Source organism: Tenrec ecaudatus, chromosome 1 (genome assembly GCF_050624435.1).
Source record: "Tenrec ecaudatus isolate mTenEca1 chromosome 1, mTenEca1.hap1, whole genome shotgun sequence".
Classification (NCBI taxonomy): Eukaryota; Metazoa; Chordata; class Mammalia; order Afrosoricida; family Tenrecidae; genus Tenrec; species Tenrec ecaudatus.
In genome coordinates this window covers 33812863-33934758 of record NC_134530.1, presented here as the reverse complement: position 1 = coordinate 33934758, position 121896 = coordinate 33812863, and the positions used below count along the sequence as shown (strand labels likewise).

Sequence of the window (121896 nt, the reverse complement as noted above, 5' to 3'; positions counted from 1 at the left end):
TCCTAGTAGCTCTGTCTATACTGTCAGACTTTCCATAGACATCATCGTTATTCCCCTCTCACCTTAAAAATGAACTTACTACTAATGCACACAACACCCCGAGTTTCACGGATCACGGAGGTCCATCTCTGAACTCTGGGCTCCACAGATCCTAGGTTAGGACCCCTGGACAGGCCTCAGATTCAAGGGAGAGCCAAGCGCTTCAAAGGTAGCTCTGTTCCTGGCTCAGTGACTCGGGGAAGGCCACGCCTCTAAGTGGTTTGCAACCATGTCCGTTTCAGATTTTTCAAGGGTCCTGGGTGAACTGGCCTCAGCGGGGATTCCGCTCCATCTGGCCTCCCCAGTTCTTAAGCCCAGACGGATGTGTGGGAGAGGCCATTAATTTTACAGGATCACTATGCTCCTGGAGCAGCTACAGACAAGCCAGTTGCTTTACCGCAGCGCCAACTCCATCCTGAATGTGCTTCGCCCCGGCCTCGCTCCTCCCCTTTGCTTTCCAGCTCGGACAAGGCCTGCACCCGTGGTTCAGTTCCACCCGCCCACCGTGTGGCCCCGCCCACCTGTCAAGGCCACGCCCACATTCGAAAGCGCCCAATACAAGGCCCTGGGCTCTCCGAAGGACGCTCCCCGCAGCCTGGAGTCCCACCCCTGGGCCCGAATTAACCAATGATCGTTCCCGTACGCCTCGAAGGACCCGCCCAGTAGCAGGAGGCCCCGCCCCTGGTCTGATTTAACGACTTGCGCTCCGCCCACACGCCGAGGCTCCGCCCCAGCGCCCCGGCTCCCTATGGCCCCCTCCCCCCTGGCGGAGCCGTCGCCGCGCCTCCGCCGCCCGTGAGGAGCCTATGCCATCCCCTCCGCCGGTCCCTCCCCCGGCGCCCTGGCGCCTCCCTCCCTCACCGCCGCGGTGACTCACGGAGCGGGAGGCGGAGGCTGAGGTGGCTGCTCCCGCTGCTCTGCCGCTGCCGCCGCCGCCGCCGCCGCTCGGGCCGTGCGCCCCCTGGAACAGGCCATCGCGCCCCGGACCCACAGCCCCGCCGCCTGCCGGCTGGGCGGCCCAGGTAAGCGCGAGGCCGGCCCACCCTGCAGCGCCCGGGCCAAGCCGTGTCGGTGCCCGGGGAGCCGCCGGCCCTTTGTCTCCCGGGGAGGGGCTGCGGGGGGTGCCCTCGACCTGCTCAGCCCCACCGCCCGGCCCCGCGGGGCCGCGACCTGCCTGGGCCCGGCCTCTGCCCCGCAGGGCCCGCCGCCGCCTGTGCCCCAACCCCGCCGTGGACCCTCCTGCTTTTCTCACCTGCGCCACGGGGCGCCTCCACAGGTGTCCGTGCCACCCACCCTGTGGCTCACCCCACCGCGACCGACCGCATGGGTTGTCATCGCCTATCAGCCCCCTGCCTCGTCTCTCATCTGCGCCCCACATTCAGCATCCTGACCCTCACTTACCCTCTGTGTCGCGCTCCCTCCATGCTTCCCCAAACTAAATGATTCCTGGGTCCTGCGCCTGGGCCACCCTTCCTCCAGCCCTGCTTAGGCTGGCCTGGTGTTTGACGGTTTCCCCATTCCCTCTTCTTCCCCTGGGGAGTTCCTGGAAGGTACACCTGCAGGCAAGGTCTCACCTGAATGGCTTGTAAATGTGAGCCTGCAAAATTAACCACCTACATCCCAAAACTGCACCTCGCCCGTCGGTTTCCCACTCCAGTCCTTAACCACTTGCTTTTTCTTGAAGTTGGTAACTCTGACACTTAGGTGGGGACACCCAGGCCCTGTTAGGCCCCAAGCCCATCCCTCTCTATGCAGAACTTGTCTGAGCAGTACCTGCTGGCTGGATGACTCTTGAGATGGTGAGGGGGCCTGTGTTGGCAGCAAATACAAGAGTTTTAGGCATAATGAGCTTGTGGCTTGCAGCACCTCCTATCTGAGGATCTAAGTATGCTAGAGCTGTTAATGATTTTGTGTGCTGTCACTCAGAGGGCTGTGGGATGCGTGCCTGACTGACTGCTGGGTAAATTGAGGTACAGGGTGTGTTGGTAAGGGACCTGGAGGCTCAGTTTGAGCTTATAAGCACTGAGTATTAGTTCTTGGTTGAAGCTGCAAGTCATACTGATCTTTTGTGACATTCATGCTCAGAGATACCAACAGCCTTCTCTCATTTAAAGCAGGACTTTGAATAGCAAGTAAGAGGTCTGACTGTTAAAAGCCAGTGTGTCATTCATGTTTTGGGGGTGGAGCTAGTGATTATTGTGTCAATATCCTTTGGGAAATGGACATTCATTCACTCATGCCTGCAAAACATAGCAAATAGTATCTGCCTGGTACCATTCCACTGAGGACATAGCAGGGAAGAAGCCAGCTTGAGGCTTACATTCTAATATATTAAAACAAACGCTGCCATTGAGTCAATTTTGATCCATAGTGACCCTGCAGTACAGATTGGAACTGCCCTGTAGGTCTCCAAGGCTGTGAATCTTTACTTCAGCTGGAAGCCTCATCTTTCTTCCACAGAGCGGCTGGTGGGTTTGAACCGCCGACCTTGTAACTAGCAGCCCAGCTCGTCACCCACTACACCATCCATGCTCCTTTTTGACTTCCTAAAGGGGCGGCAAAGCAGACCCCAAGCAAGGCAACAAGTGAACAGGATTATTTCAGTCTTGACAAGTACTATGAACACAGGAAGGGAACAGGACATGTAAGAATTTTTCAGTCCTAAAATTTTTCTTTGGAGTTTATTGCAAGAGAAGTTGGAAACCATTGGGGGATCTTGAGGGAGATGATACCATCTAATTTAAGGTTAAAGAGATCACTGTGGCTTCTGTGTGGAGACAGAAAAGTAGAAGCAGGAAGCCCCTTGGGGGATAGATAGTGGTAGTCACTGGGCAAAAGCTGATGGTGGCTCGGGGGACCAGGGTGGTGGTGGTAGTGGTGGAGTGGAGAGAGAAGCTGGAAGCAGGCTACTCCCTCTGGGAGAGGCTGAGAGCTGTAGAGCAGAGCTGTGGGGAGCTCAGGCAGGCAGCCAGTTGCCGCTGGGTCCATTTCAACTCATGGCCGCTCAGTGTATGTCTGAGTTAAACTGCTCTGTAGGGTTTGCTCTTTTGGGGAGGGGGAGGCCAGAAATAAAAATAACCGCTTTATTTCTTCTTTCTATACTAAGTGGGGAAAACAACTTTAATTCAACTGAATTTGAAGTAGTAACCTCCCTGCTAATCAAGTAGATTCCAACTCACAGGGATCGGACAGGGCTGATTAGACCTGCCCCTTTGGACCTTCTTTGACTGCTCATCAGTGTTTCCTGAAGCGAGCAGTACTGGAGGATGTTGGAACCCCCAAGGTTGGAGGCGGGGTTGCAAAAGCAGACACCTGCACTTTATCCTGTACTGTGGGCTTGAGTATAAAAGTGTTTCATTGCCAGGGGGAGTGCTGAGTAAATTTTTTTTAATTCTGAAAAAGGGGAACCTATGGGCTCCCCTCTCTTAAGCAAAACAAACAAAGCACTTCCCTGGCAATGACAAACTTTGGTCCTTTAGCACATAATCCAGGATAAAGTGTGGGTATCTGCTCTTGTATCTCCCCTGGAAGGGTCCAGCGAGTGACCTCCAGCAGGTGGTAGCACCCATTTTGTGAAACAATGCTGTTGTAATTCTTTACAGAAGCAGAAAGCCTAGTCTTTCTCCCTCAGAGTGATTGGTGGGTTCAAACTACTGATCTTTGTGGTTAGCAGCACAATAGGGCCCAATAATTTATTTGTTCCTCTTCATGTGACTGTTTACCTTGTATGACTCAAGCCCTTTCACAGCTCTACCACCCTTCTGGATTCCTCTCACGATGGCATCTTTTGGGAGGAGGCCGGTTATCTTTTGTAGGTGACCAGTTCTGTTATGTTTTCATTGGTGGACTTTTTTGGAAATAGATCACTGGCTTTTCTTCTAAGGCACCCCTGGGTGGATTCAAACCTCTAGGTTAGTAGCTATGTTAATTTTGTACCACTTAATGATTTGGGAGACCACAGGCTGACACATATTGAGTAGAGAATATCTAGACCAGCGGTTCTCAACCTGTGGGTTGCAACCCCTTTGGGGGTCAAACGACCCTTTCACAGGGGTCGCCCGATTCACAACAGTAGCAAAATTACAGTTACGAAGTAGCAATGAAAATAATTTTTTGGTTGGGGGTGTCACCACAACATGAGGAACTGCATTAAAGGGTTGCAGCATTAGGGAGGTTGAGAACCACTGTTCTAGACCATTCCAAGCTCAGACCAATTAAGCCAATCTCGTTCAGCATCTGCTATATACCAGGTACTGTGTTAGATGCTAGGGATCAGCTATGAATCAAGTAAGGTGATGCCCTTGAGCTTAACCTTCTGAAGAGCTTTAAGATTTTACTTATAGAAGATGCACATTTTAAACAACATCCTCACAGGACAGGCTCCCCTCTCCTTCCTGGTAAAGGATTTGTGCTTTTAAAAACCAATGGGCCTGGGACTAGAAATTCCATAAAATCCAGCAATCTCTCTGCTGGGGGTGGGGTGGTGTGTGTGTGTGTGTATTACTTCCTCCCCTCAAGAAGAAGGAGTCACGACATGAACATAACACAAGCATAGCACTGCTCACATTAGCAAGAAGTTGGAAACAATAGCAAGAAATGCCCATCAGACTGGATAAAGAAGCTTTGGCACATACACACAATAGAATACTATGTAGCGTTCAAAAACAGGGACACCACAAAGCACCTCATGACACAGCTGGACCTGGAAGGGCGAATATTGTCTGAGACTACTTCCATAAGGATGAAAACGAAGACAGACTTGCACACCCACAGGCACACACTTGGGAGGTTCCCAAGGGAGAGAGGGCCATGGTGGGAAGATAAGCAACAGACTAGACAGTTGTCAGATATTGACTTGGCTGAAAGGGGGCGGGGCTAGAGGCCCAGAAGAGGAAGAAGAGGATCAGGAGAGGGGCATGGGATAGAATATGGGGGAGTGGGGATGGTGATGCGTGGTTTTAACTATTAAATGCAGAGTTAAAGGTCTGCAATGTAACCGTCTCACACCTAATTCATACACACACAAAATGATTGCATTTTTAAAAGGAAGAAGTTAAATTAAGGAGGGAAATCACACCAATTAAACTAAGGAGGGCAGAATGTGTGGGGCTTGCTTCCTGTTTCTGGCTGCCTCATTTCAGTGGGCACCTCTGTTGTCAGATGTTGCCCAGAGTAATGGAGACTGTGCTCACGGTGGTTGGGAGAACAACTCTGTGGCCATGGACATGATGCACTAACCAGGATTAAACGTGACCTCCCTCTCCCTCCAAGTCTGGGCTATCATAATAGGTCAGGGTGGGAAAACCTTGGGGCTTGCATGGTCAGCCCTCCTCCTTTTACGGTGGAGCCTGTGGCTCCTCGTTTCTACATTTTGGTGCCTGTCACGTTTAGTGCCTATCATGTTCCACTTCCTGTTTCAGTTCCAGGGAACTCATGATCCTAAGCTTCCGGGGGCCAGGATCTCCACTGGGCCCATCTCTGCACCCCTCATTGCATCTATAGCACTGCCCTGCACAAAGTGGGAGCCCCTCGGATGTAGATTGACTTGCCTGAGTATCTTGTAGCCCCGAAAACCAGAACCAATGACTTCTGACCCTACTCCTGTCTTTTCATCAGACCTTGCTTTAAAAAAAAAAAAGTTTGATTGTAGTAAAAATATGTCTAACCAAGCATCATATAAAAACAATTCACTGGTTTTTACATATGCAATTCAGTGACATTACTTATGTTCATTATGTTGTACAACTATCACGATTTTCTGTTTCTAAATTCTACCACCATTGATGGAAACTCATGACCCTGTAAGCCAGGCGTCCTCAAACTACGGCCCGCTGGGTGTTTTTGCCCCGTTTGTGTTTTTACTTCAAAATAAGATATGTGCAGTGTGCATAGGAATTTGTTCATAGTTTTTTTTTTTAAACTACAGTCCGGCCTCCAACAGGTCTGAGGGACAGTGAACTGGCCCCTATTTAAAAAATGTGAGGACCCCTGACTAAGCAGACTCCTCTCCTTCCTTCCTACTAAACTAATAAAATTTCATCTCTACTATTTGCCTGTTTCATTTAAGGGGGATTATACAGTATTTGCCCTTACTTCATTGAACATGATGTCGTCAGGGTTCATCGGTGGCGCAGCATCTATCAGGGACTTCATTTGTCTTCGTGGCTGAGTAATTTGCCATTGTATGGACATGCCACAGTTTGTGTATCCATTCATCAGCTGAATATGCGCTTGGGTTGTTCCTACCTTTGGGGTATGGAGAATGGTGCTGCAGTGAGCATTGTGCTACACACTTCTGTGTGTGATCCTGCTTTTAATTCTTTGGGGGCACATGCCTATATTGGAATCCTGAGTCCTGTGGGAGATCTATGTCTAACTTTCTGAGGACCTCCAAATGATTTTCCATGATGGCCACACCCTTTTGTGATCCTACCAGCAAATGGGTGCAGGTGCATTCTTTTGGTGGATTTCTCACCAGGGCACTTCAGCTCACCCTGCCCATAGCACTGGCCAGCCCTTCCTGAGTGGATCTGCTCACTCTCCAGCCCTGCCCACAGGGAGCAGGTGCTGTGGGGGCTGACAGGAATTATATGACACTCAGCAATTATAGAGTCTAGCTCTTAATCAGAGGGTGGGCTCTGCATGAACACTATCTGGGTTGGGATCTTGGTTCTGTCATTCTGAGCTGGGTGACCTTCAGCAGGTAACTGCTTTGTGCCTCAGTGTCCCATCTGTAAATTACCATATATGCTGTAGTTTAAGCCGACCCAAATATCAGCAGTGGCACCTACTTTTTTCCCACAAAACTGCATTAAAATGTGCTGAAAAGCTCGGCTTATACATGAGTATATACGGTAATAACAAGTGTGGAGCTGTTGGTAGAATTAAGTAATACCAATTAGATGCTCAGAGTTCTGGTTACATAATGAAGTTTGTGTATGAATGTGTGTGTGTGCTTGCGTGCGTGCATCTGTGTATCCTAACGTATATACTCATGTATAAGCCAAATCTTTCAGCACATTTTAATGCAATTTTTGTGGTAAAATTAGATGTCTCAGATGCTATTCAGGTCAGCCTACACTCGAGTGTATACAGTACATTTTGCTTTCTTGTGCTCCTTGAATGTGTAAGTCGGAAGCCTTTCTTGAGTTGAATGAGTGTCACTAGTTGTTGGAATCTTGTCTTACACTGTGGGACACTCATGTTCCCTGCCCACCTCTGCATGAGTTCAAGTCTCATTGTTTGGCCATGACTCTTTAGTAACTTTGAAGGGTTGCTGCTGTCCTCCACATGCACATACACAAGGGCACCCCACACACTCACCCATAGGACTGGCACTTTCGTGGGACAAGGAGTCCTGGCGGTGCTGTTGGGCAAGCACTGGACTGCTAGCTCTAAGACCAGCAGCACAAGTCCACCTCTGTGCAGATTCTCCTCTGCTCCCATCCACATTTACTGCCTTGCCATGGCTCTGCCCTTGTCAATGAGTGTTCCTGAAAGCTTTGCCCTATTACCAACACTCATTGTTTGTGTAACTTAAGGGTGCTATCTGTGTAAGTCAGAAATTCGTGTATTATAGTCTGAAGCCAGCCTATACTTGTCTAATTTCCTTTTCTCAACAATGTTTTAAATTCTACACCATAAGCTAAATTAATGACACAATCCATAGAATTACTTTATGCCCCAGGGGGATGCTTTGTAATGTTCTCTATCATAAAATAATAATGTCTCTAAAGTGAATCAGAGACATATATAAAACATAGATAATGTTTTGAGAATGATGAAGACAACATGTATACAAATGTGCTTGACACAATGGATGGGTGTATAGATTGATAAGAGTTATACGAGCCCTCAATAAAATGATTTAAAAAACCCACATAGATATATGAATGGATTTGGGGCTCACACTTAATTCTAGTCCCAGTCTAAAACCAATCAATTCTTATGACATGGCTCTAATTGATGTTTGTTGTCATGAAGAAATCATTGAAGATAGGGTGCTATACACAGTGTGGTGAAGAAACTAGATGGTACCCAGCCATCAGAAAGAATAATATCTGGGGTCTTAGAGGCTTGTCTTAAACCAAACAGCCATTTAAGTGAGGCATCAACTAAGTCCACATGGAAGAAGCACACTATCCTGTGTGATTTAAGGATTGTAAATAATAAAACCCAAATCTGAAGGAGGGAGTAGGATCAGAGCTTAAATTGTGAGCACCCGGTTTGCAGAAAGCTGTGGATGACAGTGGAAACCCCAAATCCATTTGCAGGGTCCCCACAAGGATCAAGTCTCTGGTGAGTCCCCTCTGACCACAGTCGAAGGTTATGAATAGTCCTGCTATCAGGTAGCAGTGTAAAGTCAATTATGGAAAATGTCGTTTAGTTAAAATGTAATAACCTATCATTTGATCCTCCTTGTGATCCCTTTAAAGTTTTTAGTATTTTCTGCTCTCTCTTTGTTTGAGTTTTTTTTTTTAATGATTTGTGTAGTCCTTGTTAGGTTGTTGTTTTGTTTGTTTGCTTTGTGTGGTTCTGTGTGTGTTTTGTTTTGTATGATTTTCTGTATATGAAATCCCGGAGGGCTTACCAGCAGAGCCTTGGATGGCATTGGATATCTGGGGCTACTTTAGACGGGGTGTCGTTGAGAACTTTTCAGGTCCACACTCAGGGCCATCTGCTTCCCCCTCTGCTTACCTGAGAATACACCATGGGTGAGTGGACACCATCTACATAGGGCTGTAGTGGTATTGTCACCGGTAGCCTTGTAAAAACTAAACCCGGAGTGGGTGCCGCATTTTTCTCATGCAGCTGGCCTTATGAGAGTGACACGTCCTCATTTAGAAAACGAGGAATTAATGTCAGGGGTGTTTGCCCCACTCCCTCGCATGTCATCCTCACGTCATTTCCGGAGTTAGTCCTCTTATGACCATTTGACAAGGTGAGAACGGAGGTCTGGGAAGGTCCAGTGTCTTGTCTGAGGCAAAGCAAGGCCGGGGCAGAGGCAGGATTCGCACTCAGGCAAACGGCTCCTGTGAGTTCCGGGCACCGTGTTTTCTGTTGCGTCTCAGCAGAAACTAGAGAGGAGGGGAAAAATCCCTCCCTGCAGTGCCCCGTGTGGGTAGGATCCTCAGGGTGCCAGCGTGAGCTTACTGCTGCTGCCACAAAGGGTTGGGAGCCTAGACCCGTTCCTGGTCTCATCTGACCTAGGGCAAGCTAATTAACCTCCCTTTGCCTTACTCTCCCTAACCGTACATGGAGATAATGATGCTGGGCCTTCATAGCTCCCAAGGCCATTATGATGTTTGAGCCAACGTGCTTTTGAACTTGTTTTATGAAAGGGAACTGAGTACCAAGTGTTGCTGTACACAGTTATTAACGACCTATTATGCCCAATTCTCCACCAAGTCTTATTAAAGACCACAGCCCTCAGAGGGAGGGTGTCCCTCTGCAGTGGGCTTGTTGATGTTCCGTGCCATCCGGTCCATTCCGCCTCTTAGGGACCCTCCGTACCTGCAGAAGGAAACTCCACGCGCTGCGCGCCGTCCGCACCTGGTTGTTAAGCTTGAGCCCATTGCTGCAGCTCCTGTGTTAATCCACCTCAGTAAGAGTCTTCCTGCTTATCGCTGACTCTCCATTTTACCAAATGTGGGGTCCTTTTCCAGGGACTGAGCTCTCCTGAAAACATATTCAAAGCTCATGAAACAAAGTCACGCCATCGGTGTTGTCGTGGGTGAGCATTTGCGGGCAGGTGGGGGTTTGTGCAGTATAACAGTAGTGAGGCGCTGGTGGCAGGACCGACACACTGGCAGAAGGGCTTGGCTGCTGATCCTTGCTGTGATGTCGTTAGCCCATCAGACCAGGATGCACAGAGATGCCAAGCCGAGATGGGTGGCTTCTCTTCTCCTTCCCTCCCTTCTCTTTATTCACGGATTCATTTAACAAATGTTTGTAGTTGCTACTGAGTCAGCTCCAACTCAAGGCAAGCCCATGGACTACAGAACAAGCGCTGCCCAGTCCAGCACCATCTTCACGGTCATTGCGCATTGGAGTTGACTGTTGTGGCCACTGTGTATTTTGACGGCCTCCTAACCCAAGGAGCTTAGCCTCCAGCTCTATATTGGATAGTGCTCTGCTCTGAGGAGCCCAGGTGATGTAGTGGGTTATGAGTTGGGCTGCTAACCGCAAGGTCAGCCGTTCAAAACCACTAGCTGCTTTGCAGAAGAAAGATGAGGCTCTCTGCTCTCAAAAAGATTTATAGCCTTGGAAAACCAAACGGGGTGGAGGGAGAGTTTTACTCTGTCCTATAGGCTCATGAGTCAGAATAGACTCAAGAGCAGTGAGCTCCGTGAGGCTGTGAACACTCCTAAGAGTTTTCATTGGCTCAACTTCAGGAGTAGATTGCCAAACCTTTCTTCCTGGGCTATCTTAGTTTGGGAGCTCTGCTGAAACATGCCCACCCTGCTGGCATTTGCAGCCCGGCAATAGCATAGCTTCCAGCGTCGTAGTAATGTGCAAGCTGCCGCAGAACGACAAACTGACAGATGGTGTGGAGTAAATATTCATTGAGCTTTCACTGTGATCTAAGCATCACCATAAAAACAAAAAACAACCTTTTAGATTGTGAGCTCCTAGAGACAGGGCAGCCTCACCACTCCCTTTCCAGGTCTAGCGCAGTGCCTTGCATCAAGTAGTTCAAGAAATATCTGTTCTGGGTGGCGGGGGAAAGCCCCACATTTACTGGCAACAAGTTGATTCCAATTCACAGCAACCCTATAGGACAGAGTAGAAAGTCCCGTGGGTTACTAAAGCTGTAAAGCTTTATGGGAGCATAAAACGTCCTCTTTCTCCCTCAGAGTCACTAGTGGGTTTGAACTGGTCACACTGGGGTTAGCAGCCCAACTCCAAGCTCACTACGCTTCTAGGGCTCCTAAGCACCAGCATAGGCAGTGGGAAAACTGTGGTCCACAGAATGAAATTAGTTCCTCCCTGTGCCAAGTTCATAGTCTAGGTCCAAGGAGACTTTTATCTAGTTGGGATTGCATGAACTTGGTTCTCTGTGAGAGACTATTACTGAGAGTATTTTGAACTCCCGAGCGGAGAGGCAGGGTATCAGTTCCAGGGGGACCTGCCTGCTCCTGGGTGGACTATAAGGTGAGAGGTGTGTTGGCTACCTAGGAGAACAAGGCAAGGGTTAAGGAATTAAAGCCCTCTGTGTCACACCTGACCAAAGCTGCACTCAGTGTGGGCATCTTTAGAAACACTTGGCACCTTGGCAACCCTGGCCAGTGAGAAAGACTCCCCTCCAGACTAACCCTTTCACTGCCACTTGAGTTCAAGCCAGGGAGGACCGGGCCTGGCTGTGAGCTCTTCCCGGAGCTTTCGCTTGGGAAAGCTGGAGTTTGAAGTTTGCCACCAACCTGGCTTCTCTAATGGTCCGTGTTCTTTTCCTGCCTGCAGGCCTCCCTCTGCCAACTGTGGAAAGCAGGCATCTGGTGGCAAGCAGCAGTCTTGGGGAGGGGGAGGTGTTGGGGGTGTGTGTGGCTGGCCACATGGCAGTCCCAGGTGTGGCCTCTCTGGGCTTGGGAAGGAACTGCACAGCAGAGTGAAGCAGGGTCCTTTCTCTTCCCGGGCTTGCAGGTCTCAGACTGAGCTAGGTTGGCCCAGCGTTACCTGGGAAAGCACAGCTTGTTCTGTGTGCTGCCTTTCTCCATGGTCTGAGCTGGGGCAGGCAGCATCCCACACACCATTGAGAGGGGGTGCAGGACAGTGTGCTGTGCTCTGGGTGATATTATTTTTACCCAGCTCTGACGTGTCCCTCTGCACAGTGCCTTTCTGCTAACCAGCTGCTTGTGTCGGCACCCTGAGGGGACCAGGTCACTTGCAGCACCTGGAGCCCAGCAGTGGGAGCGGGTGACCCACTTCCACATCCTCTCCCACAGGGAGGTCTGGGTGGGAGGCTTTAGGAGCTGGCTCCAATTAAGGTTCTTGTAGCCTGAGTCCTGCCCAGGCGGCCAACCCACATGTTTCCTGCTGCCCGCTGCTGGAATTCGAGCTCCGTGCCCCTGCGCTGAATAACCAGTCGAGCTGATGAAGTTACCATCTTGTCATTCTGCAAGCCAGCTTCCTGTAGAGATCCGTGTCCCTGCGGATTCTAGTGCCCCCACAGTGTGGACCCCGCCCTTCCCTTCCTGCTCAATCACCAGGCAAAGCCTGGATTTGGTTTCCATGGAGAGGGGCCAGCCTTGACCTTCTGGCCCTTCTGGCCCCTGCCCTCCCAGAATCTCCTGGTGCAGGAGTAGGAGGGAGAGCCTGCCTGCCTCGGACCCCTGAGGTTTCTGCTGCTCGCTCCAGGTTGAGGTGATTTTTATCATTTTCCATTTGTGAGATTATGCTTTCCTTTTAGGTGTGTTTTTGGGTCAGGGTGGAGGAGCATTTAAATACATAAAGCTGTGAGCCATTCACTGTACCAACCTGAACTCATTTCTGAGCCCCTGGATGATCCGATCTCATTTACTAAGGAGGGAGAAAGGCAGGGATGCTGCCACGGTCAGTGCCAGCTGGGCTGGTGACCACAGACCTATGTGTCCTGACTGTTTGATACCCCACACTGTCTTGGCTTCTGAACTGAGCCAGGGTACACACACACACACACACACACACACACTCAGGTGTACACACGTGTGCACATACACATACTTGCACGTGCATCTGTGTGTGCCTGCACACGTAGCCAATATATACACCTGTATACACAGATACATAGGCACACACACACACACCCTATTGTCTGCCCACGCTGTTAGCAGCCTCAGGGAACCTGGCCTGTTTCTGAGGGACCAAAAGAAGATTAGAGTCCTGGTGACTTTTAGAGCATGGTGGGGCTCAGCAGCAAGCAACTTGGCTATGGGGTGCCTCTCCAGCACCCAGAGTGCCTCCTGCCTACAGGAGCAGCAGCCTTCTGGAACTGATGCTGGGACCCTCTGGAGTGCAGTCAGGTGGAACATGTGCAGTGCCCACTCCCTTTCACATTTATGTGTTTCAGTGTTTTGCCGTCTGGCCAGGAAGGGAAGAAGTCTCTTAGGCTGCTAATGAAATTCTCAACATTAGACCTTGCACCGAGCTGGTGGGACTACCTAGATGAATGGTTGTTCTTTAACTCTGACTTCATTCCACTTCTTTGCAAAAGAAATCCTTTATTTGGTTGAGCAGGTGATAGACAAAGGGTCCAAAAGGCTAGAGAGTGAAACTAGGTCATCTTTCTGGGTGTGCAGCCACCTGTCTCCCCTCCCATACCCGAGTGTTAACCTGCGCCTCGTGCATCTCCCAGAGGTGCTGTGCACATAGGCAAGTATGTCGCGTGCATGGGCAACACTCACACATGCACACAGACACCTCCTCCACTGTGGTACTTTCAACACTGTAATGCACAGTGCGCTACTTTTCTTTGTCCACTTAACAGTAAACACTGGAACGCATGCTGTACTACTGTCCTTGGCATTACTGTCATCACTATCATCATTTCAGGAGACCTGATGGTGTAATTGGTTATGTGTTGAGCTGCGAACCACAAGGTCAGCAGTTCAAACCCACCACTTGTTCCACAGGAAACTCTAGGGAGAATGCAGAATAGACCGGCTGACCGCGGGTTAGGTTGGCATTTAGCTGGTGCTCATTGAGCACTCCTTGCGTGCTGGGCATTATTAGGAATGCTTTATTCATAGGGATTCATTCCTTACATCAACTGGGTAAACCCCAAAACCAAACTCACTGCCATTGAGTTGATGTCGATTCATAGCAACCCTAGAGGACAAGGTAGAACTGCCCTTTTGGGTCTCCTAGACTCTTTACACTAGTAGAAAGCCCCGTCTTCTCCTCACATCAACTCTATAAAGTAACAGCTCCACCTTATGGAGAGTAAACTGAGGCTCAAGAGAGGTTAAGTAATTCTGGAAGGGCCTTTGGAGTCTCTCGTGCTTCTTACTGGCCCCGTGCATCTACTGGTTGGTTAGACTTCAATTTATTTGAGCAGTCCCTATTGGAGAACATTTAAGGAGGCCTGGTGGCCAAGTGGACCAAGCACTAGACTGCTAACAGCCAGGTAGAGAGCCCTTGCTACGCCTCGAAGAATGAACAGATACATTCTCGTGATGGAGAAAAATCCCTTGGCTCAACTTTTTTGCCCTTTTCCTCATCAGTGCACTGTTCAGTTTTCTTAAAACTTCTTCCTAAGAAGCCCCTGTGATTGTCCTCGGTCCTTTAAGAAAATCTATCAAGATGACACCTGCAGAGTCCCAAACCAGTCACCAGACCCTTCTGCACTGACTGCTCTGCCTTGACTTGAACTGGCCCAGCAGATTCCTTTAGAAGCCACTGTTTTGATTTGATTTTTTGAAGATACCCTGATGAGACTAAGACACATGTATTTACCTAAAGAACTTGCCTGCAGCCACCCACTGATCTCAGAGACATGTTTAAACATGCTTTGCTTGGAATAAATCTCTGCGTGTATGAACTGACATGTTAGCAGCAATACTTTTTGGCTCACTGCCATATATGTTTAAAATTTTAGTGTTGCCAAATTGTCCTCCATGAGGATATAACCTTTTATGTGCTGTGGCAGTTACATTATCTCCTGTCAACTTGAGTGCAGGGGCAGAGTTTAGCCTGTCAATCAGGTCGCAGCTTGATGATCTCATTTGGAGTGTGTGGGAGATAAATAGCTCACTGGAAGCCAGACCCACACTCTCTGCCTTCCCTTTCCTGCTGTTGAGACACTCAGAGAGCTGGAGCAGACACGTGGAGACCTGTGCCAGCGTTGAGATGCTTCCACTGCCATTGGATCCACAAGACCTTCTACCCACTGGCCTGTGATTTTCCTGCATTTGGTATCAGTGTGTGTTAGTCTGTGTACATTAGAGAAACAAATCTACAGAAACCCATATGTATAAGAGAGAGTTTTATATAAAGGCTAAGTGTACATCAAGAAAACATCCTAACCCAGTGCTACCCAAGCCCACAATCCAACATTAGCCCATATGTCCGACACCAATCCACAAAGTCCTCCTCCGTCTCACAAAATACACCCAATGATGTCTTTTGCAGAAGGAAAGCTGAGTCAGTGAATTTGTAAGCATCTCAGCGCTGGCAGGGGTCTCCACGCGGCCGCTCCAGCACCCAGGGCTACACCAGGGTAGGTCCATGTGGCTTCTCAGGGATATCTTGCAGGAAATGAGTCTTGCCAACTGAAGCAGGGAACTGGCTAAGACAGCTGCACCCTGGTCCAACCATGAGAAAGCAAGAGACCCGAGAACTGGAAAGGCGAGACTCACGGAGCCATTTACCTCTCTGCCCTTCAATTAACCCCACATGTGTTTATCGGCCAGGTTGGCACAATAATCTTTAACTATCTCACAGTAATATGTGCTTATGAGTCTAAAGAGGAACTTAAGGTCTAGTATTGGACATGGGCTAATATCGGACTTATGGACTTGATCTGTACTGGGCTGGGGATGTTGTCTCAATATTCAATTGCTCTTTTATATAAAGTTCTTTCCTATACACATTTGAGTGTCTATGAATTTGTTTCTCCAGTCTACCTGGACTAACACATGTACCTACTAAGATTATATGAATAAGCCTATTTCATCCATCTCTTGGTCAACCAAAAGTCCAGTTTTTTGGTTGTTGCTAATCTGATAGGTGAGAAGTAGTATGCTGTTGTACACCCACTCCTCCCTTCCTTACATGGTAACGTTTCAAAGACCAAGTCTGTGTGCAGAAATCAGTATTACCCCAAAAGGAGGATGACTACATCATTACATAACTGCTGGATCACTGAGAATCATGGCCCAGCTTTAACTTTAACATCACAGCCAGTGTTATTCTGGCCTTGGATCTTGGTATTTGTTCTTATCAGTCATATGCTATTAATGTGCAAATTAGCTGGATAATAGATTTTTTTACTATGGTCATATTTGTGAAATGTTAGATAACGAAATAAACTATAAGTGAGAAGTGCGTGTGGCTTCATTTTGTATTTTCCTTATTAGAAAATACAAGGGAGCTTCAAGAAGTTCTGGACAAATGCAAAGATAAAGGAATTTTCCCACAAACTTTGAAGCCCTCTTGTAGGTCTTATTTTCCTATTTTTGCAAGAGGAAGATGTGGCAGTCTGCTTCCGTCAAGATTCCTAGCCTTGGAAATCCCGTCAGGCCGTTCTACCTAGTCCATTTGGGTCACCATGAGTCAGAATCGACTTGATGGCAGGGGGTTTGGTTTGCTGGTGGGTTTCCTATTTTTGGAAGCCATGTATAAACAGTCTTATATCCTTTGTCTATTTCTCTTTTGAGTTATTGGTCTTTTTCGTATTGATCTGCATGTGTTCTTTGTATATTAAGGAAGCTTGCCCTCTGGCTGTGATGTTATAAATATTTCCCTTTTTGTCTTTATCTTTTGACTATAGTTCTTTCCATTGCAGAGTTTTGATCTTTTTTTTTTAGATAGGCACTTTTTGTGAAATATATATATGATATATATATATCATATATATATAAAACACAGAATATTGGCTATCTCAATACTTGTCTACATGTACAACCCAGGGACATTAATTAAGTTACTCATATTGTACATCCATCACCACTCTCTACTTCTCAAGTTTCCCCCACCCTTCACTGCAGCTCAGTACCTCCTAAGCAATGCCTCCTTCCCTTTCTTTCCCTCACACCCCTGGTAACCACTCATCAACTCTGGACTGTATACATTAAGGAACCCTGGTGGCTCTGTCAGGTAAGCATTGGACTGATAACTGCAAGGTTGCCAGTTCAAGCCCACCATTTGTACTGTGGGAGAAAAAGGAGGTTGTCTGCACCCGTAAAGATATACAGGAACCTCAGCCACTCTATATAACAGTGGTTCTCAACCTTCCTAATGCCTCAACCCTTTAATACGCTTCCTCATGTTGTGGTGACCTCCAACCATAAAATTATTTTCTTTGCTATTTCATAACTGTAATTTTGTTACTATTATGAATTGTAATGTAAATGTCTGATATGCAGGATGAGTTTTCATTGTTACAAATGGAACATAATTAAAGCATAGTGATTAACCACAAAACAATATTAATTAAATATTGTGAAATATTTATGTGTCTTCCGATGTTCTTAGGTGACGGTCATTCGACCTCTCAAAGGGGTTGCGATCCCCAGGTTGAGAACCGCTGCTCTATAGGAATCATTATGAGTCAGGGTCAATTCAACAGCAGTGGGTCTATAAACATTTTGCAGATTCTAGATATTTTAAGAATCTGGAGCATTGTCCTACATGAGGGTATAACATTATATATGTTCCTTATATGAATAGACTTATTTCACCCATATCTTGACCAAAAATTGTCTTTTTTTTGGCGGGGGGTTCTGCTAATCTGATAGGTTATATACCCACTCCTCACTTACTCACTCCAGTGGTGAGACTTGGTTTGGCCAAGTGCTTATCAGGAGAGAACAGTCCCTGGAAAAGGGCTGTGTTTCGTTCTGTTGTGCCAGGGTTGCCATCGTGGGAGCCGACTTGAAGGCACCTCACAACAACCACCCATGTTTCAGATGAATGGATCGTGCAGTAGCTGCCGTTTCATGGCTGACGCATTTCACTCAGCAGCTTGTTTACAGGGCTCGTTTATACGGAGAGCTGTGGCTTTTACGTGATATGATCGTTGGTCGTCGTCACGGCTCGTGGCAGCCCGCACCATCTTGGATGCGGTTGGTATGTTGGAGTCCGTGGTTTCAGCTTTGGGCTGCTCCAAATCAGCAAGGTGTGCCTGACCTCACTGGTCCTCAGCGCTGCCTCAGGGTGGCTGTGAGGCAGAATTGACTCAATGGCAGGGAGTGTGGTTTTGTTTTGTTTGCTGCTTTCTCAAACATGATGTCCTTTTCTAGTGGTATGTGTCCAAAGACAGTGAGCTGACTGAAGTGTCACCACCCCTGCTCCTAAGGAACATTCTGTTTGTCCTTCATCCAAGACAGATTTGTTTGTTCTTCTGGCAGTCCGTGCGATATTCAGTATTCTTCACCAACACCGCAATCCAAGCATGTCAATTCTGTCCTTTTTTTTTTTAATTTTAACAATTTATTAGGGGCTCATACAATTCTTATCACAGTTCATACATATACATACATCAATTGTATAAAGCACATCTGTACAGTCTTTGCCCTAATCATTTTTTTCTCCTCTTTTCTTTTTTTACATTTTATTAGGGACTCATACAACTCTTATCACCATCCATACATATACATACATCAATTGTATAAAGCACATCCATACATTCCCTGCCCCAATCATTCTCAAGGCATTTGCTCTCCACTTAAGCCCCTTGCATCAGGTCCTCTTTTTCTTTTCCCCTCCCTCCCCTTTCCCCCCTCCCTCATGTGCCCTTGGTAATTTATACATCGTTATTTTGTCATATCTTGCTCTATCTGGAGTCTCCCTTCCCCCCTTTCTGCTGTCCCTCTCCCAGGGAAGAGGTCACATGTGGATCCTTGTAATCAGTTCCCCCTTTCCAACCCACTCACCCTCCACTCTCCCAGCATCGTCCCTCACACCCTTGGTCCTGAAGGTATCATCCACCCTGGATTCCCTGTACCTCCAGCCCTCATATGCACCAGTGTACAGCCTCTGTCCTATCCAGGCCTGCAAGGTAGACTTCGGATTTATGAGAAGATTAAAAAAAAATCTTTTCTTTGAGGACTTCTGGGTTTTCTTTCATACTGTTTTCTTTTCCTGCTGTGTTGGTGTGTCTCACTCCTTCCTAGTTTTCCTCACTTTGTACCAAGACATTGTTTTCCTCTCTCATATTTCCTCTCTGTTTTGTGCATTTAAAAGGCGCCCTGGTGGCAGACTGGTATGTGTCAGGCTGCTCTCCTTGAGGTTAACGGTTTGCAATGACCAGCATTGCTTTGGGAGAGCGATGCAGCTTCCCACCCCCATAAGGAGTTACAGTCTCCGAACCCCACAGGCGCAGTCTACCCTCTCCTACATAGGGTCAGTCTGAGGCCGAATAGACTCGAGGCAGGGTTTTGAATTTGAGTTAGGCACTTCAAGCCTGGCAACCCCATAAATGGAGCACAGCTAACCTCTTCTGGGTCTCAGTGGGACCCGTGTAACACCAGCTATGGTCGTTTCCTGGCAAAAACATTTAGCTGCCTATAATTCCGAGGAAGCAACTGGAGAAAAAAGATTTGGGGGACCCGCTAGCAACAATGGCCCTGGATTTTAAGAATGCTTCTGTTGTATCAACAACCACACCTGGGGAGCCTTTCCAGACTGAGCCCGTGGCCCTGCAGACAACCCTGCTCACAATGAGCCTACGTGGGTCCGAACAGAGCTGTGCTCTGTGGGGCAATCCACGACTTTCCGAAACAGATCACCAGGCCTTTCTTCTGAAGCACCTCTGGGCGGACTCGGTCTTCCAAGGTGTTAGTTAGCAGCTGAGGATGTTACCCATTTGCCCCGCTTTAGTGGGCTAGAGGGTTACAAACTGGGCTGCTGACTGCAGCAGTTTGACTCCATCTTTCCAGAGGCATCTGATACTTTCTGCTCCCCAAAGAGTTACAGTCTCGGACCTCTGAGTTGGAGTCGACTCAAGGGCAGTTAGTTTGGGAGGGCTTTTGGTGTTGCTTTGAGGGACTCGTTCTAGACTAAAGGAAGGGACTGAGTAGGCAAGCCGACGCGATTGAGAGACTGGATTGAAAACCGGTAATGGGCAAATTTGGGGGATGGGGAGAATAGGGGCAGTTGGTATGGGCTGTATCTCATAGAACACCACTAGATGAATATGGAATTCTTTGAGGGCGATAATAGTATTGTGGTTGTGCTGGAGGATGCCCTTCTAGGATATATGGTAAGGTGTCCAGCCAAGGGAAGCACACATATCCACACACACGCCCACAGACAGGCACAACACAGGTGTGACAAAAGATAGCCATTGACAAGATAGTTCCATGGTCATGGTACCAGTCTTTCAACTTTTCTGTGGCCTTGAAATGTTTCATGATAGTAAAAATCAAAAGTACAACAACCCAACACCCCCCGCCTCCCTACACACACACCAAAACACCTACGTCTCATTAGTTCATCTGGAATTTATTGGGGGCACTTTGTTCCCCCATTTGCCTCGATCTCCTGGGATGTGGCCCGGAGTTTCTAGGGCTTTCTCACTTTTATAGCAGGTGTAGCCTTCAGCTTCCCTTCCTCTTAGCAACTTCTTTTTGAGTGAATTGTTAATTTGGAGGCTTGGAAATTTGATGGACAAAATATTTTTCTGGCAGATACATATGGTGTTTATAGAAGCAGGTGAAAACTGGTGAATCTTCTGTGCATTTTGGCCTCAATTATTATTGATATTGCTTTCTGTGGTCTAAGTACATTTGCAAAGAAGTTTCATTCTAGCGGTTCTCAACCTATGGGTTGCAACCCCTTTGGCGGTTGATGACCCTTTCACAGGGGTCACCTGATTCATAACAGTAGCAAAATTACAGTGATAAAGTAGCAACAAAAATAATTTTATGGCTGGGGGGGTCACCACAACATGAACTATATTAAAGGGTTGTGGCATTAGGAAGGGTTGGGAACCATTGTTCTATAGGCTTTAAAAGCAGCCTTCAGCCTCAGGGCTACTGCATCATGAAACTAACCTCTTGGCGTACCTCTCAGCTGAGAGTTTTTGCAAGAGGACAGCTCACAGGTCACTTGGACACCTTGTCACGAGCCTGATAAAAGACCTCCTGGGTTTCATTTTATGCAAGACAGTCTTGGGTAAGTCATCGATCTGTAAAACCCACAGTCTGCTTACCAGGACAGCTCCAAGCAGCCAATTTGGCGAGCAGTGTTTTCTCCTTCTCAGTGGTCTGGTGACTCATGGTTTTGTGGCTTTACGGATGGGAAATGTAATTATAAACAAGCGGGCAATGAGGCTTCTGAATTCATCTATCTGGTGTGCCTAATTCTGGGAGTTATGCCAGAATTATGCCTGCACCCATTGGGGATGGGGACAGTTTCTTGGACCCCTTTAGCCTACAAACCCATTCCCAGCAGCTTTTCTGAGCATTTCCACTTTGGCCCTGCCTTCAGGAAAACCTTTGGGAGACTATGTGTGGTGAGGGGTGGAAGTGGAGGTAGAGTGGGGGGATCCAGGGGATTTCTGCTGCATGCATCACACCACTTGCCCCTGAGTGGATCCCAACTCACGGTGACCCCATGTGTGTTGGAGTAGGACTGCACTAGATAGGGTTTTCCATGGCTGATTTTTTTGTCGGCAGTAGATCACCAGGTCTTTCCTCGGAGGCACCTCTGGGTGGCCTCAAACCACTAACTTTTGTTTAGCAGCCAACCAGGCTCACCTCTGGACTCCCCTAGGGGTTCTCCTGCTCTCTCAGGTGCTATGTGTCTCCATTTCCTCAGATCTCAGGCATTCTGCTCACCCCCTGCCTCCAGAGGCCGTGCTTCCAGACTGGACAGTGGGCAAGGCCTGCAAACCGTTGTCAGGAGTTGTCATCCTGAGGCTGCTTCCTCCACCGAGTTAATTGAATCCACACGTGTGAGTCTGCACTTGTCTTGAAGAGCTTTTGATTATTAGCTTGTTGAGCATTTAAGGAGGAAGGAAACTGAGTCCTAAACAGCCTCACAGAGGGAGGCTTCCTCCTTCCGTGGGTTATTTTTTGTTGGGGGCAGGCCAAAGATCAGCTCCTGGGGTGTAGAGCACAGCAGTGATCTAAGCAGCCAAACAGTTTGGCTTCTTCCACGGGTGCCTTGGAGCAAACCCTGGCATTTTGTAGCAGGGGTGGGATGTTTGCAAGGTGACCAGACACACCTGTCCTTTTATTAGCATGTGCCTGTGTGCTGAGGGTCTGGAAGAAAAAGGAGGCAGTGGCCCTGAAACTTCCTTTCTGAAGGACTTAATGTCGGAAGGGGAGTTCCTGGGTGGTGCAAATGGCGACGTGCTGGTTGCTAACAGAAAGGTTGACGGTGAGAGTTGACCCAGAGGCACCTAGGAAGAAAGACCTGGTAACTGAATCCAAACATATCAGCCATTGAACGCCCCCTGGAGCATTGTTCTCTGACACACGTGGAGTTACCACCAGTCCTGGTGGTATACGAAGGCCTTGTTCAGTTGGGAGCCTCACAGTGGGGTCCCGAGGATGGCCATGACCAGAGCAGGGGGGTGAAGAGAGGCAAGAAGCTGGCTACCTGCCACCTCTCAGGGCAAGGCTGGGGACAGAGTCCTGGCCCTGCTGGTGACCCAGTTGCTTCGATGACCTCAGCCTCACCACAGGAAGCTGGAGGCTTTCCCAGCCCTGGGATTCGGAGAGGATGCAGGGAACCTGGTTCAGGAAGCCTATTTATTTGAATCAATTCTAGGAAACCTCAGTGGGGGGAGAGCAGAGGGAGAGGTGGGGAGCCTGGGAGGGGCCGTGATTAGCTGGGCAGCTTCAGAGCACTGGCCCCCATGACAATGAGGGTGGCATAGGATTCTGAATCCAGGCCCTGAGCTCATGAGGGAAATGTGAATGGTCTCCTCCTAATAAACAACACAATCTAGCTTTATTTTTTCTTCTTTATAAAAGTTTGATGACACAGCCTAATCAACCTTTTCAATTGTGACTGCAAGATCAAGGGGTGATGGGAGCTGCAGGAGGCAGGGTTGGTGGTGATGGCGTGTCCACTGGTTGAAGTTCCCATTCTGGACTCATTCTCTGGGGCTAACCCAGGCTTGGAAACCTGGCCAGGCCCTTCCCTGAGATGATTCGTTTTGGAATTGGTCCTGTCAGTCTTCAGCCCAGCCTCTAAAAAGAGTTGACCAGAAGTGCCAATGGTTTTCCCTTTGGGGCCTCCAGAACCATGCCAGGGGCATCCCTGGTGGTAGCCACGTCCTGGAGAAAAAAGGAGACTACCTAATGTGTGTGGTTCAGACCCGCCATAGTTCAGACTGTGCCTCTGAAGAAAAGCCTGCTTCCAGCAGTATCAGGGCTGGGAAAGCACTGCGGCGAGGTTCTACTCTGGAATGCGTGGGCCCCTGGGAGTCGGGATCAACTCGGTAGTAGTTGGTTTGGTGTTATTTCGATTTGCCACCAGCATACACATTGGTCTCTCTCTCTCTGTGTAGTTGTGGTGAGAATAGACACAAGATGTTCCCCAATCCAGCCATCGCAGCATGGGAAATTCAGTGACATTGATGTCGTTTCTCGTGCTGTGCACCCCTCAATCATCCCATCACACTGGTGGCCTCGGGACAGCCTCACTCTTGAAGTCTCCAGCCAGGGTGCAGGTCCACCCTGCTGGGGAGACCTGGGGTGGAGGAGGGTCCCCAGCCTCCCATCCACTTGGAAACAGATGAGGGCTCTGTATTCCACATTCTCCATCCCGTTGGAACGTGCCAGAGGCTGAAGGTCAAGAGTCGGACTGAATTAGTGGAAAACCCACAGCCAGATTTTGTAGGGGCGCTGATTCCTGACTTCAGGTTTCAGCCCCGACTTGGCCAGCTTTCAGGGCTCAGGAAGGGGAAGAAGAGTCTCTTTTTGAATCAGGTAGAAAGCCACCCTTCTTCCCTTTGGTCCTTGCTCCCCAGGTGGAGAGAACACCTCTGCCCTGTTCTTAGTCCAGCTGTGGGCCTGCTGGTTCAGCCAGGACCTTTGTCAGCCTCAGCGTTGCCATTCTGTTGGCAGGATTGTCCGTTGACCTGCAAGAGACTCTCAGGGTAAGCTGCCCGGCCCCCTCTCTGTCTTAGCCAGCAAAAGGTGCGTTTCGTCCAAGTCAGGGCTTGGAAAGGCAGCCCCTTCTGGGTAACTTTTTCTACCCATCAGGCCAGAATCACAAGGATAAATACTGTTTTAAACCAGAAACTCGAAGCGGATGCCCACGCCAACCCTGCTATGTCGGCGTTACACTTTGTATGAGAGCGTACACCCTGAGCATGAGGCTGTAGTGAGGCCTCCCTAAGTCCAGTTTGAGTCTCCACATGGACTCAGCCTTCTCGCAGTTCTCGCTGACCCTGACTCACCTCGGAAAAAGCTTTGCCCTGAGGCTGCGTGTGTTTGAAAGTAGATTATCGCCTAATCTTGTCTTCATGAACTTGCCTGGGTGGACATTAGGGTTCAGTGGGGGTTAGATGGTGGAAACTGGGTTACCTGTTGGGCCACTTACCTCAAGGTCAGCAGGAAGAAAGATGAGGCTGGGAAAGCCCTGCCCAGCCCTAAGGGGTCACTCTAAGTGTGAATTGCCTCCACAGCAGTGGGTTTTTTGCGTTTGCCCAGGAATGGCCTTCTGGCTTCCTCCCCCTCCCATCTTGGATCCCACCTGGAGCCAGCCCCTGTATTCCACTCTTATGGTGTCTTATCTTGTCTTCATTACCAGTTGGTCTTTGGTTGACAGTAATGTGGGGGCCCTGGGTTTGTTTCTTGTTTCTTGTGCAGGAGATTTTCATGACTGGTTCGATTGTAGTGGGTCCTGCTGCCATGAGTGTCTGAGTCCACGGGGCTCGTGGGATGGAGGGTAAGCGTGCATGGAGTACAGCCCAGGCTCTGTCACTTGTTTACCACTAGGCAATACCACCTGTCTCCACAGTGCACCCAAAGGAGCTTGGAGTCAGGTCTGAGTCTGGATTGACAACCTCTCGGCAAGTTTCTCTCCGCAGCTCATCCCCCTTGGAATGGGGCCGAGGCCTGCAAACTCCCAGCCTGGCCACAGCCCTTATTAGGTGACCTGTTTGGCTCGAGTCGGCCGAGCAGGGTTTGGGAATACTGAGTCTGGCCTCTGGATGGAGGAGGTGGAAGTATGGCATTTATTAATTAAGGCAAGTTGCTCATGAGGCCCAAGAGCATGGGAGGTTCCCGCTTTAATTACTGTGAGTGGCGCATGTGGCAGTTCTCCCTGGTGCCCCAGGTTTGATATGCTGGCGGGCCGGGAGCCACGTGGTGCACACCCCAGCAGGAGCTGGGTTTCAGGCTGCAGGGCCAGCCCCGAGCCAGGTGTTCACTCCTGTGCTTCCACTGAAGAGCAATACAGTGGAGTGATCACCAGCCCAGAGACCTGGGTGTGAGTTCTCCTCTAGTAGGAATTAGCTGATTGGTCACTGGCGAGTTATGAGGTCTCTTAGTGCCTCTACATCCTCCTGTTGAAGACTCACAGGGTTGTTGGCTACCAAGATGGAAATGATTTGGTATCTGTAAAAGGTTGAGAACAATGTCTGGCAAGTATGGCAGACATATTTGTGCATTGCTGCTTTCAAGGAGTCCCAAGTGGTGCACATGGTTTGTGGTCTTGGCTGTTAATCCAAAGGGTGGAGGTTCAAGTCCACCAAGAGGCACTTCATAAGAAAGGCCTGGCAATCTGCTTCTGAAAATCCAACCATTGAAAACTCCATGGAGCACAGCTCTGCTCGGACCCCCATGGGGTCCTTATGAATCAGAGGCATCTTGATGGCAACTCATTTGTTTCTTTAAAGCAGTGCTCGCTCAGCCGGAGCAAACTTGACCACCGCTTCACCCCCACCTTCCACCGGGGACCTTTGGCAACCATTTCTGGAGACCTGGATCATCACAGGTGTAGGTCTGGTGCCAAATTCCTACCATGCACAGCACGGTCCCCAAAATTGCCTGACTTCAAGTGTCCCTCCCTGGTACCCAGCTTGAGGACCCCTGCTTTGAGCATCCTGAGTGACAGGGGTGGCCTGATCAACATAGTGATGGGGTCCTGTGCCACCTCAGCATCTCTTTGTCTTTGAGTCAGTTGGAGGCTGATGGATAAACTAGGAGGGAGAAAGGGAGGAAAGGAAGCTGCTGATATTTTGAACATTTGAATTCTTGTTGTTATTGTTGTTTTTACATCCCAGTGAGTCTGTTCCGACCCATAGCGACTTCATGTGCAACAGAACAAAACACTGCCAGGTCCCGTGTCATCCTCACAATTGTTCCCATGCCTGAATCCATTGTTGCAGCCATGGTGTCAATCCACCTCCTTGTGGGCTGCCCCTCTACTTTACCAAGCACGATGATTTTCTCCAGGGACTGGTCTCCTCTAGCAACATGTCCAAAGTATGGAAGACAAAGTCTCACCATCCTTGCCTCCAAGGAGCACTCTGGCCATACTTCTTCAAAGACAGATGGGTTTGTCCTTTTAGTAGTCCTTGGTACTTCCAATATTCATCTCCAGCACCACAGTTCAAATGCATCGATTCTTCAGTCTTTATTCAGTGTTCAACTTTAACTTGCATATGAGGTCATTGTAAACACTGTGACTTGAATCAGGTGGAACTTAGCCCTCAAAGTAACATCCTTGTTTTCTTTTTTTTAAAATCGTTTTATTCTTATCACAATCCATACATACATCAATTGTGTAAAGCACATTTGTACATTCATTGCCCTCATCATTCTCAAAACATTTACTCTCCACCTAAGCCCCTGGCATCAGCTCCTCATTTTTCCCCTCCCTCCCCACTCCCTTGATAATTTATAAATTATTATTTTGTCATATCTTACACTGTCCAACACCTCCCTTCATCCACTTTTCTGTTGTCCGTCCCCCACGGAGGAGGTTACATGTAGATCCTTGTAATCGGTTCCCCCTTGCCAACCCACCCTCCCTCCACTCTCCCAATATCGCCACTCACACCACCCTGTATTCCCTGTGTTTCCAGTTTCTATCTGTACCACTGTACATCCTCTGGTCTAGAAAGGTTTGTGAGGTAGAACTGGGATCATGATAGTGGATGGGAAGGAAGCATTTAGGAACTAGAGGAAAGTTGTATGTTTCATCGCTGCTACATCACACCCTGACTGACTCATCTCCTCCCCGAGGTTCTTCTATAAGGGATGTCCAGTGACATATAAATGGGTTTTGGGTTTCCACTCCGCATTTCCCCCCTCATTCACAATGATATGATTTTTTGTTCTGATGATGCCTGATACCTGATCCCTTCGACACCTCATGATCACACAGGCTGGTGTGCTTTTTCCATGTGGGCTTTGTTGCTTCTGAGCTAGATGGCCGCTTGTTTACCTTCAAGCCTTTAAGACCCCAGATACTATATCTTTTGATAGCTGGGTACCATCAACTTTCTTCGCCACATTTGCTTATGCACCCATTTGTCTTCAGCGTTCGCATCAGGGAATTCAGCGTTCGCACAATGATATGATTTTTTGTTCTTTAATGCCTGATAACTGATCTCTTCGAAAACCTCGTGATCGCACAGGCTGGTGTGCTTCTTCCATGTGGGCTTTGTTGATTCTCAGCTAGATGGCTGCTTGTTTACCTTGTAACATCTTTGTTTTGTAAAGAGGCCTTATGCAGCAGATTTACTAATGCCACTCGTGTTTGATCTTGACTGCTGCTTCCGTGAGCATTGCTGTGGTTCCACACAAGACAAAATCCTCAACAACTTCAATGTTTCTCCACTGAATTTTTATTGTCTGTCTAATGTAACCACCACCACCCCCATCCTGTAACAAAAAATGTCAGCTGCTCACAATGTGTCATTTTAAGTCATATCATAGTTGTTGTTCATCGGTGCTGTTGAGTCAGTCCTGATCTTCTAGGATGAAGCCTTCATGGGAGCAGATGGACAGGGCTCTCTCCTGCATAGCCACGGACTGGATTCCACTTCCAGCCTTGCAGCCAGCAGCTGAACGCCTAATCCTTTGTGCCTAGGACTCTTTTTTTTTGTATCATTAGTCATAGTAACTAATATTGATCAAGTGCTTGCTATAAACTAACCCTTGTGCAAGTGCTTTATAGTAGTTCCCAGGTTACCAATGTCTGACTTGGTTCAACCCTTAGTTACAAGGAACCCACCACCCCCGCCATGACCTTCATGCCTCCACCCCCACCCCCACATTGTCCTCGAGTCCTTCTGACTCCTCACCATCAATTAGGACAGAAATGAGCTCCTTAAGGTTTCCGAGAGTAGCCCTGTGGGTCACTGCAGGTCAGCAATTTGAAATCATCTACTCCTCAGGAGAAAAATGAAACCCACAGGAACAGTCTGCTCCATCCTATACGGTCGCTGTGAGTTGGAATCGATTGATGGCAGTGCTTGATGGACATTTTTATGGGAGCAGTCAGGCTCCCATTTACCCGACGAGTGGCTGGTGGGTTTGAACTGTTGACCTTATGCTTAGTAGCCAGCACTTACACTGTGCCACCAGGGCTCCATAACCCCATACATAGAAAACAAATAAACCAACAGACCCAGACTCACTGCCATTGGGTCAATTCTGATTCATAGTGACCCGATGGGCAGGGTAGAACTGCCCCTGTAAGTTTCTGAGATTATTAACTTTTTAAAAAATTAATTTTATGGAGGGAGGGTGGGTTGGAAAGGGGGAACCAATTGCAAGGATCTACGTATAACCTCCTCCCTGGGGGATGGACAACAGAAAAATGGGTGAAGGGAGATGTCTGACAGGACAAGATATGACAAAATAATAATTTATAAATTATTTTGGATTCATGAAGGAGTGGGGAGCAGGGAGGTAGGGGAAAAATGAGGAGCTGATGCCAGGGGCTTAGGTGGAGAGCAACTGTTTTAAGAATGATGAGGACAATGAATGTACAAATGTGCTTTACACAATTGATGTATGTATGGATTGTGATAAGAGTTGTATGAGCTCCTAATAAAACAAAATAAAAATTAATTTAAATAAATCATTTTATTGGGGGTTCTTATAGCTCTTATAACAATCTATACATCCATTGTATCAAGAACATTTGTACATATGTTGCCATCATCATTTCCAAAACATTTTCTTTCTACTTGAGCTCTTGGTATCAGCTCCTCTTTTTTCCCTCCCTCCCAAGGGTTCACCTACTCTCGTGAACCCTTGATAATTTATAAATGATTTTATTTTAAATAATTTTATTGGGGGCTCATGCAGCTCTTATCACGATCCATACATATATCCATTGTGTCAAGCACATCTGTACATTCATTGTCCTCATCATTCTCAAAACATTTGCTCTCCACTTAAGCCCCTAGCATCAGCTCCTCATTTTTCCTCTTCCCTCCCTGTTACCCCCTCCCTCATGAACCCTTGATAATTTATAAATGATTATGTTATCATATCTTTCACTGTCCGATGTCTCCCTTCACCTGCTTTTCTGTTGTCCGTCCCCCATGGAGGAGGTTATATGTAGATCCTTGCAATCAGTTCCCCCTTTCCAACCCACCCTCCCTCCACTCTCTTGGTATCGCCATTCTCACCACTGGTCTTGAAGGGATCATCCGTCCTGGATACCCTGTGTTTCCAGTTCCTGTCTGGCCCAGTGTACATCCTCTGGTCTAGCCAGATTTGTAAGGTAGAACTGGCTAGGGAGGAAGCATTTAGGAACTAGAGTAAGGTAACCAGATATCCCGCTTTTGGCAGGACAGTCCCAATTTTTAACAATTTGCCCCACGCCATTTTTAAAAAGTCCCAATTTTTGGAAAAATGCACAACAAGCTAGGGTACACAGTTTTTGGCTGCCATGTGGCTATTTCGCCAGGATATGAGTTTTATCAATGGTGTCCTGCTTTACCAATGTTCAAATCTGGTCACCTTAAACTAGAGGTAAGTTGTATGTTTCATCTTTGCTACATCGCACCCTGACTAGCTTGTCTCTTTCCCGAGACCCTTCTGTAAGGAGATATCCAGGGGTCTACAAATGTGCTTTGGGTCTCCACTCTGCACTCCCCCTCATTCACAGTGATATGGTTTTTTTTTGTTCTGATGATGCCTGACATCTCGTGATCACACAGGCTGGTGTACCTCTTCCATGTGGGCTTTGTTGCTTCTCAGCTAGATGGCTGCTTGTTCATCTTCAAGCCTTTAAGACCCCAGACGCTATCACTTTTGATAGCCAGGCACCATCAGCTTTCTTCACCACATTTGCTTATGCACCCACTTTGTCTTCAGCGATCACATCGGGAAGAAGAGCATCATAGAATGCCAATTTAATAGAACATAGTATTCTTGCATTGAGGGAGTACTTGAGTGAAGGCCCAATGTCCATCTGCTACCTTAATACTAAATCTATAAATATATGCACATAGATCTATATCCCCATCCTCATATATAAATATATTTACATATGTACATGTCTTTATTTAGACCTCTATAAATGCCCTTTGCCTCCTAGCTCTTTCCTCTATTTCCCTTGACTTGCCTCTTGTCCCACTATCATGCTCAGTCTTCATTTGGGTTTCAGTAATTCCTCTTGGTTACATTACCCTTGATCACGCCCTACCAGGCCTCCTACACCCTCCTCACCACCGATTTGGATCACTTGTTGTTCCCTTGTCCCTAGGTTTGTTAACACCACTACCGTTGCCCCCACCTCCCCTTCTCCTATGTCCCCCTGATTTCCTTGTTTTCTCTTCCAGATTGTTCATCCAGCCCTTCTTATTTAGACATACCTTTGGAAATAATAACACGCGCAAAAGCAAGACAGGGCACAACCAAGCAACAAAATAAAACAAAACAACAACATCAAACCAATAACAAAAAACAAAACACAAGAAGAAAGAAAAGCTTGTAGTTAGTTCAAGGACTGTTTGTTGGCCTTTAGGAGTGTTTTCCGGTCCAGTTTGTTGGGGTACCATGCCCTCCCCAAAGTCTATTTTTGGTAATCCCTGGGGACTTCATTGCTCTGTTCCCTTGCTGTTCTGTTGAACACCCTTAGTATTTTGCCTCTATGTGGTGGGATCAGATCAGGCTGAATTCCCACACTGTGTCTCCAGTGTTGTCTCCTGTGGGACTATGGATCAGTGAGGGATGTCATGTCTCATAGTGGGGCTGGCCATGTGGTCTTCTCTGTGGATCGAGTGGCTTGGTGGGCCAGGATGTGCTCCACTCTCTCTTCCTCCCCCTTCATTTGCTCCCATGTGCTTTGATCAGACATGTCCTTCTCCCAGAGGTGCAGCTTCAGTGCTGTCCTCTAAATAAATTCTTCTTGGGGGAGTGGCAGCCCAGACTATATCTTTGGATAGCTGGGCACCATCAGCTTTCTTTATTTTTATTTTCATATTTTACACCATCTGTTGTCTCCCTTCACCCACGTTTCTGTTGCTTATCCCCCTGGGAAGGATGGCTGTACATTTATCATTGCGATCGTTTCCCTCTTTCTTCCCCTTCTCCCCTCCCCTTCTCCCCTCCCCTTCCCCTACCCTCCTGGTATCACTATTCTCAGTATTGGTCCTGAGGGGTTTAGCTGTCCTGGATTCCCAATGTGTCCAGCTCTTATCTGTACCTATTTACATTCTCTGCTGGAGAGGGGAGCATTAAAGAACTAGAGGAATGTTATGTTTTGTTGGTGCTATACTGCACCCTGACTGGCTCGTCTCTTCCTTGTGACCCTTCTGTGAGGGACATCAAATTATCTACAGATGGACTTTGGGTCTCCCTTTCAACCCCCCTCCATTCCAACCAGTTCACACTGAAATGGTTGGTTGTTTTGGGTCTTCTGATGCCTGATACCTGATCCCATCGACACCTTGCGATCACACGGGTTGGTGTGCTAGATTATTAACTTTTTGCAGGTGTGGAAAGCTCCATCTTGTTCCCAAGGAGTGGCCAGTGATTTCAAACTGCTGACCTCATGGTAGTTAGCAGCACACTGTGTAACCAATCCTCCACCAGGGCTCCTCCATGGAGCCTAAGATGGCAAAACCTCAAGATTCATGTAAAGGTTTGTCAAAATAAACAGGTGATACTTTGCCGTGTGCCTAAAACGATATTTTTGTTGCTACTGTTGCAAAGCCTGCAGACGTGTGAGAAGGCCGCTCCTTTTCATATCTTTCTGGAAGGAAGGTGGGAAGTTCCCCGGGGGGGCTTGGTATTTCAGTGCTTTGATATCTAGAGGAAGGAGAGCCATGACTGCTACCCATGGTCTATTCCTGGGGGCGGGAGAGGGGTGGCAGTGGTGGGTGAGGGCGTCTCGTCCCAGGGCCTCTGCTGGCGGAGGGATATGCAGAAGAGAGACAGGTGTGGAGCGGTGTCTACCTTTCGGGCAGGCTTTTGCCACCCATTTCTCCTGAAAGCTGCTCCCCACAGCAGCCCGGGAGAGCAGCAGCCTTCACTACAGAAGCTGTGAGGACACTGGCAAAGGGTGGCGGCATTTTGCCCAGCACCACCCTCAGAGAACATTCCTCAAAATGGGGCGCACAGACCTCCATCCCCGGTGGGAGCCCCGTGAAGCCGAGTGCTTCAGTGCAGACGTCCAGGCTGCCTCTGAAGCCCATCTCTGGACTCTGTGTTGAGTCCTGAGGTCTGCGTGCCCTGCCACAAGGAGGAGGTGGCTCTGGCCTGCAACACTCCTCACTTCCTCCCCCTCCAACCTCCCTGTGCTTCCAGCTTGTCAGGAGAGGGCTTCAGAGGAAACAGAGGATAGCTGCAGCCCTCCCCCGTCCCTTTTGAATTATTCTGCGAACATGACCCAGGGCTGGTTTTATCTGTGGGAGGCAGCAGCAGAGGCCGAGCACTCTGATTTCTGGAATAGGTGTTTGCACAAGTAGGCACGTGGCCAGGCGGTTTGTAAATCAGTGTCGAGTGTGTTTTCTGTGTCCCTAGGTGGTGCAAGCTGGTGGCATGGTGGTTACGTGCTGGGCTGCAGTCCATGAGGTCCACAGTTTGAAACCACCTCCTGCTCCTTGAGACTAACACACACTGAGCTTTCTACTCCCGTAAACAGTTACTGTCTTAGAAACTCACAGGAGCAGTTCTGCTCTGTCCTATTGGGTCACTGTGAGTCAGCATCAACTCAATAGCTGTGAGTCTGCTTTGAGCGTGGTGCATATGACATACGTCTGTTTGTTGGTGTTCCCTATGAGTCTGCATCTACTCACTAAGCAGACTATTTACGTGGAATAGCTGAGCGCAGAGGAGGTGGGCCTCCGAGTACCAAGGCTCCATCTGGTGGGCGGAACGTCATCTCACCCAGGTGTGGGACCTGCCTGTCCCCAGTCCCTGAGTGATTCATGCTGGTCCTCAGTGTCTCCGTGCTTAGCCCGTCAATTAGCCGGGTGACTAACCGGGGAGGAGGTGTGTGGAGTTGAGCAGGCTGACCTGCTTTGGCCGGAAATAGCAGGCAAGCTTAGCTGCAGTCAGCACCTTCTCCCAGAGCTGTTGGTACAGGTTCCCTGGGCTGGCCTGACACACAGGTATTTCTGGACCCCAGCCCAGCCTGTTGCCATGAGCTTCCTGCCAGCACTTCTGGTCCATCAGCGTGGGGCGTGGGCCCCGACTTGACACTGGGAGCCGTCGGGACCCTCCTAGCTCCTCACATGACGAGTCCCCTGTTTCCACAGGGCGGCACCTTCCCATTTCTCCCTGGCCGCAGCCCTTCCCATCACAGTTGAGCACCTGCTTGCCTGACGTTCGTTTCCAGAAGCAGGTAAGGAGCGAGGGGATGGGCTCTGCCATGGGCCTTAGATGGGTGACAGACCAGGGGCCGGGCACAGTGCCGACCAGACCATGAACTACGTTAGTGCCTCTTCTTTCTCTTCTATATCCTTTTCATAATCTTCATTGCTCAGGTGAGCCGGTTCTTAGGGTGAATGAGGTGGGGGTAGGGGGTGGGGGGCAGGTACCAATTTGGTTTAGCTGTTAAAACCGATGCGGGCTTGGGATTCATACTGAGAAGCGCTTTCCAAAGCACAAGCCTGTATTGCATTGGGTTGGTGTTTGCACTGTGAACTGCAGACTTGGGTTTGGTTGTGCTCACCATGTCCTGTTCTAGCAAAACCTAAGTGTGCACACTTAAGCCATACCTTGGTTTGTTTTTAAAATGGGCAGAACGAAAGATAGGTGTCAGGACCCCTGGGGCAGAGATGCCGTCTCCAAGGTCTCCCCTTGCTGTGTGGGCCCAGCCTGAGGTGACTTGATAATTTGCTCCGGCAGGCGCAAGTCCTCTCTGGTTTTAAGTGTATTACCTGATGTATCGAACTGGGAGGGTTCAGCCTATCCTTGTGTTTGCATTCAGGCCCACTGGTGTTGCAGAGGGGCCAGCTCCCAAAGCTGCTTACCAGCATGTCCAGACAGAAGGGTCCCAGGCAGCTGGTGACCTAGGTCTCTGGTCTCTTCATGATGGCAAAAATCAGTGTCTCCAGACCCTTCCTGCCTGGACCTCCTGGCTCTTCTGAAGCGACAGCAACTGGCCATCACACAGCGGTCGAGTCTAGGTCCCCACAGACGCCGAGTAGGAGCGTGGGCCCTAAGAGAACGCAGGTGTCCCCAGAGAAGCAGCGTGGTCTCATGCTGAGGGCCCATTTGCCACCCTCTTTTCTTTCTCTTTTTTTTGTCCTCAAAATAAGTTTCCTCTGAATATAAGTTATTTTGACATTGAAACCATGGAATAAAGTGGTTTATTCCGAAGCAACTTTCATGGAAAGGAACACAGGAGTGCGTGTCTGTAAAAGAACGGACTCTGAAAGACCGAGCCAGCTGCCCCCACCTCCCCAGAACAAAGTACAGAAGAAGGGACGGGGTGGGGAGCAAGCCAGCGTACTTGCCACCCACTTTGTACCAGTCTGGGAGCCCCGGTGTCACAGTGGGTTGTGTGTTGGGCTGCTAACTGCAGGGAGCGAGGTGAGACTTTCTGTTCCCGTCACGAGTTATAGTCTCAAAAACCCACAGCGGCAGCACTGCCCTGTCCTCTGCAGGGTGGTTCTGAGTCAGAACTGGCTTGAAGACAGTGAGTTTGGATTTTGTATCGGTCTGCACAGTGCCTGGGAGCCAGTTCTTCAGACCAGCTAAGCCTCCCCGTACAGGAGACAGTAGGCGGCAGTTTGGGGGTACATTGTGTCAGAGATGAATGCATGTACTTCAGGATCTCTGAGCTGCCTTCACCCCATTCAGATGGAATTTTCTGGGACTGCAAAATTCCTTTCGCAACACACGTAGCCATCCACCCAGCACGTTACACGAGGGGGACTTCAAAAAAGTTCTTGGAAAAGTGGAATTTTTATCTAGTCACTGCCCTTCCTCCAAACCATCTGCTTGGACAGCTGAGGGGTGCTGGTTCTCCCTGCCCCAGCTCCTTTTCACTCCTTAACTTCCAGGCTGCTCCGTCGGAAGACATGGGATGCCATGGGAGACCCACGCAGAGGGCGGCATACTCTCAGGTCCTCCCCAGAGTGCATGAGTGCGTCCACTTGAGTGGATGCTGAAGTAATATCACACACACTTTGAGGAGCCCAGGTGGTGTAGTGGTTCCACACTGGGTCCGCACTTGGAGATAAATGAGGCTGTCTGCTCCCACTACAAGTTCCAGTCTGGGAAACTCAGGGGCTCTTCTGCCCTGTCCCGTAGGCTCTCTCTGAGTCGACAGTGGGTTTGAGGTCTTCTGGTTTTCACAGACGCCACTTCCTGCTCCCGACGGGGACAGCAGGAGTCCTCCAGTGAAGTGAACGCGATGCTCGTCAGGGTTGTGGTGGTGCAGCAGCCACTGAAACGTCCGCGTGGTTTGTGCTCGTCGGTTATCAGCCTCCCTCCCATTCACGCACTTGCTGCAGATTCTGTTTCACACAGGATTGCCCAAACCAGCCGCAGGGTTTCTGGTCCGTTTGAAGGGTGAGCGTGTGCCCGGGGGGTGCCTTGGGCGTCTGCTTTGTGAGACAGCAGGGTGTTCTCCGCCGGGGGCTGGAGCTAGAAGAAATACTAGACAAGTGGAGTGTTCCCCGAAGCAAGAAGAGCCAGAAATGATCTCTACTCAGGGAGCACGCTGAAGGAAGGGACTCAGGCACCCTGGTACACCCCAGACCCATTATACTGTGAGGTGTCCGAGGCCCTGGGCCGTGAGGCCTCCAGGGCATATCCCTCCCGGTGAAGGCTTTTGTGGGTAGGGGCCGTTGGAGAGTGTAAACCTTCTGCTCTGGAACACACCTGAAAATGTAGCATGATCCTGTGATGTGAGCGCCTGCCATGTGCCAGGATCCCCAATAGGCCCTGGGGACGTGTCTGAGAGAAATCCCTCCGTGTCGCTCTGGTCCCTGGCTCTGATACTAGGACTGGGCGGATGGTGACATGTTCCGCTGCAGGTGTCCACTGGGACTCAGGGTCCGCCTGCTTGAACCAGACTGGAGCCCTCCCTCCAGCTGTTGGGTGTAGGGGTGGCTGGTTCTTTTGTGTGCGGCGACACCTAGTGGCTGGACACCTCTACATCATACTCACAAAACCAACTGCTCATAGGGGACAACTACTCCTTAGGAACACCGAGATTGTAAAGCTCAGAAAGGCGACGGCCTCGTTTTCTCCTGTCGAGTGGCTGGTGGGTTTGAACCATCAGCCTTGGAGTTAGTTGCGCAACACTCAACCCACTGTCCCACGGGGCTCCTTTATAGCTACCCTAAGGGGAGAGCAAACAAAAACTAGCTCTTGAGCATAAGACAACAGTGTCAGGGTATTTACTCGTGATGTCTAACTCTTAATTCAAAGGCAGTGCAGAGCATGTCCTATGCCCCGGGAGACCTTTGGAAATGAGTCCACCCAGGGGCACTTTGGAAGAAAGGCCTGGCAGTCTGTTTCTTTTTTTTTTTTAATCTTTTTATTGGGGCTCATAAGGCTCTTATCACAGTCTGTACATACATCAATTGAGCAAAGCACCCTTATACATTTGTTGCACTCGTCATTCTCATAATTCACCTTTCACTTGGGTTCCTGGAATCAGCTCAGTTTCCCCTTTTTTCCCCCGTCCCCCTCCCTCCCCGATCCCACCCCTGGTCCCTTGATAGTTTATAAATAATTATTATATCTTATCTTACACTCCCCGGTGTCTCCCCTCACCCGCCTCCCCCATTGGGCAGTCTGTTTCTGAAAAGGCAGCCGTTGACAACCCCGTGGAGTCGATACTCATGGGCTGGACAGGAGTCAGAGTCAGACTAGGAGGCAACTAACTGACAAGTGGTTTGGGCAATGTACTCATCCAAGGCATACACATTTTTCAGGGACCAGTGTCCGTTAAGGCGAAATTTGGTTATGGAACCTATTCGAGGGTTTGGTCCCTCAGCAAGATGACCCGGGGCATAGACATTTACTGTAACCATTCAGTCTTCACGGGGGCTCCAGGGCTGGTGCTAGCGTGTGAACACGGTGGCGTGTGAAGCCCTTCAGCAGGTGGAGACACTGCACACCACACTTGAACAAGATGCTGCCAGAAAACCAGGACAAGGCCGGGTCGGGGTGCAGAATGGTGTGGTGTCCGTTACACTGTCAAATCAAAACCAAACTCCCTGCCATCGAGGCGGTGCTGACTTATTGTAACAGTTTATGAGAGGAGAAAGCTCGGTCTCCTCCCGGGGCTACTGCTGGTTTCGAACTGCCAACCATGCAGACTGCAGCCCAGTGCATAACCACTACACTACCAGGGCTCCTGCTACCGTAAGGCGAGGCTTTTCTCAGAAGAGGGTCTGAACCTGGGCCCTGAAGGATGAGAAGCAGCCATTTCCAGGCTGAAGGGACAGCCAGTAAAAGACCACGAGGGAAGGAGCTGCAGACAGCAGCTCTAGACATGGAAAGCTTCGTGGTGAAGGGAGGCAGGCCTCAGGGCTTGGGAATGCCCTTCCACGGCCTGACCTGATGTTCAAGGTAGGGAAAGGATGTGAAGGTTGTTGTTGTTTTATCTCAGATGAAGAATCCCTCTGGCTACTGGATAGAACAAAAGAAGGAGAAGAGAGTGGGGAGAGGAGTGTGGGGAAGTGATGGTGAGTGGCCGCTGTACCAAAGTGCAGGTCCCCCAGCACCCATAGGGCGCTTCAGACTATGGGCTCTGGAGCAGGTGGGGAGGTGCAGCAGAAGGAGGGCAGTAAGAAATGGGGTGGACTTAAGTCACCACGGCCTCATGTCAGCGTAACCGGGCCCCAGGGGAGAGCAAGGGGAGCAGACAGTAGAATAAGGAGAATCTGTGCTTTCTTTAGTGCAATCCCTGGGTGGTAGAAGTGGTTAATGCACTCACGGCTAATCCCCAGGTTGGAGGGAGGTTCAAGTCCATCTCACAGCACCTCAGGTGGTCTCTTGCTGAAGAAGCAGCCTCTGACCCCGCCCCCCCGGAGCACAGCTCCACTCTGACACCCAGGGGGTCACCGTGCATTGGAATCGATTCGGTGCCAGCTGGCTGGCTTGGGCCTGGCTACCTCATACGCACACACCTGCTACCCAAGCCGTGATTCGCCAGCTCTGCAGTCTGTTGTTTGCCCTTTGGGGCAAGGGCTCCATTTGCTTGTGGGGTGGAGCAGTTGGCAACTCCTGCTGGGAGGCTCTGTGGGGCAGAGAGCTGCCCTGCCAGGAGAGCCTGCCTGTCGGGGGCTCTGGGGGCCAGGTGGGAGACATGGCCTTGGCCCGCCAGCCAGGCCCTCCAAGTACAGCTCCTTGGCCTCAGGGCTGTCAAGGCTCCACCCCCACCAGCTGCTGCGTTATTTCTGACTCATCCAAGAGTGACAAGTGTGTAACCAAACCCCTCCACACCCGGCTTCCTCCCCTCAGGCCCCTCCTAGAGGGAGGACACTAGGGACTTTTCTCCTGGCAACTCCCTGAGTGTTGGGTACACCTGGACCCAGCTGCTGGACACCACAGCCGCCTGCTGAGCCACCCTGTGACAGGTGGGGTGGGCTGTGAAGGCAGCCCTCGGAGCCCGGGTGGGTGCCTGCGACCTGCAGCCCCCAGCTAGGGCCTCCACCGAGGGCCTCCTTGGCGCCTGGCCCAGGAGCTGGCCTCTCACGGAGGCAGCCATCCCTGGATTTGGGGGCTGGGCACTGCTCTCGAGGTTTCCCGAGCCCAAGGCCCAAGCAGCTCCTGCTGGCTGTGTCCCTGTGCCCTGCTCCCAGGGGAAGGTGCTGGCTCTGGAAACCAAGGACATCGGATTTCTCATGCCACATCCCTGACCTCGAGAGCCAGCCTGCAGACTGTGCCCTGGACCCCACAGCTCTGCACACAGAGCACAGGCAGGCCGCCCCGCTCCATGCATCCCTGCCCTGAGCTCTGAGGGATGAAATCCCATAGCTTCTTGCTGCCCCATGAGCCCTCGAAGAGCGCCCTGGGAAGGTGTGAGTCACCCAGCAGGCGCCTCTCCCTGGGGTGCCTCTGCCTAACCGCCCTTCTCAATGCTGCGCTTCACCCCACAGGGATCCCCAGCGCTGGGCCAGGGGGATGAACCGCGAGGGGGCGCCCGGGAAGAGTCCGGAGGAGATGTACATTCAGCAGAAGGTCCGAGTCCTGCTCATGCTGCGGAAGATGGGCTCCAACGTGAGTACGCCAACTGCCCACGGCGGGCCCCCTGGGGGGCGCAGGGTGTGGGGACCCAGCCCTTCCTACAGTTAGCAGGCTCAGGGCACAGTGCTGCTAGACTTGTGGGTGGCCCAGGGTATCCAGTCTCCCCACCCCTGTGGCCTGACCTTCATTTCTCCATCCCCAAGCCCCAGGAGAATTCTCTCGGGAGGCACCAGTGGCCACCACTTTCCGGAGAGGGTCCTGGCCTAGACTCAATCTCAGATTCAAGCAGGGCACAGTGGGACGGTGCGGGGGAGACCTGTAAGAGAGAGACTGATAACTGTTCTTACTGTGCTCCAGCCCTGGGGGTTGTTGGGTTAGGGCTTTGGGTAGGTGGGGAGCAGGGGTGCCGCCCTCACCTGCGGCTCTCCCCTGCAGCTGACAGCCAGCGAGGAGGAGTTCTTGCGAACCTACGCGGGGGTGGTCAACAGCCAGCTCAGCCAGCTGCCACAGCACCCCATCGACCAGGGTGAGTTGGGGACAGCATCGAGTCTCGGCCCTTCCAGAAGGCTCCCAGGGTGGTGATACACAAGAGAGGTGTGGGGTAGGTGGCTGAGTCCTGCTGTGGAGCTTGGAAGCCTCTGACCTTCTGTCCCGCTCATCTCCTTTCCCAGGTGAGAGCCAGGGACCCACACAGGCAGATGATGGGGTCCCTTCTAGGTATGAAGGGGCACCAGGGTCCCTGTGACCACAGAGTCTCTAGTTATTGTATTTCCTCCATCTTTGGCCTCAGATGTGCCCTGGCCCCCACCTGCCCATCATCCTGTCCAGGGGAGCGCAGTCCCCCAAGTGTGCTAGGACAGGGCTGTGGCCAGAAGGGGTGCCTGAGGGCCTGGAAGCCTCTGTGTGCACGGGCCTTGCCATGCTTTGGGTACGCTGTGATAACGATAAGAGGTGACATTTACTGTTGCTGCTGAGCACCCTCAAGTTGATCCTGACTCAGCTGTCCCACAGGGCTGTCCTCTGTACTGCAGCGCACCAGGCAGCCTTTCTCCCGTGAGCAGGCACTTAGGACGTGTCATTTCACTTTAGACAGCTATAAGTCTTGTGACTGCCTAGGTAAGGAGACTGGGGTTTGGAAGCATTAGTCACCTCCGTTGGCCACACACCTGTCACGGGTGCCCAGGATGCAGCTCGCAGCCCCACTGCAGAGCTCAGTCAGCAGTACGCCTCAGCAGCTACTCGGGGCTTGCTTTCTGGGAGGTTCATCTCAACGCTGCAGCCAGTCCTTCCTTCCCTTCCTTTATGCTGAGCTGGACTTATTGACTCTAAGGTAGTCTGACCTCTGGCATGTCCAGGCCGAGTGAGTTCCCAGAAGCAGGGTCCTGATGGGCCTGCCCCCTCCTTGGTGGGAAGAAGGGGGACTGCTTCTCCGCATGCTGACCTAGATCCCGGCCCGCCCAGTCCTCCTGTATGTCGCAGGGCTCTGCCCTGGTGCAGGAGCTGGTTCCCCAGCTCTGAGGTCGGGTGTGGCCCAGGCTGGGTTCCCAATTCAGCAGAATTCCCACCAGGCACTCCTGTGGCTCAGGCCACTCCTGGGACCGCCAATCACCTCAGTCTGCCTGGGCAAGTCCTCCCAGGCGTGTCCTTCCAGGCAGCCATCGCAGTGGAGGGAGGGGCTGGGCATGGAATCCACCCTCCTTGGGGTCCTCTCCCAGGGCTAGCCTGAGTCCCTTTCCAGTGGCTCCCGGAACCCTGAAGTACTTTGAATCCCTGAGGGGGGGGTAGTGGGGGGAGTGTCCCCTCCCTCCCCTTCTAGACTTGGGCAGCTGTGTCAGCCTGCGTTTGAGCCGCATAGGCTTCTGGTTGAAACCTCAGTGGAGAAAACTCAAAAGCAGTGGTGGGGTGGTGCGTCGATCTGTACAGAAAAACCCCACAGCACCCAACGTCTCCCACCCTTCCCATCCACTCACACATACGTGGGTATTGAACAAAAAAGAAAAAGAAAATTCCAATTTGTAAATAGAAAATTTTATACCAGATAGAACCATAAGAGATTTCACCTCCTAAGTCACACATTTTTATAGAACAAAAATGTAAAACCTTTGCACAGGTCCCACTTTTGTACGAAGGGAAACATGCTTTTAAATCCTGGCCTCCTATGAGTAAGTGCTGGGCTCTAACCTCAAGGTCAGCCGTTGAAAACCACCAGCTGCCCCGTGGGCGAGAGAGGCGAAGCTTTCTGCTCCACTAAGTTACAATCTCGGAAACCCACAGGCACGGTGCTATGCTCGAGGGTGGCTCCGAGTCAGAACTGCCTCGGTGGCAGTGAGGTGGTATAAAAGGTGGCACCGTGGTTCACGAGGGGGACTGCTAACTACGCAGGGTCAGTGTGCATGTGTGTTTCTTTTCTTTGTTTTGAGGGGAGTGTGGCGTAAACGGTTAAGTGCTGAAAGCGTAGTTGTTCAAGTCTACCCAGAAGCACGTCAGAAGAAAGGCCTGGCCATCTGCCTCCCAGACATCAGCGATGGAAAACCCTGTGAGCACAGTTCTACTCTGACACACCTGGGGTCGGCATGGCTCGAAATTCATTCACTGGCAACGGGGTTGAAAAAATGCAAATTCATCTCACTGAGCTAAACCCACAGTCGAGAATAAAATCGAGTTCCTCTGAGTTGCTTAAGGTCCTGGTGGCTTCACCCCACGGGCCTGGAAGCTGCTGAGGCTGACCCTCTCGCACCCAAGCCTGGCTTCTTTTGCCTGGGACTGACCCAGGAGCCTGGCAGTGGGGTGGGTGTCAGCCTTGCTGGGTACTGTGTGGACCCCTAGCTGCCAGGCCCGGCTGGCCTGCATGCAAAGACACCAGCATAAGAATCCCTGGGGGCCCTGAGGCTGGGCCAGGAGGGGGGCCGACTACGTCTTTCTTTCCATATCTAAAGTCACTGCAAACACACAAAAGACCATGGCAGCCAAACAGACATCAGTGCAGGGGCTGCAATCCGGGGAGCAGGAGGGTAGTTCCTTTCCCAGCCTGGGGATTCAGGGGCGATCTGCTACAAGTTTGTCCTGGCTTACCTGCGGGGATGCAGGGTGTCCTTCCAACTGATGCGGCAGGGCATGCTGGTGTCGTGCTCTTGGTGCTCAGGGAAGAAGCTGAAGCCCCCTTGCATGAAACGCACCCCACGCCACCCCTCTCCTTTTTTTTTGAAAGACCCCTTTAGGCCTAGATCCCCTTCTGCATGAGGATCTGACTGAAGCCTGGCAGGAGTGCCTCCTGCTCACTAGGTGGCACTGTCTCTCAGCAAATGCCTCATTCTCACTCTCCAGTGCAGAGTACCCATCAGCAGCTTTTCCTTAAGTAATTTTCTGAGACAGAAACATGTCTCCAACTCCCAGACTCCTCCAGGTGGGCGCTGAGGCGGCCCCTCCAATAGAACCTAGAGTGCTCCCACAGGCACTTGAACCCACCACACTTTCTGTCAGAACCTACCACTCTAGGGCTTCTGGGATGCCGCTCTCCCTGCCCGAGGCCCTGGGGGATCACAGTGACTTGGGGGTCTGTTCTGTGGAAGAAAGCAAGGCTGTCTGCCTCCATAAAGAGTTAAAGTCTCAGAAACCCGCAAGGACAGTTCTGTTTGACCCTATGGGGTCGCTGTGGGGCAGAATTGACTAGACGGCAAAAGGTTTGGGTTTTTTTGTTTTGTGGGGGTGGGGTGGGTGCTGTTCATCCCTCGGCTTACTACACCTGGCTCTCACACCCTGGTCTCTCCCCTTTCTATCCTGCCAAGTCCCAAGTCCTGCGCCAGGAGCCGAAGACCCATAGCCAAACCTGTGAGGGCCTGTCAGCCAGGGTTAGGAGAGGCTAAACTCAGGGGCCTCCTGGGCACTAGGGGAGCCTTCTTAGTCCTCAGCCCACATGGCTGCTCTGCTGGCCTGAGACTGCCAATGAGAGCCTCCTCCAGTCCCTCCCTTGAACTGTGTCTGTCTGTCTTCTATCTCTCCTCGCTCTCTTTTCCCCTCCTTCCTCGCTCTCCATCTTCAGTCTACTTCTGCCCAGTCTTTCAGTGAGCCTTTCCTTCCCCTCTCACGTGCCACTGTGCCCAGTCCTGTACTCCTGTGACTTCACCAGAGAGCTCTGGTTAAAGACACATTCCAGGCACAGAGCTCCTCCCAATCCTTAAGCCTCTATGTTCAACTCTCCACTGGACACCTTGCTACAGACGCCCCACGCTCAGCAGTGTAGATTCACAGCCTCCCCTCTGGACCCTGCCACGATCAGTGTGCCACCAGATGCCCAGTGAGCTTCCCAAGGACTCACCTCCAGTCCTTTCTGCCCCTCATTCAGTCAGTCACCAAGTCACTCTGATGGTCAAGTCCGCTTCCTCTCCTTGGTCGGGACCTCCATTCTGGTTTGACCCTGTACTAATGCTTGACTGTTGTTAGTGGGCACGGAGTTAATTCTGTCTCATGGTGACCCGTGTGTGTGTGATGGCTGCCGATATTCCCAGCTGCCAGCTCCACTTTTCATCCTTTTTCTACCAGTTCACCTCCACGTCCTAGCCAGAGTGACTCTGCAAGGCTCCATCAGCAGAGCTTGCCCCGCCTCGCATCCTTCAGTGGCGCCTGCTGCTGTGTCTGTCAAGCAGCCAGTGCTGTCCTTCTGGAGTCCTGCGTAGTCGCTGTAGGAGATGAAGAGGGTGGTAGGAAGGATGAGGGATACGAGTCCTCGTGTGGTTAGATGTCGTTGAGTCGGTTCCAACGCCTCGCGAGCCCGTGTGCTGTAGAAGGGAACATCACCGTCCTGCGCCCTCCTCGCCATCGCTGTGTTTAGCTCATGGTGCCAGCCACCGTGTCAGTCCGTCGAATTGAGAGTCTGTCTCTCTTTTTTTGCTGCCCCTCTACTTTACCAAGCTTGGTGTCCTTCTCCAGGGACTGGTCCCTCCTGACAACCTGTCAAAGGCATGGACGACGGTCTTGCCGTCCTCACTTCCAAGACCACTCTGGCACTACTACTTCCAGGAGAGGTTCGTGTGTGCTTCTGGCAGTCCGTGGTAGTCGTTAGAATCCTATTACATAGTCTGGTCACCATTCCCTCTTATTAAACCTCCAGTCCACTTCGTGTGATGAGCGAGACACCCTTGTTCTCACCCTCCACCCGACCCCTCATGCATGGACAGCGGCCACGGAAACTGGCTTTCACCGCACATGTGCACAGCCTCCTACCTCTGCCTTTGCCTCTTTGCCAGCAGCGCTACCCTAACCTGACACCCTCCCCTGTCTCCGCAGCCACGTCAGGTGACCCTCTTTGATTTTCATCCCAGGTCTGCACCTGCAGAGCACTGCTTCCCACACTGTCTCCTAAGCCACGTGAGCAGTCTGGCCCCCTGAGCTGGAGACTGCGGCTTGGATTTTCTGGTTCCAGGCACCAGCAGGGCCTTCAGTGAGTGCTCAGATAAGCAGCTAGACCAGGCTTTGGAGCCTGTAGGTCCCACAAAGGCAGTGACATGGGCGAGTTCTCTGAGTGCTGTCTCGCAGTCCCCAAAAGTGACTAAGTGGACCTGACAGCCAGGCAGGGAATCAATACTTCCCTGAGACAGCCTGGCTGCAGGCCTGGGGGCGCAGAGCCCTCCTGCAGCAGGCTGCACCGGAATGCTGCGTCTGCTCCTTTATCATTGTCGGTGCTGCTCTCGGTGTAGCAAATATTGATCCCCACCCCGCTACAAAGCACTGCACAGTCGCTGCGGAGAAGGTTGGGGAAAACGCACACAGCAGGAAAGTTTCAAGGACAGTGGGAAGAAACGTACTCTGTAGCCACAAGCACTGCTGTAGCCACACCCCTGGGGCAGTCCCCAGGCATCTTTTTGGCAAGCATGTGTACCTCTCTGCCATACAGTGAGGATCGGGCAGTGGGAGCAATTGGCCATCTTTCACATCTGGCAACGTTACTGCATTCTGAAACAACAACCAAGAACACATTTTCATGACGGCCTAGTTAGTATTCGGCTGTGTGACTGTGCCAGCCCCTTCCTTCTGGACACGCGTTTCTCATTTGTGCTCTTGCTGACAGCAGCAGGCGTTTGCTGAACTCTCCCTGCAAGCCAGCCTCTTGTCAAGTCACACACTGGTGGCTTTCACTGAGTTCTCGTGACTGCCTTGGCTCACTGTATGATGAGAACCCCAACGAGAAGGTAACCAGTGCCATTGACTGGGGCACTGGTCCTGTTTCTAGGGAGTACCTTTCCACTGCCAGAAGAAGAAAGGCGAGAGAGAGAAAACAGGCCCACTTGGGTGAGAGAGGCGTGCTTGGGTGGGCCCAGGGAGTGATGGACACAGAGCAGCATTGCATGTCCAGCTGTGTGGTCTAGGCTATAGCCCACGGGTGGCTTCCAGGCTGGCCACACCGCATTGGGGTGGTACGTTCCGGCACAGTGCATGGTGGTAGCCAGTGCTATTTCTGGAGAGACCGAACAAATGGACGGGGAGGCACTTCCTGCTGCCTTTGCACCTTTGTATTTACTCCAGGTCCTTCACCTGCAGGCCCCTTTGGACGGCTGGCTTCTCTAAGTGTGTCATCTCCTTCTGTCCTGGCAGGAAGATAGGGCTGGGGCATAGGGGTGGAACACACCCTGAGAGCCCGCTTTCCAGCCCAGGGGGCACTGCAGAACTGCATCCCTGTGCGGGGTCTCAGCTAGGCCCCATCCAGATGGCATGAGCTGAGGGACACCCTCTGCCACAGACACACACACACACACACACACACACACACACGGCCTGTTTTGTCAAACAAGCTCCCAGCCGTGGTTTGATCTCTTCCCCATCCTCCTTCTTCCCTCCAAGAGCCTCGGTGCTGCCCCAGTGGCTCCCGCTCTGTCCCATCTCTATCTCCCACATGGGTTCTAGCAGCAGCCATCCAGAGGAGGCTCCCCAGGCCTCCAGCCCACCTTCTCTCAGGGCTCTGCTGGCTGTCCCCCAGGAAGCCGAGGCCACTGGCGCAGGGTATGCGACCAGGCGCCCAAAATAAGTGGCTTGTCTCCATTTCACAGCCAAGTGCAGGAAATTCCTCCCAGGCCGCTCTTTCCCTTCCTGCTGGAAGCCCTCGCAGTCCCAGCCCTGTAGAGCTTTGCTGGCTAGTCACTAGCACGTTGTACCCAAGGGCCCTGGGCTGGGCGTAAAGCCAAGAGCGTTGCTGGGTGCCGTGGGGTGGGGTCATCTCTGACCCAAAGCGGCCCTTTGTGACAGAGCAGAAGCCACAGTGACTGGAGGGCTTTCCTGACTGTGATCTTCATGGGAGGAGGCCACCAGGGGATGCTGGTTGGCTTCAAACCGACAGCCTTCTAGGGGGCGGCTGAGGGCTTCATTGTCGCACTGCCAGGTGCCGGCACAGCACCAACCCTGAGCCTGGCACAGAGTAGGTGACTGAGCTGAGCCTCTGGGAAGCCTGTGTTGTCCCCAGTGGCTTCTCCCTGCAGGCAGTCAGCGAGACTGCTCTTCAGTACATGCCCCTGCAACACACGCACTGCTGGGGTGTCCACTGCCCTCCCAGCTCCCCCCTCAGCCCACATGTGGGGAGAGCTTCCAGCCTTTGCCCAGAGGCTCCAGGGGAGAACAAATCCTTGTCTGACATGCAGTCAGGCCCAGGGAGAATTCCAGTCTGCGGGGTGGGAAGCTGACCTTTCTTAACTTTCCTGAACACACATGCGGATGACCTATGAGCTAAAAGCACAATGGACTGGAAGTCAGGGACAGGGTGGGGGGTCAGTCCAGAAGATTTGGTATGCCATAGCTTATGTCACAGAAAAATGTTCTTCAAAAAAATCCAGAAGGTACTGGGATGCTGGATTCTGCATCCCGCCACAGAAGGTCCTGCTTGTTGGTGACCAGCGTGTTGTGCTCTGTTGTTTCTAGCTGAGGACAAACCATGCTTGACAGGCCTCAGAGCCCCTCAGAGGACTCTGTTCGCCCCAGGGCCTCTCACACTAACCCACCCTCCTGTGTGCAGACCACAGCCGGGCCCCCAGCTGCCAGCCCAAGGGTGGACAGACACGGGGGCCAGATGTATGAAGAGCTTAGTCGCAGACCAATGTGTGTCCGCTTCTGTTGGTTCCTGTTTGGTTCCTGTCTGTGACTGGGGAGGTTTCCTGGGCTAGAACCTCTGCAGGAGCAGATCTCGCACTGCTGGGCAGGGCCAAGTGGCAAAAGTCTATCCTGGGCTTCACTGAGCATCGGGTGTGGCTGGCAAGCCTCGGTGTCCCTTGTCCTGTTGGCGCATCACTCTGACTTCTGTGTGCATTGTACTTCTTATCCGCACACCAAGGATATGACCTCATCTCATGACATCTGCAAAGACCCTACTTCCAAATAATCTCCCCGTCACAGAGATTAGGGCTTCAGCCCCTAACAGGCTTGGAAGCCCATGTTGGTGGTGTTCATGCCCCTCTGGGGGCCCCTGGTGGTGCTGGCCGGGCAGGGGGTGAGTGGCCAGCAAAGGAAGAGGGTTCTGGGTGGGGTGGATTCTAAAGGCAGCAGGAGCTTGCTTCTGGTGCAGCTAACGGGGAGAGGGGCGAGGTCAGGTGGTTGTCCTTGAGAGTGAGTGGGGGCTGAGACTAGAAGGTAATCAAGATGCCGGTCCAGGTGAGAGGCAACAGGACACACGCACAGGTGGGTCGGAAAGGGCTGGGAACCGCAGGTGGGGTGCACAGGTTGTGGGAGGTGAGACAGGGCTGAATGGGCCAGGGCTGTGTCTTGTCCGAGCAGCTGACTCCTGAAGGAGGGGTGTGTCCTGAGCCAGAGGTCCTGTGAGGCCCAGGTCAGGGGTGGGGAGGGGGGTGGGAAGTGGTAGGGGGACAGGTACAAGGACTGGGAGCGTGGGCAAAGAATTGAGGGAGGTGGGAAAGCATGCGGGCTGGCTGGCTGTCCACCGGGCTAAGCCCTCGAGAACTCCGTGGGGACCTTTACCAGCCTGTTTCTGTGGGTGCAGGGCCAGCAGCCAGTCTGCGGGGGCCGGAACAAATGGGAAGGGAGCCAGGGAAACTGTGAGGACAGGCGCCTCTTTCAGTGTTGGCAGCGATACATTAGGTTTCTGGGGTGGCATGCCTCGGCTCTTGCTTCGCAATGCTGAAAGAATTCACGCGGCAGAAGCACGTTTGTAATCCAAGTGACTTTTATGAGGAAAAGGAAGTTTCAGGGATTCACAAGGCATCCCAGGAGCCAAGAGCAAGAACTCCCCAAAGAGCACCCTGAAAGAGAGACCTGAGAGGGAGCTCGGGCCCCCTGAACTCAGACTTGCAAGAGAGGAATCAAAAGAGGGGTGAAAAAGATTTGGCCTTTGGGCAGGGGAGGGGTGGTTGGAGGTGTTGCCCAACCTCATTGGCTGAAGTTAAATGCACCTGGGTCATGTCATATGGCTGGGCCTAGTCTGTGCACCCAGGTGGACCTCTGACCTGGGCTTAGGGGGCTTGTGTCTGAGCATGCTCAGTTTGGATCTTTCCATAGGTGTCTAATGGGTGCCTGATTTCTTTCCAACCCCTTTGTTGTGACCCTGTGCAGGCATCTGGGGAGACAACCCCCCTTAGTCCCTATTCTGGCTACCTAACATTCCCCAGTGAAGGAGTCTTTGGGCGAAGACAGTCTCTGGCTACTTCCTGCTGTTAATGGACATGAAGTGGGGCTTTGGGTCCACACTCTGCCTGCTCTCTCCACTTAGGGGCCCATGGTGGCTGAGGTTGGGGTGCTCTAGGCACTGGTGATCCTGGGGATTGGCAAGCTTGGCTCAGTGTCATTAGCAATCTGATGACTTCTGGAAGAAATAAAACAGGTGACCACTTTAGGTAAAGCTAGGACAAAAGCTTCAGGATAGCAATGTCCACGGAAGTGTGGGTTAGTCTCGCACTGGGAGGTTCCAAAGGAAATCTCAGGAGGTATTAGCACCGGACTGACGGGCATCGCCTGCAAGCTTACTTTAAACACGGGAATTGAACTTAAAGACTGTGGTGGGCTGAGGTCAGGCTTTCTGCAAAGCACTTGCTTGTCTCGGGGTCGGCGTGACACCATCTTAAGGCCGTGTAATGGTTCACATGTGTACTTAGCTTGCTCTGTTTGATCTGCGTCGGAAGGAGTTGGTTCTGATGATTGCCACCGCTTTGCTTGTGAATGGTGGATCCATGCACTCTGTCCTGGAACTGCCCACATCCATGTACAACCAGGGTTCCAGACCAGGAACAGTGGTCCTTTACTGCTGGCCACCCGCTGGGCTGCTTTGTCTAGTTAGCAGTTGCACACTCACCAGCCGACCACTCTCCTCTTGGGTCTTCCCCCTAGGACAGAGTGCTGCAGTGGCCAGTTTGTTTACTGTGATAGCATGGCCCCTGGGGAGACCTATTTCTGTTAGGGCAATCCTTTGCCAAGTGGCCTATATACCGACACACAGAGGACTTTGTACCTTTGGAACCTGGGAGGCAGTAGATGGATGTTAATTAGCTGTGGAGGCCAGTACCTCGCATGCCTGGCATCTTCCCTTTTCTCCTTGCCCTGAGCCAAGCCCCTTGCTCCCTGTCTGTACTGTAAAAGGTAGCATTGGCAATAGTTAACACCTGCGGTCTTTGGGACATTTGTTTCTCAAGAGGAAAAATGCCTGAACCAGGGGACCTCCGCCCACTTTCCCAACCTTTACCACTTTCCCAACTATGTGTCAGGTTCTGCTGTCCTAGAGGAGAGGTGGAAAGTGCGCTATGCCTTGGTCAGGGTTCCCGTCACCCAGGATGCACTGGGGCTAGAAGGAATTGCAGATACACTCTAGTTTCCTCTTATTTACAATCAAATCTGGGTCGAGAGATGGGTTCTACTGTTGTCTGAGGGATGGACTCCTGGTTGCCTATCTAGAAGATACGCAGCAAGAAGGTCATGGTGCCCTGCGTCTTGGGGTGTTAGCCTGAGACTCCAATCCTCTGGAACCTGGAACCTCAGACAGATGCCTCTGTCCATGGCGGGGTCAGGACTGGCCTTAACTGGCTGGAAAGGTCCTGACTTTCCTAGACACCAAGCCAGGCGTTCAGTATCATCGGCGGGGGTGGCATTTCCAGGCCTATGGAGGTGGGTCACTGGCCTGATGTCTGAGGCACAGCCCACGCAGCCTGCTCCACAGACCACCTGCATCTAGAGCATCTAGGACGCTTAGGAGCGTCGATTTCCGGGCCCAACCGATTCAGAGTGTCTGCCAGCAGCCTGGAGCTGCCGTTTAAACAACTCCTAGGAGACTGGGTGTCTGCTAAACATTAAGGACTTTTAGATGATGCCCTAATCATCCCCGGCCCACAGAGGAACAGACCCACCCCATCTCCCAGTCAGCGCTCTCTCTCTCTCTCTCTCTCTCTCTCTCTCTCTCTCTCTCTCTCTCTCTCTCTGACTCAGTGGGAATGTGGGGGGTGGGTAAGGTGGATTTGGGAAGCATATCTAGACTTCAAGCAGGTAAACTAAAACCCCGAGTCACTGCCCACCCACCAACCCATTCCCATCCATGGATTCCCACTCAGAGGAGCCTCTGTAGAGGCAGTCTAAGATGACGTCACCTTTTTTCCATGGAACCACTGCCGACTGTTGGGGTTGAACTGCCAACCTTGTGGTTAGTAGCCCAACCCACAGTACCACTAGGGCTCTTGACGGCCCCTCTGCTGTGGTTTTGATGCTGTCATACCTCGTGCTGTTGATGTCACCCACTCAACTAGGTTCGTGGGACTGGTGCTGCTCATCACATTTTGCAGCTGGGTGAACTAAGGGTGAACGGATATGCTGGAGTTTCCTTGGATCCCCCTGGTGATTGGCGTCAGACCCAAGCCCAGGTCCTAGCTTTGAGCCCGGGTCCTGATGGCCCTGCCCTCCCTTTAGCCTGGGAGTCCCTCAACTACCAGTTGAGCTTCTGCTGGTGGCTCCAGCAGCCCAGTGTTGTGCCGGAGCCACGAGCAGAGGCTCTTGTATGCACTCACTGGCCCTGTCACCTCCAGTGTTGGGAGGCTGGTTGTCAGCCAGGAGCCCAGCGGGCGCCACTGAGGTTGGTACTTTCTTTGGCTGTGGAGGCCTTAGTAGATCGAAGGCTGCTGTCCCCATAGCAACCAGAGTGCTGTGCAGCCTCTAAGCAAAAGCTAACCCCTGGGAACCTTGGAGCATCAAAGCCCAGGTGAGCAGAACCAGGGCTTGCAGCCTGGGGCTGCTGGAAACAGCCCAGGCCCCGTGGGTCCAGGTGCCCTGGGAGAGGCAGTCCTGGCAATGTCTGCCCACGCCCATGGATGCTGTTCTCTTCGGCCAAGCCTGACCTGTTTCTGCTCCAGGCAACCTTGCTGCTGGTTCTTTTCCCCAGCGCTGACACTGGCTGGTGTTGCCAGCAAGGTAATGAGCTCAAGAGGCAGTTCCACAACCAAATCATACGGTCGAGGGGCGGGGGGTTGTAGACTGCCAGGTGGACCATCCTGGCCACTTTGGAGTGTGTGTTCATGGCTTCTCTCTGGCCTGGTCAGCCTGGCATGTGGAGGGCAGGCCACAGCTTGGCAGGCCAGGGTCCCAGGATTTACAGCCCAAACTATGTCCCTGTGTTGATGGTGACCTGCCAAGCACCCCAGCCCTCACCAGCCACTAGAATCTGGCACTTTCCTGGTCTTGTTCCCGCCTCTCGCTGTTGTGGTTAGGTGCCACCCAGGGCTCTGACTCCTTGCGACCCTATGCTCATCAGAAGGAAACCCTGCTGGGTCCTGCACCTCTTCACACCAGGGCTTCCCTTTGAGCCCCATGTCGCAGCCTTGGTGGCACTTGGTCCCGTCAGGGGTCTTCCTCTTGTTCACGTCCCCTCCGCTTTACCTCCGCTGGGGTCTTTCTCCTGAGTGCATGCCCAGCATGCCTGAGAGGAAGTCTCACCATCACTGCCTCCAGGGAGCTGTCTGGGTGGACTTCTTCCTCTCACTCAGAGGTATTCCGAGGTCACAGGGAGCCGGCCGGACTGTCCTGGATGACTGAATGCCCAACCCTCGGGTGGTCCTGGGACTCTTTGGACAGTGGGGTGTCAGGGCCCCTAGAGGAAGATGCCTTTGAGACTTCCTGGGGGCTGGGCTTGGGGTGCTACAGGGGCTCTGCACCCCAGAGCACTGTATTCAAGGTGCAGTGACACACATAAGCCTCAGGTATGTATGTGTGTATTGGGTGGGGAGTCTGCAGCCTTTGGAAGCAACTGGGCTGGGGGCTAGGTTTTGTGGAGTGTGGGGGGCTTTTGGGGGGTGGGGTCGGGGGTGATAAGTTAACTCACAGGTGTTTTCTGTCTTCCTGGCCAACGTCAGCTGTAAGCCTGAACTGGACTTGGCAGAGGTCTGGGGCACAGGTTGGGCCTGCCCCTCCTGCACCCAGGTGCTTTGTGGAGGATAAGAGCAGGAAGCCCAAGAAGCTTTCCCCCTCTCATATTTGTGGGATGAAGCCCTCCTCCCTGCTGCGAAAGCAAACTGAGCCCATGGTGATGGTTTGGGGAGGGTCTAGAGCTGTGGCTGCCACATTCCACCCCGCCTAGGGCCAGCTTGCCCCCTGACATGCAGATCAGGGGCTCCCACCCACAGACTGCCTGGCAGGCTCAGCCCAGCATCCCCCAGCCCAGCACCCCCAGCCCCCAGTCCTTGCTCCTGCCCCTGTACCCCCAGGCCTGTTCCTGTCTGCAGGTGGCCTGCAAGAGCTCTGGGCTGCCTGGGAAAGACTCGGGGGCTCTGTGTGGAAGAGGCCGTGTGCCAGCCCCCACCCCATTCCTGTGGGTTCTTCTCTGATTTCTTTCTTTCTTTCTTTCTTTCTTTCTTTCTTTCTTTCTTTCTTTCTTTATCATTTTATTAGGGGCTCGTACAACTCTTATCACAATCCATACCTACATCAGTTGTGTAAAGCACATTTGTACATTCATTGCCCTCATCATTCTCAAAACATTTGCTCTCCACATAAGCCCCTGGCATCAGCTCCTCATTTTCCCCTCCCTCCCCGCTCCCCCCTCCTCTTCTCTGATATTTTTCATCAGCTGTCATCAGCCTGCTAACCGAAAGGTTGAGGGTTCAAACCCCCCACCCCTGGTCCTCAGCCCCTTGGGGAAAAAGACCTGGGGGCCTGCTCCATTGAAGGGGAGCCCTCCAGTGAGCCATCCTCTCAGGGAGAGACCAGTCCCTGGAGCAGGATGAATCACCTTCATCAATCATCAGCACGCCCACAGAGCCGAGCAGTTCTGGGAATTGATTTAGGCGCCCAGTGCCTTGGTGGAGACCTCGGGAGGGCTTTCCCTGCAGGCTTCTGGAAGCAGGAGTGGTCCTCAGCGGCTTCTGGGGGCTTCGCCCAGCATATAGGGGCGTGGGGCTCTTAAGCAACACTAGTCCTTCTAGGAGGCGGAGAACATGGGCAGAGGGTGGAGCCACCGCCATTGGCTGTCTGACCAGACCAGCCTCAGCGCACCCAGAGCCTGCAAATGGTCCAGTGACCCTCCGTCGGCCTCTGGCCTGGGCCACTCTGCATAGCTCTCATTTTTCTCTCTGCAGTCACTGGGCTGGGCTCGGTTACAGGGGCAGAGCTGGCATTGGGCGTGGGCTGAGCGGGCAGCATGCCGTGCCCTGGAGAGCTGTGGCCCCAGCCACCTTGGCCTGGCCTTCCGCCCCGGTGGGGGCTGGGGTGGGGGCTCCCCAGACTGCTGCTCTGCGTTTCCTCATGAGTTTTCTTCACAGTAGCCCACAGCTGCCTGGGGGTTGTCCTGTCCTTTTTTAACTGTGACAAAGACATGCAATGGAAAAGTTTGCTATCAGAGCACTATTTCAGCGTCTGCTCCAGCGGCACTGTGTTCACAGGACCACACAGGCACCCCCATCATCTACTCCCACAACTCTCCACCGCCGCCTGATGAGCAGCCCCGCCCCCCAGCCCCTGGGGACCTCTCCCCATGTTCCCTCTCTGACTCTGCCTATTCTAAGTAACGGAAGCAGAAGCCTTCAACTTCTGTCCTTTCGCGTGTGGTTGCTTTCACACCGCATGCTTTCAAAGCCCGTCCATGTTGTAGTCTGTGTCACAACATCATTCCGTTTTATGGCTGAGTAATGGGCTATTGTCCTTAGCTGGTGCAAATGTGCTTGGCTGTTAACTAAAAGGTGATAGGTTCAAGTCAACCCAGTGGTATCTTGGAAGAAAGGCCTGGTGGTCAGCATCCTGAAAGCCATTGGAAACAGCGTGGAGCACAGATCCACCCTAACACGCACGGGGCAGCCTTGACTTAGAGTCGACCGGCAACTTCTCTGTATGCTAGTTGCCGTTTTGCTGCTTGAATCATCTGTCATTTTTGCTTTTTGATCCTAAATTTTGTTTCGTCCTGACAGGGGTGGATGGGTTGGTGCGGTCTTTGCTTGGGTGGCCTGCCAGACCTCAGTGGTCCAGGGACCTGGGCAGCTCTGGGGGTTTCCTTCTCCCGAGGGGAAGTCCAGGGTCAGGGCAGGGAGGTCGGAGTCCTGCAGCGCCCCTGCCCCTGCCTCATTGAGCTGCTTCATCTGTCTGTGCCGCAAGCTTCCTCAGCTACAAAGAAGCATCTGTCCACTCACTTAGGAACCCTGGTGGCACAGTGGGTTACACACTGGGCTGCAAACCTGAAGGTGGGCAGTTCAAAACCATCAGTCGCTGCTCGGTAGAAAGATAAGGTTGTCTGTTCCTGTAAAGATTTATAGTCTCAGGTGAGCTTGGCTTTGGTAATTGACTCACATATTCCGCAGTGGGGATGGAGCCCTGCTGCACTTCAGCAACGTCTCTAGGTCCTGTAACTATGTCGATGAGCAAGACAGACTTCCCCTGACCGCACAGACCTCACTCTCTGGGGGAAGGAGCAGCGTCGCCGTCAGCTGGTGCTCCAATAACACAACACCACTCAAGTCAGTGGCTTTAAAGACTTAGACCTTCATTTCCCCACGGCTCAGGAGGCAGGAGTCTGTACTCAGGGAAGGCGCTCTGTCCACTCTGTGGCGAGGCAGGCTCATCTCTTTCCGTATCTGTGGCCTCAGCATCCCTGGGTTCTTTGTCACTTGAGCTTCATAGGGCATCCGTCCTCCCCCGTGTGTTTCCTTCTGTGTCCACTCTGCTCTCTTTATGACCAGCAGTCATGGGGTGAGGACCCATGCTCTCTTAATGTAGTCTGGCTCATGTGACAGAGAACCAGCCTTGAGATAGGACGGCTACTAGGGGGATGGGCTTCCGACACACAATTCTATCTGTAGCACATAGCGAGTGTTGCAGGTCCATATGAGACACAGTAGGCAAGCGGTTCTCAACCTGTGGGTCATGACCCTTTCACAGGGGTTGCCCAACTCATAACAGTAGCAAAATGACAATGATGAGATAACAAAATGAAAATAATTTTGTGGTTGAGGAGGGTCACCACAGCATGAGGAACTGTATGAAAGGATCACGGCTTTAGGAAGGTTGAGAACCACCGCTCTAGGCAGAGGTGAGGGCTCTGAAAGAGACTGGGACCTCCCGTCTCTCCCTCCACGCACAGGACACTATTTCTGACCCTGTGGTCGGGAGACAGATGCCCGTGCAGAGGCAGCTGGGAAGTGGGAGGACTGCCAGATGAACAGGGGCAAAGCATCCTCAAGGCAGAGGAACCTCAGACACAGAGGATTGTGAACCAGGTCACTCTGATTCAACCCCCTGTGGAGCATTTGCCTTTCCACCCCCAATGTACTGCATCAGAATCTACTACCTAACGAGCACTGTAGATGCCAACGCCTGTGTGTCTAGGGTGGAAGGACAAATTCTGGGCAGGGGCTTGAGGTAGGCTGAGCGGGTACCAAGCTCTAGTGTGAAGGACAGCCAGGAGGGGCAGCATGAAAAGACCAGGATGCATAAAAGTAAGTAAAGCCAGGCGGCCAGAGGCCAGATCGTTTGGGGACTTTTGGGTAGTGGCATGGAGTGTGGATTTCACCCTCAGTATACCAAGACACCTTGTGATATGAACCTGCTGCCGAGGAGGATCTGTCTGCTCTGTGGAGAAGGGGCTGCTGGGGGCCACTGTGGGAGCACAGAGGAGCCTGGGATGAGGGTTGGCCAGGAGGGAGTAGAGGCCTTAGTGGTGGAGTCTTGATAGATTTAGACAGTTGAGTTGGAGGTTTTACAGGTGCGCTGTATAGAGAGAGCTTATATGTGTGAGAGTGGGGGGTTGGGGCCCAAGCAGCCAGAAAGATGTCACAGTCCTGTGAGCTGCTGAGCAGGCCTGGAGCGAGAGGAGGGGAACCAGCATTCATTCATCCAGGGCATGTTGAGTCAGCGGTGCCTGCTGGACGGGCCTGCCGTAACAAAGCACCATTGGATGAGGTTTTGTTGATTTGTTTTAAACTTTGTGTGACTTGGGTCAAGGTTTACAGTACTGTTTTGTTTCAACTCAACCACTGCGAGCCTCTCAACACATCGTTACTTATCCCACTTCCTCCTGTGCCTCCTGTCCCGTTTCTCCTTTCCTAACCCTCTGGACTTGGAGGAGGTGCTCTTAGGGGACATTTGTCTTCTCCGTCCAGGAGGCCAGCACCCCGAATTCAGGGCCTCCGCTCTAAGTGATCCCTTGTGGCCCCTGGGTGTGTTGGTGCATCTAACCAGCTGTCATGGGGGTCTTCCCTCTGTGTGTGTGTGTGTGTGTGTGTGTGTGTGTGTGTGTGTTGGGGGGGGCGTGTCTTGGTATCTTTCCCCCCTTTATAAGACAGCACTCAGAGAGATGACATTTAAGACAAATCTTACTCTGATGTGGCCTCACTGCCATTGCAAAGGAAGCACCCCCATTTACAAACAGGGTCACAGTCCAAGGCATAGGGGGTTAGACTTCAACACAGCCTCTTGGAGGACACAGTTCAATCCGTAACCTTATGCTAGTGCAGAATGCAGGGGGAGTCCAGGCAGGAAAGCTGAGGAGGGTGGGCTCTCCACTGTGGATGGAAGAGTTCCCAGGCTTGAGCCCTGGCGCCCTCTAGCAATGAATGATTGGGAAGAAGAAGAGGTGGCTGAATAACAATAGTTGGGGGGGGGGTGCTGGAGAACTGTGAGAAGAACCAGCTGGAAGACCTGCGGAGGGACCAGACCTGACTCCACACAGGCTGCTACTGGGGGCAAAGGCAGGGGTGCTAAGCAAGAACCGTCTCTGACCCTCGCGGGCTGTAGACCTGGAAACTCCTTGCTGAAGAAGAGGACTTTGATGCAGAGGCTGGGGGGCAGCCTGCCAAACCTCCACGCCTTCAGAGCATGTTCACCAGGAGTTTGGCGAGGAAAGCGGCAATAAGCAGGATCAGTCCCGCCTTTATTGCTAGCTGTGTGGTAAGGATCAGCCTGAACTCAATTCTCCAAGTGTGGAACTGGATCCTGTTCTCACCTTCCCACTTCTCCATCCTCCTTGCCAGCTGCTCGCTCGCTCGCTCGCTCAGCACTCTCTCCACACCAGCCCCCCCAGAGCCGGGTCAGAGCTCATACGTTAGAATGACACCTTCTTTCAGACCGTCTGGCTCTCACTGCCCCTGTGGATGTGAGGACACCAGCTTCAGGAGGCCGAGTGGAACAGTGGTTAATAAGCACTTGGTTTTAACAGAAAAGTTGATAATTCAAACTAACTGCTCTGTGGAGCCCTGCAGGAATAGCGATTACTTGTTGGTCTGGGATCCGCAAGGTCAGCAGTTTGAAACGACCATTCGACCCTCGGGAGGAAGACAAGACTCTCTACTCCTAGTGAGAGTTATAGTCTCTGAAACTGACAGGGGCAGTTCTACCTCGCCCTATAGAGTCAACATTGACTCTCTGTCAGTGAGTTTGAGAACTGCTCTGTGGGAGCAAGATGTGGTAGTCTGTTCTGGAGAGAGCAAAGGCCTTGGAAACCTAATTGGGTTTGGGGGCAGTTTCTAATCTGCCCTTCAGGGTTGCTAGATGCCAGAACGGGTTCCATGGCAATGAGTGGGTTTGGGTTTTTATACGGTACATACAGCACACATAGAGTGAGGTCTGGCTGTCTCCCGTCTGTGGTCAGCCAGGAAGCCCATCTGTGCCTTAGGATGAAGGGTCCTGGTCTGTCTTGGTACATAGCAAAGATGAGTACCTTGTGCCTTCAGCATTAATCGGCTCCCCAGGTACATGTAGAAATTGTTGGATTGGTATATGTCCTGCTGAGCATGTTCTAACAATAAGAAAATAAATTACTTTTTTAAAGGCTTAATCATTTATGACAGAGGGAAGAAGGAATTCTTCTTGTACCAGGGAAAGGAAATTGAATCTTCATGATTAAATAGCAATTCATTTTTCTAAAATGAAATGTAACTTTTTACTAAACTGTTTAAATTTACAATTGAAAAATATATGTTATTAAAACAAAAAGTTGCTAACCGCAACATTGGCCCAAACCCACCAGCCGCTCTGCGAGAGGTGACGAGGCCGTCCACTCCCATCAAGACTGATTGTCTCAGAAACCCTGTCTGGGTCGCCCTGAGTCGAGTTGACTTGGTGGCAGTGGCTTTGGGTTTGGTGGGTTATTTAAACAAAGTGGAGGAGGAAGATGACCAAGGCTTAAGAGACATTTCTCCAGCGACTACATATACAAATGGCCAATAATCACATGCAAAGATGCTCAGTATCCTTTTCTTACGTAGACGTTGGACAGTGTAAGATATGATAAAATAATAACTTATAAATTATCCAGGGTTCATGAGGGAGGGGGAGCGGGGAGGGAGGGGAAAAATGAGGAGCTGATGCCAGGGGTTTACATGGAAAGCAAATGTTTTCAGAATGATGAGGGTAGCAAATGTACAAATGTGCTTTATACAGTTGATGTATGTATGGATTGTGATGAGTTGTATGAGCCCCCAATAAAATGATTTTTTTAAAAGAAACGGAAGTGTAGTCATGCCATTTTCAAGTTGTGCACTGCTCGTGTATGGAAATGCAACTGTTGTAGAGTGAACTTGTACACTGCAAGTTCAACACTTGATCGTTCTGCCAGGTCTAGTGGTTTTCATAGGATTGTCTACCCACAAGGTTATTTCCAATCAATGCCATTTACACGTGTATGTATGTGTTTAATTAACTTTTCATTTTGCCTAGTTTCCCTGCCCAGAAACTCCAGTACCCTGTTGAATCGAACAGACGTCCTGTATTCCTGATCTTAGGAGGAAAGCTCTAAATCCTTGACCAGTAGTCTCTCCATCCTTCTTGTCATAGGCCATCAAGTGGGCTCCAACTCGCAGTGACCCTGTGTGCAGTACAAGGAAGCCCTGTGCCGCCCACAGCTATCCTGCTGCAGCTCCGGGGTCAGCCCATCCAGTCTGGGGCTGCCTCTTTTCCCTGTCTGCTTTTCCCAGCAATGGGGTCCTTTCCAGGGACTGTACCTCCTGCCACGAGGTCCAAATTGTGAGGTGAAGGCTCGCCATTCTCACTTCTAAGGAGTATTCTGGCTGTCCTCCTTCCAGGGCACATGTGTTCCTCCTCCTGGCATTCCACAGTACAGTCAGTGTCCTTCACCAACACCGTCACTCAAACGCGTCAGTGCTTCCTCAGCCCTCTATCCATTGTCTGGCTAGTCATGCATATGAAGCTACTGAAAATACCGAGGCTTAGGTCTGTTTTCTTTCTTATACCGTAACGAGCTCTTTATCATCTGAATTCTCAATTGCTGCTTCCATGGTGTTGATCGTAGACCCAAGTGAAATGACATTTCTGATAATGTCGATCTTTTCTCCTGTAGCATGATGTTGTTTATTGGTCTAATCGGGGAGATCTGTATCATATTTATATTGAGCTGTCATCCGTAACGAAGGCTGCGGTCTTTGGTCTTCATCGGTAAGTGCTTCAAGTCCTCTTGGCTTGCAGCCAGCACAGGTGACTCATGTGTATCAGTAATGCTCTCTATTAGGCTTGGGAAACTGCCTTCTGTTCCTGCTTGCTGATGGTTTTCATCATGAAAAGATACTGAATTTTGTCAAATCCTTTTATCCATGTCTATTAGATGATCATGTTTGTTTGTTTATTATTGTTATGGTGTATTCCATTCAGTGATTTTCAGATGCTTTACCAACTTTGTGTTTTCCTGACAAATCTCAATTAGTCATGGCATAGAGTCATTTGTATATGTCAGTGGATTTGGTTTGCTGGTATTTCATTAAGGAGTTTTGTATCTCTGTTCATAAGAACTGTTGGAATATAATAGTTTTCTCCTTCAGTGATGCCTTGGCTGGTTTGGGCTATCCATATCTCCCAGCGGGTCAGAAGGTAGAGTGGAAGCACTGGTTGGCTGTCTTCTCCCCTCCTTGGCTCACTTGCACCTGGAAGGGAGGGAAGGTTGAATGGATGCTGCAGCATCAGCAGAGGGGCCAGTAGGGCAGACATGACCTCATCTGTAAAATGGGACAGGAACCCTCGCTCCCGGCCTTGGAGGCAGTGGGCTAGGCCTACTGGACTCTCAGTGGCAAGTCCTGCTCTGAGCCCAGGGCTCCCAGGACAGCGTGAGTGTCCAAGAGGGCTGTCATATACTGGCCTTAAAGGAGGAGAAGCGGGCAGTCCACTCCGAATTCCCTCCGGCTCTAAAGGAAGGCTATAACCCTGTAACTGAGTGAGGGAGTTGCCCCTCAGTTGGCCTTGACTCAGGGCCACAGTGGAACGAACTGCAGCCTAGTCCCTTGATCGTCAGTTTTTGACTCAGACTGTGGATCTACAGGGCTTTCACTGACGGAGTTTCAGAAGGAGGTTGCTAAGCCTTTCTTCCTCATTTGTCGTAGTCTGGAAGCCCCACTGACACCAATTCACTATCGGAGCAACACACAAACCTTCAGTACAGACAGATGGTGGCTGCACGTAAGGTGTGTCAGCCATGTACTAAACCTGGGCCTCCCACATAGGAGACGAGAATTCTACCACTGAACCACTATGAGGGCCTCTCCCTTTTCGGCAGTGGGCCCAAACATCACAGAGAAGAGGGGGAGGGAGTTAGCATTCTTGTTGAGAAACCTGCCAGGTCCCTGTGCAGGGGCCTGCGGCATGACACACACCACACCAGGCTGATGACAGGGGCACTGGGAAAAGGTCTTGGAAGAGCCTGCTCCTCCTTGGCCCCAATGGCAGCTCTGTGGCAAGGAAGCCAACAGGCTTTCAGAACGGCCCCAGGACCAGGGCTCTGCATACCCGCCCTTGTTTGCCCTCCGTGGCAGCAGAATGAGAAGCTCTGAAACGAGGCATGTAGACCCTCCGCGCCCCAACCGGGGTAGAGGCAGCCAGCTGGCATCATGGGAAGGTGGGACTCTTGGAGAAACTGTGGCTCAGGTGTCACGTGGGAGTCACTGGAGTCCTGGTGTGACCTTGAGAAGGTGACTTCTTCCTCCAGTACAGACAGGCACGCATGTCATAGCCCCTGAGTGGGGCTGTGGCCTCAGAGGAGAGGCAGGCAAGCAATGGCTGCTCTCTCGGCAGACGTTCCGCTCCCCCCTCCCCACCCTACCCCTCCTGGCAGCCAAGCTATTTCTGTGCCTGCACTTCGCCTCAGAGACCCACGGTCCCTGCGAGGAAGCCCATGAGACAGGCCGTGGAAAATGAAAGTGGGCTGACTCTGCTCACTTCCCACAAGGCGTCTTCTGCTGACACCTCCCCAGTCAGGGCCCCCACCTCAGCCCCCTCCCAGTTAGTGGGCAGGGAAGCAGCTCTCGGGAGGCGTCAGCATCTGTTAGGTAACCAGCTCAGCTGCCATGCCGAGTATGATGTCATCTTGGATTCTGTGGTTGCTAGGAAAACTCTGCCTGCAGTGAGAGTGCGTGGTCCAGGAGTGAGTGGAGAACAGAGTGTTCCCGAGAAGACAGGGGAAGGCTTGTTGGGCTTCCCAAGCAGGAGAGCCACCTCCAGGAAGCCAGGAGGCGCTTCTCGCTCCTTTCTGCAAACTGACCTCCCTTTCAAGGAGCTCCTGAGTGGCAGAAACGGGTAAGCTGACCAGAACTTGGCAGTTCAGATGCACCAGAGGTACCTTGGAAGAAAGGCCTGTGATCTGCTTCTGAAAGGTCCCAGCCAGGAAAACCCTGTGGAGCTCAGCTCTACCCGCACATATGGGGTTGCCAGGCATCCACGAGGCCCGGACATGAACGGAGGCTGAGTGGTATGACAAAGGAGTTTTCTAGGCAGCACCCGGATGCTCTCACAGAAACCCCAGGTATGGGATATTGGGGCCTCGGCCAGGGCCCCACCTTCCCCAGCATCCCAGGGCTAGTGTCTCCTCTGCACTTGCACGTGGCAGTGCAGGAAGGAGGCCCAAACAAAGCCACTCGTGTGCCTGTGGGGGTGGGAGCAGCGGAGACAAGTCTGCCAGCATGTGGCTAATGAGCCAGGACCCTGCCCTCTTCCACGTAGCTCCTTTTCCCATGCCTGTGGGCCCACTGTGCGCCACCCTCCCCAGGCGTTTCCTGCTTCGGCCCCTCTGGAGAACTCCAACAGCCGCACAGCCGAGGAGCATGCCTGAAAGGCCGCCCTGCTCGTGGTGGGGTGCCGCAGTGAAGAGCCTCCCTTCATGGAGGGGGCTAAGGGGGAGGGTGGACCCGGCCACCCGTCAGCCCCTTCCGTTGAAGGGGGCCTGGGGGTGGGCAGACTGTGAGTTCTCCTTCCTCCCTGCCTTTCCTGGCTGCTTGTCAGAGCCTGTTTCTGGAAAACAAGACAAAGGAAGTGATTTCATGAGTGCCTGGACCCGGATCTCAAATTCACGACGACAAATATAATGCGGGAACTGGGGCCATGAAGTGTCTCCACAGGAACCAGGCTGGAAACAGGCCTGGCCAGCCTCCTGTGAGCAGGTGTCTCAGGGTTTGGGCCTAGGGGTTGCTGTTGAGAGTTAAAAATCACAAGGAGTCAGGGTCAGCAAAGGGGTCAGGCCCAGAGTCCTGAGGAGAAAGCAGGAGCTTACATGCATTGGTGACCCTGCCTGGGGGTGTGAGCGGGGCTGCTCCTGGGTCACGGGCAGGGTTCTTGGTCCACCCCACCTCCAAGCCTTGGCCCTGGCTGCGTTGCAGGCCATCTGCCCCTAGCTAGGTTGTGCTGCAGCCCTAAGGCTCCACCCTTCAGAGGGTGCCCAGTCACCAGCAGCCCCTTCATGAGCTCTTCCCTCTGGTCTGCAGGTGCCGAAGACGTGGTGATGGCATTTTCCAGGTCGGAGACGGAGGATCGGAGGCAGTAGCCACAACCCTCTCGGAACATCCTGGAAGCTGGCATGGACCCAAAGGTCCGTGTGGACCCGAAGCTGGCCGAGTGACAGTGCCCCCACCGCCCTCCCTGCTCCCCCACCCCCACCTTCGGGCCACTCAGCTGGGCTGCCTCAAGGGTGGCCCCGAGGTGCGATTATGATGGGCTTAACGGGATGGACTCTGTGATTGGTTACAGGAAGAAACCTTTTTTATTTTTAAATTTCGACCAACAGAAACGTTTTATTTTTATTTCTGACTTTCCCCCCCATAAAGTTGCTCTTCGGGAGCAGGCTTCTTAGGAAGCTCCCCGAGCCCTGGTGCTTGATTTAGGCCCTTTTTTGGGGGGTGGGGGGTGGAAAAAATGTGAAGAGGTCGGATTTGATTGGCTGCTTAAACTGGTAATGGTTTTTGATTGGCTGGTGGGGGGGGGCGGCCTTTGCTTTGATTGGCTGCAGGTGTTCTGCTAAAGTCCACTGCTTCTCTATCTGGAAGGCAGAAAACAGGGTTTGGGACATTGGTTGTTATATCTGACTTGAAAAAAAAGAAAAGAAAGAAAGAAACCAAGTGCGCTTTGCAAATATTTATTACACACAGCCTGCTGCGGCTTGTACGGTTTGGGTTTGAATTTGATTGGCTTTCGATTCCTATGTTTGGTTTCCCATTGGCTCACCCGCGGCTCCCGTTGCCATGGAGTCACCCCCACTTCGCTGCTGGCCCGTCTCTGGGTCCTGGGGGACAGGTGGAAAATGCATTTACTTTAAATGACAGTGCCTGCCTCCACCGGCAAGGAGACACCCCCGCCTCTAAGGGCCCCAAGAAGGGTCCACTGGCTGGAGCGCTGCGCCTGCAAGATACCTTCGCCGCCCTGAGCCGCCAGCCCCAGCACTGAGTGGCTGGTGGCAGGATTTATGTGCGTGCACTGCTGGCCAGCAGCCAGCCCTGCAGGCGAGAGGATGAACTGCCTCAAGTGCCTCGCTTCCTGAGGCTCCACCTGGAGAAGGATGAGGTGGTCTCCCAGCTGTGAGGCACTCCACACCCCAACACCCCCACCCACCCACCTGCAATGTAGCAGGGGCCTCTGCCTCCAAACCCAACCCTGGGCCTGCCTCTGGGCCCTGCATCTCCATCCACAGGGGAGGTCCCCTTCTGAGGCCAGGCTGGCGCTGCACTGCCTGATCCTGTGGTCACGTGTATATGATGGACACTCAGCCCCCAGGAACACACCTCAGAGGCATGGTCTTGAGCAGATGAAGTTCCAGCCTGATAGGTGGAGTTGGTGTAGGGACCCCGGGCCCTCTCACTTGCCCACATCCCCTCGAGGGTCCCTATCGCCTGCTTCGTTCATGGAAGTGGGGCCTGTGGGAGCATGGGGGAGATGCAGTCTGTCCCAGCCATGTGAGATGGCGGAGGCCCTTTTCTCACCCTGGGTACCCAGAGCCCAGAGAAGACTCAGACTGCACCTTCCCTCCCTTTCAGCGGGCACCCCACACCATTGAGCCCTGGGCCTGCTCTCAGTGGGTGGTTCATGTATACTTGGGCACCTCCAGAGCCTTGCCCCAGAAAAGGTACTTAAGTGTCATGGCTCAGGCGCCCACACCCCAGCTACAACTGGTCTCTGTCACTGGTTGGCCAACAGAGGCCAGCAATCACCAAGGACGAGGACAGTAGAGACAGCACTGCCACCCAGCCGCAGCAAGGCATCTGGCACACACACTTACTCAATTCAGTGGCCCGCCACTCTGCTTAGCCCCTGGGGAGAGGTTAGTTTTTTCAGTTCCCCTTGCCCCCCAGGGCATGATGTGTGGAATCAGGTGTCAGCACTTGGCTGCTCCCCTTCCTCCCCCTACTCCCCCCCACACCTGTAGCTCACAAGGGACCCGAATCCAGGTCAGGGTATGCCCTCCATTGCCGCCATTGCCGACCTCCAGGGCTCCTCTGGTAACTGTGGCCGCCAACTGTCTTTCTCTCAGAAAGAATGTGGAAGTGTTGCTGTCGTTTCTGTTTCCACTGAAAACATACCTGTTGGAGGGAAAAAAATAACAATAAAGATTTTTAATAGCTGGGTGTGTAGATTTCTCCCAGAGAGCTTAACTCACTAACCAGTGTGGTGTTACCTGCCGCTGGTGGGCCCTGCCTCCCCGAGGAGCTGCCGCAGGGGTGATGAGAACACCCAGGTTCCTGGGGTGTCTGAGTGCTGGACGGGAGTGAGGTGTTTGAAAGGCCTCAAATGTGTAGCCAGCCCAGCTCATGGGTGCTTCATGGACTGGGCCCACTTGGACCTACAAATTCTGAATATGTCATGAGGCCTGGGGTTAGTTACTGCCCGTGTGCATGGACAGACACATGGAGCACCCTACTGCAGGTTGTGGGGACCATCACAGGTACCCCACCATCCTAACATGACAACAGGGCCCTTAGAATGCTTGGAACAAAAGCATTCTCTCCCACCTGCTCGGAAGTGCAAGATTCTGTGGTGGTTAACTGTGTTTGGACGCTGAAGTCACCGCGGCTTTAGGAAGTTTTGCTTTGCTAGCACTTTCTAGAATGTGCGCCATCCACCCTTGGTGATCCCATGTCGAGCCTCCATTTGTTTACTTCTTACCTGGACTCCTTGGCTCTCTCTTCAACTCAGTGTCACGGGGCACTGGATGCAGTGGGGCCGGCGGGACATGGGGCTGCGGCACTGTCAGAATCACTGATGCCTGGGGTTGGAAGAGATAGGGGAGGCTGCATCTCTGAATAACGCCTGTGCTTGGGAGGAGCCCTGGTGGTACAGTGGTTATGTGTTAGGCTGCCAACTGCAAGGTCAGTAGTTTGAAACCACCAGCGGCTCCATGGGAGAAAGATGAGGCTTTCTACTCCCATGAAGAATTACCGTCTCAGAAACCCACAGGGGCAATTCTACCCTGTCCTATAGGGTTGCTGTGGGTTTGAAATGACTCCATGGTGGTGAGCTTGATTTCAGTGTGAGTCTTTGCTTGAATGCCCTCTAGGGCTGGGGAACTCACTATCTCACACATTTCCCTGTTTGATTTCTGGATTATACTGTGCTGCAACTTCTCTGTCTAGAAGGAAGTCTATAGGGAATGGGGGAAAGTCAGGAAAAAGACAACTCACTCACTGCTCCACAGAGGGACACATTCACATTCGAGAGCCTACCTTAGGTCACTTTTATGTCGACTCCCTTTCCCCACAGTGTTCTACAAGGTAGCGTTGGCCGTGGCTAATCCAGCTAATGAGCTCTCCTAAACAGCTCAGCCACTGAGCAGCAGGGTGAGGCGCTGGCTGGCCTTATCCTGCCTGCCCAGCCCCCAGCAAAGAGCGGTAACTGGAGCCAGGAGGGAGGAAGGTGGCCCCAGAGCTGTCTAACCCGTCGGGTCTCTAATGGGAATTAGGTCACGTAAGATGAGAAAGGGACGCTCCAGCAGGGAAAGTATTTGGCAGCACGGGACAGACACAACAGGGTCCCTCAGCCCACAGGCAGGCAGCCTTCTGGGTCTGCCTTCCCAGGTCCAGGTGCTGCACTTGGGAATGATCCCGTGGGCAGGACTGGAGGGGGCAGGATGAGCCTGAGGGAGGCCTGGGGGCCAGCAGCAGCCAGCCTAGCATCCTGGCTTTTGTGGTGCTGCCCAGGCTGGGGGAGGGGAGAGGCATGAATGAAGGGCTCCTGCTCTGTCCCGCAGGTGAACAACTGCTGTGAGAGCGGACTGCTGGGGCCCACTGTACCTTTGTACAGAGGAGTGAACCCTCCTAGGGACCTGGGGTGTGTATGTGGGTGGGGGTGGGGGACTGCTACATAGCACCCCTTTCGGCAGGACAGCCTCTCTGTGTAGCTTTGCTGCCATTCCCTCCCCAGAGGGTGAGATAGGCCCAGACAAACCTGAGACTGCACAACCCACCCTGGAGCCGGCATTGGAAGAGCGCTGGAAGCCTGGGGGTCGGGGGTGGGAGGGAGGGATTGGCTAATCCTCATGAAAAGTCCTAATCCCAGGACACCCTGCAGAAAAAGACTTTGATCTCGGCCACCATATGCCTTTACTTTTCTCATTCATCCTGGAACTGCCCCTCTGATAAGGTGGTGAAGTCATGGAGCTGGGACACACGAGCCAAGCCTCCCGCTCCACCCTGCCTGCCCGGCCTCTTCCGGAGTCCAAGGAAAAGTGGCCACCCTGTGAGCACACCTGCGTGAGCCTGGCCCCACCTTGTACAGCCCCGGGACATGACTTCAGCACAGCATCTGAACCTCTGAGGCGGTCAGCCTCCTGCCCTTGACCTTGACTGTTGCTTCTGTTGAAGGAAGCGGATTCTCTCAGACCTCTCAGATGAAGGGGCTCCGTGCCTGCTTATTCCTAACCCAGTGAATGAACTACACACATACCACTATCCCCGTTTTACAGGGGAGGATAGAGGGCTAAGTCATTTGCTAAGGATCATAAAGGTACAAACCAGACTCCGACCCAGGTGTCCATGCTTGAAACCACTTCCGCCCAGGCCTCGATTCCAAGGCACCAATAAGTGGATCCAAACCATCAAACCTTATGGGTTAGCAGCTAAACCCTCTTACCACAGGAACTCTGCCTGACCCAGTACCCCCTGCAGCTCTCTAACTCCTCCCCCCACTCTTCAGAGGCCCTCACACACCAAGTACACCCGCAGGCTGGACTGGTTTTTCTAGAATAACTTCCCCTTTGCCCCGGCCCCTTCCTGCCCTCACGCATTGCCTGCATCCAGCAGGCTCACCTCAACCACACCTGTCACCTAAGTGCGGGCAGCTAAAGCCCAGAATCGGGGCTGAAGGCCAAGGTTAGAGCCCAGCCTCACTGCTGAGACCTTCGTGCCCTTGGGTAGGACTCAGCCTTACTTTCCTCCCCTAGAAAGTGGGAGTGGATAATAGAACGTTTGATGAACTGGACACTATAATGCCTGAGTTAATACTGTTCACTCCCACCATGCAGATGTGTCACTCCCCGCCGTCGCTGGGGGAGGCTGGGAAGAGGATGGTTTCTGGCCAAAACTGGTGTCCGGTGGAAGCCTGGGTCTGCCCATCAGCAGCTGTGTGACTTGGGGCAAATGATCTCACTGACAGAAACACGGAGCTCTAAGAACATCTCCTCCATAAGGCGGCTGTGAAAATTGAGGAGGTGATGTGCAGGACCAGCCTAGCGCAGTGAAGGCGCACAGTAGGTGGTCAGAACATACGGTCTTTAAGCCACTGTGATCCGTATCCCCAGGCCCATCCCCTCTGCTTTAAGTCACTCAGAACCTGGGCCTATGCGGCTGGGGGAACACAGTCCCAGGTCCAATTAGCTGCTTATTAAATGCATCTTTGATGAGGATGAAAGAGCCGAGCGGATCCCCTGAGAGGCCAAGGCAAGCTCTCCTCCTGCTCCCCACCTCCACCTCTGAGCCTCTCCCTCGCCAGGCTAAGCGGCTTGGCCTTGGGGAAGACTGCTAATTGGAGCAGGGTCCCTCAGCTTTCCAAGGAGAGGGGAGGCTCCCAGATGGACACTACCATGGCTAGGCAGCAGGGAGGGGCCGAGACTATGAGCGGGGATAGGAGCCCTAGCTCCCCAGGCCCCTCCTGCTAGTCTAGTGCTCAGACTCCAAATAGAATCAGAGCCAGCCAGGGTAGGGGATAAAATTAAATCCTTGATCATGATCAAGTGGTTAAAAAAAAACATCACAGCCAGCAGCTCCTTCCCACTGCAGCCTGCTCTTTCCTCAGAGCAGACAGGAGGAGGGAGCAGAGCCCAGTGCCCCAGGCACTCAGCATCCCTGCCTCCCTGCCTCCATCCCTGGCCCAGCCTAGGACCAGAGGGCTCTGAGGCTCCTAAAGCTCTGTGGGGTGGGGGCAATGCCCCTGTCTGCTTTGTTGCCCAAGAAGGCAGGTCCTGGATTCTGGGCTTGCTGTGGGCCTAGAATCCAGATTCCCTAATAGTGGGCAGGTCACCTAATGTCTGAACCAGTCTCTCAGTCAGAAGCACGGGTGTCATCTCTGCATCTTCCCCATAAGTGGTTGTGGATGCAGTGTGGTGTTCGGGCAAGCAGGAGTAGTAGATCAAGGATGGAGGCATTCGGGGGAACCATCTGCCTGGGTTCAAGGTATACAGGATACTATTCAGGTTTCAGCAGAGCTTCCAGGCTAAGACTAGGAAGCAAGACCTGGTGACTGACTTCAGAAAGTTGGCCAGTGAAAAACCCCAGACCACGACGGAATATTTGTCCCGCCTCGCCCTACAAGCCGAGCTCCTTGGGTGGAAGGTACACACAGTTACACCTGGGCTTGGTCGGGCCTTGAGGCTGGGGCCTAGCACCTTGCATTAGAGCTCTCTTTTAATATATTCGGGTTTATAAATATTTTCTGCTTTGTTTTCGATGAAGGTTTCTCCCGCTTTCATTCGGCCATCATTGCTGGAACCCTTGTCATTGTTTTGTATGTTTTCCTGTATAGAGGAGTCAGGGTAAATGGGCAATTTAGCAAGACAGAAATAAGATGAACAGTTTCCGGGGGGCACGAAAGTGTGGTTGGATCTGCATGTAACCTCCTCCCTGGGGACGGACAACAGAAAAATGGGTGAGGGGAGACGTCGGACGGTGCAAGATATGACAAAATAATAATTTATAAATTATCAAGGGTCCATGAGGGAGGGGAGAGTGGGAGGGAGGGGTAAAAAAGAGGACCTGATGCCAAGGGCTTAAGTGGAGAGCAGATATTTTGAGAATGATGAGGGCAATGGATATACAAATGTGCTTGACACAATTGATGTATGTATGGACTGTGATAAGAGTTGTATGAGCCCCTAATAAAATGATTAAAAGGGGGGGCATTTGGGTGCACTGGGTTGGGGGTTGTCAACAGCAATGGGTCCAAGAAGGAAGAAAATGTTCCGGAGTTGACTTGTGGTGTAGAATGCACGGCCTTTCTTAATAGGATCAAATGACTGAATTGTATGATAGACTAATTATATCTCGACGAAACCATCGGAAAACAGAAATAAAGACAGCAGAGGCAAGTGGTATAGCACCAACAGCCCTGTCGTAGCGGTGATCTACAAGCAGGTGCTTCAGACGGGCGGGCTGAACAAGTGTGGGAGGGAGAAGACAGTTACCCACAAATACATGGAGAGTTGACAGAAAAACAACACAGCTGTTGTGAACGGAATCCTACCGACGACCATGAGGACGGACCAGAACCGGGCAGCGTTTGGTTCCGCTGTACGCTGGCCCCGGGGTAGCTAGCAACCACAGGGTCTGGAGAAATTTCAAAGCAATACGACAAAAGAAAGGTCCGGCACACTGGCTAGTGTGTCCATGCGCCAGCGGTGTTAGCCACGGGGCTGCAGGGGCCCAGCCTGCCATGAGATGCCCCAATCTCTGCCCTCTTTAGACAGTGCCATCAGCCCTTCTGAGCAGAGACAGGAACAGAGATGAGCTGGGGCCTGAGAGAGACCCCTCTGTGGGAGGCCCAGCTCCCAGCAGCCCCCTGGCTTTGTGGGAGATACAGTGACTGAAATGCCTGCCCCCCCATGGGAGCTCCCAGACCCCAGACGTGGATCTGGGGCACCTCAGAACCACTGTCTGCAGAATGGGGAGTGGCCATACCTCCCCACCTCGAGGCACTGGCTGCTCCCTGGGCCCAACCTTGAGGGGCCCTGCCTGGCCAGAACCAGCCCCCTGGGGAGACCTGGGGCCCTTCGAGCTGCTGGCTCTGGGCAGGGCTGAGGCCGGGGGCAGGGAGGCCTGCGGGGGTGCCAGGAGGGAGGGCTGAGGAGTGCCCCTGGCCACTGTGCTGAGGAAGCGGGAGAGGAAATAATGAGGAGGTAAAAATAGCCCTTTGTTTACCAGATGCCGGCCTCTCCTTGAGAGTCCTTGTGGAAGAGGAATACCGACCCCCTGAGGAGGGAGCCAGCAACCAGGCCCGACCTGTGCAGGGGAGTCTGGGAGTCTTCTTTTGTGGCAGGGGAGATGTGTCTGAGGTACCCCACGTGGGGAGCCCAGGAGGCCTGAGGGGCAGCCTCGCCCCCTGCACTCCGTGAGAAGGCCTCCCCCAGGTCACGGAACTGGACCACCAAGGGAACTGGCCAGAGGTGGCCACTCCCAGCAAGACAAGGGCCATGGCAGCCCTGCCCACCACTCGCTTTGCACCCAGGCTGCTCGGGCCTAACTTGCTCCACTAAGACTTAATCCTGGGGTGGGTGGAGGGGGTGGGGTTCCAAGGTGAATGGGTGGCATCCAAGGACACCCTGCGCCCCAGCCTGTGGGGCATGGTGGTCTGTGGATGTACCCGTGGCTGAATTCACACAGCCCTGCTGGAGAAGCTGCGGCTGCAGAGAAGCTGGACCTGCGACCTCTGGCCCCTCTGGGCTTTAGTCTGGACCCTCCTTAGCTCCTGTAGAGCTGCTCCAGCACCCACTCAGCTTCCCTCTAAGGGAGCCCTGAGCCACCTGTCGGGCACCCAAGTCTTCTCCTGACTCCCCCAGAGCTAACCTGACCTGAGTCACGGGTTCCTGCTAGGCCCACAGCCAGTCAGGCCTGAGGGCTTTCCGTGCCGGGAGGCCAGAAGCAGACAGAAGACACTGCCCTGTGCTGGCCGAGGGGGAAGAAGAGACTGGCATGGAAGCCAGCACCAACAATGCAGTGCTTTGTGGGAAAGGGTTGACAAGACCCTCGCTTGGCAGGGGCGGGGGAGGGGGGACTCCCTCCAGGGTTCAGTATGGCAGCCATCACTTCCCCTGCCTTGTCATGTGGGTCATCAGGGAAGCTAGGGCAGAGGGCACCCCTGGCCCCTCCCCAGCAGCCAGAGGAGCAGAGCAGCTGGAGGTCCCCCCGGGAAGCTCCTGGGCAGGGTTTCTATCCGAGGCTGTAGGTCTTTGTGGGTGTAGACAGACAGCCTCATCCGGTGTGATCCAGCTGCTGACCTGACCCGTGATCCCCTACACCACCAGGGTCAGAGGAGACAATGGCTGGAAGGTGAGTTGTCAGGACAAGCCCCGGAAGCCAGGCTAGAGCCTAACCAAAGCCCTCCTCCCACCCCCACTGCTGCCCTTGCCCGCCGGGCGCAATTCTTGCTGGTGCTGCTTGGATGAGCAACTGCCGACTCTAGTTTAGGCTTGCTCTTTCCACCCCTCCCCGGGCTACATGAGCTTCATCCCAGGAGAGAGGAGCGGAGCGAAGAGGGTGTCTCTGCTCTCTTGCTGACGCAAGGGGGCTCCTCTGGACCCTCCTGGGGTGCTGGGTGGTGAGCTAGTGCTTGTCTGTGGAGGGAGTGGAGAGCTTTGGATTAAGCTCTAGTGGGGAGCGGGCACTGCAGAGAGCAGGGGTCTCGGTTCCACAGCCCACTCTGCCACGGACACATCCTGTGGGCCTGTGCCTGCACGGACAGGTGTGCTGAGGAATTGTATGTGTGGAAGGGTGGTGAGCAATCGGGTGGCCTCTCCCACAAAGTCAGCTCCCCGTCTGGAACACAAATCACAGGGAGGTGAGTCAGTCGTGGGGTTCCACCAGGAAGGCGTCCCCAGGTGGTGTAAACAATGTACACCCTGGACTGCACCCAGCGGTGCTTCTAAAAGAAGGCTGGTGATCTGCTTTCCCCAAATCTGGTCATTGGAAACCCTACTGAGCATGCACGGCCCTGGAGGAAAACTATATGGGAATAGAACTATCAGATGGCCCAGCAATGCCTTGGCTTGGTGTGGACCCAAAGAATTAAGAGCCACAGCGCAGCCAGATAGTTGCACACCATGTTCACAATAGAGGATGCTGGAAACAGCCCAAATGTCCATCTGTAGACGTTTGGACAAAGCAACTCTGGTACACACACACCATGGAAGACTATGCATCGCTACAAGACACTGACGAAACCCCACGCACCTCATGACGCGGACGGACCTGGAGAACTTCGCGCTGCGTGAAGTTAGTCACTCGCAACAGGCCAGCCGTCGTCTCAGTGTAAAGGGGCTGGGGGCGGAGTGGCTACGAGTGGGGCTGCTAACCACAGGGCCTGCATTTCCAAACCACCTGCCGCTCCTGAGGACAAAGATGAGCTTTCTACCCACGTCAATAGCCACAGGCTCAGAAATAGGGCCAGCTCTACCCTGTGCTGTAGGCTCCCTATGCGGCAGCTCGACTCCAGGGCGCTGAGATAAGCAAAAAAACCAAGACAAAGACACGAGGTTCCCGGGGAGCAGTTGTGGGGCGGGGAGAAAAGGAGAGAAAATGAAGCCATGGACCAGAGGGTTGGTAGGTGTTGACTTGGGTGAAAGAGACAATGGAGGATGGAGAGAGGAGAGATGCCAGGGGCGGGGTTGGGTAGGCTGGGATAGAACACGGGAGGGGGTTGGTGCGTGGGTGGGATTGTGGAGTGCAGAGTTGGGGGTCTGAGATGTCAACCCCCGCCACCTAATTCACAATTTAAAAAATAATTTATAAAGAAAGCTGATGGTGCCCAGCTATCAAAAGATATAACATCTGGGGGTCTTAAAGGCTCGAAGATAAGCAAGCAGCCATCTAGCTCAGAAGCAACAAAGCCCACATGGAAGAAGCCTGTGTGATCACGAGATGTCGAAGGGATGAGTTATCAAGCATCAAAGAACAAAAAATCATATTGTGAATGAGAGGAAGTGAGGACCCAAAGCCCTTAAGTAGGCAACTGGACACCCCCTTACAGAAGGGTCACGGGGAGGAGAAGAGCCAGTCAGGGTGCAGTGTAGCAATGATGAAACATACAACTTTCCTCTGGTTCCTAAATGCTTCCTCCTCCGTATGCTCCCCACTATCATGATCCCAATTCTACCTTATAAACCTGGCTAGACCAGAGGTACAGAAAGGAACTGGAAACACAGGGAATCCAGGACCAATGATCCCTTCAAGACCAGAGGTATGAGTGGCGATACTGGGAGGGTGGCGGGGGAGTGGGGTGGCAAGGGGGAATCAATTACAAGGATCTACATATAACCTCCTCCCTGGGGGACGGACAACAGAAAAGTGGGTGAAGGGAGACATTGGATAGTGTGTGATATGACAAAATAATAATTTATACATTATCAAGGACTCATGAGGGAGTGGGGAGCAGAGAGGGAGGGGTGGAATGAGGAGCTGATGCCAGGGGCTTACATGGAGAGCAAATATTTTGAGAATGATGAGGGTAATGAATGTACAAACGTGCTTTACACAATTGATGTATGGATGGATTGTGATAGGAGTTGTATGAGCCCCCAATAAAATGATTTTTTTAAAAACCCAACTTGTGGAGCAACGTGGTAATCTGGCACCGGAGGTCACACGTGGTGGCTGTGGTCCTCCAGGGCCCCGCCAGTCCACCAGCGACGCGAGTGAGGAGCCAAGTTGGTTGACGCCCGGAGAGCCTATGGTTTCAGCAGGCTGGCCGAGCCTCTCCTGACCACTCTGGCTGGGCCCCAAGCCTGCGAAGTCGAGATTTGCGCTGGATCACAGAACCGTCTGTCCCACCACAGCCCACGGGCTTCCTGGAAAGGTCGGTGTCTGAGAGCCGCTTGCTCTTTGGATCCCACAGGCAACAGCACCGGCCCTGCAGACCAGATGCCCACCCTGGCCCCTTGAGGGGCAGCAGCTGCCCACCGCACTCAGGGTGAACGCTTACCTCCTGACGGAGCACCCTGTCATCCCACCGCAACTATACTCCTTACCGGGGCAGAGCAGGAGCAGCGAGGACCAGACGCAAGTGGTCAAGGAGGTGGCTTCACGTGGGCCAGCAGGCCCCGTCCACGGCAGCAGCCCTGCAGGAAGCACATGACGCATTGCATCAGGCCACTCGCTGGCAAGAGACCTCCTGAATGTGTGAACAAGCCAAGATGTCACCGTGATGACTCAAGTGTGCCTGGTGCAGGTCACGGTTTCCAACGGTCTCATATGTGTATGAAAGCTCTACGGTGGAAAAAGAACCTTGGAAACACCGATGCCCTTGAATGGCCATGTTAGTGAAGGGTATTGAATACACAGACCGTACCTAGACTGCCAGAAGGTCGAACCAGTCTGTCTTAGGAGAAGGGCGACCAGAAAGCCCCTTAGAAGTAGGGTGAGTGAGACTTGCTTAGAGCATGTTATCAAGGGGAGCCAATCCCTGGAGAAGGACATCATGTTTGGTAAAGTATAAGGTTGGGGGGTGGGGGGAACTCAATGAGAGAGCCTGACACAGTGGCTGCAACAATGGGCTGGAACCTACGGACTTCGGGGAAGATTCGGCAGTTGCAGACAATGTCAGTGTCTCATTCTGTTTTAGACACGTGGGGGGTCTGCATGAGGCAGCACCAACTCAAGGGCTCCTACCCCAAACTGGCATGTGCTCTCGGTGACCTGGCTCATCTCCGCTCAGCTTCAGCTCCCACCTCTCCCTCCTGCTCTCAACGCTCCAGCACTTCTCCCTTCCGTTCCCCCGAACGAGCTCGCTCCCACCTCAGGGCCTTTGCACTTTCTGTTTGCTCTGCCTAAGTCCTTCTCTGTTCTCAGACATCACCTTGTCGGTCAGACGTCACAGACTCCTCTTCTTTGGCTTTCCACCATCATTCCCATTTCTTCACCTGAAATAACCTAATTTATGCATTTCCTTGTTGGCAAGTTTCAACCTCGCTCCTCCCACTGGACCACACGCTGTTTGGGTGTAGAGCTTGTCTGGCTGCTTCACTGCTCTGTCCCCAGGACTGACACCCCGGGTGCTCTCAGGAAAGCCGTGCTGAGTGAGTAAAAGCCGCTTGACCTTGGACAACACATCTGCTGAGCCCCGCTGTGGGCCAGAGATACCGTGACTTTATTTCTGAACCCCAAATCCCGCTGACAGCATGGAAATCTGGGGCCGAGGAGAAGGTGCCCTCTCTGGTCTGTTTCACGGGCTGAGAACCTCTGGGCAGGCTGTAGGGGCGTCGCACCTACATAGAACCCCATGCCGCTGTTTTGTAAATGACGATGGCAACAATGGCTGCATGGATGTATTGTGATAAGAGCTGTATGAACCCCCATACAATGATTTAAACAAAACGAAAACCCCACGCCACACCTCTGCCCTGCCTGTCTGGGCTGCAAATGGCCTCTGAGCCCCCGGAGGGCCTCAGGGACGTGTACTGGTTGGACCTTTGGTTTGCAGGCGAGAGAAACCCAGCTGCGGTCGGCTCGCACTGCTGGGAGGCCTGGGGTGGCCCTCAAGGCTAAGAGAATTTCTGCAAGAACCCCAGCCTCAGGGACTGAAATTGGGGACTGGTGCGCTTAGGACTCACCCCTCCAGATGAGCTTGTTTCTGCTGCTCTGCCTGGGGGCCTCACTGCTTCCAACCTCAGACTGGCCATCCCCCCTGCTGAGAAACACAGCTCCTAGCAACTCTGATGGAAAGCGGGTTGCTGTTCCCCAGGGGCCCCAAGCAATCTCTGCTCGGGCGATGGCCACCCTCTGCACTAACCACAGATGCTGGGACGTAGCCATATTGCCCGCATGGCCAGTGAGTAGCCAGCTACTGCGTGTGGCCAGGGAGCAGTCATAGGAAGGAGACGCTGTGGTGGTGTTCAGTGCGGCCCAGCAGGGTCCGACTCACGGCGACGCGATGTACAACAGAAGGAAGCCCCATGCCCTCCTGGCCACCGTGACATTGGAGCTCATGCTTGCAGCCTCGAAGTCAATCTGTCTGGTTGAGGTCTCCCCTTTCCCACTGCCCCTCTGCTTTACCAAGCATGTGGCCTTTTCCAGGGACTGGTCTCTCCTGACAACTCGTCCAAAGTGTGTGAGATGAAGTCTCGCCAGCCTTGCCTCTAAGGACAATTCCGGCGGTCCTTCTTCTAAGACAGGCGTGTTTGTGTGTTTGGCATGGTACTCTCAGTACCTTTCACCAGCACAATTCAAATGCATCGATTCTTCTTCTTCGGTCTTCCGTGTTCAGTGTCCAGTGTCCACCTGCAGAGGAAGTGATGGAAAACACGGCGTGGGCCCTGGGCACGTTAGTCCTCAAAGCACCGTCCTTGCTCTTCAGCACTTTAACACGGTCCGTGCAGCACATCCACCCAAAGCCATGGGTTGTTGGGGGCATCTAAAGGGAAGGACAGGTTGTGGTCAGAGACAAGATGTCAACCGCAGAGCTGTGCTCCTGGCTGAGTCCCAGAGAGCGAGGGGTCCACCGTGGCATGCCTGGTCTCAGCCGGCGGCCAGGACCGGCCTTTCCATTCCCATTAAGGCTGGATGTCCCTTATTCCCTGGTAGACCTGGGCTTGTAGACCTTCAGCGGCACCACAGAGTGTGTGTGTGGGGAGGGGGGTGTATGTGTGTGCGTGCATGTGTGTGTACTCGGACACTCACAGTCAAAGAAGACTGGCCAAGGCTGCCCATAGTACTCAATCTCTTGGAAAGTCACTCTCTATGAAAGGGTCAGATATCTCCTGCTATAAAGAGATCATTCTCTTTACGCTTTTTCGTAAAAGGATAATCTGATCTGTCTTGGAAGAAGTATGGCCAGAGTGCTTCTTGGAGGCAAGGTGGTAAGACCTTGTTTTACATACTTTAGACATGTTGTCAGAGAGACCAGGCTCTGGAGAAGGACATCATGCTTGGTCAAGTGGTGGAGCGGCAAAAGAGAGGAAGGCCCTCACCAAGATGGACTGGCGCAATCCAAGTGGCTGCAGCAACGGGCTCAGGCCCAGGAGCAGTTGAGGATGGCGCAGCACCGGGGAGTGGGTCGCTCTGTCGTGCGTGAGGTCCCTACAGATCGGAACCGACTCAATGGGGTCTAACAACAACAAACACTCCACCCGTGCGAACTGCAGGAAAGGCGCACCGGATGTGAAATCAGAGGTCCTAGCTGGTGGCCTAGTGGTTACGCATGCAGCTGCCAACGTCAAGGTCAGCCGTTTGAAATGACCTGGCACTCCTCCGGAGAAAGAAGACGCTTTCTACTCTCCCAAGCAGTTACAGTCTTGGAAAGCCTGCAACAGGGGCACTTCTACCTGGTCCTGCCGGGTCTCCATGGGTCGGATCGACTCCACGGTAGAGAGTCTGAAGTCTCACTCCTGCTACTCCTGGGAGGTTGACGTCTCTGTGACGTGGGTGATCATGCCCACTGCCCTCCCATCGCTTGCTGCCAGTGTCAAAGGAGACGGTGGGCTTGAGTGGAGCCGAACAGCGGTGTGCAGATGCCTGAGCGTGATCATTGGCACAACATGTAAAACAACACAGGGCAGCATCCTGGGTTGAAATCTGCCCACCTCTGAAATAAGGAGTCCTGCCCTCCCTACTTGTTATCATGTTACCAGGAGCCTCTGGGCCTGGGGAAAGGCCATCATGCTTGGTCAAACAGAGGGCCAAGGGGAAAGAGACAAGATGGATGGACACAGCAGCTACCACCACAGGCTCGGCATAACAAGCATGGTGAGCGTGGCACAGGGCCGGGCAGCGTATTGTTCTGCTGTACAGGGCGCTGCTGTCAGTCAGACCAACTTGACAGCAGCGAATGGCAGAGTCCTTGTGGATGTGATCTAAACGGATGGCACGGAATCAGTCTTCTGAGGTCAGATCCGTGTTGGGTGGATCCTAAACCCAATTGTTTCTGAGTGAGACAAAGAGCAGCACATCCCCAGGGCAGGCAGCCTGATGACCACTGAGGCAGAGGAGTCCCGGAGCCCGGAACTGACTTAGCCAGACAGCCCTCCCCGGCCACACCTGTCTGACTTCTGTCAGCTGATCTCCTGGCCTGTGAGCTAGTGAATTGCTGCTCGTGGAAGCCGCCCACGTACAGGACAGTGTGGCAGCAGCACGGGGTGGCTAAGACCCTTTGTTCACAAGGTAGGTGTGTTAGTCTGGGAACCTTAGAGAAACAAATCCACAGAAACTCGTGTATAAGACAGTTTTATAGAAAGGGTAAGTGCGCATCAAGAAAACATCCCAACCCAGTGCTGCCCAAGCCCACAGTCCAACATGAACCCATCTGTCCGACACCAGTCCACAAAGTCCTCCTCCATCTCACAAAACACACACTATGACACTGACTGCAGGAGGAAAGCAGAATCAGTGAATGTGTAAGCATCTCAGCGCTGGCAGAGGTCTCCACACGGCTGCTCCAGCACCCAGAGCTGCATCGGGATAGGTCCATGCGGCTTCTCCTCGGGAATATCTTGCAGGAAGTGAGCCTTGCCAGCTGAAGCAGAGAACTGGCTAAGGCAGCTGACCTGGTCTAACCATCACAAAGCAAGAGACCAGACCGGAGAACTAGAAAGGTTCACTGAGCCATTTATCTTTCCGCCCTTCAATTAACCCCACATGTGTTAATAGGCCAGGGGGACACAATAAACTACCCCAGTAGGTGGCCTCCCTCACCAGGATCCAGGGGATGACAGGGAGAAAGGAAGTGATAAGGCCAGCCATGGCGGAGCCCTGTGACAGACTAGAGTTGAGTGCAGAGAGAAGGAGGTGCCCAGCCACAGGGCCTCAGGGAGGGAGAGAGCGCCCAGGGCCAGGAGGACATCAGGGACTTCGGTGGACGGGGAGGAGCTCAAAGTGGAAGAAGCTGAAGAGCCATCACGACAGCTGCGGATCCTTCCATGCCTTCGAAACGGACGGATGGATGGACGGACGCAGTGCTGGTGCCTCCCTCCGCCTTCCTGGCTGCCTCTCCTCCAGCGCACTGGGGGACTCGACTCCAGGACAAGGACGCCCTTCTCCTGGCAGCCACCCTCTGCTGCCATCTCCCTGGCCGAGAGCATGTGGCCTGTGCCCTGCCGGAAGAGAGATGGAGACCGTAATTGTGTTAATTGCCCCAATACCAGATCTGCAATTAATATGGCATGGGAACAAAGAGCAAATACACTAATAGCACATAATTGAACTTAAACTGCACCCTCAGCAGAGCTGTGCACCGAGCTCTGTGGTTGAGCCTCCTTTTCAAATTAGCACAGACGAGCAAATTAACATCTGTTTCCCCTTCACCCTGCTTGGAGATGAGCCACGGCAGGAGCCCTAGAGGTGGGAGATGGTGAGGGTCCCCTACGTAGATCCTGGTCCACCGTCAGGCATCCAGGCCTGGCCTTTGAAGCTGTGGGCAGGGTGAGGGTAGCCAGGGCCTCTCAGCTTCTGGCTGCAGGAGTGAGGAGCTCAGCCCTGACACCACCCAGGGTGCCCTGGAGGTGGGTGTGACTCACCCAGGGGAGACTATTTGGATGTCTGGGTCTGCGCTCCATGGCTGCAAACTCTTCTCCTCCGTCCTGCGCAGGTGTCCCGTCCAGGCCCAGGCAGCAGCCCCAGGGCACTACACTTTCTCCTACTGCCCATTCAGCCTGCAGGCCTGCCTTCTGGTGTTTCGGAGGCTCAGGGATAGCCTACAGGGTGGCCCCGACGTGTTTCGCTCCAGCCGGCAGGTGCCCAAGTCTTCACCCTAACAGGCAGTGAGGGACCTTGGCCCTGTGCAGATCCGCCCTCCCCCCCACCCCGCCTGCATGTGCCTGGCACCCCATTCCCTGCGCTCCTCCACCTGCCTCTTCCTCCAGCTCCCCGCTCTTTCTGAAGGTTCTAGGAGGACTCAGCCTCTGTTGACCACAGCCCTAGCTGGGCCTGTTCATTGTGGGGCTGCTGACTGAAAGTCTGCGAGTTCAAACACATCACTTGCTCCTCAGGAGAAAGACGTGGCAGTCTGTTTCCTGAAAGACACACGGCCTTGGACACCTCAGGGGGAAGTGCACTCCGTCTCGCTGGCCGGTCCGTCTCACTGGCTGTTTAACTGAACAGCAGTGGTCCTGGGGCCTGTGCTGGCAGGAGGCCAGGCTGGGCGTGTCTTGCTGTCCTCCTAAACTGGCCCTCTCCCCTCCCTCTGGCCCTTGGCCCTGGGTGGCCCGCCTCTCTTGGCCTGGGAACAGGGAACAAGGCCTGTCTTGCTCCAGCGCATCCTGGAAATGCACTTCCCTGGCTTTTCCTGCCCCCTCAAAGCCTCGTCCCCGGCTCCTACTACACCCGCAGAGGCCAGGCTCATTGTGAATGTCCAGGGCCTTATCTGGCTCTGGAGAAGATGGTCTTCCTCCTTTGCATCCCCTAAATCAATGCCCGCAGATGATCAAAGACCAAGCACTGCTGCTTAATGGGGCCGCCGAGCAAGGGGCTGAGAGAGAGAGGGGAGGCCGCGATCTCCCTCTGGAAAGCCACAGGGAGCTGGAGACCGGGCACTGCAGCCCTTGGGAGGTGCTGACAGAGCAGATGTCTCTCCGCAGGAGAGGGGTTCCCCTCAGCCCCCAACCCTTCAGCTTTTCCCATAGACTGGACAGAGAATGGGGCAGAGCCAGGCCTGGGTCAGCAAGGTGAGCTGGGATGTGCTGGGGCCCTGGACCAAGGAAGACGCAGCAACACCGCCAACCAAAGCTGCAAGAAGGTGGGTGTCTGGCCTCCTCTGCGTCCCCGTGGTCAGGAGGCTGGAGCGTCACGGCCTATCCTGCATCCCACATGTCCAAACCAACAATCCCCCCCACCCGTTCTACTTCCGGCTCCGTTTGAAACGTCATTACATAGGCCGCACAGTGCTACGGGGGCGGGGGGAGGCTCACAATGAAAGGGTTCCCTAGCACGTATCCACGGCTGGTCTGCAGCTTGTCCTACTGTGCATCTGGGAGCTACGTCTCTGGTATTTCAAACGCCAGCGAGGTCTCCCAAAGTGAGCAGGTTCCAGCGGAGCTTCCGGACTAGGAGCAGACAATGACGTAGACTTGGGTCCCCACTTCAGAGGAAGCAGCCACCGAAACCCTTATGTGCAGCTTTGAAGCACGTCAGATCCTGAAGGCCTGATGAATGGGAGCAGGACACTAGCAGAGGCAGAGCCAGATGGGCCCTTTGGGTCCAAGGACACTCAAGGTGTGACTGAGGAGGAGCTGATTTCTGGGAGGGGAGTCCCCAGGGTGGCAGGAGTCATGCGAAGCCTGTCGGGGTGGAGTCTTTGTGTTCTTCATTGGCTGATGGAGCATGACTCACTCAAGTTATGGAGAAATAGCTGCAAACTTCTTCTGATGATTGGAGCTTGGAATGTGAGGAGGATGAATTTAGGAAAATTGGAAGTGGTCAAAAATGAAATTAAATGCATAAAGATCGATATCCCTACAACAGAAAAGTGGGTGACGGGAAGATATCGGACAGAGTAAGACATGGCAAAATAATAATAATTTATGAACTATCAAGGGTTCATGGGGAGGAAAATGAAAAACAATAACAACAACAATAAAAGATCGATATTCTAGATATTAATGAGCTGCAGCAGACTGGTATTGGCCATTCTGAATCAGAAAATCACATGATTTACTTGCGCTGGGAATAACACAATCAAGAGCAGGGGTCCTCAAACTATGGCCCGTGGGCCACATGCGGCCCTCCAAGGACATTTATCCGGCCCGCCAGGTGTTTTTGCCCTGTTTGTTTTTTTACTTCAAAATAAGATAGGTGCAGTGCACATAGGAATTTGTTCATAGTTTTCTTTTTAAACTATAGTCCGGCCCTCCAGTGGATCTGAGGGACAGTGAGCTGGCCCCTGTTTAAAAAGTCTGAGGACTCCTGATCAAGAGGGATGGTGCGGCATTCATTGTCAGGAAGGATCTCGCTAAATCCATCAGGAGGCACAGTGCCATCTGTGATAGGATTAGATCTATCCGCCTTCAAGGAAATCCAATCAAGACAACTATTATTCAAGTTCAGGCACCAACCACAAGAATTAGTGAGGAATAAATTGAAGAATTCTACCAATGACTTCTGTCAGAAATTGATCAAAGATGCACTGATCAAGATGTAACCAAGATATACTGAAAGTTATTGACAATTGGAATGCAAAAGTTGGAAACAAAGAGGAACAGTAGTTGGAAAATATGGACTTCATGATAGAAATGAATCTGGGGATCACTTTCTAAAGCCAATGACTATTGATGTTTCATAGTGTGGTAGTTACATAATCTGGTGTCAGCTTGAGGATTCAGAGTGAAGGGTTGGAGTCTAGCCTGTCAATCAGGATATAGCCAATGAGACCACTGTGTGGGCATGGCCTTCTCCTGAGGGTTCTGGGAACTCTTGAATTCCTCCCTGGAGCCAAAAGACACTTTCTCTCTGCTCACTCCCTGCAAGACATCCCTGTGGAGAAGCCACATAGAGACCCCTGCCAGCGCTGAGATGCTTACAACACCAGTGGATCTGCAAGACTTCCCACCAACTGGCCTGTGATCTTCCTGCATTTGGTGTCATTGCATGGGTTTCATGAGTCTGAAGGGAACTTTATAGATTGGTATCAGACATATGGGCTGTGTTAGACAGGGTTCTCTAGAGAGACAAACCAGATTGCTAGTAATTATATATAAATATATTTATAAAGATAGATATATAATACAAGAAACGAACCGTTAAATTATATACAGATAGATAATACAAGAAATTAATAGTTAAATTATAAAGCAGTGAGACACTAGCAGTCCTTCAAGTTTTGAGAGCTGCCAGTTGTCAGTCCCCTTCTGTAGAGAGAGCTGGGCTATATATACCCAGGCAGCAAATAGCAAGGCAGGTCCCCAACTGTCATCAACTGTCGGTCCCCAGCTCCAGAGATGAAAATTCCAATCGTGTGGGCTTAAAGGGACCTCAACTTACAGCGACACAGTCCACAGGCTAGGCATCCCACAGGTAGTGTACCCCTTTAAACTGAGGCACAGAACAACCAAGGTGAGGCTCACCGAGCCATTTATCCCTCTGCCCTTCAGTTAATCCTACTTGTGTTTATCGGCCAGGCTGGCACAATAAACTATCGCATGGGCTAATATCAGACTTATGGACTTGATCTAGATTGGGCTAGGATGTTTTCTCAATATTTTAAGTGCTCGTGTCTATAAAGCTCTTTCTTATATACACGAGTGTTTACGAATGTGTCTCTCTAGTCTACCCAGACTAACACACATAGCAATTACCTTTTTCGATAACACTAAAGGTGATTGTACACATGGACTTCTCCAGATGGAATACACAGAAATCAAATTGACTGCATCTGTGGGAAGAGACGATGGAGAAGCTCTGTCTCAGCAGCTCAAACCAGCCCAGGGGCTGATGGATGGAACAGATTGTCAATTGCTCATATGTAAGTTCAGGTTAAAGCTAAAGAAAATTAAAACAAGTCCACAGGAGCCAAAATACGACCTTGAGTCAATTCCACCTGAATTGGAGATCATCTCTAGAACAGATTTGCTGCACTGAACACGAATGACAGAAGACCTGATGAACTGTGGGAGGACATCAAGACCATCACTCATGAAGAGAGCCAAAGCTCGTTAATGAGACAGGAAAGAAAAGATCAACGTGGATGTCAGAAGAGACTCTGAAACTTGCTCTAATCATAGAGTATCTAAAGCAAATGGAAGAAAGGATAAAATCAAAAAGCTGAATAGAAAATTCCAAAAGGCAGCTTGAGAAGACAAAGTGAAGCATTATAATGAAATGCACAAAGACCTAGAATTAGGAAACCAACCCGGAAGAACATACTTAGCATAGCTGAGACTGAAAGGATTGAAAGAAAAATTCAAGCCTCCAGTTGCAATCCTGAAAGATTCTATGTCAGGGCTCCTCAAACTACGGCCCGCGGGCCACATGCAGCCCACCGAGGACATTTATCCGGCCCGCCGAGGACATTTATCCGGCCCGCCGGGTGTTTTTGCTCCGTTTTTTTTTCTTGCTTCAAAAAAAGATATGTGCAGTGTGCATAGGAATTAGTTCATAGTTTTTTTAAACTATAGTCCGGCCCTCCAATGAGTCTGAGAGACAGTGAACTGGTCCCCTGTTTAAAAAGTTTGAGGACGCCTGTTGTATGGGAAAAATATTCAACTATGCAGAAAGCATCAAAAAGACGGACAGAATACACAGTCACTGACCCAGAAAAACTAGTGGACATTCGCCATTGCAGGAGGCAGCATATGAGCGAGAACCAGTGGTCCCGAAGGAAGATGTTCAAACTGCACTGAAAACATTAGCCAAAAACAAGGCTCCAGGAATTGACGGAAGATATTGGAAATGGTTTAACAAGTCGATGAAGCGCCAGAAGCACTCACTCATCTGTGCCAGGAATTTTGGAAGACAGCTACTTGGCCAACTGACTAGAAGAGATCCATAGCTGTCCCCATTCCATAGAAAGGTGACCCAACAGAATGCCCATATAGAACAATATCATTCACACCAGTACGCTGAAAATCATCCAACAACGGATGCAGCAGAACAGGAAGCTGCCAGAGGCCAGGCCAGATTCCGAGGAGGACATGGAACAAGGGATCTCAGTGCTGAGGTCAGCTGGATCTTGTCTCAGAGCAGAGAATCCCAGAAAGATGCTTACTTGTGTTTCATGGACTATGCAAAGGCCTTCGACTGTGTGAATCATAAGACTATGGATGACCTTGAGAAGACTGGGAATTCCAGAACACTTCCTTGTGCTCATGCTGGACTTGTACTTGAAACAAGAGGCAGGGCGGGAACAGAACAGGGAGTGCTGCCTGGTTTTAAAACAGGAGAGGTGTGCGTCAGGGTCGCATCCTCTCACCCACTCGTTCAGTCTGCATGCTAGCACATCATCAGAGAAGCTGGTGTATGCCAAGGAGGCTGTGGGATCAGGCTTAGAGGAAGGCTTATTAACAATCTGCAACATGCAGATGACACACTGGCTTGCTGAGAGTGAGGACTTGAAGCCCTTGCTGATGAAGATCAAGGAGCGCAGCCTCCAGCGTGTATCACAAATCCATGTGAAGAAGACAAACATCCTCACAAGCAGACCAGCAGGGAACATGATAAATGGAGAGAGGATTGACATTGCCGAGCATGTTGTCTTGCAAGTGAAGAGATCGAATGACGCACTGCATTGGATAAGCCAGCTGCACAAGCCCTCTTTAGAGTGTAGAAAAGCAAGGACGTCACTTTAAGGACTAAGGTGACCCTGACCTGAGCTATGGTATTCTCCATGGCCTCATATGCATGTGAAAGTTGGGAATTGAATAAAGAAGTCCGGGAAGAATCGGTAGATTTGCATGGTGGAGCTGGTGGAGAATCTTGAAAGTACCACGGACTGCTAAGAGGACAAACAGATCTGTCTCGGAAGAAGTACAGCCAGAGTGCAAAGGATGGTGGTGAGACTTCGTCTCACATACTTTGGATGTGCTGTCCGGAGAGACCAGTCCCTGGAGAAGGACATCGTGCTTGGTGAAGGGGAAGGGCAGTGACAAAGAGGAAGGCCCTCATGGAGATGGACTGACACCGCGGCAGCAACAATGGGCTCAAGCAGAGGGACAATGGTGAGGGTGACATAGGACGGGCAGGGATTTGTTCTGCTATGCATAAGGGCACTATGGGTCAGAACCAACTCAATGGAACCTAACAATAACAACAATTAGGGTTCATATAGGTTACACAAGTCAAGATCAGCAAAAAATAAGGATAGTCATTGGTCTCCTCCACCAGCAGCCAAGTCTCTCTTCAGTTCCCCGTCTCTCAGCAAAATGGTCCCTTGGCCTCTGGGGACCAGGAAGCCAGCCCACCTGGCTCTCTGTCTCACGGCGCCATAGTCTCGGGTGGGATAAGAAGGTATCCCATCGTCTCAGCAATGCTCCTCTGAGTCTGAGCCACAGTCTGTGATACATATGGTCTGGACGCCCTCCCCCCTGCAGACGGAGATCTTGAACATGCACTTCCCAGCTCCTCAGGGTCTCTCTCCTGCCCCTCCTTCAGAGGTGGCTCAGCTTTTGAGGCCAGGGAGTAGTGAGGAAAATTGCCCAATCTCTTCTGTTAGGTATTACAGGAGACCTATTTGCATAGCTCCACCCAATCATTTGGTGGGCATTCCTGAGACTTGGGTGGAAGAGCCAAGTTAAGAAATGTCATTCCCAGTGGGACCAGACTTCAACCCAGTGTCGCAAGGTGTGAATGCAATATCCCGGCGTGGAGTAGGGAACCAGTGGAGAGGTCTGGGAGGCTGGCCCCAGCACCAAAAATTAAGTGGATTCCTGCCCCTCCCCTGAAAAGAATTTGTTCCAAAGGACGACATTGACTCTGCAGCTCCGGGAGATGAACATACCTGATCAGAGCACACGGGAGAAGATGAAGGGGCAGGAGGAGAGAGTGGAGCACAGCCTGGCCCACCAGGCCGTGATGATGATGTTCCTGAGTAGAGCAGCCAGTCCACAGAGAGAACAACATGGCTGGCCCCACTATGAGAAATGATGCCAATCAGTGACTAAGGGTGATACAGGGGACAGCACCGGAGACACAGTGTGGGAATTGCACCTGGCCTGATCCCACCACACCGAGGCAAATCACTGGAGGAGTGCAGCGGAACAGCAAGGGAATGGAGTGGCAAGGTCCCCAGGGAATGCTGAAAGTGGACTTTGGGGCCAGGGCGTGGTGCCCCAACAGACTGGACTGGAAAACGCTCCTAAGGGCCAGCAAACGATCCCTGAACTAACTACAAGCTTTTCTCTTGTGAACTGTTTTGTTCTGTTCTTTGTCAGTGGTTTGTTTTTGTTGTTTTGTTGTCTGGTTGTATACTGTTGCTTTGTTTTCCTCTGTCTTGTTTTCGTGCATGTTAGTGTCTCCACAGGTCTGTCTGAATAGGACAGGCTGGATGAACTATCTGGAGGAAAAACAACGGGACCGACAGTTCCGGGGGTACTTGGGGTGGGGGGGTAGGGGGGGTAAGGAAGTGGTGTTAACAAACCCAGGGACAAGGGAAAAACATGGGACCCCAAATGGTAGAGAAGGGGGAGTGACAGGCCTGGTGGGAAATGATCAAGGGTAAGGTTGCTTAGAGAAGAGGTATACTCTAGCCCAGGTGGCGACGAAGCATGGTAGTAGGGCAGGAGGAAAGTCAAGGGAGATGGAGGAAAGAGCTAGGAGTCAAAGGGCATTCATGGAGGTCTAGACAAAGACATGTACATGCAAATATATATAGGAGGATGGGGAAATCGATCTATGTGTCTATATTTATAGGTCAAGTATTAAGGTGGCGGAAGGACCTTGGGCCTCTACTCAAACACTCCCTCAATGCATGAATACCTTCTTTTATTAAATTGGAACTCTATGATGCTCACTCTCCCGACACAACGGCTGGAGCCAAAGTGGGTGAACAAGTAAATGTGGTGAAGAAAGCTGATGGTGCCCGGCTATCAAAAGAGATAGTGACTGGGGTCTTAAAGGCTTGAAGATAAACAAGCGGCCATCTAGCTCAGAAGCAACAAAGTCCACATGGAAGAACACACCAGCCTGTGTGATCGAGTGGTCCCAAAGGGATCAGTTACCAGGCATCAAAGAGCAAAAAATCATATCATTGACTACACACCTCCATGATAGGATCGCTGAAGACAAATGGGTGCATAAGCAAATGTGGTGAAGAAAGCTGATGGTGCCCGGCTATCAAAAGAGATAGTGACTGGGGTCTTAAAGGCTTGAAGGTAAACAAGCGGCCATCTAGCTCAGAAGCAAATAAGCCCACATGGAAGAAGCACACCGGCCAGTGCGATCACGAGGTGCCAAGGGACCAGGTATAAGGCATTATGCAAAAAAAAAAGATATAAGTGTGTGTATGTATGTGTATATGTATATGTATATATGTATATATATACCATATTAAATGAAGGGGGAAGTGCAGAGTGGAGACCCAAGGCCCAAGTGTCGGCCAATGGAGATCCCCTCATAGAGGGGTTTAGGAGAGGAGATGGGTTAATTAGGGTGTGATGTAGTACCGATGAAGAACACAGCTTTCCCCCAGATCCTGGATGCTTCCTCCCCCCAACTAACATGATCCGAATTCTACCTTACAGGGCTGGATAGGACAGAGGCTGTACACTGGTACATATGAGGGCTAGAGGTACAGGGAATCCAGGGTGGATGATACCTTCAGGACCAAGGGTGTGAGGGACGATGCTGGGAGAGTGGAGGGTGAGTGGGTTGGAAAGGGGGAACTGACTACAAGGATCCACATGTGACCTCTTCCCTGGGAGAGGGACAGCAGAGAAGGGGGGAAGGGAGACTCCGGATAGGGCAAGATATGACAAAATAACGATGTATAAATTACCAAGGGCACATGAGGGAGGGGGGAAAGGGGAGGGAGGGGGAAAAAAAAGAGGACCTGATGCAAGGGGCTTAAGTGGAGAGCAAATGCCTTGAGAATGATTGGGGCAGGGAATGTATGGTTGTGCTTTATACAATTGATGTATATATATGTATGGATGGTGATAAGAGTTGTATGAGTCCCTAATAAAATGTAAAAAAAGAAAAGAGAAAAAAATGATTAGGGCAAAGACTGTACAGATGTGCTTTATACAATTGATGTATGTATATGTATGAATTGTGATAAGAATTGTATGAGCCCCAATAAATTGCTTAAAAAAAAAAAAGAAATGTCATTCCCATCCCCTCACCAAAGGTCATAAGGAAGAGACGAGCCAGTCAGGGCATTGCATAGCACTGATGAAACACAACTTTCCTCTAGTTCTTTAATGCTTCCTCCCACTAACTATCATGACCCCCATTGTAACTAACAAATCCGGCTAGACCAGAATGTGTACACTGGTACAGATAAGAGCTGGAAACACAGGGACTCCAGGACAGATGAATCCCTCAGGACCAATAATGAGACTGTCGACACAGGAGGGTAGGGGGAAGGTGGGGCGGAGAGAGGGGGAATTGATCACAATGATCGACATTTAACTCCGCCCCAAGGGGTTGGACAACAGAAAAGTGGGTGAAGGGAGACTGCGGTCGGTGTAAAACATGAAAAAATGTAATAATTTATACATGATCAAGGGTTTGTGAGGGAGGGGGAAAATGAGGAGCTGATACCAAGGGCTCAAGTAGAAAGAAAATGTTTTGAAAATGGTGATGGCAACCTATGTACACATGTGCCTGACACCATGGATGGATGGATGGATGGATTGTGATAAGGGCAGTAAGAGCCCCCAATAAGATGATTTTAACAAAGGCCACGCCATCATGAAACCAGTGGCGAGCATCCATCCTGACCCGAAGCGCTGTGTAGGACGCAGCAGACCCTCCCAGAGGGCTTCCATGGCTATATGTCTTACGGAGGTGATTGCCTCACCTGTCTCCTGAGGGGCGGCTGATGGCTCTGAACCACCAGCCTTTCCATCAGCAGCCTGACACTGCAGGCCTGGCCAGGAGCTGGTTATGCAGCTAGGTGAGGGTGCCGGGCTGCTGGCTGCAGCTGGTGAGCTTGAACGGCGGAACTTGCCATGAGCATGGAGTGCTTAGCCGCTGCGCCACCACGGTGCTGCCGTGGCTCTTCCTGAACCAGCAGGGTTCAGGCAGTTGGAGGAGAACGGCTCATCACTGGTCTTGACCAGCTGTGTGAGGTGGGGGATGACTCACGTGGCCCCAGCTGTCATGATAACGCAAACTGCGTGCCAGCACGTGGATGCTGACGCCTCACCAGCTCCTCGGACAGGGTGGACCTGCCCCTGTGGGTGTCCCGGACGGCCACTCTTCATGGGAACAGAAAGCCTCCTCTTTCTGCCACAGTGATTGGTGGTTTCAGGCTCCCGACCTTCTGGTGAGTAGCCCCCAGGGCAACCCCCTTGTCTGAGCACTCGTGATGCGCCCCACCCCCTGCTGGTCAGTGTGTCCTGCTCTGCTGCCAGGATGCTGGGGCGACTCAACACAAGCGGAGTCATCCAGGCCTCAGGTGGCGCTCCTCGCGGCTTCAGACTTGGAAGAGAGACCTGGTCGCTGACTTCTGAGAATTAGCCGATGGAACTCTTACTGTCGAACACTGCCCGTTATCAATTGCTGGATTGATTGCTCGAGGAAGACTTTGGTGACGAGGGCGAGGAGGGCAGGGCTGCGGAGATGCTCCCCCTCCGGGAGATGTGTCAGCACAGTGATGACCGCAGAGGTGAGGGTGCGGCTGGTGCAGGCCAGGGCAACGCTCACGGCACTGTGCGGGAGGTCACCCTTCCTCAGTCTGTTTGACAGCATCTGTCTGTCTGTCTGTCTGTCTGTCTGAGGAGCCCTGGTGATCTAGTGGTGACGTGGTGTCCTGCTACCCTCAAGCTCAGCTGCTCCAGCCAGACGAGGCTCTCTAGTCCTGTAAAAAATCAGTCTCAGAGACGCACAGGCCCGTCTACCATGTCCTGAGGGTCTCTGTGAGTCAGAATGGACTCCATTGCAGTGCGGTGTCGGTGGTGGTGGTCTGTCTGTCCTGTTGTACCAGGCACGGTGGCCTCCCTGCATTACCACATTGAATCCACTTGACCATCCGATAGGACATGCGTCCGTCTCTCGTGCCTCTAGCCTTGGGGTGGAATGAGCAAAGACCCAAGAAGGGTCTGGTAACCTGAAAGGGCTGTGTGCAGCGGGAGGGCTGGTGTGTGTGTGTGTGTGTGTGTGTAGGGCTGAGAGGGCTGGCTCCAAGCAAGCCCCACCCTCACACAAGAGGGTGCCTGCTGTGAGCTTTTGGCCAGAGCACCCCAATCCACTCATAGCACCACCCCATCTCTTGGCTTAATTGCAACCACGCATACAAAGCGAGCTCTCGGAGCGGCAGGGGCTATGGACCAGGGCCAACGCCGCTGTGGGGCAGCCAACCACATGTCCTACGTAGATGCCCCTCTGACTGCTGATGGCTTTGTGGGAACGTTCAGGTCCGTGTCTAGGAGGCAGAGTCACATAATGAGAAAGAGCTTCGGAGCCAGACAGCTCTGGCTACTTCCACTTAGCAGTGCGACCTTGAATCGACTACTTGACTTCTCAGCCCCAGCATCCTCCTCTTCTCCTTCTTCTTTTTTTAATCGTTTATTAGGAGCTCATACAACTCTTATCACAATCCATCCATACATCAATTGTGTAAAGCACATTTGTACATTCATTGCCCTCATCATTCTCAAAACATTTGCTTTCCATGTAAGCCCCTGGCATCAGCTCCTCATTTTCCCCCTCCCTCCCTGCTCCCCGCTCCTCATGAACCCTTGATAATTTATCAATTATTCTTTTGTCATATCTTGCCCGGTCCGACGTCTCCCTTCACCCACTTTTCTGTTGCCCGTCCCCCAGGGAGCATCCTCCTCTTCAAAGGCTACTCACTGGGCTCACCTTCCGGGACTGGTGCTAGCATGACGTTACTGCGCGTGCACCGCGTGCCAACACTGTGTGTGTCAGCTGTACTCTTAGCCTTATCTCCCAGGTACCAGAGGAGGAGGGAGAGCAAGGAGAGATGCCCGCGCCATGACCCGGACTGGCGTCTTGAAAGGGGCGGCAATTCTGAAGCCCGGCTCTTGATTTGTCTTGCTAGGGACATTCAAGGTCGAGGAAGAAGCACCAACGAGCCCGTGGCGCCTCCTCTGAACCTGGCTCTGCGACTGCTAAGCTGCACTGTCGCCTCTGAGCGACCGCCACCCATGAGGTCAAGGGGGGCGCACTCTACCCGGTGGGGGGGTGTTTGTGAGGACCAGGGGAGCATGCTAAGCAAATGTGTCCAACCACGATCCTCTCCGCGGTTCTTCCCTCTTCACCATCACCCTGACCATTAAGGGAGCAGCTGCTCCGTGTCAGTACCAATCCTCTGCAGGCACCTCCTCGGGTCCCCCTCACCATCATCTAAAGGACGTGTAATGCCCATTGTACAGATGAGGAAACGGAAACTTAGGGTTAGACGGACTGTCTGTCTTACCTCCTAGCACCCGCCCTCTCCCTCTCTCGGAATCAAGGTCATGTTAGGCTTTTTAAATAGGCTTCAATATGGAAAAAGGCACAGAAAGTGCCCCCCCACACCCTCCCATCCTTATCCCTCCTCTTCCTCCTGCACATGGCTCTCGGCTTGTTCACAGGTTGTCTTAGGACAGCCCATGGGTGACGCGGGAGATCAGCCTTGACGTATTATGATTAAGTTGAACCCAGGGCGCATCTCAGCACTCACTCATTGCGTTGTACACTCCTGTGGATCTGGACACAGGTGAGGTGTCACGTGCCCACCAATACAGCATCATGCCTTAAAATGCCCTGTGCTTCACCTTCACCCCTTCACCCCTCCCCAAGCCCCTGGAAACCACTGATCTTTTGACTAGCCCTTGAGTTTTGTCTTTCCCAGAATCTCACCTAGTTGGGAATCATATTCAGGTTGTTGTTTTTTTCAACCACTTCATCCCCCCCACCTTCCTCGGACGCAGGAAATATACAGCAATGGCGAGCACCCAGCGCGCCTAGCTCTAAATGTGGCGCTGTTTCCACACCTCCGCTGCCCACCTCTTGGCTGGCTGGCACGTCTCCTGTGCAGTGCCGTGGAGCTGGGCCTGCCCCCACCCTCGCCTTCCCTCCCTGGAAACCAGCTCAGTCCTCTCACCTGGTGGCCGTGTGCACAGCCCGCGTCACGATTGGCTTGTGCATCCGCAGAGGTCAGGGGCCCTGTGTGCCCATATGGTGTGGTGGCTAATGCCCTGGGGGGTGTAGGATCCACGCTGCAGGATAAAAGTCAAGGCCCTCCCCCCCACCCCTGCTCTACTCAATTCCACCATACCACGTACAGGAGGGGGTGGCCCCTGTGCTCTCAGCTGCCACCCAAAGAGAGAAAGGGGCAGGCTGTTACTTCCGGTTTTGTAGTGAGCAAGAACTAAAGTAGGAAAGCCAGTCCTCATTCCACTTTGGGGGGTGGGGGGCAGAGTGAGCTGCTTGGCTTCTGTGGGTCCTGGGCGACCTTCTGCAGCCATCAGCAGCCCGAAGCTGCTGCTTCCTGCATGGGACTCCCTCGGGGCCTTTGCAAATAGAAAGCCAGAGAAGTGTGTGTGTGTGTGTGTGTGTGTGTGTGTGTGTAAGAGAGAGAGAAAGAGAGAGAGAGAAACCCATAGATCTGCATTGATTCCCAAAGACCACAGGAGTGGCCCTTCACCAACCTGGGTTTCTGTCCCGGTGGAAGGGCTACCAGTCCGGGGCACTGGCTCACCTGTTCCTCCCCCAGCATGGGAGAGGGCTGTGACCTGACCTCCAGGTGGAGATGCCACCATCAGAGACCTTGAGCACCTAACGTCACAGCATTAGAGGGCCGTAGAACTGGCCCCCTCCAAAGCCAAAGAGGCTCACGGTGGCACTTTCCAGAATTGTAGAAAACTGGAAACACTGGATAGAAAGACAGACAGCTGCTGTTGAGTCAGCTCCAACTAAGCGCAACCCACGGACACAGAAACAATGCTGTTGAGCTCTGACCACCATCCACCCTCCACCACGTTCAGTCACTGTGGCCCATCTCTCTCCCCCAAGATCTCCCTCCGGGACGGCTCTCACTGGCAGGAGCTCTGCCTCCTGAGACCGATGGCTCAGGAAGCTGCCTGTGTCCAGCCTCCGGAGTCAGCGCATGGTCTGTTGTGATCCACAAGGTTTTCATTGGCTGCTTTTCGGAAGCAGATCCCTCGGCCTTTCTTCTCAGGCTGTCTTCGTCTGGACGCGCCTCTACAATCTGTCCACTCAGAATAAGAACCACGTAGGAGGCCTCTCGCTTCTTGACCTCCAGGTCTACTACAAAGCCACGCTAGCCAAAACTGTCTGGCCCTGGCACCACCGAAGATACGCAGACCAGTGGAACAGAACCCCTCCCCCCAGAGACGACTGGTTTTCTGACAAAGGGCTGCACCGCATGACCTGGGGAAACGCTAGGCTCTTCAACCAGTGGTGCAAGCTAAACTAGACTCCCCTTGGCAGAAGAGTGAAAGCCATACCTCTCTCCATAAATGAAAATGAACTCAAGATAGAGCAGAGAACTTACATGTAAAACCCGGAACTATAAATATCGTCCAGGCAAAAATAGGAAGAAAAAAAACCATACTACATGGCATGGACATACCATTTAACATAACAACACACACATGTAGCAGCAGGCAGAAAACAGATGACTGTTCATATTGTTAGATGCCATCGAGTCAATTCCGGCTCATAGGACCCTGGGAAGCACTGCCGGCCCCGAGCCGTCCTCACAATTGTTCCATGGCTGCTGTCAATCCAGCTAGATGAGGGCTTTTTCCCTCTTTTTCCCTCTTCTCGAGTTTACCCCCTACTTTCCCAAACATGACGTTCTTCTCCAGGGACCAGCCCCTCCTCCTGACCACATGTCCAAAGTATGAGATGAAGTCTCGCCATCCTTGCCTCTAAGGAGCACTCTGGCCTGACTTCTTCCAAGGCAGACGGGTTTGTCCTTTCAGCAGTCCGGGACACTTTCAATATTCTTCTCCAGCACTACGATTCAAATGCATCGATGCTTTTTAGTTTTCTTTATTCACTGTCCAACTTTCACATGGACACGAGGCCATGGAAGAGACCATGGCTTGGGGCAGGCGCATCTTAGTCCTCAAAGTAGCATCCTTGCTTTTCAACACTCTCAAGAGCCCTTGGGCAGCAGATTGGCTCCATGCAGTGTGTCATTTGGTCTCTTGGCTGCTGCTTCCGTGAGCATCGATTGTGGATCCAAGTAAGGCAAAATCCTTAGCAATATCAATCTTTTCCCCAGTGATGGTGATCAATTGGCCCAGCTGTGGTGATTTGGGTTTTCTTTCCATTGAGCTTTAATCCACACTGATGGCTACACTCCTTGATCTTCCTCAACAGGATCTCAAGTCCTCCTCACTTTCAGCAACAAGGTTGTATCATCTGCATATCACAGGCTGTTAATAAGCCTTCCTCCCATCCTGATGCCACACTCTTCTTCATATAACCCAGCCCTCTATTTGCTCAGCATCTAATTGAAGACACGGTGAGAGGACCCTAACACAACATCTTTCCTGATTTTCAACCATCTGCTTCTCGATCACATACAAGTTCCTCATGAGCATGATGAAGTGCTCTGGAATTCCCATTCTTCCCAAGGCTATCTACCCATAGTTTGCTATGATCCTCAAAATGGAATGCCTTGGCATAGTCAAGGAAACACAAGTAAACATCTCTGTGGTATTCTCTACGTTGAGTCAAGATCCATCTGGCATCAGCAATGGTGTCCCTTGTCCCATGTCCTCTTCTGAATCTGGCCTGAACCTCTGACTCCCTGTCAATGTACTCTTGCAACTGTTGTTGGATAATCTTCAGCAAACATTTCCTTGCATGTGGCAGTAATGACATTGTTCTACAATTTGAGCATTCTGCTGGGCCACCTTGCTTTGGAATGGGTACAGATAAGGATCTCTTCCAATCAGATGGTTGACTGTCTTCCAGATTTCCTGACATAGATTAGTGAGCGCTTCCAGTGCTTCATCAGCTTGTTGAAACATTTCAATTGGTATTTCTTCAATTCCTGGAGTGTTTGTTGTTGTTGTTTTGGCTACTGCTTTCCGTACAGCTTGGACTTCTACCTTCAGTATTATTGGTTCTTGAACATATGCTAGACACACTTGTGTGCATCAAAAGACTTCACTAGAAGAGTAACAGGAGAACCCCCAGACTGGGAAAAAGTTTGGGGGCATTGACAAATTGGACAAGGAAGGGATTCATCTTTAAAATCTATAGAAAACTTTCACACCTTGCCAAGAAAAAGATGACTAACTCAATTAAAAATTATACCACACAAACAGTTAATGGAACAAAGAAGACAATCAACCGGCCAACAAAGATAGGAAGGAAAAAAAATAGGAGGAAATGTTCGCAATCTCTGGCTATAAGAGAGATGCAAATCGAGACTATGATGTGATAGTACCTCTTCCTAGCATTGATCGCTGAGGTCAACAACACAGGAAAAAATAAATGCTGGGGGAGGGGGGTCCCATTGCTGATGGGACCGTGGAAAGCAGGCTGGCACTGCCTCAGAGAACTGGGACTAAGAACACCACATGTCCCAGCAAGTGTCTCCTGGGGACATATCCTAGAGAGAAAAGCCCTGTAGCAGGGGCAGCTGGATACACACCCATGCTCATCGGAGCATGCGTCACAACAGCAAGGAGACGCAGACAGCACGAACGTCCATTGGTGGAAGACTGGCTAAATACACGATGAAGGAGGCCCAAAGCCCATCTGCAGGCCACTGGACATCCCTTACAGAAGGGTCAAGGGGAGGAGGTGAGCCAGTCAGGGTGCAGTGTAGCAACAATGAAACATCCAACTCTCCTCTAGTTCCTAAATGCTTCCTCCCCTCACCACACTATCATGATCCCAATTCTACCTTACAAATCTGGCTAGACCAGAGGATGTACACCGGTACAGATAGGAACTGGGAACACAGGGAATCCAGGGTGGATGATCCCTTCAGGACCAGTGGTGAGAGTGTCTATACGGGGAGGGTGGAAGGAGGGTGGGGTGGAAGGGGGAACCTATTACAAGGATCTACATATAACCTCCTCCCTGGGGGACGGACAACAGAAAAGTGGGCTAAGGGAGACGTCGGACAGTGTAAGATATGACAAAATAATAATTTATAAATTATCAAGGGTTCATAAGGGAGGTTGGAGTGGGGAGGGAGGGGGAAAATGAGGAGCTGATGCCAGGGGTTTACGTGGAGAGCAGATGTTTTGAGATTGATGAGGGTAACGAATGTACAAATGTGCTTTACACAATTGATGTATGTATGGATTATGATAAGAGTTGTCTGAGCCCCCAATAAAACGATTAAAAGAAATACACGATGGAACGCCATGCGATAATAAGGAATAATGGTGAGTCTGGGAAACCCCTCGGAACGTGGATGACGAGTGACATTCGTCCATCATCAAAAGGCAAATATTGTCTGAGACCAGGAACGTTAAAAAAAGAAAAGGTTTGTCACCCTAAAAGAAGCAGGCTTTGGTGGTTCCTAGGAGATGGCGGGGTGGAGGGAGGAAGGTGAAGAGGAGACAGGTGCTAACTTGGGGGAGGGGAAGACAGCAGTCAACAAGAGATGAGCAAACGATCCTGGGAACAGGCCGTGGCATTGGGGCTTTGCCGAGTTGCTAACCATAAACCGACGGTCTTCTCAGTAAACCTTGGGGTCTGGTTGCCGTGGGTAGTGGTCAGCTCTCGTTAAGCTGCCACGTGCTCCCGGTGACTACAGGCCCAGGAGCATGGTCTTGCACCGTCCACCCCACAATCGGCTGGGGACTGGATTAGTGTGGTCCATGGGGCGGGGAGAGGGGGGCGGGGCTGGTTTTCATTGGCTGGTTTTCACTCCTGGCCTTTCTTCTTAGACCTTAAAGAAAAAAAAAAATCATACTTTTCCTGGAAGATTCGTGGAAACCTGTTGAGAATCATAGCAACACACACGTTGAAGACGGCAGATCGCAGTGGCTGCACAGGAGGCAAATTGGCCCCCCAAGCCCAGGCAGGATCTCTGGGATGGACGGGGAAATTACCTCCTACTAATGACCCCTCCCGGCGGCAGCGCAGTGGCCTGGGCTGGCCACCCATCAGCCAAACAAAACCAGGCCCAGCTAGCTCCTGTCTGTTTGGGGGCTGCCAGGTGACGTGGGCTGGGATTTCAGTACTTGGGGCATCCACGGCTGTTAGTCACTGCGGCTCCTTGGGGCCCCCAGGGCGGAGTCGAAATGCCCCAGAGGGTTTCCCGGCTGTCATCTCAAGAGACATCAACTGCCACATCTGCCTCCCAGGAGCTGGCAGGTTGATCCTCTGTTAGCTGCAACGGCCTCTAACCAGGGCACCACCAGGGCTCCTTAACGACTCCAGGAGTTTGTGATCAGCTGGCAGAAGCATAACCTTCTCCCGCAGCAGCGCTAACACGGTTTCTTCCCAAACATGTCATTAACACAGTGGTTGTAATGACTGCTTACGGCCCCCAGCTCGGTTTTACCAGCACTCCCTGCGCACATTGTGCAAAATGGTAATAACTCGTCCACCGGAGAGCGGCTTCAGCTCCGCGCCGCTGGCCAAGAGCTATCCAGCACCGGATCGCATTTCTCCCTCGGCAGCTCTGGAACCAGCCCGGGATTCACATCCCAGAGCCGTCTCCCGTGACCTGGCCACGGAATGGCTAGGCTGGGCTTTGAAATCCCATCTCCAGCCAGCGGCTGGCCGGCCGGCTCCGAGGTGTGGGATTCTGTGCAGGGATTTTGGGGTATCTGGGGGATATTTTTAGAGGGTATTTTGGGAGGCTCACACTCCCAGGTGTCCCTCTTTCTAGCAAGGAACTCTTGAGCAAAATGTACATTGTTCTCTTATCTGAAATAGGTACATGCTTAGAAACCAAAGTTACCAGAAGTGAGGGTGGGGAGGGGCAGGAGGGAGAGCCGTTGCTCAGGGACTGTCTGTGGTGGAATATCTGGAAAGGGAGCGTGGTGAGGTCACAACATGATGAGCGCACTGGGGGTCAGTGAAGTGTGCAGGACCCAACGGCTGCATCGACAGGGGCTTGGTGACATGGATGGTGACGTGGTGAGTCAGCAGTTCTAAACCACCAGCCGATCCACAGGAGAGAGACAGGCTCCGGTAAAGAGTTGCTGTCTCAGAAACTCGAAGGGGCAGGTCTGCCCTGTCCTAGAGGGTCGCTGCGAGTCACAATGGATTTGCTGGCAGTGAGTGTGTTTTGTTTTTAGATGTAGCTTTTACCACCATAAAAAAGTGCAAAAGGCAAAAAAACAACATTAAAAAATTAATCATTTTATTGGGGGCTTGTACAACTCATCACAATCCATACATACATCCATTGTGTCAAGCACATTTGTATATTTGTTGCCATCATCATTCTCAAAACATTTACTTTCTACTGGAGCTCTTGGTATCAGCTCCTCATTTCCCCCCCTCATTCCCCGCTCCCCCATCCCTTATGAACCCTTGATAACTTATAAATTATTATTATTTTGTCATATCTTACACTGTTTGACGTCTCCCTTCACCCACTTTTCTGTTGTCCGTCCCCCAGGGAGGAGGCTATATGTAGATCCTTGTAATCAGTTCCCCCTTTCCATCCCATCCTCCCTCCACCCTCCCGGTATCACCACTCTCACCACTGGCCCTGAAGGGATCATCCACCCTGGATTCCCTGTGTTCCCAGTTCCTATCTGTACCGGTATACATCCTCTGGTCTAGCCAGATTTGTAAGGTAGAATTGGGATCATGATAGTGGGGGTGGGAGGTGGGGAGGAAGCATTTAGGAACTAGAGGAGAGTTGTATGTTTCATTGTTGCTACACTGCACCCTGGCTGGCTCAAGAAAACAGTTTTTAAACATTGTTCTCATCTGTAAGATTGCGACAGTACAGGCTCCTCCCTGAAAGACGGTAGGTGGTTTGTTTCACATCGCCATTGCTGTCATAATGGGTTCTGACTCCTGCTGACCCTCCCCCCGCCCCCCCAGGGCAGAGCACTGCTTAATTTTCAAGGCTGCGCTCACTTCTGTCTTCTCAGGCATCTCTGAGTGGGTTTGAACTACCAACCTTTCAGCTGTAGAACATTTAACCATTTGCGCCACCCAAACTAACCAACAAAACAAAACAAACACACAGAAAACCAAACCCGTACAGTCAGTTCTGAATCTCTCACTGCCAGCAAGTCCACACTGGCTCGTAGTGACCCCCTAGGACAGGATATTTCTGCCCCGTTGCTTTCCAAGACCCTGGATGTTGACCGCGGAGCAGGCAGCTTCATCTTCCTCCCGCAGAGCGGCTGGTGGGGTCAGACCACTGACCTGTGGTTACCAGCTCAGTGTGGGGCTCACTACACCACCTGGGCTCCTTGTCCTAACTCATAGCAACTGCACAGGACAGGGTAGAACTGCCCTATAGGATTTCCAGGGCACTAAGCCTCTGGAGAAGCAGAGCGCCCCACTTTCCTCCTGTGGAGAGGCTACTGGGTTTGAACTGCCAACGCTGTGGTTAGCAGCCAAGCCCTTTAACTCCCGCACCACCCAGGGACTCATCTTTAGGCACGATACATAGAGCCACTGTAGTTAAGAACCATCCTCAAAGGTGCAGCGTTCTGGAACATCTCCATCTCCAGCCTCAGTTGGTTGACTATACCCCTGTGTTCAAAAGCTCTCGGCTCCCTTGCCCACTGGACAAAGCTGCCTCTTGTCCCCGACACTCTGCTCGCCCAAGTTGGCATCTCCTCTGTGCTGCCCGTTTGCAGCACCGAGCTCAGAGCAGGGGAGGCTCCGTTCTTTGCTCTCTCCCTGGCAAGAATCCAATCGAGTCCCATCTCAGGGTCATTTCCAGGATGCAGGAACCCATCCCGTGGAGACCTTTCCAAGGTGCCACTATGGCTGAGGCTTTTGTCAGGGGGATGAGAACCCCAGTTCCTTGGCTCCCCCTGGTTCTGAGGTGCTCCGGCTGAGCTCCGCTGCTGGACCAGCACTCAGGCGGAAATCATTTCAGGTGAGCTCACCAGCCAGCTGCAGGCCCACCTGCAGCAGAACCATTTTGATTTCTCTTTGTTTCCTTAGGGGACAGTACCCGTGAGGAGATAGGGGAGCCCAATTTCAGACACCCAAGAGCTTTTGTTTGTGTTTTTAATAGAATCAAATACATTTAAAATTCCCTCCTGACAGAGTAATAAGAGAGCCCACAGACTGGGAAAACATCTTTAGCAATGACACATCAGATGAAGGCCTTATTACTAAAGTCTATAATACTCTGCTAGCTTCCAAAAAGAAAAAAAAAACACAATTGCCCACTGAGGAGGTGGGCAAAGGACCTGAACAGAAGTTTCACAAGGGCAGAAATCCAAATGGCCAATAAATATATGAGAACATGTTCTCGATCATTAGCCATGAGAGAAATGCAAATGAAAACAATTATGAGGTACCACCTAACACCCTCACAGATAGTCCAATTCAAAAAATCATAAAGTACCAAGAGTGGGAGGGGCTGTGGGGAGATAGGAACTCACATCCACTGCTGCTAGACCTGCAGCTATGTACAGTCACTATGGAAATTGATTTGGCGATTTCTCAAACAGGTGGAAATTGAGCTACCATACGACCCAGCAATCCCCCTACTGGGCATATACCCAGAAGAGGCAAGAAACAAACCACGGCCAGACATCTGTGCTCCAATGTCCATCACGGCACAGTTCACAATCGCAAGGAGTTGGAAACAACCCAAATTTCCATCAATGGACAAATGGATTAAAAATTGTGGTACATACATACAATGGAGTACTATGCATCCCTAAAAAGCAGTGATGAACGCATGAAGCACATTGCCACATGGGAAGAACTGGAGGAAATTATGCTAAGCGAAGTAAGCCAAGCACAAAAGGACAAGTACAACATGAGTCCGCTGTGGGGAGCTTTGAAAAAATGCAAAAGGGGCATAGGTAAAAAGCTACTGTATAAAAACATTCCTGGGGGTGAGGTCCAGGTAGTATGGCACGGGCCAGACCCAATCCAGGGATACATATGGCAACCAACTAAAAAGGAGGAGGGGAAAAGAAAAAAAAAGACAGGGTAGCTGGGGAACAGGGTACTAACCCACCCAAGGGCAGGGGATTGTTTATATCTCCTCAGGAGAGGGAGAGAGGCACCAGGCTTCAACCCAGCGTGCCAAGACGTGCATGCAGCATACTGGCATGAAGCAGGGAGCCAACAGAGAGGTCTGCAGGGCCAGGCCCAATCACAACTACGTGGACAGTCCGTCCCAAGAATGCACTTCAGAGGACAGCACTGAGGCTGCAGCTCAGGGAGAGGGGAGCTTCTAATCAGGAGCAAGCGAAGAGGGAGGGAGAGAGATTGGAGCACATGCTGGCTCACCAAGCCTGGAGGATGATATTCTGGCTCAGAGCAGCCAATGCATAGGCAGAACCAACCATAGGGCTGGCCCCACCACAAAACACGCAGTCCCTCACTGACCCATCGCACTACGGGGACAACACCGAAAACATAGTGGGGGAATTGTGCCCGATCTGACCCCACCACACTGGGTGAAACACCAAGGATGTGCAACCGAGCAGCAAGGGGAACAGAGCAGGAATACCTAGGAATACCTAGACTTGGGGCCAGGGCGTGGCACCCTATCCGACGCCACTGGAAAACACTCACAAAAGGTCAACAGACAGAACTATTCATAGGCTTTTCTTTTTTCCTGTTGATTTTTCTTATTGCTTTGTTTTCTTTTGTTGTTATGTTTTGCTTTGCCTTGTTTTTTTGTGCTTATCATTGTCTCTGCATGTCTATCTAGATAAGATAGGGTGGGATAAACAATCTGATGGAGAAAACAATGGGACACCGGAGAGGGCAAGGTGAGGGAAGAAAAGAGAGGTGCCAACAAACCCAGGGACAAGGTAACAAAAAGTGATCTAAAATCGATGGCAAGGGGGGCATAGGATGCCTGGGGAGGCTTGACCAAGGGCAATGTAGCTGAGAGGAATTACTGAAACCCAAATGAAGGCTGAGCATGATAGTGGGACAAGAGGACAGTAAAAGAAAATAGAGAAAACTAGAGGGCAAAGGACATGTATAGAGGAGGTCTAAATACAGGCATGTCCATATGTAAACATATTTGTTATAACCATAGGGAAATAGATGTATGGACATATACTTATTTGTTAAGTAGGAAGGTAGCAGAAGGACATTGGACCTCCACTCAAGTACTCCCTCAACCCAAGAACACTTTGTTCTAATAACCCAGCACTCTGTGATGCTCAACTTCCCTGACACGCTCGCTGAAGAAAAAAATGGCTGCACAAGCAAATGCGGGAAGAAAGCTGATGGTGCCCTGCTCTCATAAAGTAGTGTCTGGGGTCTTAAAGGCTTGAAGACAAACAAGTGGCCATCTAGCTGAGAAGCTACAAAGCCCACATAGAAGAAGCACACCAGCCTGTGTGATCATGAGGTGTCCATGGGATCAGGTATCAGGCATCAAAGACCCCAGACAAAAAATCATACCGATGTGAATGAGGAGGAGGGCAGAGTGGAGACCCAAAGCCCATCTGTAGTCAATGGACATCCCCTTACAGAAGGGTCACAAGGTAGAGACAAGCCAGTCAGGGTGCAGTATAGCACTAATGAAACTTACAACTTTCCTCTAGTTCTTTAATGCTCCCCCCACCCCCCTATTATGACCCCAATTCTATCTTAAAAATCCGGCTAGACCAGAGCATGTACTCTAGTACAGATAAGAGCTCACAACACAGGGAATCCAGGACAGACAACCCCCCAAACCAATAATGAGAGTAGCAATACAAGGAGGGGAAGGGGTAGGTGGGGGAGTCAGGGAGAACCCATCACACGGATGACAAATAACCTCCTCCCAGGGGGACGGACAACAGAAAAGTGAGTGAAGGTCAGTGTAAGACATGAAAAAAAATAATAAATTATCAAGGATTCATGAGAGAGGGAGGGTGGGAGAGGTAGGGAAAAATGAGGAGCTGATATCAAGAGCTCAAGTAGAAAAATGTTTTGAAAATGATGATGGCAACATATGTACAAATGTGCTTGACACAGTGGATGGATTGTGATGAGAGCTGTAAGAGCCCCCAATAAAATAATTTTTTTAATTCCCTCAGGACACCAGTGGGTTGATTCCAAGCATGGTTCTGAGATTATACCTTCTGGTGCTGTTTTGTAAATCGAGAAGGCCCGTGAAAACCTGCTGGGAGCATTGTGTTCCCCGCGAATTGCGATCTCCACGAGACAAACTAACATAGTCCATGTAATCACTGAGAATACAGTCAGGCGGTCCCCAGGTTACGAATGAGATCTGGTCCCAAGTGTGTCTTAAGTCCAATTTATACATAAGTGGGATTAGGTGAGGAGGCCTGGTGGCATAACGGTTACGAGTTGGGCAGCTAACTGTGAGGTTAGCAGTTTGAAACCATCAGCAGCACAGAGGGAAAAACGAGACTTTCTACTCCCATGAAGAGTTAGTCTCAGAAACCCAGAGGGGCAGTTCTACCCCGTCCTGTGGGGTCACTCTGAGTTCCAGTGACACGATGATGGCAGTGAGTGTGGTCTGCATTTTGGAGGATTAGGTACCTAAAGTTCTTTTGTTTGTTTGTTTTAAACGTTTTATTAGGGGCTCATACAACTCTTATCACAGTCCATACATATACATACATCAATTGTATAAAGCACATCTGTACATTCTTTGCCCTAATCATTTTCTTTTCTTAATGAGCCTTTGGAGTTCTAGGAGGCCTGGTGGTGCAGTGAATTACACCCTGGGCTTCTAACCACAAGGTCTGCAGATCAAATGCACCAGTTGCTGTGTGGGAGAATGAACAATGCGGCTGTGGCTCCAATGAAGGTTTACAGCCTCACGAGTCCAGGGGCACCTCTATTCCACCCTCCAGGGCTGCGATGAGTCCCAGAAGAAGCTTGATGGCCGCTGCCTCGTGGGTTTTGGAGCCCCGATGGCGAATGGGTTAAGAGCCGGGCTACTCGTGGAAAGCTTGGCGGTTTGACTTGACCAGTCACTCCACGGGAGAAAGCTGAGGCTGTCTGCTGCTCCCCTGATGATGACAGCCAGGGAAGCACTGTGGGGCAGTCCTACTCTGTGCCATGGGGGTTCTAGGCGTCGGAATGAACTGCGGGTTTTGGTTTTAGTGCAGCGGTTCTCAACCTGTGGGTCGAGACCCCTTTGGGGGTTGAGCGACCCTTTCACAGGGGTCGCCCGATTCATAACAGTAGCAAAATGACAGCGATGAAGTAGCAACGAAAATAATGTTATGGTTGGAGGTCACCACAACATGAGGAACCGTATGAAAGGGTCACAGCATTAGGAAGGTTGGTTTAGTGCAAGAAAGGGTTTGAAGAAGAGTTTTCATGACTTACAAGCTACAGTGCAAGATGTGAAAGTGGTCTTGAGGAAGAATGTGTTTCAAGTAGATTGGGGTTGGTTCGATCATTTCCCCCCTTTGGGGACCCATGTCCAGTACTTTTCCTAAATCAGTCCTCTGCTTCTCCCAGAGTGACCCATTCTCCCCAGCCTCCCAGATGGGCAACTCGACCTTCCAACCGCAGCCGGCTGAGCTCAGATTGCAAGCATGGCCCAGGACATTTGGCAGTGAGTCACCTTCGATGTCTTCCAGCACAGTCTGCCGTAATTAACATTTGATTGTTAGTTAACTTTCTGCTGTAGGTATCTCCTCTCCCTAAGGAGATATCCTCCGGGGCAGATCCTTCTTTTTATAGAAGTCTTTATCCGGAAGCCACATCGTCCCTCTGACTTAGTTTCCCCGGGTTGCAAAATAGAGCCAATCACGGCCTCTCACAGACACAATGCCTGGCACCCAGTGCTCATCCACAGCCAGTCCTTTCCTCTAGTGTGGGAGGCAGTCCCAGGGGCTGAGGTCACCCACTGAGAGGAGGAGGTGTCTCATCTCCCCCAAGGGTCCATCCGAGTGAGACTCAGGTACCAGGCTGGAGTTCATTTCTAAGGACCATCATCATCAGCACACTGGGGGCGTTAGCAAAAGCGCGCCTTTTAAGGGCTACCATTGGATTTCTTCTGCAAATGGAGGAATTTTGGGTTATAAATTGAGGACGGGTTCCTTGGGCGCAGACAAGCCCCTTCTCTGCGCTAGTCGGACCGCAGGGCCCGAGCTTCGCAATCCCGACTGTTTACCAAGCGCATCAGCTGGCCCTGGTCCCCTTGGACACCTGGCAAGACCGTGCCAGTTCCGTCCATCACCTCCTCTGGGCGCAGAGGACACGGAGGCGCGGGCGCAGCCGCTGTCCGGGTGTGGGGCTGGGGGACGAGTCCTGCAGGTGAGCGCAGCGCGGCTCGGCGCCCCAGGTCCGCTCGTCGCACCGTCCCTGGAGCCCGGGGTCGCGCGTGGGCACGAGGAGCGGCGCCCTGGGGCTGCGCGGGCAGGGTGCGCACAGCCCACCTCCGTCCCTCCCTCCCCGGGACGCGAGCCCGGGAGCATCTCCGCGGGCGCGCGCCCCAGGCGCTGCGAGCATCCGCGGGCACGCGCCCCAGGCTCTGCCCGCGGGTTCGCCGGCGCGTGTCCGCGCGCCCGCGCCCGCGCCCTGCGCCCCGCCCGCGCCTCGCGCCGCCTCCCGCGCGCTCGCGCCCCGCCCGCCGCACCCCGCCCCCGGCCGGGTACCCTCGCCGGACCCGAGAGAGAGCGGAGTCGCCATCTTAGCTGCTGCCGCCGCTACCTCAGCGAGCCGCTGCGTCCGAGTCGGAGGAGGGCGGGTGCCGGCGGCCCGAGCGCACTGCCCAGCGTCCCCCCGCGGCCCCGGAGCTCGTCGCGGCGCCCAGCAGCCGGCCCCCGGCCGCCTCAGCCCCGCGCCCCTGCTGCTGCCCTCTGGGCCGGCGCCGCGCCGGGAGCCCGAGATGCCGCGCCGCCCCGCGCGGGCCCCGGCCGCCTGGCTGCTGCTGGCCGGGCTGCTGGGCGGCGGCGGGGTCTGGGCCACGCGAGGTAAGCGGGGCGCGGGGGCCGGGGCGGGGGCGCGCGCGGGGCCAGGGCCGCCCCTTGCGGGACCCGGGAGGTGGCGGAGCAGATCGGGGGTGGGGTGGGGTGGGGTGGGGGGCCTTGCAGACGGACCAAGGCGCGGTCCCTGGCCTTCTGCAGCGCACGCAGCGGGGATGCAGCCCGGGGTGCGGTGCTCGGTGTGCGGGCAGCTGCAGCCGGCGCGGGGAGAGGGGGTGGCGGGGGGCACGCACAGATTTGGCTGCGCTTACATAAGAACCCCCCTCCTCCGCATCCTCGCCGAGACCCCGAGTCCCGCGGCCGCGCGGCGGTCACTGCATCTTCTGCCCGGGCCGCCCCCGCGGCCTTGAAATCCCACCTTTCCCACGAGCCGGGGTGGAAACTTGGGCCTCCCCGCTCCCCGCCTCGCCCCCTAAGGTCAAATCGTGACGAGGTTCCGCGCCGCGCTGAACCCCCTTCCTGCTCTGCCCCCGACCCCCGCGGGCAGTTTTTCTGACGGCCTCCCCAGAAACGGGCCGCCGACCACCCCGCGCGTTCCGCGGGGCTGGCGGCACCGTCACCGAGAAAAAGCTATCCTTGGGGAGTCGACTATTTATTTGTTTTACTTTCCGCCGCTTGACCTTTTAAACGGTACACGCTTTCTGATATTGATTGATCTCGCCAAGGAAAAGCTTACGCATTGCAGGTGGCTGCTTCCGAGGGAATCTTGGAATCGTCAACATTTCCCTCTATCCTTGGAGCAAAGCAATCGAACGTGTAGAGTATGTGCATCTGGTCGTAGGATTTGGCATGGATCAATTTATAAGGAGGGAGTCGGGGAGGAGGTTGACAGAAGTCTGGAGGTGCCAGCCACGTTTCCGCTTCGCCGTATAAAATCATCTTTCCTCCTTGGCACGGCATATTGAGCGAGGATGGTGTTCACCAGTTCAGGAGCAGAAGAGGCGGAATGCACCTTTTGTGCCCTGTTCCTTTCTCAACAACAAGGGTGATAAACTTTGAATACTTCCTTCATCTCCTGGCCAAAACTCGGTTGACTCCTTCTTACCCAATTCTCTTGGTAGCCCTGTGAGCAGTGTGCGATTTAAAAGTTACATCAAGCTGAGTTAAGGAAATGTGCTTTCATTGGTGAGCTGCAGGTCTGGCGAGTCCAGCACAGCCGAGAACAAAAGCCTGCAATGTGTCAAAGTTTTTGCCTTGTCTTAGGAAAAACCCACACATTTTAAAAATATGTGCTTGGATGGGGCATTTTGGGAACAGTCCCAGTGTATTTAGTTTTGTCCGTGATAACATTTCTTGTTAAAATCCTTGTTCTCCCAAGTTTGTCTCTCCACCCACATTTGCTATTGACGATTGAATTACCTTGCCACAGGTAAGGTAGCGCGGTTTCAGACTATGACATTTTAGGTGAGGCTCTAGCCCTGTGTGATTGGCTAACTTTGTCTAAGCTTTTTTTGGTGCCCTTATGGTACCAGGATTCTTAGACTTACGTTTTTAACACCAGCTGTTCTGTTAGATTTGTTGGTGTGTTTTTCTGCTTGCCAGTTAGAAAATGTCTTGCTAATATTTATTTGCAATGCTAAATCGAGGGATCACATTTTGAAATGTTACCGATGAATTTTTCATTTAAACAGGCGACTTGAGATATTTTCTGTGGGCTCAGTCTGAAAGATGATGGCTTCAAGTAATAATCGGAGGCTGTTATTTGATCGGGGCTAGAAATATCTGACCTTCTGAAGGGCTTTTGATGCTCTGGCGACCTGCAGGAATTATTAATGGGATGAAATGTCAAGTCAAGCAAAAGCTTTGGAGAACGATCCTGGCTGAGAGTTCACTCCCTGGATGCCTTGTGTGCAGGCCGCCTGCTTTCTCTCGGTCAATGCCAATGACCAGGAAATAGCAAATTCAAGTTCAGGACGTAGGAATCTGCCTTTCCCCGCCCCAAGCTTTCTTTTTCCCACAGCCTTTTCTGTTCTAACTCTCGTTGTTTACACTTTGTGTGTGGATGCTTCCAGGAGGGAGGGTTTCCTAAAAAGTCCGTGTCATTCATAGGCGTGTCGCATCAGCCCCGTTGTCCTTGTCAGCCCGTGCGTCCATCACACAAGTAACCCAAATGGGGGCTTTAGCAAATGTGTCCTTTCCTCACAGTTTAGGAGACTAGAAATCCAAACTCGGGGTGCCAGGTGTAGGGGAAGGTGCTCTGGGTCGCTCTGGGCTCTGGGGGAAGATCCTGGTCTCTCTTCAGCTTCTATTCCTGGATTTCTCGTCGGTCACGTGGCCTCTTTCCCTCTGTGCCTGCTTGCCTGCTTCATCTTCGACTTTCTCTCCCAAAAGAGAATGGTTTAAAAGACACCCCACACAACTGCCATGTGGCCATCACAAAACCCACCCCCAAATGGAATTTCAACCTCAGAACTTGCTAGCCTTGCTTGGGCGGCACACAGGTCGGTCCGTATGACCAGCCATGGCCAGGCACACAGTACATGCTGAGTGGATGACTGGCCCCATGCTTCTCTGTGGGCACCGTGTTATATGTGCACCGAGATGTCGCCTGGCTGATCAATGCTCTTATACTTACAAATCAATCAGAAACCACGACAGAGAGTTGTGACAAGCTCCAGTCTGTAAAAGGTCTTTCCCCAAGGTTCCGGCCTACTGATGGCAGTGTTAGGGCTTACGGGTCATAAAAATCAGAATCCATCTTTTAAAGAAACTAGGTCTGTGCCTACCACTCTGAATCCACTTAAAAAAAATTTTTTTTTTCAGAAGGGGAAGGTGGGGGTAGAAAGGGGGAGCCAAGCACGATGATCTATCTATAATCCCCTCCCAGGGGGATGGACAACAGAAAGGTGGGTGAAGGGAGATACCAATCAGTATAAGACATGAAAAAAATAATAATTTATAAATTATTAAGGGTTCATGAGGGAGGGGAAAGATGAGCTGATACCAAGGGCTCAAGTAGAAAGCAAATATTTTGAAAAGGATGATGGCAACAAATGTACAAATGTGCTCCACAGAATGGATGTATGTATGGATTGTGATAAGAGTTGTACGAGCCCCCAATAAAATGATTTAAAAAAACGTTTCCCCCCCAAATCTGTTCTCTTGGGAAACAATCCTTGATTTCCAGAGGTAGCCAAGGAAAAAGTCACCTACATGTCCCCCACCAATCTAAGCTCCCTGCTGTCCATTGGATTCTGACTCTCAGTGAGCCCCTGGAGTACAGGGTAGCACTGCCCCTGTGGCTTTCTGAGTCTGTAACTCTTTACAGGAGTAGAGACGTCATAGGCTTCAATGTTGTTACTTCACGTAGCAGTTTCCTTGCTGATAAGACGCGTTTCACCAGCAAGGCTGGTCACTCCTTAGAAACAGTGAAACAGTGCTGGTTTGTTCAGCCCCAGGACTGTCAAACTCGTGGGAAATGGTCAGTTCAACTGCACAGCCAACGTCAGAGGGATCTCATGTTGTCCCTGGTCCGTGCCACCGCTGTTTAACCTTTGAGCCAAAAGAGCAGGACACAACTCATTTCTATTTCAGAGACGAGGACCCGGAGCAGATTTAGGCTATAATGTCATGACAAGTCTCAGGACTGGGTTGCGTTTATTAATCGAGTTCTTAGTGTTTAAAACGAGGCTCCTGAGACATGTTAAGATCTCAAAACACTAAAAATGAATTCTTAATTGTTTTCTAAGATAGGAGGATGTAATTTGTTGAGTGGTTTTCATTTGTTCTAAGAGTTGAAACAAAACAAACCCATTTAACTTGAGTGAATTCTGACTCCTGGAACTGAGCTTCGTCAAGTGGTGGAACTCCTTCGAGTTTTCTTGGCTGTCACCCCTAAAGAAGCGGAGCTGCGAAAAGGGCTGGAAAGACCAATGGTTCGTTAGTAGGCAAACGCATCCAGCTGGAGCCAGGAAGGCTGCCCGAAACACAACCCCCAAACCAAACTCACATGCCACCCAGCGTCACCTGTGGTGTAGCTTGGATAGGAGTCACTGGGGGAAATGTGCCGCTGTAATGAGTTCAAGATGTTGAATGTCTCTAAAATAAAGATTTCAGTGTAGAGCTTCCAGAGGGTGGATTCAAGAGAGGTGGAGAGAATTTAAGCTGTGCGTGCTTTCACGCTGTGACACACACCTGAGAGTGACATTTTGCTCTCAGAAGAGGCTGTGCACAGGGAAGAGAGAGGAACCCACCTACAGATGGTGTTGCTAAGGCTTTTAAAAGTTATTATTATTAAATTGAGAACATTAACAAATCCTGTAAACATACCTGAAAGTTAACTTCCCTCCACTTGCAGCCCACGAGCCCCAGTAGGAAATGCTGTGGTCGCTGGTAAAGGAAGCCTGGCTTCTGTTTGCCTTGTTCACCTTTTGGGGTGTTGCCTTTCAGCCGCCTATTTTCGACCAACCTGATCCTCTTGTGACAAGAGACCTATTGAGCCGGCCACTTTTCTGGTCTTCAATGAATGCCTTATTCAGGGCAAAAGAAGATACGCCCCCTTCTATCTCTTCTCTCTCTTATTTTTTAAATAGCAGTTTTATTGACGTAATTGGCATATTACAAAATTCACCCTTTTAGAGTATGTATGCAATTCAGTGGTCTTTAATGTATTCGCAAGGCTGTATAACTATCCTCCCCAAGGTCACGTCCACTGCAGTAGGGCCAATTCCAGCACAGGCTCTAGGACCCAGTTGAACTGCCCCATGTTTGCCAAGGCTGTCGATCTTTCCAGAAGCTGACGGCCGAATCTTCTCTTGCAGAGTGGCTGAGGGGTTCAAACCACCGTCCTTCCAGGTAGCAGCACTTTCATCATCCCCACGAGAAGCCCCATACCTATTAGTAGTCATTCCCATTTCCTTTCCCGAGCCCCCAGTAACCCCGCTTCGGCTTTGTTTCCATGGATTTACTAATTCTGGATATTTCAGGTAAAAACAGTGATACACTCACTGTGTGTTTTTGTGTGCATGTGAATGTGTGTGACTGGCTTCTTTCACTTAACCTAATGTGTTCAGGTTCATATGTGTTGTAGCATCTATCAGGACTCTGTGTGTGTGTATGCCCAGACCATACTCCATTGCAGGGATATTCAGTTGTATCTCCCCACCCCCAAATTCAGCCACTATGCCTGTGGTTCTAACCCCCTTTGGGAATGGATTACCTCTGCTGTGTTAATGAACAGGATTAATGTTAGAAAGTATATTGAGTCATCCTTTTGAGATGTCATTGTTAACAGGCGTGCCCGACTCGTACAACAGAAAGAAACACCGCTCAGTCTAACACGGTCTTCATACTCAATGCTTCATAATCAGCTCATTGTCGTAGCCCCTGTCAGCCCATCTCATGGAAGGTCTTTCATGGGTCCTCGGTCTTGACCAGCCTGACGGCCTCTCCCAATAGCATGTGCAGCGTAGAGGGTTTAACAAGTTGAAAAGCAAGGTGGGGGCCGAAAGATGCCAAGCCAGATGAAGATCACCAGGAGCAGAAGCTGAAAAAGACAAGGATCTTTGTCCTGAGCTGACCCAGGCAGGAAACCGTCCCCTAGAGCCAGTACCCTGATTTTGTGCTTTGAGCCTCTTAAACTGTGAGACCACTTACCTGCTGTTTTGTTACGTTGTGGTGGCTTGTGTGTCGCTGTGGTGCCAGACCACATGTATGTAGCACCAGCATTCCCAATACCAGCAAGGCCATCTCGAGTGGACAGGTTTCGGCAGAGCTTTGAGGATGAAGATTGGGAAGGAGGAACTGGCGATTGACTTTGGAAAAGCTGGCGAGTGCAAACTTTGTGAGTAGCAGCGGAGCCCTGGTGTTGGAAGGCTCTCAGAGTCCGACTCGGGAAGAACTGCCTCCCAAACATGAGCGTCAGCTTTCTGATGGGATTGTCGGGGCCGGGGGCCTCAGGGCAGCCCTGACGCACAGGGACCCTGTGCCCCACGGAGTGGCACACCACCTGGCCCTGCCCCGTCCTCATCGTTGTTACGTTTGAATCCATTATCGCAGCCACGGTGTGAATCCTTCTCATCCAGGGCCTTCCCTTGTTGGGCTGCCCTTCTGTTTCACGAAACGAGCCCTCCTCCAGGGACTAGTCTCTCCTGAAGACAGTCTCCCCATCCTCGCCTCCAGGATCTGTTGGTTCTTTTGGCAGTGCATGGTACTTAAAATATTCTTTGCCAACAACACAGTTCGAACACATCTATTCTCCCTTGCTCTTTCCCACTCAGCCTCCAACTCTCACATGCGTCAGAGGCGGTTGAAAATACCCTGGCTTGAGTGAGGCGCACCTTAGTCCTCAAAGTGACGTCCTTGCTCTTCAGGCCTCTAAAGAGGCCTTGGTGTGGCAGATTGTCCTAATGCAACATGTTGTCGGAGCTCTGGATCAGTGCTTCCACGAGCATTTACTGGGGGTCCAAGCAAGACAGAATCCTTGACAACTTCAATCATTTCTCTGTTCACCGTGGTCCAGATGTGAGGATTGGGGTCTTTACGCTGAATCGGAATCCGTACTGAAGTCTGCAATCTATGATGCTCATCAGCAAGTACTTAGAGCCTCTTCAAGCCCTCCTGACTTTCAGCATGCAAGCTTGTGTCACCCGCCACATCCTCCGAGCCTTCCCCCAGTCCTGATGCTACATTCTTCTTCATGGAAGCCGGCTTCTCTGATGGTTTGTGGAGCATACAGATTGGATAAGTATAGTGAGAGGATGCAGCTCAGACACATGCTTTTCTGGATTTGGAAATTGTGCTGTATTGCCCAGCCAGGTTCATACTGGTTCCGTGGTGTGCATGCAGTAAAGCTTTGGGACCTTCATTTGCTGATGGCATGATTCAAAACGTCCATTAACAGTTGGGATGTACAATAAACAAAGCCTGAATCTGAGGAAGTTGGAAGTAGGGTTATATGAATAACAGTGAGTACAAGGAAGAAGAAATGTTCTAAAATTGATTGTGTTAAAGATTATACAACCCTTCTTGATATGATTGGACTATTGTATGATATGTTGATGAAGTGCCATTATAACTGTTATTGTTTAAAAAGCAGCCATTGACGATCAGTATCCAGGGCATCGGTGAGCTGAAATGGACAGCAATTGCTGAATCAGACAGTCGTACGGGCCTCTGTGCTGGGAATGACAGATTGAAGAAGAATGATGTCACTTCCGTTGCCCAAAAGAACATTTCAAGATCTGTTTTGAATATAGCCCTCGGTGGTGTAGTAGTTATGCGTTGGGCCAAGATCCATAGGGCCCGCAGTTTGAAACCACCAGCTGCTCTGAGGGAGAAAAATGCAGGGGGATGGGGACGTTTTCTACTCCCGTGAACAGCTAGTCTTGGAAATCCAATGTCAGTGGTGGTAGGGCAACATCTGAATATCTACAGGGAAGACTGGTTTTATGACTACTATTGAAATGTGTGTTCCAAATACTGATAATGCCAAAGATGAAGAAATTGACTATTTTCACTAAATACTGTCTTCTGATATTTATTAAACTTGCAATCAAGATGCGTTGTTAATTATCAGTGATTGGATTGTAGAAGTTGGAAAAAAGGACTAGTAGTTAGAAAATAGGGTCTTGGTGGTAGAAATTATGTGAGATTTTATGACAGTTTTGCAAGACCAGTCATTTATTCATTGCAAATACCTATTTTCAATGAAACAAATAGCAACTTTACCAGGACCTTACCAGATGGAGTATATAGAATGGAATTGACTACATCTGTGGAAAGAAATGGTGGCTCTCTCAGTATCCCTGGTCAGAACAAGGCCAGGGGCTGACCGTGGGACGGATCGACACTTGCTCATATACAAGGTGAAGTTGAAAAAGCATGAAAAGCCCTTGAGAATCAGAGTAGAAACCATCTCAGGAATAGATTTGACACCTGAGCACTAAGGACCAAAGACTTGAGAAGCCAAGGGGTGACAGCATACAGGAAGAGAGCAGAAGGTCATTAGAAAGACAGGAAAGAAAGAAAGATCAAAGTGAGTATCAGGAAGAGAATCTGAAATTTGCTTTTGAATTTAGAGCAGCTAAAGCAAATGGAAGAAATGATGAAGTAAAAGCTGAACAAAGTGTTTCAAAGTGCAGCTCAAAGAGATGAAGTAAAATATGACAATGACGTGCAAACACCAACAGGGAAGAACTTGTCTGACATTTCTCAAGCTGAAGGAATTGGAGAAAAATTCAAGTCTTGAATGGTAAGCTTGAAGGATTCTATCGGCAAAATATTGAATGACACAGAAAGCACCTGAAGAAGACAGAAGGAATGCACAGTCACTGTACCAAAAGTAACTGATGTTGAGCCGTTTCAGGAGGTAGCTTATGATAAGAAACGAGAGTGTCGAAGTCCAACTGCATGATGCCATTGGGCGGAAAAGTAAGGCGAAAGAATCTATAAGACACCAATTACGATGTTTGAACCAAGGCTGCAGCCCCAGGGGTGCTTGTCTTTGTCAAGAAATTTGGAAGACAGGAATGTGGGCAGCTGACAGGAGAGACCCACATTTGTGTCCGTTCCAAAGAAAGGTGACTCAACACAACGTAGAACTTATTCAACGCTATCTTAATGTCACCAGGAAAACTTTGCCGAAGGTCATTCAACACCACTTACAGTAAGTAGTACAGTACACCGACGGAGAACCACCAGGAATGCAAGTGGATTCAGAAAAGGACATGCAACGAAGGCTGTATGGCTGATGGCAGATGGCTGTTGGCTGAAAGGAGAGACTACCAGAAAGATGTTTGTGTTTTATTGGCTATTGATTGCATGGATCATGACCAATTATAGATAACATCTCTGCGAGAATTCTAGAACACGGAATTGTGCTCTTGTGGAACCTCACATAGATGACGACGCATTCACTTGAACAGAACAGGAGATTCTGCGCACAGTTTAAAATCAGGAAAGCGTGCATTGGGGTTGAGTCCCTGTACCATATTTATGCCGTCTGTATGCTAAGCAAATAATATTGAGAACTAGACTCTAGGAAGGACACAGCCTCAGAACGGAGGAAGACTTTTTAACAACCTCGGATAGGCAGATAATACGATCTGGCTTGCTGAACTTAGAGAGGACTTGACGCACTTAACCAGATGGTGAAGATCAAAGACAGCAGCCTGCCGTTTAGAATTACACCTCGGCTTGAGAAGGCCTCACTCCTGGCCCAGCGAGCAATGGGATCCGCGGAGGAGAGGATGTGCTTATGAAGGCTTTCATTTTCCCCGTGGAGGCACGAGGCAAGACACCAAGTGACCTCGCACTGTGCAGGTCTGCAAAAGAACCTCTGTTTAAGAAGAAAGCTGTCACTTTGAGGACTGATACGGTGTTTTCTCCTACGCCTATGACAGGCGGACCGCAAATGAGGAAGATGAAAGAAGAATGGATTCCTTTGGATCACGGTGTTGGTGAAGAATATCGAATATGCCATGGACTGCCAGGAGGACGGACAAATCCGTATTGGAGGAAGGACGGCCAGAATGCCCCTTCGAAGTGAAGGTGGTGGGGATTTGTCTCATGCACTCTGGACAGGATGGGCCAGGCTTGGAGAAGGCCATTCATGCTTGGTAAAGTAGAGGTCAGCACACCAGAAGGAAGCTCCTCAAGGAGGGTGGCTGAACACTGGCTGCCACAGTGGGCTCAAACATAGACGAGATGGGGTGGGCGGCAGAGGGGCAGGTCGTGAGGGGTCTGCCATGTTCTGTTGCACATGTGAGTTGGCAGGGGCTTCACAGCACCCAGCAGCAGCCCGAGGTGGCTTGTTGATGTCTTAAGGCAGTGTTTCCCTGTGTGTGTCCCATGGGGTGACTTGCAAGAGGGGGTGTGTTGGTCACCTGAGTTAGGAAATGCCATTAAACAAGTTTCATGACCACAGGACTTGTTGGCTCCTTTAGCTTGCTGATGTGTGCAGATACCAGGCGGGCGGGAGCACCATTTACCCAGCTCCCTCAGCCATGCATTCTTTGTTCTGGTGCACCTTTTGGGCCTCAGTGTTCCAGAGAGCGCCCTCAGGGAATGCTGCTCCTGGTCCCCGCCCTCGGATTGTGGTGAGTGCAGAATAGAAGTTGAGTTAAAATGACCCCAGGTAAATGCCTCGCAGAAATCACTGGTCTTCGCGCTGTGGTGTATATGCACCCCGGTGATTTTCCCTTGCCTATGTTATCAAAAATAACAAACCCTCCCCGCCAAAAAAAACGTGAACAAGAGGCATTCATGGTGCATAGGGTGTGCTACACCCATTCACCCAGTGTCAGAGTGCCATTCCCCCAGCAAACATTTGTGCCAGGTGTATAGTCTCCATGACAGATCTGGGTGAGGCTACAGAGATCTGGACTTGGCGACTCTTGGACAAAGTAGGTCTGCCCCCAGAGCGTTTCCAAGGCTCTGATATTTTGATGGGAGCGGAGCTCAGGTCCCTTCTCCCTTGGAACCCTGGGGAGCGTGAAATCCAACCTTCCATTCGTAATGGAAGGCTCAGCTGTGGCGCCACCAGGACTGCCTGCAGGGAACTGCAGAGCTCTGTTTAATTAACCAGGCCCAGAGGGCATCCCCGAGCCCTGGTGGGAATAAGTCTTGGACTGCTGACAGCAGGGTCGGCAGTTCAAATCCGACAACTGGGCCTCTCCTGCTCCTTCCACTCCCTGTCCGCTTACACTTTTGGACTAGGGAGAGAGACATGTAGGGATATGTCCAAGTCACTATAATCTGGGAAGTACATATTCTTCATAAAACCTATCATTCTTTTTAGTTCTGCAACAGCTTTTAACTGAACATCTCAGAAGTGTGCACATTATACTCAAATCCTAGTTTCAGGGTTTACAAGAACCACAGAACTGAACAAAGTTCCCTCGCTCTCTAAGCAGTGCTTAGCTAGCTGTCTCTGCCTCGCCTGGTCTTGTCTGCGGGGGCAGGTCTTCCTGCTGGCTGGCAGCCTCCATTGTTAGAAAGGGCCCCTTCTGGAGCCCCGCAGAACAAGTGGTGGCACTCTGGGAGGACAGTGGACCAGTGAAAGTACAAGGCCCAGAGCTTAGCTGCTGGCGTTCAAGCCCAGCTCTGCCACTCACCAGCCGTCTGTTAGCTCTCGGTGCCTCAGTTTCTTCATCTGTGAAATGGAGATGATGTTAGAATCTCCCTCACACAGGACTGTGAAGAGGATTAAACACATTTTGTACAGTGTTTGATTAGGACCTGCTGGTACGGTGGTTCTGCACTGGGCTGAGGTCTACAAGGACAGCAGTTCAAAGCCACCAGCTGCTCCGCAGGAGAAAGATGGGGCACTCCACGATCTCAGAAACCCACAGGCGCCGTTCTACCCTGTCCTATTAGAGGGCTGCTGTGAACAGGGATCAGTGTTTTTTGAGTTTTCTAATCATGTGTCTACTATTTTTTTAAAACAATTTATTAGGGGCTCATACAACTCTTATCACAGTTCATACATATACATACATCAATTGTATAAAGCACATCTGTACATTCTTTGCCCTAATCATTTTTTTTCTCCTCTTTTCTTTTTTTACATTTTATTAGGGGCTCATACAACTCTTATCACAATCCATACATATACACACATCAATTGTATAAAGCACATCCATACATTCCCTGCCCCAATCATTCTCAAAGCATTTGCTCTCCACTTAAGCCCTTTGCATCAGGTCCTCTTTTTTTTTTCCCCTCCCTCCCCTCTCCCCCCTCCTTCATGTGCCCTTGGTAATTTATACATCGTTATTTTGTCATATCTTGCCCTATCCGGAGTCTCCCTTCCCCCCCTTCTCTGCTGTCCCTCTCCCAGGGAAGAGGTCACATGTGGATCCTTGTAATCGGTTCCCTCTTTCCAACCCACTCACCCTCCACTCTCCCAGCATTGGTCCTCACATCCTTGGTCCTGAAGGTATCATCCACCCTGGATTCCCTGTGCCTCTAGCCCTCATATGTACCAGTGTACAGCCTCTGCCCTATCCAGCCCTGCAAGGTAGACTTCGGATCATGGTAGTTGGGGGGAGGAAGCATCCAGGATCTGGGGGAAAGCTGTGTTCTTCATCGGTACTACCTCGCACCCTAATTAACCCATCTCCTCTCCTGAACCCCTCTATGAGGGGGATCTCCATTGGCCGACACTTGGGCCTTGGGTCTCCACTCTGCACTTCCCCCTTCATTTAATATGGTATATATATATATATATACATACATATATATATATATACATATACACATACATACACTCACTATTTTATTAACTCGTTTCCTTATTAAAACCTTTTCCCAAGATTTAGAGTTCAACACTTTGTCGTCACCTCTCCTCCCCGGCCCAACCTTCTACCTGTCAAAGCTAAACCTCTCCTGTTCCTTCCCTGTCCTTCTTGCACCGTGACTTCCAAGGTCTCTGCCGGCCGGCCTGCTTGTTTTCTTCCTGGGTTCCACCAAGGTGACCCCGTTGGCCTTTCAGACAGGGCAGACTAGACCTCCACAGGAATGTGGGGGAACAGGGCATGGGGCTAGCACCCCTTTGTCCCAACACTTCAGCAAGCGTGTCACGCTAGTTTTTTTTGCTCAGGGATTGCTTATTTTATTGCTGATCTTTGCCAGTACAGACACATTTCAGGGACTTGGGAGGATCAAATGGTGAAGGTGCTGTCCATTGACTCCAAGAGAGAGACCTCCCACAACCAGGTCTTCTAAAGATGGGGGCTGAAACGAGGCTCCTGAACGTGGATGCTGAGGGTCAGTTCATGACTTCTCATGACAACTGAACATAAATAAAGAAGGTCTGTCTCAGGATATCCTACAGGTCTGGGCACCTGGAAGAGGATCAGGTAGAAGACGTGCACTTGGAACTCCATGACAGGTGGTCCCATCCACAGGGCCAAGCCTCTCAGCCACCACCTTCCACGACTGGGCCCCACGACAGTGACTCGCGTCTGTCCAGAGGCGGTAAAGCCCCGCTCCAGCTGGATGAGGGTGCTGCTGTGTTCCTCTAGACGGCGAAGGTCAGCATCTGAGGAGCCAAAGATAAGCTCCTCCACCTCCTCGTCCATGTAAAACACCAGCGGGTTCAGGAAGTTTTCTGGCATCGTCCACCACGGCTGCCGCGGCTCGACACTGGTCCTGCCAGTACTCATGATCTTGCTGAGTTCTGACCCGGTCCACAAGAGAGCAAGTTCAAATCTCTTCACGCTAGTTTTATTTGCCTCGGGCTCCCAAGTCTCTCTGACCCCTCCACAGCCCCAGCCATGCTGCTCATCTGCAAGTGGGTGTCTCCATCCCTGGTGCGAGGCGTCTCATCATCGTTGTTAAACTCCATCTTGCTCCGTTTGGCCCCTCCTTCCTTTCTGACTCCATATTCCGTCAGGTGTGCTGTTCACTCAGGCTTCCTGTCACGCCCAATTGGATGTGAACGCATGAGCTACTCGCCCCTGCAAGGTGGCCAGAGACTTCGCTCCACCCACGCCCATCTCCACAGCTTTGTTTCTCGGTGACCCTTTGGGGTGGTCATTCACCTCTCAGTATCCCACCCATCTTCATCATCCGGTTCGGTTCACCCTCTCGTTCTTAACCCCACGGAAATCTGGGGGAGGTCTCCCTAAATGTCTGGCCAGTTGAGTACACCATGGCCTGTTTGAAGCCACCAGTCGCTCCCAGGGAGAAAGATGAGACTTTCTACTCCCGTAAAGAGGTAACCGTCTCAGAGGCTCACCTGGGCCGTTGTACCCTGCCCCGTGGGGTCCCTGTGAGTCCACTGATGGCAGCTGATGTCTTCCCTCCCCCCGCCACACCCCAGCTTTCCTGTGGCTTTGCTAAGAAACCCTCTCACAGGTGCCTGCTGTCGGACAGGCAAGGACTGCCCCTGTGCGGGGGTGGGGTGGGGTGGGGTGGGGTGGTAATGCGACTCGCTCCAGGGGTGGCTTTTTCGAGAGGAGAGTCGACAGGCACCAGAAGCCAGGGTGGGATGCGCCTGCGATGAGTGCCAGGCTCCCCGACCCATCGCTTGCGCCATCCACCTCCTGCTCATTTTGGGAATCCCCGTGGCAAGCCCGTCGTCCACAGTGAGGGGCTAGCCAGCCAAGCCTCTGTTTTCTCGGGGCCCGGGGACGGAGAACACCCGAAAGGATGAGGGAGCTTGGGGCCGCTGCTCTTTGCCGCCACACCGCCACCAGTCGCTGCTGTCGTCTCCTCCTCAGGATCCCGCCCTTCCTG

General features: G+C 51.8%; 2 protein-coding genes and 1 pseudogene across 4 annotated transcripts in view; 2 read left to right on the top strand and 1 right to left on the bottom strand.

The window, feature by feature from the left end:
- The first annotated feature begins 802 nt into the window (after nt 1-802).
- CTNNBIP1 (catenin beta interacting protein 1) lies at nt 803-63778 on the top strand. 2 transcript variants are annotated; one of them, XM_075550727.1, is made up of 5 exons: nt 803-1061; nt 33368-33453; nt 39176-39296; nt 39699-39789; nt 63401-63778. In XM_075550727.1, exons 3-5 carry the CDS (start codon nt 39201-39203, stop codon nt 63457-63459), a joined length of 246 nt encoding a protein of 81 aa, XP_075406842.1. In that variant the 5' UTR covers nt 803-1061; nt 33368-33453; nt 39176-39200; the 3' UTR covers nt 63460-63778. The 2 variants fall into 2 exon arrangements, with proteins under 2 accessions (XP_075406842.1, XP_075406845.1); XM_075550730.1 differs by lacking the exon at nt 33368-33453.
- Nucleotides 63779-107365: 43587 nt separating this feature from the next.
- CLSTN1 (calsyntenin 1) overlaps nt 107366-121896 on the top strand; it is a 73232-nt gene continuing 58701 nt past the window's right edge. For both annotated transcript variants that reach the window (XM_075550725.1, XM_075550720.1), the window contains exon 1: nt 107366-107703. In XM_075550725.1, coding sequence (XP_075406840.1) covers nt 107619-107703 — 85 coding nt within the window. In that variant the 5' untranslated portion in view covers nt 107366-107618. The remainder of the gene's footprint in view (nt 107704-121896) is intronic.
- On the bottom strand, nt 118572-120821 carry LOC142428766 (KHDC1-like protein pseudogene; annotated as a pseudogene).

What these genes read in the sequence shown, in the direction of transcription:
- CTNNBIP1 (XM_075550730.1), top strand. Translation starts at nt 39,201, where the DNA reads ATGAACCGCGAGGGGGCGCCCGGGAAGAGTCCGGAGGAGATGTACATT. An exon ending in TGCGGAAGATGGGCTCCAAC is followed by an intron (nt 39,297 to 39,698) that starts GTGAGTACGCCA and finishes TCTCCCCTGCAG; the next exon opens with CTGACAGCCAGCGAGGAGGA. An exon ending in ACAGCACCCCATCGACCAGG is followed by an intron (nt 39,790 to 63,400) that starts GTGAGTTGGGGA and finishes TCTGGTCTGCAG; the next exon opens with GTGCCGAAGACGTGGTGATG.